The 138,985-nt window shown below is 53.1% G+C and overlaps 5 protein-coding genes and 1 pseudogene across 12 annotated transcripts in view; 4 read left to right on the forward strand and 2 right to left on the reverse strand.

The window, feature by feature from the left end:
• Positions 1–10,441: 10,441 nt before the first annotated feature.
• Positions 10,442–40,839, forward strand: Foxk2 (forkhead box K2). Of its 3 annotated transcripts, none has more exons than XM_090351430.1 (9): positions 10,442–10,833; positions 21,326–21,520; positions 26,767–26,914; positions 28,333–28,479; positions 32,307–32,500; positions 32,947–33,122; positions 35,251–35,547; positions 36,044–36,253; positions 38,427–40,839. In XM_090351430.1, the coding sequence occupies exons 1-9, from the start codon at positions 10,442–10,444 to the stop codon at positions 38,621–38,623; spliced, it is 1,956 nt and encodes a 651-aa protein (XP_090207556.1). In that variant the 3' UTR covers positions 38,624–40,839. The 3 variants fall into 3 exon arrangements, with proteins under 3 accessions (XP_090207556.1, XP_090207557.1, XP_090207559.1); XM_090351431.1 differs by having other exon boundaries at positions 38,430–40,839; XM_090351433.1 differs by lacking the exon at positions 38,427–40,839 and adding an exon at positions 37,481–37,582.
• A 12,440-nt stretch (positions 40,840–53,279) lies between these two features.
• Positions 53,280–69,900, reverse strand: Wdr45b (WD repeat domain 45B). Of its 3 annotated transcripts, none has more exons than XM_090351434.1 (10): positions 69,694–69,900; positions 62,537–62,611; positions 60,203–60,304; positions 59,611–59,698; positions 59,061–59,155; positions 57,577–57,767; positions 56,078–56,163; positions 55,363–55,464; positions 54,574–54,695; positions 53,280–54,365 (listed from the first exon to the last, which is right to left on the reverse strand). In XM_090351434.1, the coding sequence occupies exons 1-10, from the start codon at positions 69,758–69,760 to the stop codon at positions 54,259–54,261; spliced, it is 1,035 nt and encodes a 344-aa protein (XP_090207560.1). In that variant the 5' UTR covers positions 69,761–69,900; the 3' UTR covers positions 53,280–54,258. The 3 variants fall into 3 exon arrangements, with proteins under 3 accessions (XP_090207560.1, XP_090207561.1, XP_090207562.1); XM_090351435.1 differs by lacking the exon at positions 69,694–69,900 and adding an exon at positions 68,607–69,106; XM_090351436.1 differs by lacking the exon at positions 69,694–69,900 and adding an exon at positions 64,278–64,626.
• Positions 69,901–85,763: 15,863 nt separating this feature from the next.
• On the reverse strand, positions 85,764–103,201 carry Rab40b (RAB40B, member RAS oncogene family). Of its 2 annotated transcripts, XM_090351437.1 has the most exons (6): positions 102,971–103,201; positions 92,735–92,795; positions 89,256–89,316; positions 88,667–88,744; positions 87,745–87,967; positions 85,764–86,821 (listed from the first exon to the last, which is right to left on the reverse strand). In XM_090351437.1, exons 1-6 carry the CDS (start codon positions 103,110–103,112, stop codon positions 86,550–86,552), a joined length of 837 nt encoding a protein of 278 aa, XP_090207563.1. In that variant the 5' UTR covers positions 103,113–103,201; the 3' UTR covers positions 85,764–86,549. The 2 variants fall into 2 exon arrangements, with proteins under 2 accessions (XP_090207563.1, XP_090207564.1); XM_090351438.1 differs by lacking the exon at positions 88,667–88,744.
• A 418-nt stretch (positions 103,202–103,619) lies between these two features.
• LOC150052150 (ketosamine-3-kinase) lies at positions 103,620–116,458 on the forward strand. Of its 3 annotated transcripts, none has more exons than XM_090351441.1 (6): positions 103,620–103,828; positions 110,316–110,467; positions 111,282–111,373; positions 112,676–112,758; positions 114,747–114,869; positions 115,093–116,458. In XM_090351441.1, exons 2-6 carry the CDS (start codon positions 110,325–110,327, stop codon positions 115,429–115,431), a joined length of 780 nt encoding a protein of 259 aa, XP_090207567.1. In that variant the 5' UTR covers positions 103,620–103,828; positions 110,316–110,324; the 3' UTR covers positions 115,432–116,458. The 3 variants fall into 3 exon arrangements, with proteins under 3 accessions (XP_090207567.1, XP_090207565.1, XP_090207566.1); XM_090351439.1 differs by lacking the exon at positions 103,620–103,828 and adding an exon at positions 107,765–107,937; XM_090351440.1 differs by lacking the exon at positions 103,620–103,828 and adding an exon at positions 108,808–108,912.
• Positions 116,459–122,379: 5,921 nt separating this feature from the next.
• LOC150052151 (fructosamine-3-kinase-like) lies at positions 122,380–131,112 on the forward strand (annotated as a pseudogene).
• Positions 131,113–132,081: 969 nt separating this feature from the next.
• The window catches only part of Tbcd (tubulin folding cofactor D), a 148,688-nt gene continuing 141,784 nt past the window's right edge, over positions 132,082–138,985 (forward strand). Inside the window, exon 1 of the mRNA XM_090351442.1 lies at positions 132,082–132,389. Coding sequence (XP_090207568.1) covers positions 132,122–132,389 — 268 coding nt within the window. The 5' untranslated portion in view covers positions 132,082–132,121. The remainder of the gene's footprint in view (positions 132,390–138,985) is intronic.

Consider the following 138,985-nt stretch of genomic DNA (forward strand, 5'->3'; position numbering starts at 1 on the left):
CAGACAGGGTTATTTCTCCTAAGTGGGCCTGGTTCTGCCCCTTGGTTCCACAAAGCCCTCTGTGTGCTTTGTGAGCCTGCTCATCTAGCCTGCCTGCAGTGCTGGTGTCAGCTTGCCTTAGGAAGCAGCAGTCACACACCACAGCAAGTGCCCAGCCACACAGTCCCCAGAACTCAGGGGTCACACAGGGCTCAGCTCTGAGGGCCTGCAGGCCCAGGGTAGTTTCATAAAGCACTTGAATTTTGACCATATGCACTATGACCCCCTACTCCCTAGTATTGTGAGCTTCGCAATGTGTTGACCTTTCTCTTCCTCTGTTGTGTTGAACCTGTGAACCTGTCTAGGTACACAACTGCTTGTGTGATGTTAAACTATATATGTGTCATTTTTATTTTCTCTCAGTACTGAAGGAGGGAGGATCTGGGCCCCATCCTTCAGCATGCTGGGGTCTGGGGACCAGGCCTGCACCCCTCCTGGGGAGGGGTAGGGTGGTTCTGTCTTCCTCAGGCCTAGCACACTGGAAGCCAAGGTGGAGAGAGGCTGTCATCTGGTAACCCTTGGGCTTGGGGGCCAGGGGCCAGGATAAGAGATGGAGGTCTCTGCAGCTGGCCTTGGGTTCTGGCCCTGTGCACACCTGCGGGAGTGTGAACAGGGCTTGGCCTTTCCTCTTCTAAACAATACTAGCACTGACGAGAAAAGTAACCAGCAATCACCGTCAGCCTTATGTGGACCCTGCTGGAGGACGTGGCTTATCCCAGTGTGAACATGGCCAAGAATGAACACCCCATGTCTCAAGAAAACTGCTTTTTGGTGTTGGTCGTCAGTTTCTCAGTTCAGTTCTCACCCTGTCAGGGAGCAGTGACTGGTTTATGCCACTGTAGACAGCTATCTGCGCTACACCTTCCTTGAAATTGCCAGGCTTGGGGGGAGCTTACCCACCGTTACCCCCTCCCTCAGTGCTGCCACCACCACGACTGGGTCTGGGGCGAGCCCTTGGCTGGTGGATGAGTGAACGTGGCTCCACAAGCCTTCCATTCATGGTCAGCCTGAGGGAGGAGTGGATGGAGGAGGCCCCACCTTTAGGGTTCCTTGTTCCAGCTTCCTGGAAGATGGGGCAGTCCAGTATCAGGGCAAGGCCTCGGGAGGAAGACCCAAAACGGAGACATGGAGCCCAGTAACACATAAGTGGGTGAGGACAGTTGAACCCCCGAGGGGAACTAAAGGATTGTGAAGACTCAGACTGCTGGGTTCAGACTCCAGTGTGCTGGCTGACCATGAGCTACTGGCACTGTTTCCTGAGCAGAAGCCATCTATGTCACAGAAGAGGGTCCTGGCTGTACTCTGTGTGTAACACGTCCTCTGTGGTGGGCTGCTGCCTGCAACCCTCTTGCTCAACCAGTCTTCCTGGCTAGCCCGTGAGAAAAACCCAGTACTGGGGGGGGGCTGCTTGTTCTCCCTCACTTTTGGGGGGACATACACATACTGTAGCTTGAACTCAGGGTCTTGTGCTCACTAGAGAAGTCTAGTGCCACATTCCCAGCCCCAGTCCCTCAACTTCTGGAGAGAACCTTTAGTTGAGCCGGAGGGTACACACCTATAACCCCGTGACTGGGAGGCCAAGTGAAAAAGGCACCCGAAGTCTATCCCGCTGAAAACAGGCACAGAGATGAGGCGCTGGTGGCTCATGCCTGCAATCCTGGCTGCTGAGGAGACCTGCGCGTTTCGGGTCAAAGCCAACGCTGGCAGGAAACAAGCTGCTGTTAGCCATGGGACTGAGCCACAGGGTCACTTCTGGTGGACTTTCCTGCCCGGGCTGGCACCGGACTATGATCCTCAGATGGCAGCCTCCTGAGTGGCTAGATTACAGTGTGCGCCACCAGCGCCTGGCTCCATGAAACTCACTTCTAAGTAGTCACAGGAAAAGACAGAGGTAGCCGGGGCCAGTGGCTTGTGCCTGTGACCCTAGCTGCTCGGGGTCTGTGTGTGCCTCTGGGTCTTCAAAGACCCAGACTGAGAAGTGTGCTGGGCGTGCTGAGGCCGGGGGTCCCCTGAATGCCACCAAAGGTCAGAGGTCCCTGGAGTAGTAAAGTCTCCCTTGGGCAGGCCAGGTTGCTGAGAGATGCACACCAGCCACGGAGTAATGTCAAGGGCTGTGGGACAGGAAAGGACCTGAGCCCCTGACACCTGTCCCACGTTCCTCACCAGATCCACCCTGAGGGGGCCACACTTGCTGACAGGGCCAGGCTACCCCAGGCAGATCGCCTTGCCTTGGCCCCAGTGTCACCTACTGGGTACCAGGCTGTCCCATGGTGGCTGTGCAGAGTTGTGCCCTCAGCCCTCGCTGGGCTCTCCTCTCACTTGGCTTGCTGCAGATACTGGGGTCTGCATCCCACCACTGCCCAGAAGAATGCAGAAGCGTTTATGAAGGTCTGGCAGAGTCGAAGTCGAGCCATCCACTAACTTCAGGGAAGGCCTCTCATTTTCCCCAAATTGACTGCACCTTGGAACGCCTCGAGGTGTGACTCCCCGTCACAGGGCTGGAGGCGGGTGGACCCATGGTGCATCCTGTGGCTAGTTGAGCACCTAAGCAGTAGATGACAGCAGGAGACCCCACGTGCCTTCCATGTGTCCCCAGCACCATTCTAGCACTGTCCTGGAAGCGGGGGGGGGGGGGGGGCAGTCCTGTCTGGGAATCTGTAGCCAGGCCTCGGACCTATCCAGCAATCTGCCTAGGCCAGGCACCCTGCCCGTCTGGTCAGGGGAGAGGTGACTGCACGGTGAAAGGATGGCCTCACGAGCTGCTGGGGCAGGGGAGGGGCTGAGCAGCCAGTTGTGGACTGGCCTTGCGATCCCCACCAGGCGTGGAGGCAGGGCCCTGCCCCGTAGCTGCTTGCATCCTCTCCATTTGACTCTGAAAACACTGATGACAGGAATCCTTTGCTTTGGTTGCGGCTATTGAAAAGAACGTCCAGTATCGCTGACTGTTAGGAAGACATGGGATGCCAGCCCCCCCATCACAGTGGCTGTGGCAGAGGCCAGCCCTGGCATGATTCTTCTTCCTTCATGGAAACGTGGATCCGGAGGCCCCTCTGGAATCCTCAGCAGGTTCTGTTTGGTCTCCGTAGCAGAGGACGGCTCTACACACTCAGTTCTGGGTGCGGCGTGTGCTCAGTTACTAGGCTGCCGTTGTTTCTCGGTCCTTTCCAGGGAGACAAGACCAGGAAATGCCTGCTGCTGGCTGTGTACGTCAGCCGTCTAGGCCTCAACATTCCCGTGCTCCCCATCTGTCGAGGAGGCACAGTCCAAACAGACCCTCCGCTCTTGCCCAACTGCCGTTTCCAGGGGCTGCTTTCCTTGCATGTCTGTAGCTTATTCTCTCTGCCACTATTTAGAAATGTGGCATCTGTCTTTTTACTCATTCGTTAGAAGCAAAACCTGTTTTCTCACCTTCCTATTTCCTGCACTTATCAGTGCCTTCTGTAAATTTATGTCTCTTTACATGCTGAACTGAAATGGACTTGAATGGAAATTTGCTCTTTCACTTGTCTTAATGGTACTAGTAATAGACCCATGGTTTCTTCTAGACTAGCAACATTCTCTACCGCTGAGCTATAGTCTGTGCACTTCTGGGGACCAACCAGGTCCTTGTTCACGTTAGACCTGAGCTGCACAGGGTCTGGCCTTGTCCATGCTCTGTGTATTGATAAGAGCATCGAGATTAAGATCACAATCTCACAGCTCAAGGTGGTAGAATGCTAGACGTGAGCACGAGCTCAGGGCGCTGACCCCCAATGCTCACAACTGTAGTCCCAGCTACTCAGGAGGCTGAGATCTGAGGATCAGGGTTCAAAGCCAGCCCAAGCAGAAAAGTCCTTGGGAGACTCCAAGTAATCACTCAAAAACCAGAAGTACAGCTGTGGCTCAGGTGGTAGAGTGCTAGCCTTGTGCACAAAGAGGCTCATAGACAGCAGCCAGGCCCTGAGCTCATCCCCCACGACTGACCAAAAACAAAACAAATATCCTCATTCTCTTCAGATGTGCAGGACTGACTTTCTTACACATGATGGTCACTCGATTTTGATGACAGCATATGAGAAATAAGTAGTCACCTTCTGTACGTCTGTTAACAGCATACACTCCAAATCCAAATACCAATCAAGACACTTCTCACAGTAAAACTTCTGAAGCCCAAGTCAATGGAATAGATGTCCTGGACCGCACACTGAGCCAGGGGAATAGATGTCCTGAACCGCACACTGAGCCAGTGGAATAGATGTCCTGGGGTGCACACTGAGCCAGGGGAATGGATGTCCTGTACCGCACACTGAGCCAGTGGAGTAGATGTCCTGGAGTGCACACTGAGCCAGGGGAATAGATGTCCGGGACTGCACACAGAGCCAGTGGAATGAATGTCCTGGACCGCACACTGAGCCAGGGGAATAGATGTCCTGGACCGCACACTGAGCCAGTGGAATAGAGGTCCTGGGGTGCACACTGAGCTAGAGGAATAGATGTCCTGAGGTGCACACTGAGCCAGGGGAATAATGTCCTGGACTGCACACTGAGCCAGGGGAATAGATGTCCTGGACCGCACACTGAGCCAGGGGAATAGATGTCCTGGACCGCACACTGAGCCAGGGGAATAGATGTCCTGGACTGCACTGAGCCAGGGGAATAGATGTCCTGGACCGCACACTGAGCCAGGGGAATAGATGTCCTGGACCCCACACTGACCAGGGGAACAGATGTCCTGGACTGCACACTAACCAGTGGAATAGATGTCCTGGGGTGCACACTGAGCCAGGGGAATAGATGACCTGGACCGCACACTGACCAGGGGAATAGATGTCCTGGACCACACACTGAGCCAGGGGAATAGATGACCTGGACCGCACACTGACCAGGGGAATAGATGTCCTGGACCGCACACTGAGCCAGGGGAATAGATGTCCTGGACTGCACTGAGCCAGGGGAACAGATGTCCTGGACCGCACACTGAGCCAGGGGAATAGATGTCCTGGACCCCACACTGACCAGGGGAACAGATGTCCTGGACTGCACACTAACCAGTGGAATAGATGTCCTGGGGTGCACACTGAGCCAGGGGAATAGATGACCTGGACCGCACACTGACCAGGGGAATAGATGTCCTGGACCACACACTGAGCCAGGGGAATAGATGACCTGGACCGCACACTGACCAGGGGAATAGATGTCCTGGACCACACACTGACCAGGGGAATAGATGTCCTGGACTACACACTGAGCCAGGGGAATAGATGACCTGGACCGCACACTGACCAGGGGAATAGATGTCCTGAACTGCACACTGACCAGGGGAATAGATGTCCTGGGGTGCACACTGAGCCAGGGGAATAGATGACCTGGACCGCACACTGACCAGGGGAATAGATGTCCTGGACCGCACACTGAGCCAGGGGAATAGAAGTCCTAGGGTACACACTGAGCCAGTGGAATAGATGTCCTGGACCGCACACTGAGCCAGGGGAATAGATGTCCTGGACTGCACTGAGCCAGGGGAATAGATGTCCTGGATCGCACACTGACCAGGGGAATAGATGTCCTGGACCGCACACTGACCAGGGGAATAGATGTCCTGGACTGCACAATGACCAGTGGAATAGATGTCCTGGGGTGCACACTGAGCCAAGGGAATAGATGACCTGGACCGCACACTGACCAGGGGAATAGATGTCCTGGACCGCACACTGAACCAGGGGAATAGATGTCCTAGGGTACACACTGAGCCAGTGGAATAGATGTCCTGGACCGCACACTGAGCCAGGGGAATAGATGTCCTGGACCGCACACTGAGCCAGGGGAATAGATGACCTGGACCGCACACTGAGCCAGGGGAATAGATGACCTGGACCGCACACTGACCAGGGGAATAGATGTCCTGGACCGCACACTGAGCCAGGGGAATAGATGTCCTAGGGTACACACTGAGCCAGTGGAATAGATGTCCTGGACCGCACACTGAGCCAGGGGAATAGATGTCCTGGACTGCACTGAGCCAGGGGAATAGATGTCCTGGATCGCACACTGACCAGGGGAATAGATGTCCTGGACCGCACACTGACCAGGGGAATAGATGTCTTGGACCGCACAATGACCAGGGGAATAGATGTCCTGGACTGCACACTGACCAGTGGAATAGATGTCCTGGGGTGCACACTGAGCCAAGGGAATAGATGACCTGGACCGCACACTGACCAAGGGAATAGATGTCCTAGGGTACACACTGAGCCAGTGGAATAGATGTCCTGGACCGCACACTGAGCCAGGGGAATAGATGTCCTGGACCGCACACTGACCAGGGGAATAGATGTCCTGGACTGCACACTGACCAGGGGAATAGATGTCCTGGGGTGCACACTGAGCCAGGGGAATAGATGTCCTGGACCGCACACTGACCAGGGGAATAGATGTCCTGGACCACACACTGAGCCAAGGGAATAGATGACCTGGACCGCACACTGACCAGGGGAATAGATGTCCTGGGGTGCACACTGAGCCAGGGGAATAGATGTCCTGGACTGCACACTGACCAGGGGAATGGATGTCCTGGACTGCACACTGACCAGGGGAATGGATGTCCTGGCCTGCACACTGACCAGGGGAATAGATGTCCTGGGGTGCACACTGAGCCAGGGGAATAGATGTCCTGGACCGCACACTGAGCCAGGGGAATAGATGTCCAGGGGTGCACACTGACCAGGGGAATAGATGTCCTGGGGTGCACACTGACCAGGGGAATAGATGTCCTGGGGTGCACACTGACCAGGGGAATAGATGTCCTGGACCGCACACTGACCAGGGGAATAGATGTCCTGGACCGCACACTGACCAGGGGAATACATGTCCTGGACCGCACACTGAGCCAGGGGAATAGATGTCCTGGACCGCACACTGAGCCAGGGGAATAGAGGTCCTGGGGTACACACTGAGCCAGGGAAATAGATGTCCTGGACTGCACACTGAATGTCCTGGACTGCACACTGAGCCAGGGGAATAGATGTCCTGGGGTGCACACTGAGCCAGGGGAATAGATGTCCTGGGGTGCACACTGAGCCAGGGGAATAGATGTCCTGGACTGCACACTGAGCCAGGGGAATAGATGTCCTGGGGTGCACACTGAGCCAGGGGAATAGATATCCTGGGGTGCACACTGAGCCAGCGGAATAGATGTTCTGGACTGCACATTGAGCCAGGGGAATAGATGTCCTGGGGTGCACACTGAGCCAGGGGAATAGATGTTCTGGGGTGCACCCTGAGCCAGGGGAATAGATGTCCTGGACTGCACCCTGAGCCAGGGGAATAGATGTGCTGGGGTGCACCCTGAGCCAGGGGAATAGATGTCCTGGACTGCACACTGACCCACGGGAATAGATGTCCTGTGGTGCACACTGAGCCAGGGGAATAGATGTCCTGGACTGCACACTGAATGTCCTGGACTGCACACTGAGCCAGTGGAATAGATGTCCTGGACTGCACACTGAGCCAGTGGAATAGATGTCCTGGACTGCACACTGAGCCAGGGGAATAGATGTCCTGGACTGCACACTGAGCCAGTGGAATAGATGTCCTGGACTGCACACTGAGCCAGGGGAATAGATGTCCTGGGGTGCACACTGAGCCAGGGGAATAGATGTCCTAGGGTACACACTGAGCCAGTGGAATAGATGTCCTAGACCGCACACTGAGCCAGGGGAATAGATGACCTGGACCGCACACTGAGCCAGTGGAATAGATGTCCTGGACTGCACACTGAGCCAGGGGAATAGATGTCCTGGGGTGCACACTGACCAGGGGAATAGATGTCCTGGACTGCACACTGAGCCAGGGGAATAGATGTCCTGGACTGCACACTGACCAGGGGAATAGATGTCCTGGACTGCACACTGAGCCAGGGGAATAGATGTCCTGGACTGCACACTGACCAGGGGAATAGATGTCCTGGACTGCACACTGAGCCAGGGGAATAGATGTCCTGGGGTACACACTGAGCCAGGGGAATAGATGTCCTGGTGTGCACACTGAGCCAGCGGAATAGATGTCCTGGACTGCACACTGACCAGGGGAATAGATGTCCTGGACTGCACACTGAGCCAGCGGAATAGATGTCCTGGGGCGCACACTGAGCCAGCGGAATAGATGTCCTGGACTGCACACTGACCAGGGGAATAGATGTCCTGGGGTGCACACTGAGCCAGGGGAATAGATGTCCTGGACTGCACACTGACCAGGGGAATGGATGTCCTGGACTGCACACTGACCAGGGGAATGGATGTCCTGGCCTGCACACTGACCAGGGGAATAGATGTCCTGGGGTGCACACTGACCAGGGGAATAGATGTCCTGTGGTGCACACTGACCAGGGGAATAGATGTCCTGGACCGCACACTGACCAGGGGAATAGATGTCCTGGACTGCACACTGAGCCAGGGGAATAGATGTCCTGGGGTGCACACTGAGCCAGGGGAATAGATGACCTGGACTGCACACTGAGCCAGGGGAATAGATGTCCTGGGGTGCACACTGAGCCAGTGGAACAGATGTCCTGGACCGCACACTGAGCCAGGGGAATAGATGTCCTGGACCGCACACTGAGCCAGGGGAATAGATGTCCTGGGGTGCACACTGACCAGGGGAATAGATGTCCTGGACCGCACACTGACCAGGGGAATAGATGTCCTGGACCGCACACTGAGCCAGTGGAATAGAGGTCCTGGACTGCACACTGAGCCAGTGGAATAGATGACCTGGACTGCACACTGACCAGGGGAATAGATGTCCTGGCCTGCACACTGACCAGGGGAATAGATGTCCTGGGGTGCACACTGACCAGGGGAATAGATGTCCTGTGGTGCACACTGACCAGGGGAATAGATGTCCTGGACCGCACACTGAGCCAGGGGAATAGATGTCCTGGACCGCACACTGACCAGGGGAATAGGTGTCCTGGACCGCACACTGACCAGGGAAATGGATGTCCTGGACTGCACACTGACCAGGGGAATAGATGTCCTGGACCGCACACTGAGCCAGGGGAATAGATGACCTGGACTGCACACTGACCAGGGGAATAGATGTCCTGGACCGTACACTGAGCCAGCGGAATAGATGTCCTGGACCGCACACTGACCAGGGGAATGGATGTCCTGGACCGCACACTGACCAGGGGAATGGATGTCCTGGACCGCACACTGACCAGGGGAATGGATGTCCTGGATCGCACACTGACCAGGGGAATGGATGTCCTGGCCTGCACATCAAGCGGAGGGCGCTCCCTTCCTCAAGCACACAGCACCAGAAAGCCTGCGCCCAGGAAAACACACCCCACGGTCTCGGCAGCAGTTGAGATCCATTTGTTATTGAGTGTCCGCGCCCGTAGCCGACTGCGGAGGGGACGTTTGTGTGACGGTTGGCATGTGCCGAGCGGGAGCCGGACTCGGGCCGGACCCCGTCCCGCACTCTTCACTGCCGCAGCCTCACCTCCACGTCCCTGGTCGCTGGCGGGGCGGGGAGCGGCCGGGCGTCCCGTCCTCCTCTCCGGTGTCCTCGGCAGTGAATGGCACACTCCGTGTTCTGAGCACACCAGCTAGGTGTTTTCTCGGTCTGGGGCTCTGTGCTCGCTCAGCTGCCCGGCCTGGCAGCGCCGCCCGCGCCAGGCCCCGCGCCCCGCAGCTCGGACGGCCGAGCCCAGAGCCCGGCCCGCCGGCCTCGTAGTACCTGGGCGCCGCTCCTTCGCAGCGGGGTGTCCGCCAGCTCCCGCGGGTCCGCCCGGGGCGGCCCGGCCCTCCCCGAGGCCGAGCAGCTGCGCGGCGGACGCCCCGCGGGCCCTGCGCGCCCGGGGCTTCTCCCGCGGCGGAGCCCGGCGGGCGCGGCCCTCGGCGGCCGGCGGACACCCGCGTCCCCGGGCGCCAAGCCCTCGGCCGGCTTCCGGGCTCGCTCGGGCCAGGCGGCCGCTGCCCGGCGGGCCCCGCCATGGGAGCCGCGGCGGGCTGGGAGGCCGGCGCCGGGGAAGCCGCCCGCGCCCGCGCCCGCGCCCGCGGTGACCTTGGCTCCGCCGCCCGCGCCTCGTGCGCCCCGGCCCGGCGAGGGAGCCGCGCTCCGCCGCGGGTTTTCCGCGCCGCCGGGCCCGGCCTGCGTCGCGCGACGCCGCCCGACGTGCCGGCGCTCGGCAGCGCGGCTCGCCATTGGCCGGCCGCGGTAGCTCCACTGCGTGCCGCGCGCCCATTGGCCGCCGCGCCCGTCCGTCAGGCGGCCCGGCGCGCGGCCGCGGCAGCGCCCGCCCTCGCCGCTCTCCTCGCCGGCCGGCGGCCTCGGCGCCCGTGCTCGCCTAGCGCGGCCCACGACCGCGCCCGGGCCTCGGCCCGCCTGGGCGCCCGCGCGGATCGGCCGGGCCTCGCCGGCGATGGCGGCCGCGGCGGCGCTCTCGGGCGCGGGCGCCCCGCCCGCGGGCGGCGGGGCCGGGGGCGGCGGCAGCCCGCCGGGCGGCTGGGCCGTGGCGCGGCTCGAGGGCCGCGAGTTCGAGTACCTCATGAAGAAGCGCTCGGTGACCATCGGGCGCAACTCGTCGCAGGGCTCGGTGGACGTGAGCATGGGGCACTCGAGCTTCATCTCGCGGCGCCACCTGGAGATCTTCACGCCCCCGGGCGGCGGCCCCGGCGCGGCGGCCCCGGAGCCCGCGCAGCCCCGGCCCGACGCGGGCGGCGACTTCTACCTGCGCTGCCTCGGCAAGAACGGCGTGTTCGTGGACGGCGTCTTCCAGCGGCGCGGGGCGCCGCCGCTGCAGCTGCCGCGCGTGTGAGTGCGGGCGGCGGGGCGGGCGGGACCCGGGGCCCCGCGGGGCGCGCCGGGCTCGGCGAGCGAGGTCTGCGCCCGGGCCCAGGCCCGGCGCCCGCCCGCCCCGCCGGACCCCGCCCGGGCCTGCGCCGGTGCCCACGCCGGGGACTCGCCGCGCCGCCCGCCCCGCGCTCCAGGCTTGCGGGAGCCCTTCCGGGAGGGCGCTCGGCGTGGAGGAGGCGTCGCGGGCCTCCGCGGCCGCCCCCGTTGGCGGTCGGAGTCTCAAGCGCGCCGGTGCCCCGTGCGCTCCCCCTGAGCTCGTTTCTGGATCCTTCCAGCGCAGCCTTTGTCCGCGGGCGGGACGCGGGTCCGCGGGTGCCCGGCAGCCCTGCGGAGTGTGCTCGCGCCCTCCTGGGGTGAGGCGTCGCAGGGCAGGGCGCAGCAGAGGACGGGGTTCCCTCCCCTGCGCTCATGTGCATCTGTACTGGAGAAGGAAGAAAATCACGCCAGGAGCCTGCTTGCGTGTTTTCTAGGGGATAGAGGGCGGCGGGGAGTGCCAGGCGCGGAGTGGAAACTGCGAACTGCCCGCTAGGCGAGTCAGAGGCGTTCACAGAAATGTGGATGTGCGCGGGTGGCTCAGCCTGGCCCCAGCCACCAAAACGGGTAGTTTACAACTCTTCGGCCAGGATCGCTGGTGTTGCTAAGGCACGGGAGGCAGGAGGATCTGGAATCCCAGGCCAGACGCTGGCTCAAAACAAAACCAATCCGTGTTGCCTTCTGCATGGGCCTACATGCTGAATATGGAAATAAATGGACCTTTCAGGGAGGGAGCAGAAGGTAAAAAGCGCAGGTGGAGTGAGCCTTGCCGTGCAGGTGAGTAGGAAGGCTGGTGAGATGGACTCAGAGGTCCAGGCTTTACCTTTACACAAGGGAGATGGGGGGCGAGGGCTGTGACTGTTAACAGGATGAAAGTTTACCTTCTGTACCCTGTGAGATAAAAAAAGGATGTGGCAGCACCATTTTTTTCTCCCTTGATTTATAGACTTTTATTTTAGCGTGGTAGATGGCTGGTACCATACAGGGTAGAAATGGTTTTGAAAGCCTTTGTGGAAGAAGATAACTTTAATGTTTTAAGTTAGAGAAGTCAAATTAAGAAATGTAAAAGCCTGTGTAACAAAGTAATTCTGAAGCAGCTGAAGTGTTCTCTTTCTGTCTGTCTTGTCTGTGTCTGTGTTGAGGTAGATCTCACTTTGTAGCTCAGATTGGTCTCAAACTCAGGATTCTTCTGCTTCACTCCCTCTCTGAGGGCTAGGATTACAGGTGTGCACATGAATTTATTTATCTGCTGGGATTTGAATTCAGGGTCTTAACGCTTTATCAGCAGGTGCTCCACCTCTCAAGCCATGCCCCTAGCCATTTTTCCCCCCTCAGCCCCCTTTGTTGTTGGTGTTGGTGTTGGTGTTGGTCATAGGACTTGGAACTCTGGGCCTGGACGTTGTCCCTGAGCTCTTCAGCTCAAGGCTACTGCTCTACCCCTTAAGCTACAGCGCCACTTCTATTTTCTGGTGCTTAATTGGAGATAAGAGTCTCCAATTAAGTGGACTTTTTATTGCCTGGGCTCACTTTGAACTGCGATCCTTAGATCTCAGCCTAATTAGCTAATATTACAGGCATGAGCTACCAGCTCAGCCCCCCCTTTTTTTTGTCATAAAGCTGAAACTATGTCCTTCCATATAGTTGGCACTAAAGGTGTGTCCCACCATGCCCAGCTTGTTTGGGTCTGGCTAACTTTTTTGCGTTGGGTTGTACTTGAACCATGATCTTCCTGATCTCTGCTTCCTTAGTAGCTAGGATTTATAGGAAAGGAACTGCTGTGCCTGTCTGGAATATTCTCAATGCTTGTTTCAGGTTGTGTGTGTTGAGTTGAGGTCTCTGCAGTTAAGACAGTCCATGAGTGAGCTCTTCTTTGAACCTCTGAATATAGTCCAGTAACAACTTTAAGTTTATACTTTGTTTCTTGTGTTAAAAACTGAAAGAGAATTTAGAAACATAGGAAGAACAATAATTTAGGTGGTTTGGGATGTTTGTTTGAGACGGGGGTCTTACTGAATAGCTTAGGCTGTCCTTGAACTCATGATCCTCGTGCTTTAGTCCCCTGAATGCTAGGACTTTTTATGATATTGCATCCTGTAACCACAGCTCCTTAGACTTGGAGGCAGAAGGATTGAACACTAAAGGCCAGCCAGGTGAAGTTAGCAAGACCCTGTCTCCGAAGGCCAGCCTGGGTGTCAGTGGCTCACGCCTCTAATCCTAGCTGCTCAGGAGGCTGAGATCAGAGGATGACGGTTCAAAGCCCGCCAGGCAGTCTGTGACTTGTCTCCAATGAACTTTGAGCTGTAGTTCAAATTGGTAGAGCGCTAGCCTTGGGCAAAAAAGCTCAGGGACCCTGAGATCAAGCCATGACCTACCAAAAAAAACCCCAAACCCACAATAGGCCCTGCTGGCTTGTGCTGGGAGGTGGGTAGGAGGTGCTCCTTTCATTGAAAACTGTATGAGGGGGAGAAACTGTCCTGACCTTGCCTGTGGTGATCGACTCCAGTGACTGATCAGAGAGAGTACAGGTGAGCCCCAGGCCCTCTGTGGGGCATTTGTGGGGCTGGTGTGCATGAGAGCATGGGGTTTTCCATTTTAGCCAGATTTGTAGGGCCCTGTGGAAGGATTCCCATCCGTGCCTCTGACTCACTGGAAGTGCAGGTGTTGTTGGGATTGGGGAGTGAAGAGGGGTGCGCCACTGGGACCTAGCTGGAGGAGGGCAGTGGATGTGGCCTCTCAGATGTGACTTGGCCAGCAGTGTGGCACATGGGAAAGTAGAATTCAGACTAGAACAGGGGTGGGGCAGGATGAGGTGGCCTGGTAGAGCCATACTTTTCACTGATTGTTGAAAAGACGAGGACACATCCTTAGAGGGCCGGATCCCTGCTTGTCCAAAGTGAAAGGTTTGGGAGGGTCATTGGATGTGAGTGTTTATTTTTCCCATTTGTTGTGTTAGAAAACCCAGTGTATAATCCGTGAGTAAGAATACTCAATTCTGTAGCAGTTACTTGTACTCTGACAATGCCAAGTGAATTTGTCAGTTTTAATTAGTAAGATCCTAGAAACAAGTAGAAGTTGAGTTTACTGTCACCAAATTTGTCTTGATGCAGCCCTTGCAGGATTGACCTGTGACTCGTATCCTTTAGTTTCCCGAGTGCTGGCTTTCCCAGTGTGTGCTCCTGATATTTAGACAGACAGTCCAGAACTGGGGCTTGAACTCTGCCTTGTGTTCTTGAGGGCTGACACTTGGCTTTGTGTTTTTCCCCTCCATTCTTGCTTATAGTTATACTCTACTACTTGAGCCATACCTCCAGCCTAGCTGTTTTGCTGGTTAATAAGAGTCTCACAGAAACTTCTCTGGCCAGGCTGCTTCAAACCTTAATCCTGTTTTAGCTTCCAGAGTGATAAGATGATAGGCACATACTGCTGTGTAAGAGTGGTTGCCAGCACTAGTGTACAAAACTGAAATGTTTATTTAGAAACATGGCTGTCTGCCTTCCTATCCTGTCTCATAACGGAAAACACTTCCTTTGGGGGGGGGGGCAGCTCTAGGGCTTGAACTCTGGGTCTGGGCCTTGAGCTTTTTCAAGGCTTGCACTCTTACCATTTGAGCCACATCTCCACTTCTGGCCTTTTCTCTGTATGTGGTACCAAGAAATTGAACCCAGGGTTTCTTGCATTCTAGGCAAGCACTCTACTACCAAGCCACACTCCTGGCCCCTGGAAAGCATTTCCTTTGCATGTGTGAAATTGTTATTTGCTGGTATCGCATTAGATTTGCTCAATGTGTTAGAGTACTTGTAAGATGAAGACTGGAGAAGACTGCAGATAACCAGGCTGTAGATTCTGGAGCTTACTTTCTCTGTCTCTGTCCCTCCCCCTTCCCTTTCCTCCCTCCTCCCTCCCTCCCTTCCTTCCTTCCTTCTTTCCTCTTTTAGCTAGTCCTGGGGCTTGAACTCAGGGCCTAGGCTCTGTCTCTGGCTTCTCTTTGCTCAAGGCTAGCACTCTTCCACTTGGGCCACAGCCCTACTTCTGGCTTTTTCTGTTGTGGGGTACCAAGGAATTGAACACAGGGCTTCATGCATGCTGGGCAAGCATTCGGTCACTAAGCCACATTCCCAGCCCTTCTGGAGTTTTCTAGATCTTAACTCTGGAAGGGTTGGTGAGAAGTCCAGCTCCCAGAGAATACCAGTACAGAGAGTGGGAAGGAAGGGCTTTGAAAAGGACCACAGCTTTGTGGGGAGGCTTTGACTGTCTCCAGGGTGAGGAAGGGGAGGGGGCTAGAGGGTGGAAGAGAGAGAGAAGTAGAGGCTTGAGTTCCAAGTAGGAGGAGAGGATGTTAGAGTGGGCAGGCAGGGAAAGCCTTTTAGTCAGCAGGCTTAGGTGGATGAAGGAACCACCAGTGACACAGCTGAGGCCCTCGCAGCCTGAAGGGTGAAGGCGAACAGAGTTGTGTTGGAAGGCAATGAGATAGTCTCAACAGAAGGTGTGAGCAGAGCGAGTCAGAGCTGAGCCTTTGATGAGGCCTGGCTTGTTTACCGAGAACAGCCCAGTAGAGCTGAGAGCCAGGAACCGGTTATGTCGATGTACTTTTGTACACATTAATTGGCTTTAATGACTGCCATGTAGGGGTGGGTGTGTGTGTGTGTATGTACTGGTCCTAGGGTTTGAACTTGGGGCCTGGGACAGTTCCCTGAGCTTTTACACTCAAATGCTCTGCCATTTGAGTCACAGTTCCACTTGCGGCTTTGTGGGGGTTCGTTGGAGGTAAAGAGTTTCAAGGACTGTCCTGTCTGGCAGTTCCTCCTGCGTCCTACATTGTGTCCTTACTTCTTTTGAGGAACACGTGCAGACCCAGGCCCCTGTCCTCAAGTTCTAGGCCAGCCCCTGCTGTTCACATTCATGCGTCTGGGAAAGCTGCTGCGATGGCGGGCGTGGTTTGAGTCCCTCCTCCCTCCTATCCATGCTACAGCGTCTGGTGCTGGCCCTACTCCAATGGGACCATTTGATTCCAGTGTTCACGTCCCCTTCCTCTCTCTTCTTATGGTGTCCTCCACTAGTTGAAAGTGGCTCCCAGCTAGAGATGTGGCTCAAGTGGTAGAGCACCTACCTAGCAAGCCCAGGTCTCTTGAGTTCAAACCAAATTTACTGCCAAAAATTAAGTAAATGGTCGTTCCCTTCAAATAAAACTGTGTTTTTTTTCTTTTTTTTTGGTGGGTCATGGGGCTTGAACTCGGCCTGGGCACTGTCCCCGAGCTCTTCAGCTCAAGGCTACCCCCCACCCTTGAGCCAAGCCCCACTTCCCGTTTTCTAGAGGTTCATTGGAAATAAGAGTCTCGGGTCGGGGGCCAGGAGTTTGTCCTAGTGGTAGAGTGCTTGCCTAGCATGCACAAAGACCCGGGTTCCATTCCTCGGTACCACATACATAGAAAAAAGCCAGAAGTGGTGTTGAGGCTCAAGTGGTAGAGCTCTAGCCTTGAGAAAACCCAAGGACAGTGCTCAGGCCCTGAGCTCAAGCCCAGGACTGCCCGGGCTAGCGGACTTTGAATCTTGATCCTCATATCTCAGCCTCCTGAGTAGCTAGGATTGCAGGTGTGAGCCACAGTGCCTGGCTTAAATACACTTTTCCTCATTTATTTTCGGTTCTGGAGATGGAGCGTGGAGCCTTGTACAGGGTTAGCATGTACTCTACCACTAAGCTCTACAGCAGTCTAAATGATTTTTAAAAAATCAGTTTACTAAAACTGATTTTGGGAACGGTAGCTAATTGATGTCCTTTATTTGCTGATTGAATGGTTTCTCTCCTTATGCCCTGCACTGGATGTGGTCCCTGGTGTGAGGGGCATCCTGGGCCTTCTATGCCCTGCTTGACGGCTGACAAAACCTTTCTGTGGCCAGTACATTGTGCTTTGTGGTGGAGAGCACCTGAGGGGCCTGGTCCCCAGTCTTGGTGTTGAGCCTACGTCCTCCCCAGTTCTGTTTGTGCTCCTCCCAGACCTCTGCCTGTGGGCCTGCCTGAAGATGGGCTTCCTTAGCCAGTGGCAGCAACTGGATTTGTAATGGTGGTGCTTGGGGTGGAGGTGGGCTTTGCAAGGTCTGCTTAATTCTCTACCATGGGGTCCTCTTCTGTGCACACCACCACTGGTGAGGCTTTGGCCTGCCAGGGGAGAGTTGATTCACAAATACTGACTTGTAAGTTCCTTTTGCCTTTTTTGAGACTGAAACTCCCGGTGTAGCCCAAGCCTCAGATTCCCAAGGGCCTGAGCACTTTTACTCAAGGCTGGCGCTCTACCACTGGAGCCACAGCACCACTTCTGGCTTTTTCTGTGTGTGTGGTACCGAGGAATCCAACCCAAGGCTCCGTGCATGCTAGGAAGGCACTCTACCACTAGACCAAACTCCCCAGCCTTGCAATCTCCTTTTTTATGCCTCCTGTTCGCTAGAATGACAGGCTTGCATCCCCATACACCTCTTTTTATTGTTTGAGATAGGGGTCTTGTGAACCCTTCCCCAATCTCAGTTCTCCCCATCTCTGCTTTTTTGTTGTTGTCATAAAAACTGGGTATTTGACTTAGGTAGGTGTCATAGCTCTGGATGTCAGATTCTCTTTTCCTAATGTTTGCTGGGTTTGGTTTGGTTTTGTTAAATGGTACAAAGACTTTAAATTCCACCTGTCAGTTTGGTCAGTGTCGTCCTGTCAGTTTGCTGTTTCTGTTTGAGTAAGGCTGTAGAAATCCTTTGGATCATGGCTCTTAGCTGTGTGGTCACTCAAGTCCTTGTTCCTTTCCTTGTGCCTTATTTTGGCAGATTTCCTTGAAAGCCAAGGGTTCCCTTAGTCTTGCTAATTGGCTTTGTGCCTGATTGCATTTGCACTTAGTCAAGGATCAACCTAAGGTGAAATCTCTGAGCCTTCCCTGGTCTCCTGAGAACTAGTTTTGATTAGCATTTTAAATGCTCCTGGGTAAGTTGTTATTTTAAAGTACCTTCATTTCCATGAGGCCTTTCCAGTTATTACCTGAGGCAGTGGGGTATAGTCTTCTGTCTTAAGTATCTGAACGCAATTATTGTTTTATTATTATTATTATCAGTTGTGGGGTTTGAACTCAGTGCTTAAGCACTATCCCTGAGCTTCTTTTGCCCAAGGCCGGCAAGCTACCTCTTTGAGCCACAGCCCTACTTGTGGTTTTCTAGTGGTTAATTGGAGTCTCACAGCCTTTCCTGCCCAGGTTGGCTTTGAACTGCAATCCTTAGATTTCAGCCTCCTGAGTAGCTAGACTTACAGGCATGAGCCACCAGTGCCTGGAAAATTATGATTTTTTTTTTTTTTGTCTGTCGTGGGACTTGAATTCTGGGCTTGAGTACTGTCTCTGAACTCTTCAGCTCAAGGCTACCTCCCTGCCCCTTGAGCCACAGTCCCGCTTCAGGTTTTCTGGTGGTTAATGGGAGATAAGAGTCTAATGTGCTGGGGCCGGGAGTTTGGCCTAGTGGTTAAAGTGCTTGCCTAGCATGCATGAAGACCCGGGTTCGATTCCTCGGTACCACATACATAGAAAAAAGCCGGAAGTGGTGCTGAGGCTCAAGTGGTAGAGCTCTAGCCTTGAGAAAGTCCAAGGACAGTGCTCAGGCCATGAGCCGAAGCCCAGGACTGGCAAAAAAAAAAAAAAAAAGAAAGAAAAGAGTCTAATGTGCTTTAGTGCTTGAGTGCCTGGGCTATCTTTGAGCCTTGATCCTCAGCTCTCAGCCTCTCGAGTAGCTAGGATTACAGGCGTGAGCCACTGCGCCTGGCCCAAATTATGATTTTTATAGGGTTTTTGTTTGCTTGTTTGTTTTTTTATTGGTCATGGGTCTTGAACTCCAGACCTGGGCACCAGCTGTCCCTGAGCTCTTCAGCTCAAGGCCGCTGGCTGCTGCCCTGCCCCGTGAGACACAGCCCCACTTCCTAATTTCTTTTTTCTCTTTTTTTTCTTTTCTTTTTAAGTGCTGGGCCCTGAACCTGAACCTTGACCATACATGCCAGGCTCTTCCAGTGGCTCACACCCCACCCTGGGCCTTTGCTGACAATCTTCTAAATGGTTAAACTCTGTTTTAGAATGTTAAAACTTTGAAACTGTTATAAAGTAATGTGTGACAAAGAATTTGGGTTTTGGTTGATCCTCATGCCTCAACCTTCCAAGGATGGGATTACATGTGTGTCAAATTGGGCATCTCCCCTTCTTTGTAGAAGAACTCATTAGTAGACACACAACACTTAACACAGGTAGTAAGTTTATGTTGGGAAAGGAAAAATCACTCTGAACTTACTGTCCCAGCCGTTGTCTTTGTTCTTACTGGGTCCTGTGTGTTTTGCATGCAGACCCGGCACACGTGACATGGGAGTGTACTGGCTGTGTGGAAATGTTTTTGTAGAAAAGAAAGAGCAGGAGTGGGTTCATGGTTCACCTTGTGCCTACCTTGCCAGGGATAAGACCTTACTTTAAAAAAAAACCAAGATATAGGGATTGGAGGTGTGGCTCAGTTGGTAGATCGCTAGCTGACAAATGAAACTGACTGTAGGTACCAAGTTCAGGTCCAGGTCTTGGATCTGGGGGTGGGGACAGAAAAGGAAAAAGAAACAAAATGTAGCTGTGTGCCAGTGGCTCGTACCTGTAATCGAGATCTGAAGTTTGTGGTTTGATGCCAGCCTGGGAGAGGATATCTGTGAGGCTTTAATCTCCAGAGTGGAGCTGTGTGGGTCAAGTGGTAGAGCACCAACCTTACACAACAAGAAGCTCAGGGACAGTGCCCAGGCTCTGAGTTCAAGTGCCAAGATGGGTGGGGAGGGTGGGGGGAGAGGGAGAAAGAGATTGACAGCAGAAGTCACGCAGGAAGCATCATTCACATATATCTGGGCTTATTAAGCAGAGAAAAGCTTTCTGTTAGTGTGCATTGTGCATTGGGCCTGAGGTGCAGTGACGGCCTGCAAAGGGCCGACAGTGGCCCGTCTTTGATGTGGCCTTTCCACATGCCTGGTAGGCTGTCTTGGGTATTTGGAAGGTATGTTATGTGGCTGCTTGATTGTCTTTGGTCAGACTCTTCTTGGGGGTGTTGCATCTGTATTTTTCTTCGCAGCTCCGTAGTATCTGCTTTGTTTTCAGGGAGAGGGGTTCATCTTCCCGCGTGGGGTGTAACGTGGGAAGGACAGGGATAAGGAGAAAGGTGTGTGGAGGAGATGTACATTTGTGAAGTCCTAAAGAGGGATCTGCAGCATTAGAGTTCTGAGACAGGCTGCTTGTGGAATTAGTGTTCTGACTGAGTAATGATTTAAATGTCTACGTTTGATCATCTGCATTATAAATTAAGAGTTGTATGAAAGATATGACACTCGGAGAAAACATTTAAGTGGTTTTATTGTGCTTAACCTGTAGTCTAGTTGCACTGTTCCCTCTCGTCCCTCCCTGGAGGTGAGATGAAGGCTCTTGGAACTGATGTGCTGACAAAGAAGGAGGCTGGGAATAGGGAAGAAGAGGGCCCTGCTGCCCGGGCGGCCAGCCAGTGCGCGGGTTGGTTGGTTGGTTGGTTGGTTGGTTGTGTTCAGGTTTACTTTTTAAAAATGTATTAGCTCTGTAAATGCACCCCAAGCAGTGTTCGAGTCACTTAATATTTAGTAAACACAGACACCTCCCCAGACACGCGTATGCACAGAGACACATACATATCCACACATTATTTCTTTTGAGGGGAGGGGAGTGGTGCTGTTGATGGGATTCAGGGCCACTGAGATGTATCCCTGCTCCCACATTCCTGTCAGCCTGTCCGGTGGCCTGACACACACACACTTGTGCATTTACTTCAAACAGCGTAATAAAATAAAGATCGAGTGGCAGTTGAGTTGCTGAGGCCTGTACTTATCTTTCTACTTGGCTGGTCTGACTAGTGGTTTTGTATAGGTATGGGCGTATTGTTTATTTCTTTTTATGGTGGTACTAAAGTGGTAGAGTTTTAACTCTGCCTTGTACTTGCCAAACAGATGCTCCACCACTTTAGCCACTTTCTAGTCCTTTCTGACATGGGTTGTCTTCAGTATAGGGTCCACTTTGTGCTGGCCAGCTTGGGCTTCCATCTTTCTATGTGTGCTCTCCTTTGTCAGGGTGGTAGGCTGTGTCCCAGTGCAGTTACTGTGTGTTCTCCATAGCTTAGGATGATCTACCACTTGCAGCCATTGAGTGAAATGGAGTCTGGCAGACTTCTAGGTGGAGGCGGTTCTCACACAACCATTTCCACCTTGAGAATATTACAGACTTGTCCTGACTAGTGTCTTATAGTCATGAAATGACTGCAGGCATGGTGGGTGAGTTTTGAGTGGGGTTGTGTGTGTCCTTGCCTGTGTGCTGGGGCCATGGTGGCAGCAGACAGGTACTGACCTTCAGCGTTGCTTTTTCAGATGCACATTCAGGTTTCCGAGCACAAACATCAAGATCACGTTCACAGCCCTATCCAGTGAGAAGAGGGAGAAGCAAGAGGCACCCGTGTCTCCAGGGAAGCCCGTGCAGCCGCACATCTCACCCCTGACCATCAACATTCCAGACACCATGGCCCACCTCATCAGCCCCCTCCCCTCCCCAACGGGGACCATCAGGTACAGCGGGCGAGGGCACCATGCCTGGAGAGGGAGATGCTGCAGCATGTAGAGTACCCAGGGATTGCTGAAGACTGCCCTTGGCATCTGTAGTGTTACATGAGATGCTCATGTGTGTCTGGTGGATGTCTGTTTGTCCTGTGTTATGTCACCTAAGCTGTCCTTGAATTTTCCAGCCCTAGCCTTCTGAGCACTGAGATTACAAGCATTTGCCACTCTGTCTGGCTGTGCTAGATATCAGTTTTGTAATACCAGTGAGAAGTCTGAGATTTAAATTTGCTTTTTTTTTGGGGGGGTGAGGGTGGGTTATGGGGTTTGAACTCGGCCTGGGCATTGTCCCTGAGATCTTCAGCTCAAGGCTACCACCCTACCCTTGAGCCCACGGTGCCAGTTGTGGTTTTCTGGTGGTGAATTGGAGATAAGTCTCTGGTCCTTTTGTGCCTGGGCTGGCTTTGAACCTTGAACCTTGATCTCAGCTCTGAGCTGCCTGAGTAGCTAGGATGACAGGCGTGCGCCGTGGTGCCCGGCTGAATTTGCAGTTTCTGAAAACTAGTACTTAAATTTGGCTACATTGATGGTCAACCATTGTGCTCATGGAAGAGCCTTAGATTTGTAAGAGATTCCTAGTGTCTCACAGAGCAGGGGACAGAAGCCCCAAGCACAGTTTTTTGCCTCTGAACAGGGCTCTCAAGAGAACAGTGGGGTGAGGAGAAGCCACAGATGGTGGCTGAGCCACTGAGGAGTGGGGCCTGTGTGCTGACCAGCTGGCTCTTGAGGGGTGCGGCCATGGGAGCAGCTTGGGGGTGGTCTTTGGGTCAGCATGCTGGGCGTGGAGGAGGATCCGTGTGTTCCTTCTTCCAGCCCCTGAGCCAGCCCAGAGTCACACTGTGTGCACACACATGCAAGTGCGTGCGTGCATTCTCAAGGCCTGTGCTCGCTCTTCACTTTTTTGGCAAAGCTTGGTATTGGTGGCTTACACCTGTAGTCTCAGATGCTCAGGAGGTTAGGGTCTGAATACATCATGGTTTGAAGCCAGCCTGGGGCAGAAAAGCCCATGGAACTATTTTTTGGTTGGTCATCGGGCGTGAATTCAGGGCCTGGGCACTCGCTGAGCCCATCAGCTCAAGGCTAATGCTCTACCACTTCAGATTTTCTGATAGTTAACTGGAGATAAGAATCTTATGGACTCTTGTGCCTGGGCTGGCTTTGAAACATGAGCTACCAACACCATTGGTCCCATGGAACTATTATCTCCACTTAACTAGCAAAAAGCTAGAAATGGAGGTGTGGCTGAGGTCATAGAGTTCCAGGCTCTGAATTCAAACTAGTTCCAGCACCAGAAAAGGTGTGTGTGTGTGTGGTCTGTGTGATCTGTGTGATATGTGTGTGTGATATGTGAGTGGTATGTGTGTGTGGTGTGTGTGTGTGATATGTGAGTGGTGTGTGTGTGTGGTGCGTGTGTGTGTGTGATATCTGTGTGATGTGTGTGTGATATGTGAGTGGTATGTGTGTGTGGTGTGTGTATGTGTGTGTGTGTGATATGTAAGTGGTGTGTGTGTGTGTGGTGTGTGTGTGTGTGTGTGATATCTGTGTGATATGTGTGTGTGATATGTGAGTGGTATGTGTGTGTGGTTTTGAAGCTGGGAACAACAGCAGCTCCTGTCCCCTCTACTTGGAAAGATCAGCATTTAAGGCCAGTTCAAGCACTAGTCAAGTCAGTTATATGGGAAATGTAAATAGGAAAATCACGTCCAAGGTCGTCTAGGGAAAATGTGAGAGCCAACGCACCAGAAATATGACTGAATTCAAACCCCAAGGCTGTCTCTCCTCCACACCACCAGAAAAATAAAGAGGAATAGCCCTTCTAAAGTGTGATGGCTTAAAATTCCATCTCTCAAGGAAGCAGAATAAAGAGGACAGGGAGGTTGAGGCCAGCCTTGGCTATGTAGCACAGCCCAGAGCTCATGCATAGAGTGCTTCCTTAGTACAAACAAGGCCCTTTGTCCTGTGATCCCCATCACAGGACAAAAAAGAAGAAAGAGCAAAAAAATTGGGGGGGGGTAGAGGGGGAGGAAACGAGAAAGGTCTTTTGGACATTAAAAAGTCATGAGCATGCCATACGTGCTGTAATCCTAGCTCCTGAGATCTGAGGACCATGGTTCAAAGACAGCCTAGACACAAAAGCCCATAAGACTTATCTCCAGTTAACCATCAGAAAACCTCAACTGGCACCATGGCTCAAAGTGGTAGAGTGCTAACATTGAGCTGAAGAGCCCCCAGGGACAGCACCAGGCCCATAGTTCAAGCTCAAGGACTGAAGTAAATTAATTAAATTAATTAAAAAAAAAAAAAAAAGACCAACAAGCTGGGTGCGGTGCCTCATGTCTGTCATCCTGGCTACCCAGGAGGCTGAGATCTGAGGATCATGGTTCAAAGCCAGCCCAGGCACTAAAGTCCATGAAACTCTAATCTCCACTTAACCACCAGAAAAAATGGAAGTGGCGCTGTGGTTCATGGGAAGGGCAGTAGCCTTGAGCTGAAGAGTTTAGGGACAGCGCCCAGGCCCAGAGTTTAAGTCCTACAACTGACCCAAAAAAAACCAAAACAAAAAATAGCAAACACTCTTCTACCTTTTCCTGTCTTGGGATAGAAGACTTAATCTACCCAGAGCAGTCTGTAGACTTATGTCACCCCCATCAAAATTCCAGTGTATTTTGCAGAAATATCATGAGATTATTATTTGGAATCTCATGGACTCACAGTAGTCAAAACAAAGCTAAGCAGTTGCATTCCTGTAATCCCAGCACTTAGGAGGTAGTCAGGATTGTATGTTCAAGCCCTACCTGGGCTGTGCCGTGAGATTCTGTCTCCAAAAAGGCCACCAACAAAGTTTGAGAAGCAGGGGAAGGAAGCAGATTAAAAATGTATGCCCTCCTTACTCCATAGTTGAGAAGAGAAGGTTGTAGCAACAGCACAGGAAGGATTAGATTCTGTAGAGAGAAAGAGGAAGACAGCTTCAACCACAGGAAAGGAGGAGAGAGGCCGAACACCATAAAGGAACCAACCAACCAAAAGCAGCAAGTGAGTGTGGTAGAGCTGTACCGTGATTCCACCTCTCCCAGGACAGTGGTCCACCAGCAAAGCTGGCAAGCATGCGAAGCAAAAGGAAACTCCTTTCACTTGTGGATCTGAGTCTAAACTGGTATAGCACTGGAAGGTGGTGTGGAGGTTCCTCAATGAGACAGAACAGACTTGTCACCAATTATTATTCCACCATTGATCATAAATTAGGAATCTAGATCAGCATCCAAGAAAGATTCCTGAAAAACAGTGCTCACTGTAGCTTTGTTTGTCGCTTGGCAATAGCCAAGCAGTGGAGTCAGCTGAGGTGCTCAACGTCAGATGAGTAGATAAGGAAAATAGGGCATATGTATGACATAAAATATTATTTAGCCATGAAGAAGAATGAAATCATGTCACTTTCAGGAGAGTGGATAGAACTGTGACATAAGCCAAGCCCACAGTGCCACATACCGCCCATTTTTGGTTTCACTCATTTGTAGAACCTAGCTTTTATAAAGACTACTGTGCGTGTGTGTGCGTGTGTGTATGCGAGTGCATGCATGCACGCATGCGCACGCGCCACATTCCAAGCCCCGTTAGCAGTTTTCTTGGAGGAAACTTCCTTAGTTAATGTTCATGTTGTGTGGTGTTTTTGTTCTGTTTTGTTTGTCAGTCCTGGAGCTTGCACGCAGGCCTAGGCACTCCTTCAGCCTCTTTGTGCCATATAGTACTAGCCACAGCTACACTCCAGCTTTTTCTAAGTAATTTATTGGAGATAAAGAGTCATGGAGGGGTCTGGGAGTTTGGCCTAGTGGTAGAGCACTTGCCTAGCATGCACATAGACCCGGGTTCCATTCCTCAGTACCACATACATAGAAAAGCTGGAAGTGGTGCTGTGGCTCAAGTGGTAGAGCACTCAAGGAAATCCTAAGGACAATGCTCAAGCCATACGTTCAGTCCCCAGGACCAGAAAAAAGAAAAAAAAAAAAGATACATGGAGGGATTGGGAATGTGGCTTACTGATGGAATGCTTGCCTATCATGTACATAGCCCTGGGTTAGATTCCTCAGTACCACATACATAGAAAAAGTTGGAAGTGGTGCTATGGCTCAAGTTGTACAGCACTAGCCTTGAGCAAAAGAAGCTCAGGGACAGTGCCCAGGCCCTAAGTTCAAGCTCCAGGATTGGCAAAAAAAAAAGGGGGGGGAAGTCATGGTGGGACCAGGAGTTTGGCCTGGTGGTAGAGTGCTTACCTAGCATGCACAGAGACCGGGGTCCGATTCCTTGACACCATCTACATGGAAGAAAGCCAGAAGTGGTGCTGAGGTTCAGTGGTAGAGCTCTAGCCTTGAGGAAGTTCAAGGGCAGTGCTCAGGCCCTGAGCTCAAGCCCGGGACTGGCAAAAAAAAAGACAAAATCAAGGACTCTTCTACCTAGGCTGGCTTTGAATCCTAATCTCATCTTCATCCTCTTGAGTTGCTAGGATTATGGCGTGGGCCACCAGGGCCTTTTTATAATCGCATTTCAGCAGCTCTTCCTCTTTCTCAGTGCATATGGATGCTCTGTGGAATGGAGCTGAGTGTCCCAGGGACAGACAGCCTGGAGTCAAGGGGAGGCCTAGAACAAGGCTCCACCTGGCCCATCTTGTGTGGGTTGTTGCCTGGCTCATTTCTGGGTGTGGGCTAGAGGACCTAGCTTGTGTCCTGGACACCCAGGCCCCCACCTGATCGTCAAGGTGGGTCTGGTCCCCACTCAGCCCTGGGAGGAGCTGAGCACACTACATGCCATACCCTGTCTCTTCTACCTTACTTCACAGGAATGGCAGGTGCTTCTGACTCTCCTCCTCTCCCCACCTCAGAGCAAATTAAAGAAGCCCAGGATAGCCAGGTACCAGGGGCCCACGCCTGTAATCCTAGCTACGCCGGAAGCTATACACAGTATCTTGGTTGGAAGCCAGCCTGGGTGGGAAAGTCCATGAGAATATGTATGTCCAGTTAACCACCAAAAAGCTGTAAGTGGAGCTGTGGCTTAAGTGGTAAAGCACCAGACTTGAGCAACAAAGCTTAGTGATAGTGCCTAGGCCCCGAGTTCAAGCCCCAGGACTGGTACTCACACATAAAATCACAATGCAATATATGTTTCATAGTAGACTAAAGCAGTGACCTTTTCTTCCTCCTCCCCAGCGCTGCGAACTCCTGCCCATCCAGTCCCCGGGGAGCAGGGTCTTCAGGGTACAAAATGGGCCGTGTGATACCATCCGACCTCAATTTAATAGCTGACAGCTCACAGCCAGAAAACGAAAAGGAAGCTTCCGGTGGAGACAGTCCAAAGGTAACTGTTTTGCAGTCTTCACTGGCCTTGTTCCGTCTGTCTGTCTGTCTGTCTGTCTATCTCTGCACACCAGAGCCGTGGAGAGTGGTGCATCCTCCTGTGTCAGTGATGTGGCCTCTCCATGGGTCTGCTGGGGAATTTGTCTCTCGTTGGGATTTTTTTTTTGTTAATTCTAACTTTTAGTGGTATTAGGGTTTCACTTAATGTGCTTGCTGCTCAGAGACTCTCTGCTTGAGCCGTCTTCGTAGTCCCTTTTGCACTGGTTTTAATCATGAAGGTGAAGTACAGCGGGACTGCAGTTGTGTGAGTCAGGTAACGAGTGCAGTTCTCTGTGGACGGTGTCGTGTTGTCCTCCCGTCCCTGCCCTTCCATTGTTTTCACTGGACTGAGATCCTCCTATTTGCTTTCCTCGTGGCTGAGATGACAGGCGTGAACTACACACTCAACTTTTCCCCCCTGGTTTTTGCTTGAACTCAGGGACTTGGTGCTGTCCTGAGCCTCTTCTGCTCAAGGCGAGCACTTGTGGCACTTGCACTACCACAGTACCACTTATGGCCTTGTCTGAGTGCCAAATGGCAGTCCTTAGATCTAGCTAGGATTACAGGTGTGAGCCCCTGGGCACCCTCACTGTATTGAATCTTTAAGGAATATATAGGGAAATCTGGGCGCAGTCCTAGCCACTCAGAAGGCTGAGATCTGAGGATCGCGGTTCAGAGCCAGACTGGGCACTAAAATCTGTGAGACTCTTATCTCCAATTGACCACTAGTAATGGGGAAATGGGGCAGTGGCCTTGAGCTGAAGAGCTCAGGGACAGCGCCCAGGCCCAGACCCACCAAAAAAAAAAGAAAGAAAAGAAATGTATAAAGAAAGAAGGCAGCACTTCAGCGCCGAGCGCTGTCACGTGGTGTCCTATCCCGTGCCCAGCCCTCCCTGCTGCCACCGGAACAGTTGGTGTGCTGTAGCTAACCACTCAGCTAGTTTAACTTGATGTTTGTTTGTTTGTTTGTTTTTGCCAGTCCTGGGCTTGAACTCAGGGCCTGAGCACTGTCCTTGAGCTTTCTCAAGGCTAGCACTCTACCACTTGAGGCCCAGCACTACATCCAGCTTTTTTTTCTGTATGGTACAAGAAATCAAACCGGGTCTTTGTGCATGCTAGGCAAGCACTCTACCACTAGGCCAAATTCCTGGCCTTAACTAAAAAAATTTTAAACTTTAAAATTGCACTGTATTTTGAAATTATTCACTCTTCATCCCTCCATCTTTCTATCTTTTTAAATTTTTTCTCTACACTTTTCCTTTGTTTCTTCCAGGTTTCTAAAATTATTTTATAATAAAGTACTTTTAGAGAATCATAAAGCAGTAATCCTGAATTTTTAGTGTTAAGATTATGCTAACTTTAATATTTTTTAAAATGCAGGATGATTCAAAACCTCCTTACTCCTATGCACAGTTGATAGTACAAGCAATTACAATGGCTCCTGATAAACAACTCACCCTAAATGGAATCTATACACACATCACAAAAAACTACCCCTACTACAGGACAGCAGACAAGGGCTGGCAGGTGAGTCCACTCAGTGTTTCTTTGTTTCTTTTCTTTTTTTTGCCAGTTTGGTAGACTGAACTCAGGGTTTGGGCACTGTCCTTGGGCTTTCTTTCCTCAAGGCTAGAGCTCTACCATTTGAGCTAAAGCACCACTTTGGCTTTTTCTATGTATGTGGTACCAAGGAATCGAACCCAGGGCTTCATGCATGTTAGGTAAGCACTCTACCACTAGGCCACACTCCTCACGCCCCCTCCCCCCCTGCTTTTTTTTTTTTTCTTTTTAGCCAGTCATGGGACTTGAACTCTGGGCCTGGGCACTGTCCCTGAGCTCTTCAGCCCAAGGCTACTGCCCTACCCCTTGAGCCACAGCACCACTTCCTTCTCAGTGTTTCCTTGTCTGGCAGATGCTCCTCAATGCCTGTGGCGTTTGGGATGTTGGTTTTGCTAAATCATATGTACGTTTGGAAAACAGAGTGAGAGGAGAAAGGTGCTGAGACAGGCCAGTCGCCCAGGGTGGCCTGCCTTGTGCCTCTTCCCTGTGGTCCTCTGTGATATCCACTGGGCACACAGTACACCTTACTAAGTAAAGGGTACGTTTGGAATATAGAACATTGAAAACATATTAAAAGAGAGCCCACTACATAGTCGGGAATGGCTGTAGAATTCCTTTGAGGCTGACGAATGAACAGTTATTTTAAAACCTGTTGTTGAAGCCAGGCACTAATGGTTCATGCATATAATCTTTTGTACTCAGGAGGCTAAGATCTGGGTATCGCAGTTCAAAGCCAGCCTTGGCACAAAAGACCATGGGACGCATCTCCAACTAACGGTCAAAAAGCTGGAAGTAGCCAGGCACAGTGGCTTACACCTGTAATCCTAGCTGCTCTGGGGGCTGAGATCTGAGGATCGAAGTTCAAAACCAGCCTGTGCACAAAAGAACCTGAGGCTCTTATCTCTGGTTAACCTCTAGGAAATGAAAGAGAAGTAGGGCTTGGCTCAAGGTGTAGGGTGGTAGCCTTGAGCTGAAGAGCTCAGGGACAACGCCCAGGCCCAGAGTTCAAGCCCCACGACCTGCAAATAAAAAAGCTGGAGTGGCTCAAGTGGTAGCCTTGAGCCGCAAAGCTCAGAGACAATGACCAGTCCTGAGTTTAAGCTTCAGGATGTGAGAGGAGATAGTGAACATGCTACTGAAGCCAGGCACTAGTGGCTCTTTCCTGTGACCCTAGGGACTCAAGAGACCGAAAACCAGAGGCTCCTTTCCTGTAAGTGCAGCTTTTCTATGCAAAGTTCTGATGATGTGAAATACCAGCCGCCTGGGACTTTGAGTAGCGTGTCTGTGTCTGCCTGCCTGCCTGCCTGATGATATTCAGGGCTTCATGCTTATTCTGCCGTCGCTTGAAACACAGCCCCACTTTTGACTTTTTGCTAGTTAATCGGTGATAAGACCCCTTAGATTTGTCTGTCCAATCAGGCTTAGAACCAGAATCCTCAGATCTCAACCTCCTGAATAGCTAGTATTACAAGTGTAAACCACCAGTGCCCAACTGAAGGGTTTCATTCCAAATGGAAACCCATTTGGCAGTATGAATGCATGCGCTCACACTTCTCTGTGTGTGTGTGTGTGTGTGTGTGTGTGTGTGTGTGTGTGTGTGTGTGTGTGTGAGAGAGAGAGAGAGAGACAGACAGACAGACAGACAGACAGGATCTTACTGTGCAGGACCAGACTTATCTCCCAACTCTTGGTCCTTATTCTGGGATTATTTGTTTTTTTCCAGTCATAGGGCTTGAACTCTGGGCCTGGGCATTGTCCCTGAGTTCTTCAGTTCAAGGCTACTACCCTACCCCTTGAGCCACAGTGCCACTTCAGATTTTCTGGGGGTTAATTGGAAATAAGAGTCTAAAGAATTTTAGTGCCCTGGCTGGCTTTGAACTGTGATCCTGAGATCTCCGCCTCCTGAGTAACTAGGCGTTAGCCACTGTGCCTGGCTGAATTTCTGTCTTTAGAATTAAAAAAGATAGAAAATGAGTAAACCATACATTCTAAAAAATAGAATAAATGTAATTTCTAATGCTAACAGAGACAAGACAATTGTCTTTTTATTTTGATCATAAAAGCTAAACTTTTAGTACGAAGTCATGATGGGAAGATTTGGTAACTGTGGAGTCACTGGCATTGATCCAGTTATTCTGATTGAAGACATTTCTTGATGTTTCTCGTGTACATAGCTGAATACTGCACGTGTGTGTGCGCTAAACCTGCCACCGGGTTGCCATCCTGAGCTCCTTTGCTTAAGACTAGGCTCAACCACTTGAGCCACTGCTCTGTTTCTGCCTTTTTGCTGATTAATTAGAGATAAGAGTCTTAATGACCTGGGGCCAGGACTGTGACCTAGTGGTAGAGTGCTTGCCTAGCATACATGAAGCCCTGGATTCAATTCCTTGGTACCACATACACAGAAAAATCTAGAAATGGTGCAATGGCTCAGGCGGTAGAGTGCTAGTCCTGAGAAAGCCCAAGGCCCTGAGTTCAAGTCCCAGGACTGACCAAAAAAATACATAAAAATAGAGTCTTAAGGACCTTGATGCCTGGCCTGGCTCTGATCCTAGCCCAGCAGCGGTGCAGAGTGGCTGTGACCACAGCCAAACTTTTGTGGGCACATGTGTCATGTGGGGCATCCAGTTTGAGGAGCTTTCCATCTCCATCTCCCTCTACACCTGCGAAGTGTGTGTGGCCAGGGTGCACTCACCTGTGTGTGGCTGGTTACTGGAACTGCGCAAGTCTCAATGAACACTCTTGTTGATCAGCAGTTCCCCAAGTCAGCAGCAGCCGGGCCAGGCCCTTCCTGCTCCCCACACTGTAACTCAGGTCCACTGGCAGCAGAGGCCTGGCCCAGCCCCAATGGTGTCAGGTGGTCTGGCTCTGCATTTAGTTTCATTGTTGCCTTTGACAGTTGAGAAGTTCAAGCCATGGTGGCCACTCTGTTTGAAGGCTAATTGGGGCCAGCCATCCATGGCTTATAGCCTACAATCCCACCACTCAGGAGCTGATCAGCAAGCCCCCTGTTTGAGGCCAGTCCAGGCAGAATGTCTTTAAGATGTCATGCCGCCACCCCCAGGGCGTGGCGGCATATGTGCACATAGGAGATGGAGGTTTGGGCTGTCCTGGCCAGAGACCAAAATAAGTAAGTGCGAGTGTGACTTGTCCTGCTAAGTGTATGGCTCAGACTGTGGAAGACCCGGAGGTGGACTTTTCACACAGAATATTGGAGTAGGAGTTGAAATTTATTCCCTACGCTTTGGAGCTGTGAGACTCAACTAAGAAACCAAATGGATACACTTTGCAAACAGAGCCAAGTATCTATTACTGGTACCCGTCACAATTTTTAGCCTCTGTTGTATACTTTATACTTGATTCTCTCTTTCCTCCCTCCCTTCCTCCCTTTCTCCCCTCTCCTTCCCTTCCCACCTCCCTCCCCCCCCCCCAGGCTGGTACTTGGTCCTGCCATGTAGCCAGTCTGGCTGTGCCTCCTGCCTCAGCTACCTTCATGCTATGGTTATAGGTTGCAGTTAAGTCTTGGTCTCCCCCTGGAAAGGCTGCTGAGGGCAGTGAATGTGTACTCGGCTTCCTGTTGTGGAAGGAGGTACATTTTCCATGTTGTGCGGGTTTATTGCTTCCTCTCTCTCACACACAGCAGAAGGGTCCAAGCCCACTACGAATTGTTCATTAAGGGGCACAGGGCTGTCAGCCTGCAGACGTTGCAGTTCTGCTCTTTGGGGTACTAGCATGGCACGTTTTGACTTGAGAGCAAAGCCTTATGTGAGTTCTGTGTGTCTTATGTCCCATAGAATTCAATTCGCCACAATCTCTCTCTGAATCGCTACTTCATCAAAGTGCCGCGATCCCAAGAAGAGCCGGGCAAGGGCTCCTTCTGGAGGATAGACCCCGCCTCCGAGAGCAAGCTGGTGGAGCAGGCCTTCCGGAAGCGGCGGCCCCGGGGGGTGCCCTGCTTCAGAACTCCTCTGGGGCCGCTCTCCTCCAGGTAAGGGGCGAGCCCTCAGTGCCCCGGGCCTGTCAGTATCTTTGGTGCTCACTGTTTCCTCCCAGAAACTCGGGCCCTGGCAGTGCCTCTTGGTGAGTGTCTGTTGTTTGGAAGAGGGTGTTCAGAGCACCTAGACACACCCTTGGACGGCCTCAGCTGCCAAGGCGGTGCCACAGAGTTCCTCCCTGCTTAAACCTCAGATCAATATTGGTGTGCCTGGTTTTTAAAAACTATAGCTCCAGTACTCTCCTCTTCCCAAAAGAGGAAGTAGGCGTGGCATTAGCCTCAGGAACCTGCCGACGTACCCAGCCTACAGATCCACTCAGGTCACATCCATGGCATTGCATGTGTGGGTCTAGGACAAGGGACACTGAAAAGTGAGCCTTTTAAGTCACGAGCGGCCTTTCTGAATGCTGTAAAACCCACTGTCTTCTTTGGTGACGCAGGAGTGCACCAGCTTCTCCCAACCATGCGGGGGTGCTATCTGCTCATTCCAGTGGTGCCCAGACCCCCGAGAGCCTGTCCAGGGAAGGCTCACCAGCCCCCGTGGAGCCGGAGCCGAGTGGCGCACAGCCCAAGCTCGCAGTCATCCAGGAGGCACGATTTGCTCAGAGTGCACCAGGTACGGTGGAGCAGAGGGTTTCTGCCCGCACCCATCCTCGGGGCACAGCGCTGGGGGCTCTGTTGGAGGCAGTGGAAAACCAGAAGCATTGTGAACGTTTAAAAACAGGAACGTGCTGGGCACAGCTTATGCCTATTGTAGAAAAAAATATAGCAGGACACGCTGATCAGAAGCCAAACAAGTATCTGCTTAATGAATAGACTGTTGCAGCTTCTTTACAAAGCCCTAATATACAGTAAACATCTAGGATCACTGTTTGGAAGTAGCCCGGGCAGGAAAGTCCATGAGGCCCCTTCTCCAGTTAACCACCAGAGGCCATAGCGGGACTCTCTCTCGCTCACGTGGTAGAGTGCTGACTTAAGCAAAGCGGCTCAGGGGAATGCCCCGACCCTGATTTTGAGCTGAGCTGCAGGACTGTCACTAAAAAATAAATAGATCTTTGCCTTGAACTTTTTATTATTGTTATAAAGACGATATTCAGAGGAGCTACTTTTGTTTTTTTTTTAGACAGAGTTACCCTTCCCTCTTCCAGTTCTTTCCTCCCATCTGCACCCACAAGTTGTAGAGTTCATTTTTCGGCAGTCTCTGTTGAGGACCACTGCTGCATTTGTTCACCTTTGTTCTTCCATTTTTGTGCCCCATCACCCTCCCAAAGACGTAAATGAACATATGAACATGCAAGCCAAAAGGAAAAACGGGCCAGGAGTTTGGCCTAGTGGTAGAGTGCTTGCCTAGCATGCACGAATACCTGAGTTCGATTCGGAAAAACAAAACAGCAGAAAACACTTGTCTTCATTTCCTGGCGTTAATTTTGATAAGTACTACTTTGCATCATCAGGGGCATGTTGGCAGGTACCTTGTGTTCCTCTCCTGACAGCGTCCTCCTTTGGTCTCTGTGTGAACGCAGAGAGACCGGTATAATTGACCATGTCCCCTGTGGAATTCACATCTAGTTTCCACATAGAAGACTCTGAGCTTGGCTTATCTCACCTGACACTTCTTCCAGGTCTCATTCTTTCCCAGAGAATGTTTAAATACAGTTTTATTGAGGAGTTGTTCACCCAGCTGCCAGTGGCTCGTGTCTATAATCCTCACTAGACCGAAATCTGAGGATCACAGTTCCAAGCCAGTCTGGGTGGAAAAGTCCCCAAGAGACAGTTATCTCCCATTAATCACTCAAAAACTGGTAGTGGAGGGCTAGGAGCCTGGCCTAGTGGTAGAGGGCTTGCCTAGCATGCATGAAGACCTGAGTTCGATTCCTAGGTACCATATAGATAGAAAAAGCCGGAAGTGATGCTGAGGCTCAAGGGGTAGAGCTCTAGCCTTGAGAAAGTCCAAGGACAGTGCTCAGGCCCTGAGTTCTAGCCCAGGACTGGCAAAAACAACAACAACAACAACAACAACAACTGGTAGTGGAGTGGAGCTGTGGGTCAAAGTTATAGAGCCCTAGCCTTGAGCAGAAGATTCAGGGACCCTTGAGCACCCAGGCCCAGGGTTGAACTGGGTCCAAGCCCCCGCTCTCACACGAAAACAAAAGGAAGTGTATGGATTCTGTGTTATGTAGGACTGGCCAGTCCATACAGTCCGAGGTGGCTCTGCTGGTGAGTAGTTGGAGCTACGGCGCCCTTCCCCCTGCCCCACAGGCCCTACGTTATCGTTACTGTCCTCATCACCTTTATTTATTTTCCCAGTCCTGGTGCTTGGACTCAGGGCCTGAGCTCTGTTCTTGGCTTTCTCAAGGCTGGCGCTCTACCACTTGAGCCACAGCACTACTTCTGGCTTTTTCTGTGTGTGTGGTACCGAGGAATCCAACCCAGGGCTCCGTGCATGCTAGGAAGGCACTCTACCACTAGGTCACACTCCCAGCCCTGTCTATCTTTCTTTAGTCCAAGCCCTCGAGCCACAAGGGACAGAGGCATAGGGCAGTCCCGTCTGCGTTTGAGTGTGGTGGACCCTGGTGAGAATGGACGCCCCCCCGCTGTGTGAATGAGGGCTAGGAATTCAAATGCCCATCAAGATAATAACCTCTCTCCATACTGGTGATGTCCACTAAAACACTGATGCCCTCAGTGTTCAGGTGGGGGAATGGGGTGTGCACCTCAGCCCTGCTCTTGTCCTCCTTCGCCAGGCTCGCCTCTTTCTGGCCAGCCCGTCTTAATCACTGTCCAGCGGCAGCTGCCCCCCGCCATTAAGCCGGTCACCTACGCGGTTGCCACCCCAGTGACCACCTCCACCTCGCAGCCACCCGTCGTGCAGACTGTTCACGTTGTCCACCAGATACCAGCCGTGTCAGTCGCCAGCGTGGCTACACTGGCCCCAGCCAATACGTACACGGTTGCTGGACAGGCTGTGGTCACTCAGGCAGCAGTGCTGGCCGCTCCTAAGGCAGAGCCACAAGAGAATGGAGACCACAGAGAGGTCAAAGGTGAGCAGGGCGGGAGGGGCACCTGTCCACCTGGTCCTGTCCTGTGGGTGGGGTGGGGTGGGTGCTGTTTTCTTGCCTACAGTGCTGGGGCCAGGATCCTGAAGCCTTGCGCAGTCCAGGACACTGGCCTATCTCTCCAGACTTCCTTGTTGACTGGTTTTAGACCTGCTGCACCTGCTCTTAAAACCAGGCAGTCATTTTTTGGTGGGGAGGGGAGCTGGAACTCAGGGACTAGGTGCTGTCCCTGAGCTTTTCATTTAGTTCAAGACTAGATGCTCTGCCACTTGAGCCCAGCCCCACTCCCAGTTTTCTGGCGGTTGATTAGAGGTAAGAGTCTCACGGACTTCCTTGCCCAGGGCGACTCAGAAACTCTATCCTCGGCTCTTAGCCTCCCGAGTAGCTGGGATGACAGGCGTGAGCCACCGCGCCTGGTGAGACGGTGAGATGCGTGTCGGCGTTCCTCTGACACTCGTGTGTGCTGCCTGTCTGGTTTCAGTGAAAGTAGAGCCTGTTCCTGCAGTTAGCCATGCCACGCTGGGCGCGGCTGGCCGGATTCTCCAAGCCTCCCCCGGCACCCCTGTGCAGACCGTCACCATCGTGCAACAGGCGCCTCTAGGCCAGCACCAGCTCCCCATAAAGACTGTCACTCAGAACGGGACCCACGTGGTGCCCCTCCCCACCGCGGTGCACGGCCAGGTGAACAGTGGTAAGAACGCCCACCCTCGCCGAGCGGCCGGGAGGTGGGGGGCTCATGGGGAGTGGGCGCCGCTCCCATTCTGTTTCTGTCCCACTTTGTGCGTGGAGGATGCAGTGTGTGGATCCTGGGAGCTGGCCTGAGCTTTTTCGTTCAGTGCTGGTGCTCTACCACTTGAGTCAGAGCTCCACTTTGGGCTTTGGGGGATACTTAGAGATAAGATTCTCACAGATTTTCCTTCCCAGGCTGACTGCAAATTGCAGTCCTCAGACCTCAGTCTACATTGTAGGAAGCACAGACGCAGCAGGTCTGGGGATTGGAAGAGAGTTGGTGGCTGGGGCTTCTGTTAGACTAGGGCTGTCTGGAAGGTGAGAGGACACACCCACCGTCTGGAGGAGGACCGAGGAGCAGGAGCACGGGCTGGCTGCAGTGAATGCAGCTTTGAATGCGGCTGTGCCGTGTGGCGTTCCATCTGCCAGGTGGCCTTGCTCTTCACATGGGGTAGCTGGTTTATGTTTGCAGGTTTTTGACACCTCTGAGGAATGGACAGTGGAAACAGGGAATGATGCCCTTCTGTGTCCAGCGTGGACACTGGACACAGTGGATTACACCTGTAATCCCAGCTACTCGGCAGGAAAATCAGATGCTGGCCTCTAATAAACTACTTAGAAGACGTCAGAAGTGGCACTGTGGCTCAAGGGGTAAAGCGCTAGCCTTAAGCATAGAGAGGCTGGGGACAGAGCCTAGGCCCTGAGTTCAGGCCCCAGGTCCAGCAAAAAAAAAAAAAAAAAAAAAAAGGAGAAGAAGAAATCCTGGCTAGCTGTGGATTGCCCACTTGGGACTGTTTCCCGTGCCTTGTGAATGTGGGTGGGTTGGGGCAGCTGGGTGGCACAGTGCCGGCCTGGCATGCACAGAGGCCTTGTTGGAGCCTCCAGACCTCAGGCAGCTGGGGTTTAGGTCTGTGTCACTGTCTGACTAGGCCATCTCCTTCCTCACCCTGCTTATGTGCTTGCTCGTCCAGCGAGGAGCAGGGGAGTGCTTCGGGAGGCCTGCCCGCACTCCCCTCTGGTGGGTTGACTGATGGCCATTCCGTTTCCTCTGTCATGAGCAGGGTTCTGTCAGCTAAGATGACCCTGGGTTTAGTTCCCCTTGCACGTCAGTGTGTCATGCCCTTCGCTGTGGCCGTGTGTGGAGGTGTGCATTCTCAGGCAGCTCCCACTGGTCTCCCACGGGTCACAGGTACATTCTGCTTAATGTGCCATGAACTTGACGCTGGTCTGTAGCTGATTGGCCTGTCGTTTTCTCTTGGTGTCTGCTGGCCTTGGCACTGCGTGACCGCGGCCTCTTAGGGTGAGTCAGGAACTGTTTCTTCTTTTTCGCTCTGTTTTGTTTTGGCTTTGAAGGCTTTGAGGGTTGGTGGTAACTCTTTGACTGTTGGGTGAACGTTGGAATGGAGCCCTGCTCTCCAGTACTGCACATACACCGCAACGGCACGTGAGCGCTTGGTGGAGTCGCCAGGCTGCCAGCTGGCGGCTAGTCCTGGCCTTCTTTCTCGAGGGGATTTCTGGCTAGGTACCCCATCTCTTGTTTGCACCAGTCTGATTTGAGATACGGTCCTATACTCTGTATACCCCACATCACCCGGAGGCAGGCCACGGCCACCTGTCTCTACTGCTGCCTCTGTGGTCCACCACACATGGCCTTGAGTCACTGGTGTTCAGCTTGCCGGCGCCCACCCCGTCCACCGCGGCAGGACTGGAGGCTGTGCAGGAGGGTCTGCTTCTGTCCTTCCATGATTCCCAAGCAGAAATCTAGGGGTTTTACCTGCCCACGTGAAGTGTAGGCACTGGCTTCCAGTGAGGTTCTGCACCTGTGCCCTCCGTGGTGCCCGCCGCCGTGGCGCCGTGTACTGGGCCACAGGGCCCTTGCCGACAGGCTGCGGCACACCGCGGCTCGGGCTGGACCGGCCTCTTTCTTAGCAGTGCGTGTGTGTGCGCGAGTGAAGCTGGCCCCCAGCCTGCAGCGCTGTGCTCGGGTCCTGGTCGTGCTGACCAGGGCCCTGGGTGGGTTCCTTGCTCTGTCCAGGTAACAGGGCGGGGAGCTCAGCAGCAGTGTGTCCCGGGCGTGGTTGGCATTGCGGTGTCTCCCCCCCCAGTGCAGGTTCTGACTTGCCGTCTCTCCGCAGCAGCCGCGAGCCCTCTGCACATGCTGGCGACCCACGCCTCGGCGTCGGCATCCTTGCCCACCAAGCGCCAAAACGGCGACGATGCAGAGCAGCCGGAGCTAAAGCGGATCAAGGCGGACGACGGGGAGCGCTTCGTCATCGCCCTGAGCGTGGACGCCCCGCCAGTATCCGTGCGGGAGAAGGGGGCCCAGAACTAACGCTGAGAGCAGTGTTCACACGGACAGCCACTGTGGTGCCAAAAGGAGACGTCGCTCTCGTCCACGCTCAGAGGCGCCGCCCGCGCAAGGGCCCTGTGGTTAGACTTCACTACTCAGCACTGAAATCACAAACCCAGGTGGCCTTAAAACCCCTTCCGTGGACGAAGTCATGCGTGAGCAAGTGCACCGCGGCTCGCCTGGTTCCGAACTGGTATCCTGCCGAGCACGCGCTCGACAGCTCCACAAGGAGGACCAGACCGGCCTTTGGGCCCACGCCTCCCACGAGGGCCCGGCCAGCGCCCGAGCAAGCGGATCTTGGACTGGGCTTTCGGAAGGGCCCGGCCGGAGCCTCCACCACCCTCCCGGAGACAAGACAGTGTTTTGTTGTTCATGTGGAATTAGAATATTTTGGGGTGTACTTTCTTTACGTAGTCATGGGGGTCTTTGACATTTCACATCACTCCATTTCTACTCCGGGGATTTTGGAATTGCAGACCTTTCACGTGGATTGATGTGGGGAAAGAAGCAAAGTCCTTCTGTTGGTTTCTGTGATCTGTTCTCACCCCGGAGGACGCTCCGCTCCGCTCCTGTCCGTCCCATGGCGCCGGTGGCGCTCCTCGGGGGGCCTGATGCGTCCCTTCCCTTGCCGCGGCTGTGCGCCTATGCGGCCAGGGTGCTGCAAGAGCAGGGCAACCAGGACGCATCCCGGCGGCACGCACCTGCTCGCCTCCCTGCCCTCCCCTGTCTGTTCCTTTATGTTGACTTTGTCCCTGGAATAATCTCCCCTCTTAAGTAAAGCCGTCTCCTAAGTGTTGTGTATGCCCCAAACAACAGAACCCTTCCTTCCTTCTTTGGGAAACGGATCGACTGGGCCCTTTCAAGCCAAGATCACAGATCCTCACCGCCTGCCAGAGCCCTCAGGCTGTGCTCCAGGTCAGAGGAGGCGCCCTGCTGAGGACCAGCCTTCCTCGGCTACAACGCGAGACCCAGAGGGAAGGAGGCAGGCCGAGGCGGTCCAAGTGGGCAGAGGGCTTCAGCCTCGTCTTTTAATGTCATCATCATAACATTATTTATTTAAATGTAGTTATTTTGGTATTTAATTTTTTTTTTAAAGAGAGGGGAAAAAAACCCTGTATTTTCCTGGTGGAATGAAATGGCTCAGAATGGTATATTTAGGCAATTTTAAAACATTATTTACATAAAGACCAAATACAAGTCTGTTCTAGTATTGCGTGTCACGTCACGGTATGGAGCTGTCATGTTACTGCAGATGATGCGTATTAAAATTATGAATTACTGCACACTAGATGGATTTTATAACTCAATCACTTGAAAAATAAAAGTGAGAAATCGTGAGTGAGACCGTGTGTGAGCAGTGACATCTGCCCTCAGACCAGGGCGCAGGGCTGCAGCTGCGCTCTCCGCCCAGCTCCACACCGTGGGGTTGGAGTCCCTGCAGGTCTGCTGGTCTCCGCCGATGCATGCCCTGACCGCGACCACTCAGGCAAGGAGTGCGTGGCTGCCGGGTGGCGCTTCCCGCAGTCACTGCCGACTGGATGGTCTGCAGGCTTTCTTCTGGCATTGTAGGTTAGAGAGATGTCCGGTTTTAAAGACAGGAGGAGGAGTTTTCTCTCGGGTGGCCTTCTCAATCTGGAGCCCAGGCTGAGGCCCCACCCACCTTCCTCCTCACTGCTGCGGTGGTTGTGATGAGCTGGAATTTACGGGGGTGCCAGAAAGGACAGAGAGCGTATCGTGGGTCAGCAAGCTGTACCCAGGTTTTGTCTCCTGGCTGAGGCCCTGCATTTTGGATTTAGGGTTCAGCCACACTTGTTCCTGCCACAGATGTACCCTGCCAGTGGGGCAGGCCCCGCTTCCCTGCGTCTCCTCAGCGTGCCACTCCAGAACCTTAATTCAGCAGCTCACACACACCCCCAGCACAAGGGGTCATGCACCCACGTCTCAAGTACAGTGTGAGGCCTGGCCAGGGCTGCAGAGCCCTGTGGTGGTTTGCCCACTTCCTCCTGTGCTGAGGTCACCACGTGCAGGACCTGGCTGCCAGCAGAAGACATCAGGACTCGGGTTTTCCTGTGGGAGGTGACAAGCTTCAAGTCCAAGCATCTGCTGCTCTAGGTAGAGTGGTGGTCTGTGTGCAAAGACTGGAGATTTTTAAAATACCAAGTTCCTGAGATTTAATAAAGTATTTTTATTGACTTTAATGGAACGGTATCGTCATTTTGGTACACTTCCGTTTTTCTTCTCAGCCCATGCTCTTGTCTGAGCAGTCGTTGCCAAGAGTGGATAGGTCCGTGGACTGCAGTGCAGGCCGTGCCTCTAGCTGACCTAGTGGACCCAAAATTTTAACAGGTCTTCTGACCTTCTGTTTACTTGCCTTCCAAGTCTTCCACTACAGAAGACTTGAGCTGAAGCGCTCAGGGACAGCACCCAGTCCCCCCTCCCCCCAAACACACACGCACATACTTCTGAAGGGTCCTGGGGTACTGAGCTCAAGTAGGCACACTTGTGGCCTCTGGCATGCTGGTCGCCTGCTGTGCACAAAGCCCAGCCAGCACTGGCCAGCACAGCTGTTGGAGGGAGGCCCTGAGGTCCCTCTGAGAGGTAGCTGTTAGTGTGTGGAGCTCCCGGCCACCGCCTCCCAGTGTGGGGACAGTGCTGTTCACCAGTGCCATCGGTTTGCATCCTCATTTCCCTCTTGGAGTCACTAGGCAGGAGGACGAGGCAGGAGGGCCGTCCTCAACAGGAGTCTGAAGCCATCAACTTCAAGGGCAGTGGGAAGGGTCTGTGCACACGGCACTGCTGGCCAGGGTAGGGAAAACCCTCAGTCCACTGCCTCCACCCACATCCTTCAGAGCACAAACCCACATGTGGGCATGGGGGGGGGGGCAGAGATGAGCTTTGGGAGATAAACCCTGGCACACGATGGGTGGAATGTCACGTGGTTTCTGTGGGCACTGGAAGGGTAACGGGGATCTTGCTGCATTCTGGTCATGTCCTCAGAACACAGCTAAGGTTTAAGGTCTGTATGTGTGCACCTGCGGCCATGGAACTACAGAAGCTCTGGGGCCACTCATCTGGGTGTGGGAGGGGAAGCACTCCTTGCATTGGGTGGCAGCCTGGAAAGGCCCAACCTAAGGTCATGGAGCACAGGAGAGGGCCAGTCCATCTGGCTCCCCAGTAACACAGGGAGGCAAAAACCTGCGCCTTTGTTAGCCAACAGCAGAGTGCCTGCGGGACAAAGGCCAGATACTCAAAGCTGAAACACAACGCTTCCCAAGCTGCCATGACACGCCGAGCTGAGTGCTCCCTGCACATGCACAGGGCTGAGCTGGACAGCTCTGGAATGGGCTAGGAATACACAGCACCTGCACAGCTGGACTGCTGGCCTCCTAAGATGCCGACTTCTGGAGTGGACAGTCACCAGTGGTCACCAGTATGCAACACAAAAGTATTCCAGATAGGAGCAGGCAGAATGCATGTCCTACAAAGGGAGGAGTCTACACTGCCTGTGTGTGTGTGTGTGTGTGTGTGTGTGTGTATGTGTGTGTGTGTGTGTGTGTGTGTGAGCGTGTGTGTTCCTGCCAGTCCTGGGGCTTAAACTCAGGGTCTGGGCACTACTTTTCCCAAGGCTAGAGCTCTACCACTTGAACCACACTTCCACTTTTTCTGTGTATGTGGTACCACAGAATCAAACCCGGATCTTTGTGCATGCTAGGCAAGCACTCTACCACTAGGCCACGCTCCTGGCCCCTCAAGTGTTTTTGATACCAGGGAAACATTCATTTATAGTCATGCTCTGTGAAGCAAGGCAAATGGTCTTAAAATGACCCACAAGTTACAGCACTTATAGAAAGGCATTGGAAGCAATCTTAAAGTGTCAAATATGTGTGCCACTGGCTTCCAGCAAAGGAACTTGGTATAAAAACTACTGCTGGGGGCGGGGTGGAGGGGTGGAAGGAGAGCAGGAGTTTGGCCTAGTGGTGGAGTGCTGGCCTAGCGTCCACAAAGACCTGGGTTCGATTCCTCACTACCACATACATAGAAAAAAGCCGGAAGCGGTGCTGAGGCTCAAGTGGTAGAGCTCTAGCCTTGAGAAAGCTCAAGGACAGTGCTCAGGCCCTGAGCTCAAGCCCAGGACTGGCAAAAACAAAAACAAAACCCTACTGTAGGGGCCAGACGTGGTGGTGGCAGACACAGTGGCACATGTGTACCCATGTGAAATAACACATGCCAGGCGGACTGTAAGTCCAAGGCCAGCTCCAAAAACAGAAAAACGTTTCTCAATGCTACTGTACCTGCTTATTATATTTTCAATTTTTTACATAGCTGTACAAAGGAGTTGCTAAACAGACCAGGTTTATGAATACAGTGCCTAAATATTGCAGCTGGGTGCCAGGGGTTCACCCCTGTAATCCTAGCTGCTCAGGGCTAAGATTTGGGGATCACAGTTCAAAGCCAGCCTGCGCAGGAAAACTGTGAGACTTATCTCCAATTATCCAGCAGAAAACCAGAAATAAAGCTGTAGCTCAAAGTGGTAGAGCACTAGCCTAGCCTTCAGCAAAAGTACTCAGGGACAGTGCCCAGGTCCTGAGTTCAAGCCCCAGGACTGGCAAAAAAAGAAAAAGAAACACATCAGGCACAACGGGACATGTCACCCTGGCCACACTGGAAATGGAGTCAGGGTTGTAATTCAGGCCAGCTGTGGCACACAATGACGGATAAATAATGAAGACAAAAAGGGCTGAAGGCATGGCCCAGGAGGGAGAGAACCTGCCTATCACATGCCAGGGCCCTTGGGAAGGGGAAAAGGGTTATTGGGCAATGCCCGCGGGCCGGACAACCCTAAGTCACTTAGGGTCTCACTCTCTAAAGCCCTTGTAAGGTCCAACTCCCCACAACAAAACCAAACACACACAAAGGGTAGGAACAAGAGGCGTCATGGGGAAGAGGAGAGGATGAGCAGAAACAGCCTTTGAGTGAGGCCAGACAGTTATTAGAAAAGGATTTAGCCTTCCAAGTCCCCAGGTCAGCCCAGCACGAAGACAGAGGAGGAATTTGCAGCAGTGAATACAGCTAGGTCACGGCCATCCCACCCCTGCCAGGCAGCGGGGGGGGGTCTCCTCCCAGGCTTCCAGGGGCTGCGAGTCACCTGCACCGGAAAGTCAGGGACACACTGGAGGCCGTGCAGAGCAGGCCAGGATGGACATGAGAGGAGGCCAACCACCCACCCACAGGACGGGCCCACCCTGCCGCAGAGGGCAGGGCTGAAACACTAGGCCATGTGCTAGACCACGTCCAGGAACACGGCAAACCAGACACTGGAACAACGTCCACAGAGGTGAGTGAGGGGCCTAGCCACGGGCTGCCACAAACAGGGAAGTTCCGAAGCACCAAAAAAGTGAAGTCGGCCAAGGCAGACAGCCATTGGAGATCACGCGTGAAGTCAATCAAGGTACAAAACACTGGAGATCACACGTGAAGTCTATCAAGGTAGACAGGCACTGGAGATCACACGTGAAGTCTATCAAGATAGACGGGGACTGGAGATCACACGTGAAGTCTATCAAGGTAGACGGGGACTGGAGATCACACGTGAAGTCTATCAAGGTAGACGGGGACTGGAGATCACACGTGAAGTCTATCAAGGTAGACGGGCACTGGAGATCACACGTGAAGTCTATCAAGATAGACGGGGACTGGAGATCACACGTGAAGTCTATCAAGGTAGACGGGGACTGGAGATCACACGTGAAGTCTATCAAGATAGACAACACTGGAGATCAAACGTGAAGTCTATCAAGGTAGACGGGCACTGGTGATAACACGTGAAGTCTATCAAGGTGGAGGGGCACTGGTGATCACACATGAAGTCTATCAAGATAGATGGGCACTGGAGATCACACGTGAAGTCTATCAAGATAGACGGGCACTGGAGATCACACGTGAAGTCTATCAAGATAGACAACACTGGAGACCACACGTGAAGTCTATCAAGATTGACGGGCACTGGAGATCACACGTGAAGTCTATCAGGTAGACAGACACTGGAAATCACACGTGAAGTCTATCAAGGTAGAGGGGCACTGGTGATCACACGTGAAGTTTGTCAAGATAGACGGGCACTGGTGATAACACGTGAAGTCTATCAAGGTAGAGGGGCACTGGTGATCACACATGAAGTCTATCAAGATAGATGGGCACTGGAGATCACACGTGAAGTCTATCAAGATAGACAGAAACTGGAGATCACACGTGAAGTCTATCAAGATAGACAGGCACTGGAGTTCACATGTAAAGTCTATCAAGATAGACGAGCACTGGTGATTACACATGAAGTCTATCAAGGTAGACAACACTGGTGATCACACGTGAAGTCTATCAAGATAGACGGGCACTGGTGATTACACATGAAGTCTATCAAGGTAGACAACAGTGGTGATCACACGTGAAGTCTATCAAGGTAGACGGGCACTAGAGATCACACGTGAAGTCTATGAAGGTAGACGGGCACTGGTGATCACCCATGAATTCTATCAAGATAGACGAGCACTGGTGATCACACGTGAAGTCTATCAAGATAGACAGACACTGGAGATCACACGTCAACTCTATCAAGATAGAGGGGCACAGGAGATCACACATGAAGTCTATCAAGGTAGACAACCCTGGAGATCACACGTGAAGTCTATCAAGATAGAGGGCACTGGGGATCACAGGTGAAGTCTATCAAGATAGACAACACAGGAGATCACATGTGAAGTCTATCAAGGTAGACGGGCACTGGAGATCACACGTGAAGTCTATCAAGATAGACGGGGACTGGAGATCACACGTGAAGTCTATCAAGGTAGACTGGCACTGGAGATCACACGTGAAGTCTATTAAGATAGACAACACTGGAGATCACACGTGAAGTCTATCAAGATAGACGGGCACTGGAGATCACACGTAAAGTCTATCAAGATAGACAACACTGGAGATCACACGTGAAGTCTATCAAGACAGACAACACTGGAGATCACACTTGAAGTCTATCAAGGTAGACGGGCACTGGAGATCACACGTGAAGTCTATCAATGCAGACGGGCACTGGAGATCACACATGAAGTCTATCAAGATAGACAGACACTGGAGATCACACGTGAAGTCTATTAAGATACACGGGCACTGTAGAACCCACGTGAAGTCTATCAAGGTAGACGGGCACTGGAGATCACATGTGAAGTCTATCAAGGTAGACGGGAACGGGAGATCACACGTGAAGTCTATCAATATAGACAACACTGGAGATCACACGTGAAGTCTATCAAGATACAAAACACTGGAGATCACACGAGAAGTCTATCAAGGTAGAAGGGGCACTGGAGATCACACGTGAAGTCTATCAAGATAGACAACACTGGAGATTTCACGTGAAGTCTATCAAGAGAAAGGGGCACAGGTGATCAGACGTGAAGTCTATCAAGGTAGATGGGCACGGGAGATCACATTTGAAATCTATCAAGACAGACGGGCACTGGTGATCACACGTGAATTCTATCAAGATAGTCAACACTGGAGATCACACATGAAGTCTACCAAGGTAGACGGGCACTGGAGATCACACCTGAAGTCTATCAAGGTAGACGAGCAGTGGAGATCACACGTGAAGTCTACCAAGATAGACAGGCACTGGAGATCACACGTGAAGTCTATCAAGATAGACGGGCACTGGAGATCAAACGTGAAGTCTATGAAGATAGACGGGCACTGGAGATCACACGTGAAGTCTATCAAGGTAGACGGGCACTGGAGATCACACGTGAAGTCTATCAAGATAGACGGGGACTGGAGATCACACGTGAAGTCTATCAAGGTAGACGGGCATTGGAGATCACACGTGAAGTCTATCAAGACACACAACACTGGAGATCACACGTGAACTCTATCAAGATAGACGGGCACTGGTGATCACACGTGAAGTCTATCAAGATAGATGGGCACTGGTGATCACACGTGAAGTCTATCAAGGTAGACGGGCACTGGTGATCACACGTGAAGTCTATCAAGTTAGACAGACACTGGAGATCACACGTGAACTCTATCAAGAGAGAGGGGCACAGGTGATCAGACGTGAACTCTATCAAGGTAGAAGGGGCACTGGAGATCACACGTGAAGTCTATCAAGATAGACAACACTGGAGATTTCACGTGAAGTCTATCAAGAGAGAGGGGCACAGGTGATCAGACGTGAAGTCTATCAAGGTAGACGGGCACGGGAGATCACATATAAAATCTATCAAGATAGACGGGCACTGGTGATCACACGTGAATTCTATCAAGATAGTCAACACTGGAGATCACACGAGAAGTCTGTCAAGGGAGACGGGCACTGCAGATCACACGTGAAGTCTATGAAGGTAGACACTGGAGATCACATGTGAAGTCTATCAAGATAGTCAACACTGGAGATCACACGAGAAGTCTGTCAAGGGAGACGGGCACTGCAGATCACACGTGAAGTCTATCAAGATAGACAACACTGGAGATCACACGTGAAGTCTATCAAGAGAGAGGGGCACAGGTGATCAGACGTGAAGTCTATCAAGGTAGACGGGCACGGGAGATCACATATAAAATCTATCAAGATAGACGGGCACTGGTGATCACACGTGAAGTCCATCAAGATAGACAACACTGGAGATCACACGTGAAGTCTATCAAGGTGGACACTGGAGATCACATGTGAAGTCTATCAAGATAGTCAACACTGGAGATCACACAAGAAGTCTGTCAAGGGAGATGGGCACTGCAGATCACACGTGAAGTCTATCAAGATAGACAACACTGGAGATTTCACGTGAAGTCTATCAAGAGAGAGGGGCACAGGTGATCAGACGTGAAGTCTATCAAGGTAGACGGGCACGGGAGATCACATATAAAATCTATCAAGATAGACGGGCACTGGTGATCACACGTGAAGTCCATCAAGATAGACAACACTGGAGATCACACGTGAAGTCTATCAAGGTGGACACTGGAGATCACATGTGAAGTCTATCAAGATAGTCAACACTGGAGATCACACAAGAAGTCTGTCAAGGGAGATGGGCACTGCAGATCACACATGAAGTCCATCAAGATAGACGGGCACTGGTGATCACACGTGAAGTCCATCAAGATAGACAACACTGGAGATCACATGTGAAGTCTATCAAGATAGTCAACACTGGAGATCACACGAGAAGTCTGTCAAGGGAGACGGGCACTGGTGATCACACGTGAAGTCCATCAAGATAGACAACACTGCAGATCACACGTGAAGTCTATCAAGGCAGACCGGCACTGGATATCACACATGAAGTCTATCAAGATAGACAACAGTGGTGATCAAACGTGAGCTCTATCAAGATAGACGGGCAGTGGAGATCACCCGTGAAGTCTATCAAGATAGACGGGCACTGGAGATCACACGTGAAGTCTATCAAGATAGACGGGCACTGGAGATCACACATGAAGTCTATCAAGATAGACAACACTGGAAATCACACATGAAATCTATCAAGATAGACGGGCACTGGAGATCACACGTGTAGTCTATCAAGATAGACAGACACTGGAGATCACACGTGAAGTCTATCAAGGTAGAGGGGCACTGGTGATCCCACGTGAAGTCTATCAAGATAGACGGGCACTGGTGATAACACGTCAAGTCTATCAAGGTAGACGGGCACTGGAGATCACACGTGAAGTCTATCAAGATAGACGGGCACTGGAGATCACACGTGAAGTCTATCAAGATAGACGGGCACTGGAGTTCACACGTGAAGTCTATCAAGGTAGACTGGCACTGGAGATCACACGTGAAGTCTATCAAGATAGACGGGCACTGGTGATCACACATGAAGTCTATCAAGATAGACGGGCACTGGTGATCACACGTGAAGTCTATCAAGGTAGACGGGCACTGGTGATCACACGTGAAGTCTATCAAGTTAGACAGACACTGGAGATCACACATGTACTCTATCAAGATAGAGGAGCACTGGAGATCACACGTGAAGTCTATCAAATTAGACAGGCACTAGAGATCACACGTGAAGTCTATCAATATAGACGGGCACTGGAGATCATATGTGAAGTCTATCAACATACACGGGCACTGGGGATCACACGTGAGGTCTATCAAGATAGATGGGAACTGAAGATCACACGTGAAGTCTACGAGATAGACACTGGAGATCACACGTGAAATCTATCAAGATAGACACTGGAGATCACACGTGAGGTCTATCAAGATAGACGGGCACTGGTGATCACACGTGAAGTCTATCAAGATAGACGGGCACTGGAGATCACACGTGAAGTCTATCCAGGTAGAGAACACTGGAGATCACACGTGAAGTCTTTCAAGCTAGACAACCTGGAGATCACACGTGAAGTCTATCAAGGTAGACAACACTGGAGATCACACGTGAAGTCTATCAAGATAGACTGGCACTGGAGATCACACCTGAAGTCTATCAAGATAGACGGGCACTGGAGATCACACGTGAAGTCTATCAAGATAGACGGGCACTGGAGATCACACGTGAAGTCTATCAATGCAGACGGGCACTGGAGATCACACGTGAAGTCTATCAATGCAGACGGGCACTGGAGATCAAACGTGAAGTCTATCAAGATAGACGGGCACTGGAGATCACACGTGAAGTCTATCAAGACAGACGGGCACTGGAGATCACACGTGAAGTCTATCAAGGAAGACGGGCACTAGATATCACACGTGAAGTCTATCAAGATAGACGGGGACTGGAGATCACACGTGAAGTCTATCAAGGTAGACGGGCATTGGAGATCACACGTGAAGTCTATCAAGACACACAACACTGGAGATCACACGTGAACTCTATCAAGATAGACGGGCACTGGTGATCACACGTGAAGTCTATCAAGATAGATGGGCACTGGTGATCACACGTGAAGTCTATCAAGGTAGACGGGCACTGGTGATCACACGTGAAGTCTATCAAGTTAGACAGACACTGGAGATCACACGTGAACTCTATCAAGATAGAGGGGCACTGGAGATCACACGTGAAGTCTATCAATATAGACGGGCACTGGAGATCATACGTGAAGTCTATCAACATACACGGGCACTGGGGATCACACGTGAAGTCTATCAAGATAGACGGGAACGGAAGATCACACGTGAAGTCTACGAGATAGACACTGGAGATCACATGTGAAATCTATCAAGATAGACACTGGAGATCACACGTGAAGTCTATCAAGATAGACAGGCACTGGTGATCACACGTGAAGTCTATCAAGATAGACGGGCACTGGAGATCACACGTGAAGTCTATCAAGGTAGAGAACACTGGAGATCACACGTGAAGTCTTTCAAGGTAGACGGACGCTGGAGATCACACGTGAACTCTATCAAGATAGAGGGGCACTGGAGATCACACATGAAGTCTGTCAAGCTAGACAACCTGGAGATCACACGTGAAGTCTATCAAGGTAGACAACACTGGAGATCACACGTGAAGTCTATCAAGATAGACTGGCACTGGAGATCACACCTGAAGTCTATCAAGATAGACGGGCACTGGAGATCACACGTGAAGTCTATTAATATAGACGGGCACTGGAGATCACACGTGCAGTCTCTCAAGATATACGGGTACTGGTGATCGTACATGAAGTCTATCAAGATAGACGGGCACTGGAGGTCACACGTGAAGTCTATCAAGATAGACGGGCACTGGTGATTACCCATGAAGTCTATCAAGGTAGACAACACTGGTGATCACCCGTGAAGTCTATCAAGGTAGACGGGCACTAGAGATCACACGTGAAGTCTATGAAGGTAGACGGGCACTGGTGATCACCCGTGAATTCTATCAAGATAGACGAGCACTGGTGATCACACGTGAAGTCTATCAAGATAGACACTGGAGATCACACGTGAACTCTATCAAGATAGAGGGGCACAGGAGATCACACATGAAGTCTATCAAGATAGACAACACTGGAGATCACATGTGAACTCTATCAAGATAGATGGGCACTGGAGATCACACGTGAAGTCTATCAAGATAGACAACCCTGGAGATCACATGAGAACTCTATCAAGATAGAGGGGCACAGGAGATCACACGTGAAGTCTATCAAGATAGACAATCCTGGAGATCACACGTGAAGTCTATCAAGATAGACGGGCACTGGAGATCACACGTGAAGTCTATCAAGATAGACAACACTGGAGATCACATGTGAACTCTATCAAGATAGATGGGCACTGGAGATCACACGTGAAGTCTATCAATGCAGACGGGCACTGGAGATCACACATGAAGTCTATCAAGATAGACAGACACTGGAGATCACACGTGAAGTCTATTATGATACACGGGCACTGTAGAACCCACGTGAAGTCTATCAAGGTAGACGGGCACTGGAGATCACATGTGAAGTCTATCAAGGTAGACGGGAACCGGAGATCACACGTGAAGTCTATCAATATAGACAACACTGGAGATCACACGTGAAGTCTATCAAGATACAAAACACTGGAGATCACACGAGAAGTCTATCAAGGTAGAAGGGGCACTGGAGGTCACACGTGAAGTCTATCAAGATAGACAACACTGGAGATTTCACGTGAAGTCTATCAAGAGAAAGGGGCACAGGTGATCAGACGTGAAGTCTATCAAGGTAGACGGGCACGGGAGATCACATATGAAATCTATCAAGATAGACGGGCACTGGTGATCACACGTGAATTCTATCAAGATAGACAACACTGGAGATCACACGTGAAGTCTATCAAGATAGTCAACACTGGAGATCACACGTGAAGTCTATCAAGGTAGACGGGCCCTGGAGATCACACGTGAAGTCTATCAAGGTAGACGAGCAGTGGAGATCACAAGTAAAGTCTACCAAGATAGACAGGCACTGGAGATCACACGTGAAGTCTATCAAGATAGACGGGCACTGGTGATCACACGTGAAGTCTATCAAGGTAGACGGGCACTGGAGATCACACGTGAAGTCTATCAAGATAGACAACACTGGAGATCACACGTGAAGTCTATCAAGGTAGACGGGCCCTTGAGATCACACGTGAAGTCTATCAAGATAGACGGGCACTGGAGATCACACGTGAAGTCTATCAAGATAGACGGGCACTGGAGATCACACGTGAAGTCTATCAAGGTAGACGGGCACTGGAGATCACACGTGAAGTCTATCAAGATAGATGGGCACTGGAGATCACACGTGAAGTCTATCAAGGAAGACGGGCACTAGATATCACAAGTGAAGTCTATCAAGATAGACGGGGACTGGAGATCACACGTGAAGTCTATCAAGGTAGACGGGCACTGGAGATCACACGTGAAGTCTATCAAGACAGACAACACTGGAGATCACACGTGAAGTCTATCAAGATAGACGGGGACTGGAGATCACACGTGAAGTCTATCAAGGTAGACGGGCACTGGAGATCACACGTGAAGTCTATCAAGATAGACAACACTGGAGATCACATGTGAACTCTATCAAGATAGATGGGCACTGGAGATCACACGTGAAGTCTATCAAGACAGACGGGCACTGGAGATCACACGTGAAGTCTATCAAGATAGACAGACACTGGAGATCACACGTGAAGTCTATTAAGATACACGGGCACTGTAGAACCCACGTGAAGTCTATCAAGGTAGACGGGCACTGGAGATCACATGTGAAGTCTATCAAGATAGACAGAACCTGGAGATCACACGTGAACTCTTATTAGATAGACAGGCACTGGAGATCACACATGAAGTCTTTCAAGATAGAGGGGCACTGGAGATCACACGTGAAGTCTATCAAGATAGACAACACTGGAGATCACATGTGAACTCTATCAAGATAGACGGGCACTGGAGATCACACGTGAAGTCTATCAAGATAGACGGGCACTGGAGATCACACGTGAATTCTATCAAGATAGACAACCCCGGAGATCACACATGAAGTCTATCAAGATAGACGGGCACTGGAGATCACACATGAAGTCTATCAAGATAGACAACCCTGGAGATCACACATGAAGTCTATCAAGATAGACGTGCACTGGAGATCACACATGAAGTCTATCAAGATAGACGGGCACTGGAGATCACACGTGAAGTCTATCAAGATAGACGGGCACTGGAGATCACACGTGAAGTCTATCAAGACAGACAACACTGGAGATCACACGTGAAGTCTATCAAGATAGACAACACAGGAGATCACACGTGAAGTCTATCAAGGTAGAGGGGCACTGGTGTTCATACATGAAGTCTTCCAGGGCAGACAGGCACTCACTCATGGACACACCAGCAGCAGCTCCCAACGGCAGCACACAACATGGCTCCTTCTGAAGCTAGGAAGGCCAGAAGTGGTGACCCACAGCAGCTCGAAACATGAAGTCAGCGCTGCTGTCTGCACCCTGGCTCCCGTCACAAACCCCGTGCCTCCTACAGCCTTTCCCCCTTCCAGTGAGGGCACACAAGGCAGGCAGGGCACAGGCCAGGTCCAGGACCCACACTGCAGCCCCTCGGCGGGGGAAGGGGCACCTCGCTCCTCAGGCCCAGCTCTGCTCACCACAGGTACTGAGTACAACAAAATTAGTCACTTTTATTGAAAAGAACAGTACAAATAAGTGTGCAAAATTAAGTTTCATGATTAAATACACATAAAGGGAACATGCATACTTGACATGAAAACCACAAAGTCAGCTGATTCCACGAGAGTGAAGAAACTGGCAGGACAGGGGACTCAATGCTGGGTGGAATTTAAATGTTTGCAACATGAACTTAAACTGTGAAACCAGGCCTCCTGGAAAGGACTCAAGAAACCTGAATGCACGCCTCAGTGGTAGTGCCACGCAGGTCCTGTGGCCTGCACCTGTGCCAAGTGTGTGTCATCCCAGGTTAGTGTACAGCACGCCTCCAAACGCCAGGAGAAGGTGGTAAGGGAGTAGACACAACAGGCAGCCCGGGCGCTGGCTGCAGAGCAGGTCCCCCAGTCCACTACCATTTTCTCCTGTCACTAGTCTTTAAAGCCTGTTCCCTCGTGCACTCGGAAGGAAACTCCACGTTAACCCAGATCTGACCGGGCCCCGGTGGAGGCCAGGGCTCTGGAGACGGGAAGGTGCTCCCTCACGGCCGGGAGACCCATGTGGTGGAGACCACGCTGGGGCTGGGGTGCCACCGTGCTGTGAGCTCTTAACAGAGCCAGCTGCATCTCTGCATCTGCAGCAGGCAGAGGCTGGTGGCTGGCGGTCTTGCCTGGCAGCCATCAGCCTAGGAGCCTGGTACACCCTCTCTGCGGGCTAGGGACAATGATGCCACCAGCTGCAAAGACAAGCTTCCAGGGCCGCTGCTGCTTCTGGCTTGTGCCCAGGTCAGCAGGAGGCCCGCAGGCCTGAGAGAGCAGCGGGACCACAAATGTGAAGGTCAGAGCTGAATGAAAGGGCGGCGTTCACAGGCGGAGCCTGGACCAGGGTCCTCTTTAATGCGGGAGCCGTCAGCCTGGCTCCGGAGGGCAGTCCCTCACCTCAGGAGCCCACGGGGCGCTGGGCAGCAGTCACGGAGTCACAGCTTGTCGTCGGTCATCTCCAGGAACTGTGCGCACACATCCCGGGCACACTCGCCCTTGGGACTGAAGAGGAACTTGTAGTAGCTGCCGTCGGCACAGATCGCTGGGACAGAAGGGGACCGTCCATCACCATACACCTCTTCCCCATCTCCCCACGCAGCCAGCAGTGCCCTGGGCACCCTGGCCACATCCCGTCCTGTAAGCGCTGGGTGAAGACGACCACCCTGGGATCGCCTGTGCTACGCCCCAACTCCCTTCCTGGGAATGTGGCTGAGGAGGGGGTGCGCGGGCCGGCCCCAGGGACCACTCACCAATGACGGCGCTGGGCTCCGTTCCAAAGGCACAGATGCAGGGCGAGCCCGAGGGCACCTGGAACTTGGAGAAGCTCCACTTGGAGCTGAAGTACTTGGGAAGGAAGCTGGCTGACGCCAAGCTGCAAAGAGGAGGAGAAAGTGGTGGGTTCACAACGTTACAAAGACCAATGCCTGACACTCAAGAAAACGGCTGAAAACACCAACACTTCGCACTGGATGCTTTTAGTTCTGTTTTTAAAATCTTTTATTTCTTGTTGTAAAACCCTGCAGTCCTTACAGGTGTTTCTAAATGAAACAGCGGTCAGTGCACCGTGTCTACAGATGTCTCTCCATCAACCCCCCAGACGAGCGCTGGCGCGGAGGACGGCGTCAGCACAGGGGACGGCGTCAGCACGGGGGGACCGACCGGGGTCCATCAGTTTGTGCTGGGGCCAATGGTTTTTTTATTCTCTACAGTGTCAAGTCATGCTTGCTCCCAAACCCAAACAAAGGACAGGTGGACATGTCTGTGCACACCGAAGCTGCAGCAATCCTTTCTTGTTGTTGTTGTTGGGGGTCAGGGGCTTGAACTCAGCCTAGACTCTGTCCCTGAGCTCCTCAGCTCAAGGCTACAGCCCTACCCCTGAGCCAAGCCCCACTTCCCATTTTCTAGAGGTTCCTTTTGTGCCCGGGCTGGCTTTGAACCTGGATCCTCAGATCTCAGCCTCCTGAGGAGCCAGGATGACAGGCATGAGCCATCGCGCCCGTCCGGCCAGACCCTACCCCAGCAGCTTTCCTAACGCTTACCTCGACTGCTTATTTCTTTTTGGGTCTTCAGCTGCAAAAATGTGGACAGTGCCATGGTCACTGGACACACAGATGAGAGAAGCATCCTGATTGAAGTTGATGCTGCAGAGAAAGCAGAGGAGCTCAGGTCTGTGCAGAGATGCCAGAGACCCCACCCTACAGCTACTGGATGCCCAAAGACCTCAGCACTCCCACCAGGTTTAAGAAGCTGCTCATTCCCCTGGTACAAAGAAAATAAAAAGTCTTAGAGGCAGAGCACAGTGACAGCTGTCCCCAGACACCACAGGGTGCCACTTGGTGTGTGTGTGTGTGAGGTGGGAGCGGGGACTCCCGGGAGGCTCAGACAGATAGCAGGTGGGCTGAGGCAGGCACTGGCCTCATGTCGTCTTTGGACCTCAGTGGCTCCGCACCTGCGGACTGGAGGCCCCAGGGGAATGCCTGCCCTGGACTTCAGCACTACAGACCCCTGGGGACGTGTTAAGAGCTTCGGAACAATCAATAAGGGGTCTAGCATTTTCTTTAAAACACAGGGAAGATGATACAATGGAGGTGAGGAGACAGAGACTAACCAGCAAACAAGAGTGCCATGTAAGGAGCTACAATGCTCTGTATCTGAATATACCCTCCAGAATGAAAGGTTAAGTCAGTAATAAAAGAACTGCCCGCCACACAAGCCCCTCACAGGCTCCTCTCCAGAGCATCACAGCTTCCTTACCAATAGATATTAGCTGCTTGAGATCCTCTTCGTAGCTCCTGGATCAAATGCCCTGATGAAGTATCAAATATTCTTATAAGGGTCCCCTTTGAAAAACAGCGAAGTGTTTTATTATCAACAACTGACACGTCTTTGTTAGTCTCTAAAATGATTCATACATTCACAATTCCACTCATCCAAGTTCCCCAAACCCCCCACAGGACCTGAAATTCAGCATGTCCCTTGTCTGCTGACTCACAGCCCCACTGCCGTGTGCTCACAGCCTAGGGCAGGGGCTCAGGAAGGCACTCAGTGGCCTCTATGCCTGGTACCCTGGCCAATGCCTGGGCAAGGCTCAGGTCCGGGCTGGCTTCAGGCCCTCCTGGTCTAGACAACCTCATCTGAGTTACACTGGGGTGGGGAGAAAGGGGGAAGGAGAGAAGGGGGGAAGCAAAGCGTGGCATGGGCATGTAATCCTGCTCTTGAGATGGAAAGACACAAGCAGCATCCACTGGGGAAGCGGAACCACTGCTTGGGTCTGGTGCGTGAGGGAGGCAGGGCTGCCTGGGCACCCTCGGGGCACAGCTCCAGCTCGGACCACCTTCACCCCACCAAGGTCACTCACAGATACACTCGCTTGGGCTCTCACCCCACTTACAACGACCTTCTACTGATACGAGGCGTCCCGTCTTAAAGTTTAAACTTTGGAAGTGGTGCTGTGGCTCAAGTGGTAGTGCGATAGCCTTGATCTGAAGAGCTCAGGGACAAGACCCAGGGGTCCAGAGCTCAAACCCCCATGACTGACCAAAAGAAAAGTATAAATTTTCTTTGTAAATATATAAAAATAGGCTAATAGAAGTAAAAATAGTTATATGTAAAGATTTTAGAAATCAACCTTTCACCTCAGGCAAACGGAAGGATCATACAGTGTGCCGAATGTTAGGTGTGAGACAGTGGAAATTCAGGTAGGAGCACTGCCAGGCAGCGAGATGCCTGTGTGGAGATGTGTGAACTGGCAGCTCTGAGGGGCTTTATGCCGGTAAGTGTTTGTCTGTGTTTTATTTGAGGCAGTCTCACCAAGCGGCCTGGCAGGCACCCAGGCGGTCATGAGTCACAGGGGTCACACTACAGGGGCCTAACGTTTTGTCATATTCTCAGCTGACAACACACTGATTTGTAAAGAGCAGGAAGTGAGGGGCCGGGAGTGTGGCCTAGTGGTTGAGCACTTGCCTAGCATGCACGAAGACCCAGGTTCAATTCCTGGGTACCACATACATAGGAAAAAAAAAAGCCAGAATTGGTGCTGAAGCTCAAGTGGTAGAGCTCTAACCTTGAGAAAGTCCAAGGACAGTGCTCAGGCCCTGAGCTCAAGGCCACAACTGGCAAAGAAAATAAAAAAAGAGCAGGAAGTAAGAGAATGTGGGCAAGCCTGGTCTGCACTCCCACATGTGACGTGACGGGCCGGCTGGGCACACTCGCCAGCGGCAGGTTTCCTGGGCTGTGGCAGGGCACACACTCACTTTTTCAGATGCAGTTGCAATTCTGGTTCCCTGCAGATTGAGAGCAATGCAGCTGAGGACGCCTTCATGTGCAGGAATGTCCACTGGTGGCTTCTCAGTACTGGCCAGGTCCACGAGTTGCACGTGGCCTGTGTGGGTGCCAGGGAAGGCCAGGAGGGAGTTATTACTGTTGGGACACAGGACACAGAGGCCTGGGAGAGACAGAAATCCATCCAGAGCTGACAAAAGCCAAAGTTTCCAAACAAACTCTCTATCCTGAGTCTACAAGCAGAACAACCGTAATGACACTCTCAGAATCACAAAGTCAAAGACATCCTGATTGTAAATGGTATCAGAGACAAAAAAAAAAAGCACCTCCCATGAAACGTGACACCTCCCTTCTAACTGGAAGTACTTGCTGGACAATTTACTACCAATAAACTACGTTTGTCAGGTGTCCTCTTCTGTGGTGCCTACTACTGAGACTGTAATGCAAAATTACAAAATTAAAACTGCTCCACAGGCAATAATAATAATAATAATAAAAACCTCCTATACTAAGCAGAAACTAAGACTCCCCTGGCTGCGGTTTGGAGACCAGTACCTGCTTATCTGCATCAGTGAAGTTACAGCTGATGCAGAGACGATTCTGAGCTATGAACCTGCCTATTCAGATGGGGTCTTAAGGATTGTCCCCACGGCAGCCAGGGGCCAAAACCCATCTGTGGAGCTGTGATCTACCATACTGTTCTGTTGTTGAGCCTCCTTCACAGTCAGCACACTCTGGGATGGGGCTGGGAGCACAGGAGTGAGCCCATACATTCAGCCACAATGAACTGCAACACTTGTAAAATCAAGGTAGGGGGCCGGGGGTGTGGCCTAGTGGTAGAGGGCTTGTCTAGCATGCATGAGGCCCTGGGTCCAATTCCTCCATACCACATACACAGAAAAAGATGGAAGTGGCGCTGTGGCTCAAGTGGTAGAGTGCTAGCCTTGAGCAGAAAACGTTCAGGAGCAGAGACCAGGCCCTGAATTCAAGGCCCAGGACTGATAAAAAAGGAAAATCAAGGCAGAATGATCTTGGCACAGGACAGAAACACTGACTGCCACAACAAAGTGACCAGAAAATACTCGACAATTCAAAGAGACATCCCGGGAGAGTGTGGCAGTGCACGACCCCAGTGGGTCCCCCAGCACAGCAGGCGGATCGCTGGAGCCCTGCAAGAGAGCATTCAAAACCAGCAAAAGAAATGGAAGCTGGAGGAAGTTTTAACCCTCCTGTAGCCCTGGGGGAAGACCTATGACAATGATGAGCAAGCTGGTTAGAAAAGAGAAGAGAGGGTGGAGCCCCAGTGGAGTGGGGCTGGGGCTGTGGGGGAGGGGGAGTGCTCACATAGGTGGGGACAGAGCAGCTCACACAAGGAGTCTTGTCCTGTAGAAAGGACTCTCAGGACAGGACAGCCTGTGTGTGCCACACCCCCCAGAGCTCCTTTCCCAGCTCTCACCTTTAGGGTTATAGCAGGTTTCAAAGACGTGCAGCTGGTGGGGATTGTGTGTGAATGTGAACACCTTAATCATGGAGTCCAAAACCACCACGATTCTGGAAAGGAAAATGCAGTTAAGTTTTCTCCCTTTGAAACTCAAAAGTAACATTCTGTGGCTTCTCGTCTTGCTTTGAAACTTGGAAATACCACCAATGAAAACTCACTTTTCTTCTTCTCCCTCTTCATTACTGCTGCAGGGCTACAAGCAGCTTGCTGGGCAGGTGCTCTATCACTGGAGACCCACTTGCAGCCCTGTCCACTGGTCCTTTCCCAGGTAGGGCCTCAGGCCATGTGCCTGCTACCTATGCCTCCATGGGTATCATTGAAAAGGCAGGCACTCTCCCTCCCGTCAAACGCCCTGCCATCCTGCCAATGCGGGCAGAACCCCGCTGGCCCTGGGTCAAAATCTGCAGCCCCTCCTACGTCCATACGTCTTTCCTCTCTCTAACAGAGCAGCACCCAGGTGTTCCCGGAGCCCATGGAAGCCTCTGGGAAGTAACATTGGGCCCACCTGTCTCTCCGCAGTTTGACTGCCTTGACCTCAGTGGAAAACTCTATCTCAATGACCGTCTTCTTCTTCAAGTCATCCCAGATCATCACTGAAACAGAGGAGCAGGCTGATGGGACGGCAGCCCCCAGGCTGGGCCAGGAGCCACTGCTACACAGGCCGCTTACCCCAAGGGTGTGGCCAGGGCAGGGGGACTGAGCCAGATCACCCCAGAAACACCAGAGGAGCAGGCACCCTCACCCCGCACAGTTCACAGTGCTCACACCAGAGCAGCTGCAGTCCTCATGCACACGCCCCCTCCCCCAACCACACTGCCTGGGTCTCTCAACAGAGAAGAGCTCCGTCTCCCTTACTTCTCCTTTAGTTGGTGAAACACATATACACATACGCGCGCGCACGCACACACACACAAGGCCAAAGGACAGTTTGGCAAGCCCTCATTTAGCAGCAACACCCCAGATCCATTTAGTCAGAAGGCTGTCCCCCCGAGCCAGCCCCCACAATGACAAGGCCTCTTGCCACAGCACAGGCTGTGAGGGCAAGCTCAGAACTAAGCTACGCATGGGACAAGGCCTCCAGCACAGCACTACTTTACCTTTGTTGGGGGGATATTTTGGCTTTTTCCCACCACCAACTAAAGCCAAATAGTTACAACGAAATAACATTTCCACATGGCCAACTCCTCCTTCCAAAAATTCTGAAATGAGAATTTAAAAAAAAATGTATTAGTATATGTATTAGTGTATGAATACATGTAACATTCAACACCATATTTTTAACTTTTTGAGGGTACTTTTAAAATTTTTAATTTCTGGCCAGCTCTGAGGCTTGAACTCAGGGCATGGGCACTGTCCTTCAGTTTCTTTTTTTCAAGGCTCGCACTCTACCACATGAAACACAGCACCACTTCCTGTTCTGTGTATGTGGTGCTGAGGAAATCAAATCCAGGACTTTATGCATACTAGGCAAGCACTCTGCCACTAAACCACATTCCTAGACCCAAATTACTATCTTCAAATAGTTTTACAATGGTATTTTGATTTTTCTTTTTTGACAGTCCCAGGGCTTGAACTCAGGGCCTGAGCATTGTCCTTGGGCTTTCTCAAGGCTAGAACTCCACCACTTGAATCAGAGTACCATCTCCAGCTTTTCCTGTGTAGTGGTACCAAGGAATCCAACTCAGGTCTTCCTGCAGGCTAGACAAGCACTATCCCATCAGACCATGCTCCCGGCTGGTGTTCTGATTTTACGTGTTCATTCATATGTGCAATGCATCTTGATCCTTACGTCCTAGCTCTTCACTTTTGTTGTTGTTGGCACTCATGGGGCTTGAATTCAGGGCCTGGGCTCTGTCTCTAAGCCTCATTGTGCTCAAAGCTAGTGCTCTGCCACTTGAGCCACAGCACCACTTCCAGTATTCTGGTGATTAACTAGGAATGAGAGTCTCACAGAATTTCCTGCCCAAGCTAGCTGTGAACCATAATCCTCAGATCTCACCCTCCTGAGCCACCAGTACCCAGCTGTGCCTACTCAAGGCAAATTTTATCACAGGTCTGTAAGAATAAGATAAAACAGTCTAACAAACCTACAGTACTCTACAGTTTTCAGGTATGTATTGGACTACATGTTGCAGGCCTGTGAATAGGGAACGTGTAATGTAAGACTGTGACCCACGCTGGTAGGCACTGAGGAACAGCTAGAATGGTGACACTGTGATCTGTGCTGTGATAAAGATGGTGCACACTTACTTAAGCCTCTGTGCAAGTGACAAGCACTAATTATATATTTTACACCTTTTTGGTCTGTTGTGGGGCTTGGACTCAGCACGTGGGTGCTGTCCCCCAGCTCTTTCACTCAAAGTCAATGCTCTACCACTTTGAGCTGCAGCACTGCATCCAGTTTTCTAGTGGTTAACTGGAGATGAGAGTCTCAGAAGTTTCTGCTCAAGCTGGGTCTGAAGTGTGATCCTCAGATCTCAACCTCCTAAGGTGCGACCCACCGGTGCCTGGCCAAACTACTCTTGTGCTTAAACTCAGGGACCTGGGCACCGTCCCGGGGCTTTCTTAAGGCCTGGTGCTCTACCCCTTGAGCCACAGCACCACATTCTGCTTTTCTATGTATGTGATTCCAAGGAATCCAGCCCAGGGCTTCATGCATGTAGGCAAGCGCTCTCCCACTAGGCCACACTCTTGGTCCCTTATGCTAGTTTTCCTATCATGAAGTGCTAGATGGGGGTTCAGAAGTGTTTCTCAGAGTCCCTGGGGTAGGGACTGCTGAGCAGTGTACTAGAAACTCCCCAGTGACTTCCTCTCACAGAGAAACAGCTCTGGAACCAGAAACTAAAAACCTGAACCACAGAGACAAGAGGATGTTGCTCATTCTTCTGAGGAAACGAAGATAAACCAAAGCAAGAAGATCCTGCATTCTAGAATTCTAGCGTTTTTATGCTAATCTATTCCCTGATAGAACAGGAAAAGAATCAGAATTATTTTACTTACCAGTGTAATTACTAATTCCAGCTTTGAATATTTATTTCATGAAAATAAAGATTAAGACACTAAAATAAGCAAACAAAAGCAATGCAATCTGTTACCGCCAGGGATATTTTTTTTTTTTTGTTTGAGTCAGAGACTTGCTAGCCTAGGTTGGCCTTGAACTCCTGCCCCACACCTCAGTCTCCTGAGTGCACGAGACTGTGTGTGTGTCCCCAGGCACCACACTGGCCATCAAAACCCAACACCTGAGTTCTCTGCAGTTTCCAGCCCCACAGGAAAGAATGAAAGTGCCCTCCATCCACACACCTGGCTCTTCACACAGAACTGGCAAGGCCCAGAACGTCATACCACACCGTGCCTCAGCACAAAACCACCCCTGCGTGTAGCCACCTGTAGCCACACCTGAGATGCAGAAAATGACAGTTGCTGCTTACCCTGTTTCTCTTTCTCCTTGAGCGGGTCGGTGTTATAGACTCGGAATCCATTCTCCATCCCACATGCGAAGCACCCTAATTCACAGAGTATGAAAAAAGAGGTTACTCCGTAGGCACATACAAGCAAAAGCAGGGTCAAAGAAGCCCACACGGACGCCAGCCCTTTGCAGGCAGGACACACACTGAACCCCAGCTACTTTCCTTCAGAAAGGTCACCTGGCATCTGTGAATTGTTTGGGCTCCTTCAACACAGCCTGCAGTCACCCCGTGAGTAAGACCGAGGACACCCACCAATCACCACCTCCAGGTCATACTCAGGCTATGAAGGGCCCAGTAAGGTAATGCCAGAGCTGAGGAAACACCCAAGTTCGTGCTGGTCTCTGGATCTTGCTGACAAGACTACATTAGACTTTTTATTTGTATTTCCTATTTTATGTATGTTTTTTTTTTCTTTTACAGCAGTACTGGGGTTTGAACTCAGGGCTTCAAGTTGGATAAATAGGAACTCTACTAGTTGAGTCATTTCCCGCCCCGCCTACTTTAACTCTAGGAATCTTAACTGAGTCATAGTTTCAGCCTTCATTAAGCTTTTTTTTTTTTTTTTTTTTTTGCCAGTCCTGGGGCTTGGACACTCTCCCTGAGCCTCTTTGTGCTCAAGGATAGCACTCTACCACTTGAGCCACAGCATCACTTCTGGCCTTTTCTGAGTAGTTTTTTGGAGATGAGAGTCTTAGAGACTTTTCTGCCCAGGCTGAGATCCTCAGATCTCAGCTTCCTGAGTAGCTAGGATTATGGGCATGAGCTGCAGGCACCCAGCTCATTAAGCCCCTTTAAATACCATGTCCAATTACTGTTCACATGAAATAATCAAATATTCAGCTGGCTACTGGTAGCTAACACCTGTAATCCTAGTTACTTAGGAGACTGAGATATAAAGATCACAGTTCAAAGCCAGCCCAGACAAGGAAGTTTGTGAAACTCTTTACCTCCAATTAACTGCCTAAAAGCTAGCAGCAGCTCTGTAGTTCATGTAGCAGAGCGCTAGCTCTGAGGAAGAAAGCTCAAGGACAGGGCTCAGCCCCTAAATTCAAGCCCCAAGACCACACACACACTATCAAATCTTCAATCTCCCAACCCTTTCTTCCCCTCCCTCCACCCTTCCTTCCTTTCTGCCAGTACCAGGGTTTGAACGCTTACTCAGTTTTTGCCTGTTCATGGCCGGTGCTCTACCACTTGAGCCTTTCAGCCAATCTGACAATTTCTTTTTGCCAGTCCTGGGCTTGAGCTCAGGGCCTGAGCACTGTCCTTGGGCTTTCTCAAGTCTAGAGCTCTACCACTTGAGCCACAGCACCATTTCTGGCTTTTTCTATGTATGTGGTACCGAGAAATCACACCCAGGTCTTCATGCATGCCCTAGGCCAAACAACTGGACCCCAATCTGGCATTTTTGAGATGGAATGTCAGTATTTTTTTTCCGAGGCTGGATGTAAACCATCATCTTCTAGGCTTCAGTCCCCTGAGCCTCCCCATGGTGCAAACCTGCTTCCTCTCAATGATTGTGAAGCGAACGGTAGCGGGATGGAAACTCCCTGTTAATCTCATGCTGCTGGTTTTGCTCCACAGCTCCAGATTTGGAGGGTGGTTGTTCTGTATCACCCACCCTTCCAGACTGGAAAAGCACATGCATGCTTTTTGTCCAAATCACATGACACAGACAGCAAAAGACCCAAGGAGCACTGACCGTTCTCTTCATGAATTGGAGACTATTCTTATGCTGTAAGGCCTGAATCTGAAGTTCACTTGCAAGTTCTTGATATAGTTTTTGTTATTGTTGTTGTGTTTTGTTTTGGCCAGTCTTGGGGTTTGAACTCAGGGCCTGAGCACTGTCCTTGGACGTTCTCAAGGCTAGAGCTCTACCACTTGAGCCACAGCACCACTTCTGGCTTTTTCTGTGTAGTATGTGGTACTGAGGAATGGAACTTGGGTCATCATGCATGCTAGGCAAGCACTCTACCACTAGGCCACACTCCCGGCTCCATTTGCAAGTTCTGTTACTATCTCTTAAATTGTTCCAGTGTGCAACACTTTTTATGTTATCAGAATTTTATATTATTGGAATGTTCCACATAGAGGAATCAAGCTTTCCTGAAAAACACAGAAACAGTACTGTTAAATTTCCATCCCCCGCCCCCTCCCTTTGGTCAAGCCTAGGACTTTATCAATTGAGCCACAACTCCAATCCCAGCTTCCTACCCGCCGCCCTCCCCTCTGCCCCGCCAGTGGTTTGTTGGAGATTTAATCGTCTCACAGACTTTCCAGCGTGGGCTGGCTTCCCACGGCAATCTTCACATCCCAGCCTCCCGAGTCACGAGGATTACAGGCATCAGCCACCAGCACCTGGCCCTGGCTCTCTTAGTTATTACACATATACTTATTACTATATGTCTAGCCAAAGATTTAAAGTATAACACCCCTATAAACCTGCAAAAAGAAACAAACAGCTCAACAATGAGCAAAAAAAATAAAGAGGCCATACAGATAAGAGTAGCACAGGATGGTGAAAAATCCAACATGCAACAGCACAACGAAACCTAGCACACATGAGCCAGAGGATGAAGAAGCCAGTGCACATGGCGGTGAGCGTGGGAACGGAGCTCTACTGGTGGGGCACACTGATGGAGCTGCACTGCTACCTCAGCTGTCCTGCAGAAATGCGAACTCATGCTCACCAAGAGCCTGCTCTAGAAGGATCAAATCAGTACTTCACACCCAGCAAAGACAAATACCTACACAGTGCCATCAATGGATGAATGAGAAACGTTATATACATATGAGAAACATAACCATATTCAATAATATAGGGAAAAAATCTCACAGAAATTTAAGCCAAAACAAGAGCAGGGAATACATAACAGTAGTAGAGTGCCTGCCTGGCAAGCCCTTTGCCCTTAAGTAACAGTCCAAACCAGAAATAAGCACAAAAATACAAAGCAGGAGAGCCTGGCCTACGGGAGAGAGCGGATCAGGCTGCTGCTGCAGGGAGCACAAGGGTGGCCAGGCACCTGGTACCTGGTTCCTGGCAAGAAGCATGTTCAGTCTGGAAAACGCTGCAAGCCGTATACTTCAATAGGAAGTTAAAACAGAAACAAAAGGCGGACAGGAAAAAAAAATGCACTCTCAGAGAGAATGAACTTTTACCCTTGCCATCCTAACAAAACACTGGGCCCAAAGGTTGTGAGGATTGCGTCCACCGCAACCCACCCCGACCCCAGTGAGCCTGTCAAGGGCATGGGGATCCCAAGAGGGCCTCTTCCTACACATAACATTCTCAGACACCCCACCTGACCCTGACAACTACAGCAATGGCAATGGCACAGGAGCCATCACAGAGCTTGCTCCTGGCAGCTCAAGCTCGTGAACTAGGAGACAAGACATGTCCAAAACACTCCAGCATCCCATCTGAATGGAAAGAAAACAGGAGGACATTGCATGGAAATGCATTTATCATTGAACCAAGGCTATTGTAGTGCAAATTGTATTTGGGAAAAGGCATGCCAAAAATCTGAACAATTTAAAATTATGGGCAAAAGTGATTTTAAAAGTCAGGTCTGGGGGCTGGGAGTTCGGTCTAGTGGTAGAGTACTTGTCTAGCATGCACAAAGAAAGACCCAGGTTTGTTTCCTTGGTACCACATACATAGGAAAAAGCCAGAAGTGGTGCTGAGGCTCAAGTAGTAGAGTTCTAGACTTGAGAAACTCCAAGGACAGTGGTCAGGCCCTGAGCTTAAGCCCAGGACTGGCAAAAAAAAAAAAAAAAAAAAGTCAGGTCTGAGGAGGCAGGAGTTTGGCCTAATTGTAGAGTGCTTGCCTAGCATGCCTGAAGACCCGGATTCAATTCTCAGTATTACACACACAGAAAAAGCCAGAAGTAATGCTGTGGCTCAAGTGGTAGAGCTCCAGCCTTGAGAAAGCTCATCGACAGTGCTCAGGCCCTGAGTAAGTCTGAAATTGGGACATAAATTATACAGGACTATAGGCATTCACAGTTCACAGAGCGCCGAAGGAGACTCTTAGCAGAGGAGCACAAAGGCACAGTGCCTGTGGGCATCTGACCATGTGAAGTAACAGTCATCAAGATAAACTCCAGGAAATGCAAACAGGGTTTCTGTTTTGTTGCCATTTCCTCTTTTTTTTTTTTTTTGCATTTTTTCTTCATTTATGTATCTTTGGGAGGGTAAGGGAAGGCCAAGAAATGGAGGGATAGGGATAAACAAATGTAGCAGCGGTACTCAGTAGACATAAGTTGAAAACAAACTTTACAACTTGTGAGTGGCAGAGGTGACACTGTCCAGACCAAAAAAAAATGTATTCTTTACCTGACTTATGTAACTATAACTTCCCTGTACATCACCTTTGTAAAAACAATTATGGTCGACTGCTTTGCCTAGTATGCATGAAGACCTGGGGTGGCTCAAGCGGTAGAGCTCTAGCCTTGAGAAAGCCCAAGGATAGTTCTCAGGCCCCAAGTTCAAGCCCCAGGATTGGCAAAACATAAATAATTAAAAATTAAAAATAAGAGGCCGGGAGTGTGGCCTAGTGGTAGAATGCTTGCCTAGCATGCAGGAAGACCTGGGTTTGATTCCTCAGTACCACATACATAGATTAAAGCTGGAAGTGGTGCTGAGGCTCAAGTGGTAGAGCTCTAGATTTGAGAAAATCCAAGGACAGTGCTCAGGCCCTAAGCTCAAGCCCAGGTCTGGCAATAAATAAATAAATAAAATAAATAAAAAAAAATAAAATGTCAGGTCTTCTGGGTGGTGGTGGTGCACACTTGTAATCCTAGCTTCTTTGCTACTCAGGATTGTGCCGAAACCTGTATGAAAGTCGGCTGGCCGAGGTAGCTCACACCTGTAACCCTAGCTACTCAGGAGGCTGAGATCTGAGGATCAAGGTTCAAAGCCAGCCAGGGCACTAAAGAACCCAAGACTCTTATGTTCACTTAACCTCTTGAAAATGGGAAAAGTGAGGCTTGACTCAAGGGTAGGGCGGTAGCCTTGCGCTGAAGCGCTCAGAGACAGTGTCCAGGTCCATTTCAGGCCCCATAACCCCCCCCCACACACACACACAGAAAGAAAAACTGTCCAAGAGATTCTTATCTCCAACTAACCACAGAAGAGCCAGAAGTGAAACTGTGGTTCAAATGGCAGAGTTAGCCTTAAGCAAAAAAGCTTAAGAAATGGGGCTTGGGAGTATGGTCCAGTGGTAGAGTTCTTGCCTAGCATGCACAAAGCCCTGGGTTCCATTTGTCTGTACCACATACACAGAAAAAGCCTGAAGGTGCCAGGCACAGTGTCCAGAAGTGATGCTATAGCTCAAGTGGCAGAGCCCTAGCCTTGAGAAAGCTCAGGAATAAGACTGGGAATGTGGCTTAGTGGTAGAGTACTTGCCTAGCATACATGAAGCCCTGGGATCAATTCCTTACTACTACATAAACAGAAAAAGGTGGAGTTCCAGCCATAGGACTGGCAGAGAAAGAGAGAGGAGAAGGGAGGGAGAGGGAGAGGCCCTGAGTTCAGTCCCCAGGGCTGCCACACACAGAAAAATAATAAAAGTAATTTTTAAGCCTGACTTTACGGGACGTGTTCAAGCAAAGTACCAGGAGCAACATTTAAGTTGGTATAAGCAAAAACAAGATATGATATTCAATCACTTAACTGTAACCAGATTTGGTATGAAAAGTTTTGTTTTGTTTGCCTGGGCACTGTCCTTGGGCTTCTGTCACTTGAACCATAGCACCACTTCTGGCTTTTGTTGTTCTTTCCTTGAACTCAGGGTCTGGGTGCTGTCCCTGAGCCTCTCTGTGCTCAAGACTAATGCTCTACTACTTGAAGAAAAAAAAAAAAAAGAAGTCTTAATTCTGACCTATTGTTTTTATTTTGCTAGGCATCCTGAGGCATGCCTGTAATCTTAGCACTAGGGAAGGTGAGGCCAGGAGATCATAAGGTCATAGCTAACCTGGACTGCATACAGAGATCTTGGCTCAATTATGAGTGATGCATTTTATATTTTACCTTTCCTGAGCATTCCAACACGCTCCCTACAACCATGCTCTTTTGCAGTCCCTGCAGTGGGACCAGGCCAGACACCACACTGGAAGTTAACTGCCCCACCTCCGGGAACTCCTTAGACCTCTCCAGTCCATTCAGGTGGTGTGGGAGGCACACTGTCTTTTACTTCATTTGGGTTTCGATCAGGGTATTCTCAGCCCTATCAAAGTGTGTAGCCCAAACAAACGTTTGCCAGATGAGAGGCAACCGTTACAGCATTATGTAATTCAGCCTGGAGAGCGCTGTCTCAGAACCCACAGGAGGCTGGGCTGCGCGGCTCCCAGCCCCACCCCGGCCCCTGGGTTTCAGGCAGCGTGGGCAGGGCCTCATCTCAACCCACACGCCGGGAGGCCAGGCAAAACGTGGACACCCTACTCGACACTAAGGCAAAACAGGGCTACGGTGAGGCTAAGCCCGGAGCGCGCGCCTAGTGTCGGCTCTGAGTTCGAATCCCACGGTCGCTCCTCAAAAAAGACACACAACCAAAGCCAACTGCGGGCGGGCGGCGCGCCCTGCACTCGTCCTTGCACAATCGCCATTATTTCGTGTCCGCCGTGATGACATTCCTCGGCGCGCACTTCCACGCGGGGCGGCCGGCTCTCCGGGAGGGCGGCGGCGGCGGGGGGCCGGGCCGCGGGGAGGCGGCGCTGTGGTGACCCGAGGGCCGCACGGGGGGCGGGGAGCGGGGAGCGGGCCGGGCCGGGGGCCGGGGCGGGGCGCGGAGGGGCCGAGGACTGGCGGGGAGCCGGGTGGCGGGCCGAGGCCGGCGCTGTGGTAACCCGAGGGCCCGGGCCGCACGGGGGGCGGGCGGGGAGCGGGGAGCGGGCCGGGCAGGGCCGGGGCGGGGCGCGGAGGGGCCGAGGACTGGCGGGGAGCCGGGGTGGCTGACCGGGCAGGGCCGGGGCAGGGCCGGGGCGGGGGCCGGGGCGGGGCGCGGAGGGGCCGAGGACTGGCGGGGAGCCGGGTGGCGGGCCGGGGTCGCGGACTCGGCGGGGCGGGGCGGGGGCCGGGGCCGAGGCGGAGGCCGGGGCGGGTCAGGGCCGGGCCTCACCGTGGTCCTGGTTGAAGCCGGCGTACAGCAGCCCGTTGCCGTGCGGGTTACAGGGCAGGAGGTTCATGGCGCCGCGCGGGGGCCGCTGCGCGGGGGCCACCGCTCCTCAGCGCCGCATGCCGCCCGGGCCGGGGCTTCGAGCTGTCCGCGGGGCGGGCGCGGACGCGGAGGCCGCCGCGGCCGGAAGCGAGGGGCGAGGGGCGGGGCGTGAGGGCCTGTGGACGTGCGTGCGTGCGTGCGTGCGTGCGCGCGCGCGCTGGGACGGCCGGCGAGACGTCCAGCGCGTCCGCCTGGGGCGAGCGCGTACGGAGCGCCGAGCTCATCCGACTGAGGCAGAGCAGAAGGGAGCGCCGAGCTCATCCGACTGAGGCAGAGCAGAAGGGAGCGCCGAGCTCATCCGACTGAGGCAGAGCAGAAGGGAGCGCCGAGCTCATCCGACTGAGGCAGAGCAGAAGGGAGCGCCGAGCTCATCCAACTGAGGGAGAGCAGAAGGGAGCGCCGAGCTCATCCGACTGAGGCAGAGAAGGCAGGGAGCGCAGAGCTCATCCAACTGAAGCAGAGCAGAAGGGGAGCGCAGAGCTCATCCAACTGAGGCAGAGCAGAGGCCGAGCAGAAGGGGAGCGGCGAGCTCATCCAACTGAGGCAGAGCAGAGGCCGAGCAGAAGGGGAGCGGCGAGCTCATCCAACTGAGGCAGAGCAGAGGCAGAGAAGAAGGGGAGCACAGAGCTCATCCAACTGAGGCAGAGCAGAAGGGGAGCACCGAGCTCATCCAACTGAGGCAGAGCAGATGTGGAGCGCCGAGCACATCCAACTGAGGCAGAGCAGAGGCAGAGCAGAAGGGGAGCACCAAGCTCATCCAACTGAGGCAGAGCAGAAGTGGAGTGCCGAGCTCATCCAACTGAGGCAGAGCAGAAGGGAGCGCCGAGCTCATCCGACTGAGGCAGAGAAGGCAGGGAGCGCAGAGCTCATCCAACTGAAGCAGAGCAGAAGGGGAGCGCAGAGCTCATCCAACTGAGGCAGAGCAGAGGCCGAGCAGAAGGGGAGCGGCGAGCTCATCCAACTGAGGCAGAGCAGAGGCAGAGAAGAAGAGGAGCGCAGAGCTCATCCAACTGAGGCAGAGCAGAAGGGGAGCACCGAGCTTATCCAACTGAGGCAGAGCAGATGTGGAGCACCGAGCACATCCAACTGAGGCAGAGCAGAGGCAGAGCAGAAGGGGAGCACCAAGCTCATCCAACTGAGGCAGAGCAGAAGTGGAGCGCCGAGCTCATCCAACTGAGGCAGAGCAGAGGCAAAGCAGAAGGGGAGCACCGAGCTCATCGAACTGAGGCAGGGCAGAATGGAGCGCCGAGCTCATCCAACTGAGGCAGAGCAGGAGAGTGCAGAGCTCATCCAACTGAGGCAGAGCAGAAGGGGAACGCAGAGCTCATCCAACTGAGGCAGAGCAGAAGAACGCAGAGCTCATCCAACTGAGGCAGAGCAGAAGGGGAGCGCAGAGCTCATCCAACTGAGGCAGAGCAGAAGGGGAACGCAGAGCTCATCCAACTGAGGCAGAGCAGAAGGGGAACGCAGAGCTCATCCAACTGAGGCAGAGCAGAAGGGGAACGCAGAGCTCATCCAACTGAGGCAGAGAAGAAGAGGAGCGCAGAGCTCATCCGACTGAGGCAGAGAAGAAGGGGAGCGCAGAGCTCATCCAACTGAGGCAGAGAAGGCAGGGAGCGCAGAGCTCATCCGACTGAGGCAGAGCAGAAGGGGAGCGTAGAGCTAATCTGACTGAGGCAGAGAAGAAGGGGAGCGCAGAGCTCATCCAACTGAGGCAGAGCAGAAGGGGAGCGCAGAGCTCATCCAACTGAGGCAGAGAAGAAAGGAGCGCAGAGCTAATCTGACTGAGGCAGAGCAGAAGAACGCAGAGCTCATCCAACTGAGGCAAAGAAGAAGGGGAGCGCAGAGCTCATCCAACTGAGGCAGAGCAGAAAGGGGGCGCAGAGCTAATCCGACTGAGGCAGAGCAGAAGAACGCAGAGCTCATCCAACTGAGGCAGAGCAGAAGGGGAGCGCCGAACTCATCCAACTGAGGCAGAGCAGAAGGGGAGCGCAGAGCTCATCCAACTGAGGCAGGGCAGAAGGGGAGCGCCGAGCTCATCCAACTGAGGCAGAGCAGAAGGGGAACGCCGAGCTCATCCAACTGAGGCAGGGCAGAAGGGGAGCGCAGAGCTCATCCAACTGAGGCAGAGCAGAAGGGGAGCGCAGAGCTCATCCAACTGAGGCAGGGCAGAAGGGGAACGCAGAGCTCATCCAACTGAGGCAGAGCAGAAGGGGAGCGCAGAGCTCATCCAACTGAGGCAGAGCAGAAGGGGGCGCAGAGCTCATCCAACTGAGGCAGAGCAGAAGAACGCAGAGCTCATCCAACTGAGGCAAAGAAGAAGGGGAGCGCAGAGCTCATCCAACTGAGGCAGAGCAGAAGGGGGGCGCAGAGCTCATCCAACTGAGGCAGGGCAGAAGGGGAACGCAGAGCTCATCCAACTGAGGCAGAGCAGAAGGGGAACGCAGAGCTCATCCAACTGAGGCAAAGAAGAAGGGGAACGCAGAGCTCATCCAACTAAGGCAGAGCAGAAGGGGAGTGCAGAGCTCATCCAACTGAGGCAGAGCAGAAGGGGAGCGCAGAGCTCATCCAACTGAGGCAGGGCAGAAGGGGAGCGCAGAGCTCATCCAACTGAGGCAGAGCAGGCAGTGAGCACAGAGCTCATCCAACTGAGGCAGAGCAGAAGGGGAACGCAGAGCTCATCCAACTGAGGCAGAGCAGAAGGGGAGCGCAGAGCTCATCCAACTGAGGCAGAGCAGAAGGGGAGCGCAGAGCTCATCCAACTGAGGCAGAGCAGAAGGGGAGCGCAGAGCTCATCCAACTGAGGCAGAGCAGAAGGGGAGCGCAGAGCTCATCCAACTGAGGCAGAGCAGAAGGGGAACGCAGAGCTCATCCAACTGAGGCAAAGAAGAAGGGGAGCGCAGAGCTCATCCAACTGAGGCAGAGCAGAAGGGGGGCGCAGAGCTCATCCAACTGAGGCAGGGCAGAAGGGGAACGCAGAGCTCATCCAACTGAGGCAGAGCAGAAGGGGAACGCAGAGCTCATCCAACTGAGGCAAAGAAGAAGGGGAACGCAGAGCTCATCCAACTAAGGCAGAGCAGAAGGGGAGTGCAGAGCTCATCCAACTGAGGCAGAGCAGAAGGGGAGCGCAGAGCTCATCCAACTGAGGCAGGGCAGAAGGGGAGCGCAGAGCTCATCCAACTGAGGCAGAGCAGGCAGTGAGCACAGAGCTCATCCAACTGAGGCAGAGCAGAAGGGGAACGCAGAGCTCATCCAACTGAGGCAGAGCAGAAGGGGAGCGCAGAGCTCATCCAACTGAGGCAGAGCAGAAGGGGAGCGCAGAGCTCATCCAACTGAGGCAGAGCAGAAGGGGAGCGCAGAGCTCATCCAACTGAGGCAGAGCCCACTGGGAGCGCCGAGGGTGTCCACGTGAGGCCAAGCCAAGCACACCACCAGCCCCCTTCTCCCGCCCGTCTCCATACCACACATCCTTACAAGCCCCCGTCCTATCACAGGAGGAAAATAATGAGGAGGAGGAGGAGGAGGAGGAGGATGGGGAGGGAAGGGAGGAGAAGAAACAGAAGGAACAGAGGGAGGGTAGTACCTCCATTTAAACACTGAGCCACGCTTCCCAGAGCCCCTCCACTTGGTGCACAGACAGCCATCTTTTAAGGAGGCGGGGGGGGGGGGGGAGCGGATTTCCTGGAGGAGGTATTCCTGGAGAATGTCTTCCTGGAAGACATCTTCCTGGAGGTCATCTTCCTGGAGGACGTCTTCCTGAAGATTGTCTTCCTGGAAGACGTCTAGCTGGAGTTGTCATCCTGGAGGTCGTCTACCTGGAGGTTTTACTGGAGGACGTCTTCCTGGAGGTCATCTTCTTAGAGGTCTTTTTCTTGCAAGTCATCTTCCTGGAGTCGTCTTCCTCAAGGACATCTTCCTGGAGGTGGTCTTCCTGGAGGAGGTCATCCTGGAGGTCGTCTTCCTGGAGGTCCTCTTCCTGGAGGTCGTCTTCCTGGAGGTCCTCTTCCTGGAGGTCGTCTTCCTGGAGTTTGTCTTCCTGGAGGTCCTCTTCCTGGAGTTCGTCTTCCTGGATGTCATCTTCCTGGAGGACGTCTTCCTGAAGGTTGTCTTTCTGGAGGTCATATTCCTTGAGCTCGGCCTCCTGGAGATCGGCTTCCTGGAAGTCGTCTTCTTAGAGGTCGTCTTCCTGGAGGTCATCTTCCTGGACGTCTTCCTGGAGGTCTTCTTGAAGGTCTTCTTCCTGGAGGTAGTCTTCCTGGAGGACGTCTTCCTGGGGTCGTCTTCCTGGAGCTGGACTTCCTGGAGGACGACTTCCTGGAGGACATCTTTGAGGAGGTGGTCTTCCTGGAGGTCATCTTTCTGGACATCTTCCTGGAGGTTTTCCTGGAGATCGAATTCCTGGAGGTGGTCTTCCTGGAGGTCGTCTTCCTGGAATTCGTCTTGTTGGAGGTCACCCTCCTGTAGGTCGTATTTCTGGTTTTCATCTTCCTGGAGCTGTCTTCCTGGAGGTTGTCCTCCTGGAGGTTGTCTTCCTGGAAGTCTTCCTGGAGGTCATTTTCCTGGAAGTTTCCTGGAGGTCATCTTCTTGGTGGACGTCTTCCTGAACATTTTCGTGGAGGTCTTCCTGGTGGTCATCTTCCTGGAGTTCTTCTTCCTGGAGGACATATTCCTGGAGGTCATCGTCCTGAAGGACGTCTACCTGGATGTCATCTTCCTAGAGGTCGTCTTCCTGGAGGAGGTCTTCCTTTGGGGTCGTCTTCCTGGAGGTCTTCCTGGAGACATCTTCCTGGGGGTTGTCTTTCTGGAGGTTGTCTTCCTGGAGGTCGTCTTCATGGGGGTTGACTTCCTGGATGTCTTCCTGGTGGTCTTCTACCTGGAGGCTGTCTTCCTGGAGGTCGTCTTCCTGGAGGTCTTGCTGGAGGTATTCTTCCTGGAGGTTGTCTTCCTGGATGTCGTCTTCCTGGAGTTCGTCTTCCTGGAGGATGTCTTCCTGAAGGTTGTCATCCTGAAGGTCTTCCTGGAGGTCATCTTCCTGGAAGTTGTCTTCCTGGAGGTCATCTTCCTGGAGGTCGTCGTCTTGGAGGACTTCTTTCTGGAGGTCTTCCTGAATGTCGACTTCTTATGGGAGGTCTTCCTGGAGGTCATCTTCCTGGAGGCCGTCTTCCTGTAGGAGGTATTTCTGGAGGTCTTCCTGGAGGAGGTCTTCCTGGAGGACATCTTCCTGCAGGTCGTCCTCCTGGAGGTCGTCTTCCTGGAAGTCTTCCTGGAGGTCGTCTTCCTGGAGAATGTCTTCCTGGAGGTATTCTTCCTGGAGGTTGTCTTCCTGGACGTCGTCTTCCTGGAGGTCGTCTTCCTGGAGGTCTTCCTGGAGGTCGTCTTCCTGGAGAATGTCTTCCTGGAGGTATTCTTCCTGGAGGTCGTCTTCCTGGAAGTCTTCCTGGAGGTCGTCTTCCTGGAGGTCTTCTTCTTGGAGGTCGTCTTCCTGGAGGTCGTCTTCCTGGTGGTTGTCTTCCTGCAAGTCGTCTTCCTGGAGGTCTTCTTCTTGGAGGTCGTCTTCCTGGAGGTCGTCTACCTGGAGGTCATCTTCCTGGTGGTCATCTTCCTGGAGGTTGTCTTCCTGGAGGTCATCTTCCTGGAGGTCGTCTTCTTGGAGGTCATCTTCCTGGAGGTCGTCTTCCTGGAGGACATCTTCCTGCAGGTCATCCTCCTGGAGGTCGTCTTCCTGGAAGTCTTCCTGGAGGTTGTCTTCCTGGAGGTCGTCTTCCTGGTGGTCATCTTCCTGGAGGTCGTCTTCCTGGAGGTCGTCTTCCTGCAAGTCTTCCTGGAGGTCGTCTTCCTGGAGGTCTTCTTCTTGGAGGTCGTCTTCCTGGAGGTCATCTTCCTGGTGGTCATCTTCCTGGAGGTCGTCTTCCTGGAGGTCGTCTTCCTGGAAGTCTTCCTGGAGGTCGTCTTCCTGGAGGTCTTCTTCTTGGAGGTCCTCTTCCTGGAGGTCGTCTTCCTGGTGGTCATCTTCCTGGTGGTCGTCTTCCTGGAGGTCATCTTCCTGGAGGTCGTCTTCCTGGTGGTCGTCTTCCTGGAGGTCGTCTTCCTGGTGGTCATCTTCCTGGAGGTCGTCTTCCTGGAGGTCGTCTTCCTGCAAGTCTTCCTGGAGGTCGTCTTCCTGGAGGTCTTCTTCTTGGAGGTCGTCTTCCTGGAGGTCATCTTCCTGGTGGTCATCTTCCTGGAGGTCGTCTTCCTGGAGGTCGTCTTCCTGGAAGTCTTCCTGGAGGTCGTCTTTCTGGAGGTCTTCTTCTTGGAGGTCGTCTTCCTGGAGGTCGTCTTCCTGGTGGTCATCTTCCTGGTGGTCGTCTTCCTGGAGGTCATCTTCCTGGAGGTCGTCTTCCTGGTGGTCGTCTTCCTGGAGGTCGTCTTCCTGGAGGTCGTCTTCCTGGAAGTCTTCCTGGAGGTCGTCTTCCTGGAGGTCTTCTTCTTGAGGTCGTCTTCCTGGAGGAGGTCTTCCTTTGGGGTCGTCTTCCTGGAGGTCTTTCTGGACGTCATCTTCCTGGAGGTCGTCTTCCTGGAGGTTGTCTTCCTGGACGTCGTCTTCCTGGAGGTCTTTCTGGACGTCATCTTCCTGGAGGTCATCGTCTTGGAGGACTTCTTCCTGAAGGTCTTCCGGAAGGTCGTCTTCCTATAGGAGGTCTTCCTGGAGGTCATATTCCTGGAGGTCATATTCCTTGAGCTTGTCCTCCTGGAGGTCGTCTTCCTGGAGGTCATCTTCCTGGAGGTGGTCTTCCTGGAGGTCGTCTTCCTGGTGGTCATCTTCCTGGAAGTCTTCCTGGAGGTCGTCTTCCTGGAGGTCTTCTTCTTGGAGGTCGTCTTCCTGGAGGTCGTCTTCCTGGAGGTCATCTTCCTGGTGGTCATCTTCCTGGAGGTCGTCTTCCTGGAGGTCATCTTCCTGGAGGTCATCTTCCTGGAGGTCATCTTCCTGGAGGTCGTCTTCTTGGAGGTCGTCTTCCTGGAGGTCGTCTTCCTGGAGGACATCTTCCTGCAGGTCATCCTCCTGGAGGTCGTCTTCCTGGAAGTCTTCCTGGAGGTTGTCTTCCTGGAGGTCGTCTTCCTGGAGGTCGTCTTCCTGGAGGAGGTCTTCCTTTGGGGTCGTCTTCCTGGAGGTCTTTCTGGACGTCATCTTCCTTTGGGGTCGTCTTCCTGGAGGTCTTTCTGGACGTCATCTTCCTGGAGGTCGTCTTCCTGGAGGTTGTCTTCCTGGAGGTCGTCTTCCTGGAGGTCTTTCTGGACGTCATCTTCCTGGAGGTCATCGTCTTGGAGGACTTCTTCCTGAAGGTCTTCCGGAAGGTCATCTTCCTATAGGAGGTCTTCCTGGAGGTCATATTCCTTGAGCTTGTCCTCCTGGAGGTCATCTTCCTGGAGGTCGTCTTCCTGGAGGTCGTCTTCCTGGAGGTCATCTTCCTGGAGGTCATCTTCTTGGAGGTCGTCTTCCTGGAGGTGGTCTTCCTGGAGGTCGTCTTCCTGGAGGTCATCGTCTTGGAGGTCGTCTTCTTGGAGGTCGTCTTCCTGTAGGAGGTATTTCTGGAGGTCTTCCTGGATGAGGTCTTCCTGGAGGTCGTCTTCCTGGAGGTCATCTTCCTGGAGGTCGTCTTCCTGGAGTTCGACTTCCTGGGTGTCATCTTCCTGGAGGACGTCTTCCTGAAGGTTGTCTTTCTGGAGGTCATATTCCTTGAGCTCGTCCTCCTGGAAATCGTCTTCTGGGAGGTCTTCCTGGAGGTTTTATTCCTGGAGGATGTCTTCTTGGGGTCATCTTCCTGGAGGTCGTCATCCCAGAGTTCGTCTTCCTGGAGGACGTCTTCTAGGAGGTCGTCTTTCAGAAGGTCATCTTCCTGAAGGTCTTCCTGGACGTCATCTTCCTGGAGGTCGTTGTCTTGGAGGACTTCTTCCTGGAGGTCTTCCTGGAGGTCGTCTTCGTGGAGGTCGTCTTCCTGTAGGAGGTATTTCAGGAGGTCTTCCTGGAGCACATCTTCCTGCAGGTCGTCTACCTGGAGGTCTTCCTGGAGGTCGTCTTCCTAGACGACGTCTTCCTGGAGGTCTTCCTGGAGATCATCTTGGAGGTCGTCTTCCTGTAGGAGGTATTTCAGGAGGTCTTCCTGGAGGACATCTTCCTGCAGGTCGTCTCCCTGGACGTCTTCCTGGAGGATGTCTTCCTGGAAGTCTTCCTGGAGGTCGTTTTCCTGGAGGCCGTCTTCCTGGGGGATGTCTTCCTGGAGCACATCTTCCTGCAGGTCGTCTACCTGGAGGTCTTCCTGGAGGTCGTCTTCCTAGGCGACGTCTTCCTGGAGGTCTTCCTGGAGATCATTTTCTTGGAGGTCGTCTTCCTGTAGGAGGTATTGCTGGAGGTCTTCCTGGGGGAGGTCTTCCTGGAGGACATCTTCCTGCAGGTCGTCTCCCTGGACGTCTTCCTGGAGGACGTCTTCCTGGAAGTCTTCCTGGAGGTCGTCTTCCTGGAGGCCGTCTTCCTGGGGGATGTCTTCCTGAATGTCGTCTTCCTGTAGGTCATGTTCCTTGAGATCGCCTTTCTGGAGGAGTTCTTCCTCCAACAGGTCTTTCTGGACGTCTTCCTGGAGGTTGTCCTCCTTTAGGTCGTCTACCTGGAGGTCATCCTCCTGAAGGTCTTCCTGGAGGTGGTCTTCCTGGAGGTCGTCTTCCTAGAGGTCATCTTCCTGGAGGTCGTCTTCTTGTACGTTTTTCTGGAGGTCTTCCTGGAGGTCATCTTCCTGGTGGTCTTCTTCCTGCAGGATATCTTCCTGGAGGTCTTTGTAGAGGTCGTCTTCCTGCAGGTCGTCTTCCTGGGGGTCGTCCTCCTGCAGGTTGTCGTCCTGGGGGTCGTCTTCCTGGAGGTCGTCTTCCTGGGGGTCGTCTTCCTGGAGGTCGTCTTCCTGGGGGTCGTCTTCCTGGAGGTCGTCTTCCTGCGGGTCGTCTTCCTGGAGGTCGTCTTCCTGCAGGTCGTCTTCCTGGACGTCTTCCTGGAGGTCGTCGTCCTGGAGGTCATCTTCCTGGAGGTCTTCCTGGAGGTCGTCTTCCTGGTGGTTGTCTTCCTGCAGGTCGTCTTCCTGGAGGTCGTCTTCCTGGTGGTTGTCTTCCTGCAGGTCGTCTTCCTGGAGGTCGTCGTCCTGGAGGTCATCTTCCTGGAGGTCTTCCTGGAGGTCGTCTTCCTGGAGGTCGTCTTCCTGGTGGTCGTCTTCCTGGGGGTCATCTTCCTGGAGGTCGTCTTCCTGGGGGTCGTCTTCCTGGAGGTCGTCTTCCTGGAGGTCGTCTTCCTGCAGGTCATCTTCCTGGAGGTCGTCTTCCTGCAGGTCGTCTTCCTGGACGTCTTCCTGGAGGTCGTCGTCCTGGAGGTCATCTTCCTGGAGGTCTTCCTGGAGGTCGTCTTCCTGGAGGTCGTCTTCCTGGTGGTTGTCTTCCTGCAGGTCGTCTTCCTGGAGGTCGTCTTCCTGGAGGTCATCTTCCTGGACGTCTTCCTGGAGGTCGTCGTCCTGGAGGTCATCTTCCTGGAGGTCTTCCTGGAGGTCGTCTTCCTGGAGGTCGTCTTCCTGGTGGTTGTCTTCCTGGAGGTCGTCTTCCTGGAGGTCGTCTTCCTGGAGGTCGTCGTCCTGGAGGTCATCTTCCTGGAGGTCTTCCTGCGGGTCGTCTTCCTGGAGGTCGTCTTCCTGCAGGTCGTCTTCCTGGTGGTTGTCTTCCAGGTCGTCTTCCTGGGGGTCGTCTTCCTGGAGGTCGTCTTCCTGCAGGTCGTCTTCCTGGAGGTCATCTTCCTGGAGGTCTTCCTGGAGGTCGTCTTCCTGGGGGTCGTCTTCCTGGGGGTCGTCTTCCCGCCCTCCCCGTCTGTGCTTCTGCAGGCCCTCACCCGGTTTGGGCGCCAGCAGTAACTCCTGCGTCCTCTCTACAACGTGGTCCTGGTCGCAGGACAGCCCTGCTATGCACCTGCGTTGTAGCTTCACTTGAGAAGGAGTGTGGCAGGGAGGAAGGGAGCTTGTTTGCCCTCCGTTTCCTTCCTGGTTTTAACTTTTTAGACTGGCCCTTGTTGCGTGTGTATACCCGTCCTGGGGCTTGAACTCCCGGCCTGGGCACTGTCCCTGAGCTTCCTTGCTCAAGACTAGTGCTCCATCACGAATGGCACATTCATTCACAGTTCTGGTTGTTTTGGTTCTTAAATGGAGCTGTCTTACAGACTTCTTTGCCCATGCTGACTTTGAACTTCCACCCTCAGCCTCCTGAGTAGCTAGGAATACAGGTGCGAGCCCCCAGTGCCCTCTCACACCCGTCTGCTTTTGTTTCTTAGCTGGGAAGCTCAAAGCTGTGTTGTCCAGCTGTGTGTAGTGGTTTGAAAGGCGGGCCCCAAAGATATGTTCACCTAGTATGAAAGGTCTCTACATATACAAAAATATCATCGTAGCTCAGTGGCAGGCTAGCTCTTTGGAGGCTCTGACTTCAGTTACCAGCATGGTGGTAGAGGGAAAAATGGAAAACTCCACAAGATGAAATCATCTGATTTGGATTACACATCCTTCGGTAGAGCAAAGGACACACTGCAGGTGGAGACTGGGGTGCTGGTGCCACAAGTCAGGGATGGCCGAGTCGCTGGCCCCTGTCAGGAGCCGGAAGGGGCAGGGGTCCTCGGGGACTGCAAGGAGTATATGTCGCCTGTGGTCCAGGGTGAGTGTGTCTTTCCCAAAATGCATCTTGGGCACGGGACCAAAACGTAAATGCAGAATTCACTTATGTTGCACACAGAGCCTGGGGTGATTTCATGAACTGTTTTTGGTGTGTGTGTGCTTCCACTGTGACCTGTCACATGAGGTCAGTGAGGATCTCTCCACTGTGGAGTCATGGTAATGCTTAGAAAGTTTCAGATGTTGGGCCTTTGGAGTTCAGATGATCAGATTACAGATACCAAACGCATACGTTGTCACCACAGCAGTAGAGGCTAGCACCCCTGGTCACAGCCCTGAAGTCTTCAGGTGGAAGACAGGATAGGAGCAGAAACATGTCTCAACTGCCCATTTCTGAGGAGGGAGAGAGCATATTCTTAGCTCCAGAGCCCAGACCTTGTTTTAGTTATGAATGGGGGAGGTGGGATATATATTTCATGTGAAAGCATGTTTCTGCTTTTAACATATAAACGATACAAAGAAATGTTCTCCTGAACCTTTTCCAAATATTCTGAGTTTCTCTGAGCTCAGAGACTATTAAAGGACCCTTAAAAACAATGAAAAAGCTGGGTGAGCCAGTGGCTCACACTCGTAATCCTAACTGCTCAGGAGGCTGAGATCGGACCATCATGGCTCAAAGCCAGCCCACGCATGAAAGTCCATGAGACTCATCTCCAGTTAACCACCAGAAAAAGGGAAGTGGCGCTGTAGCTGGGTAGAGAGGGAGCCTTGAGATGAAGAGCTCAGGTCCAGCGCCCAGGCCCTAAGTTCAAGTCCCAAGACTGAAAAAATAAAATGAATGAAAAACAAACCATGAGATAAGGAGACTTGAGCCACCTGTGTGAGCAGAGGTAGAGGCCGCCCGGTGCCTCTCCATGCAGGGGTGGCCCCCGCCATGCCAGCACTGTCCCTGGGGTGATGGGATCACGTGGCACACCCTGGAGCACCACAGAGGAGTCAGAATGAACAAATGAGGGCCCTTTGTGCACATGGGGGTGAATCTCAAAAGAAGATTGAGTAAATAAGCATGATGTGATTCACATAAAGCCCGGAGCAGGTAAAACCCAACAATGTACTTTTAGAGATGCTTTCGGGTATAGTTTCACTGGGGAACTCGGGGCCCAGCTGTACAGAGTACAGCACAGGGGCTGCTTCCGAGCCCAGGAAAGTTATTTGCCCCGGAGGAAGGCCTGTGCGGCAGCGCTCACCAGAGTCCCATCCACACTGGACCTGTGTGTTGATGGATGTGTAGATGGGACTGTGTAGGTGTGGCTAAGGGTTTGGAAGCAGAATATCATCCATGCCAAGGGTCCTCCGTGCAATTACGAGGGTTTTATTGGAGGGAAGAAACAGAGAAAGCAACAGTGTGGTGGTAAGGCAGAGGGGAGGGTGGCAGCCTTGAGCTGAAGAGCTCAGGGTCATCACCCAGGCCCAGAGTACAAGCCCATCACACACACACACACACACACACACACACACACACACACACACACACACACACGAGTATAAATCTAACTGGTCAGCTTTCATTGCTGAAGAACGGTCCTCAAAGCTTACAGGCCAGTGAGGTTCTGTGGCTTACACCTCGCTACCCAAGAGGCTGAGGATCCTGGTTCAAAGCCAGCCTGGGCAAGAAAGTTCATGGGACTCTTATCGCCAACTAACCACCCAAAGGCCAGAAGTGGAAACTGTGCCTCAAGTAGTAGAGCACCATTATTGAGTGGAAAAAGCTAAAGGAGAGCACAAGGCCCTGCGTTAAGGCTGGTATTGGTAAATAAATGAACGAATAAAATGACAGGTTATGATTCCTGGGACCTGTAAACATCGTACTTTGGAACAAGCATCTCTGCAGATCCAAAGACATGAGGGACGGTAAATAGGGGAGATCCTGGATCACCGCAGACACTACTAAATCCCCCAGGAGAGGAAGCACGTGAAGACCAGCAGAGAGGACGACGGAGCCACCAAACCTGGAAGAGGCCAGAAGGCCCATCCCCTAGAGCCTCAAAGAGGCTTCAGCTCTGCTTACACCATGCTTTGGACCCAGCCATACTCATTTTGAATTTGTGGCTACCAGAATAACTATCTTTTCTTTTCTGTTCTTTTATTTTATTTATTGCCAGTCCTGGGGCTTGAACTCGTGGTCTGGGCACTGTCCCTGAGCTTCTTTTGCTCAAGGCACCACTCTTACACTTGAGCTACAGCGCCACTTTGGCTTTCTCTGTGTACGTGGTACTGAGGAATTGAACCCAGGGCTGCATGCATGCTAGGTACCCACTCTACCACGGGGCCACATTCCCAGCCCCAGCATAAATTTCTGTTGTTGCCCAGTGCTAGTGGCTCACACCTGTAATCACACCTATTACAGCAACCAGGGGACAGATGCACAACAATATGTAAAGTACAAGTATTTATATCAACAACAGTATTGTCACTAGTAACTCAGTTATGAGAGCTCTGCTCCTCTATGACACATTTCATAAAAGTCTGGCCTTGTGGGGCGCTGGTGGCTCACGCCTGTCATCCTATCTACTCAGGAGGCTGAGATCTGGTGATCGTGGTTCAAAGCCAGCTGGGGCACAAAAGTCTGTGAGACTCTTCTCTCCAATTAACCACTAGGAGGGTGGAAATGCGGTAAGGTGGTAGCCTTGAGCTGAGGAGCTCAGGGACAACGCCCAGGCCCAGAGTCCAAGCTCCACGACAAACACACACACACACACACACACACACACACACACACACACACACACACACACACACACACCCCACCATGGGATACTAGGACGGGCTCTATCACTGAGCTACATTCTCAGCCTGACAAATTGAGACAAATAACCCATCTATCTCCAAGGGTATTTGGCCTGGGGTAGAGTACTCTTAAATGCTGTTAAAGCATTCTTAATGTCAATGATAGGCCTTTTTTTATGAGCACTCTAATTCTGGAGGTACATGCTCTCCCCCTACCTCTGTCTTTCCTCTGATTCTGGAGCCTGAACTCAAGGCCTGAGTTGTCCCTAAACCTTTTTAAGCAAGGATAACACACAGTTCCACTTATGGGTTTTGGGGGTGCATTAGTTCATTGGAGATGAGAGTCTCATGGACTTTTCTTCCCCCGGGATGCTTCAAACCATGATCCTAAGATCCCAGCCTCCTAAGTAGCTGGTATTACAGCATGAGCTGCCGGTGTCCAGCTCTGAGATCACTTTTTCTATGAAATTCAGACTGCCATCAGATCCATGGACCTCCTTGCTCCAGCCTCCCAAATGCTGAGACTGTGAGTGTATGCTGTCACACCTGGCTTATTTTTCTCTTCGCCAAGCTAAGATGCTGGGAATCAACGTGACCTCCAACCCCTGATACCCAGCTGCCTGGACTGGAATATCAGCCAAGCAACGCCTTTTTCTGCTCTAAATGCTTCACGATGCCTTGGAGAAGCTGGGTGCCACGAGAGCTCAGCTCTGACTCCAGAGGCCCTGCCGCAGCCTCGACGACCGCAGTGTGCTCTAGACTTCTACGCCTCAGTGGACTCCCTCAGCCATTGTTACCAAGGCCCTGGAGGAGCCCGCGTCTGAGGGCCCTAGCAGTCTTTGGTTGGCTCACAGGATTGTGTGTGATGGGAGGGGCACCTTTCCACCTCCCCGCTTGAGACACAGCTGGGCTGAGGCTCACTAGCCACGCTGAACGCGTCTGTCTCCTGAGTGGTCTTCCTTGCCTCCTTTATCACCAGCACGGTGAGTGACAGGAAGATGAAGGAATCAGCAACTGCAGATCTAGCCAGCATGGCGGCTGTCTGCTAGCCGTGAGAGGGTGGCTGAGAGTTCCAAGGAATGACACTAGGAATGGAGGTGGTAAAGAGGGTGAAGGTGATGGAGAGAGAGCTGGAGATGAAAACCAAGAAAGCCCTTGGAAGTGGGCGCTGTGGCTCAAGATGCAGTAGTGCCCAGTCCCTGAGTTCAAGCCCCACAACCGTCCCCCCAAAAAAGAATACAAGAAAGAGGAACGCTCACTTGCTACTGGAATAGTTTGAGGAACTGTCAAGCCTCAAAGACCAAGGGGTCCAATAACCCACCGCCCGAGGGCTGAGAGGCCCACACCAGAGGCCCAGCAGGTAGAGCTTTAGACTCTCTGGGGGCCCCTGTGCCCTGCGCCGTCGTGAAGTATTCACAGAAAAGACAGGAATTGTGAGTTGGGGATATCCTGGGCTATATAACAAGTCTGAACAGTTATATACCAAGACCCTGTTTATAGAAAATTGGAAAAGAACCCGTCTGGACTGCCAAGGTGGGCCCTGTATAGCACACACCCCTTGGCAGAAGGAAAGGCCACTGTAAGGACTTCCTCAGCTCAGCCCTGGAAACAGCCGCAGCAGACAGGCTGCATCGTGGTTGGCAGAGTAGCCGTGGCCAGCCCTGTCTCTCCATTGGTGCTGCTACGGTGAGGACCCAGGCAGTGTCCCCACAGGCTGGCCGCCCTTCAGGAGGCGGTGTCTCTCAGGGTCCAGTGGGCCCATGGTAGCTCGTCCACCTCCTTGTGATGTCTGAATCCCTCACCACACACACTAGGTGGCTTTCTGGCCCCCAGCTCTGGGTCTTTGGTGTCTATGGCACTGTGTTCCTCTGTCTCTGGGAACAGCATTACCACACAGCCTGGTGCCCCATGTTGCTAATAGTCTGTAAGTCCCTAGCAGGAACAGGGATCTGAGACGTTTCTCAGTTCACTTTGTGAGTGTGTGTGTGTGTACGCGTGTATAGGTGCTGATCTTGGGCTTGAACTCAGGGGGCCTGGGTCACTGAGCCTTTTCACACAAGGCTAAAGCTCTACCACTTGAGCCATAGCCCCACTTTTGGCTTTTTGGTGGCTGATGGGAGGTAAGAGGCTCAGATTTTTCTGCCTGGGTTGGCTTTGAGTCTTAACCCTGATATCTCAGCCTTCTCGTAGCTAGGAGGGTGACAAGCCATTGGCATCAGATTCATTATCCCTTTGTGTAGTTTAATCCCTCATTGACTTTCAGATGTCACCGAGAGGCAGTGGACAGTCGGACCAGGACAGGGGCCTGAACCTGAGCCTTGCACAGCAGAGCAGTCTCCAGCACAAACTGGGGCCAGGGTTTCCTCTCTGAGGAAATGCACGGCCACAGCTCTGCACTCACAGGGGAGGAACAGCAGAGCTCTGACGTTGTATTGACAGACACATGTAAGTGCTACTTTTTTTTCAGTACTTTTCAGGAAAAGGAATCTATTCCAAACATAACAGAAGCATTAATTCCAGTGTTCTTAATGTTATGGTGAGCAAGCGCTAACCTCTGGCGCCTACCAGAGTCAGGGGACCCAGTACTGGAAAGAACCGGATAGCCCCAGCTATCAAGAAAGGAAGAAGTATCTGCTTTATTGTAGAGAAACGTTGTCGTAAGCGACAGTGTTTTTTGTCAGTCCTTCCTGCTGATACGCTCCGGAGCGTCCTGGGACTGCGCTGGCGGACTAGAGCCAGAGGTGTCTTTGGCATGTTCTTCCCATAGCTTCATAACTTATACCTCATAGAAAAAAAATGTAGATTTACAGAAAATGTGCATATAAATTACTTATTAACCCCAAAATGTAGTAAACAGCATAGCAAAAACGTTATCAAATGCATTCATACCCAAAGTGGACAGATTTGTATGTACTCTATGTACAACTGCAGCATTTTATAAATTGGTGCTTTGCTGTTAAAAAGGTTTACAAAAAGGCCCTCTTGAACTGTGGATTTTGCTAGGCTACCTCACCACCCTGCTCTGCAAACTGCCACGACTCCCGGCACACTTCACCAGTCTTCTAAAAGCCGTTGAGGAAAAGTCACACTGAAGTCACGATAAAAGTAACATTCAAAGCCTCAGGTTGACAGGAGTCGCGCAGAGGCCTAGAATGAGGACAGTGCTGCCTGGGGGCAGCCCTGGCATTCGGACGCAGAGTCATGGAGAGGAGGACAGACCCGAGTCTGGACCCTCTCTGTCTCGCAGGAGGACTCAGTGCACTTTCTGGAGATGGCCTGGGCTCAGGTCTCGCTCTTGCATCTTGCTCCCTATGAGATTTTGCAGCTGTTCCTGGTGCAGGCCCCCTGTGGACCCTGGGGAGGGTGGGAGGCCCTGGCTTTACAGAAACTGCTCCTCTTGTGGCTGGAGCTGGTGGTGAGCGAGTAGGACCGGCCATGCATCATCCTGGTGTTCAGGCCGTTGGCCATGGAGAACGACTTGAGGTGGCTCCTCAGGGCAGCCGGGAGCGGGAGCTTGTCCACCAGGTGCACTGGTGTGCAGGACACCACAGCTCGGCAGCAGAGCTCTTGCAGGCTCAGGACTTGGGAAGAAAAGAAAAATCTGCTTAGCTTATACGGCTGCTGACCGGGGCTGGCCGCGGGGGCCACCTGCACCCAACCCCCCGCTGACCGGGGCTGGCCACCTGCACCCAACCCCCCGCTGACAAGGGCTGACCACCTGCACCCAACCCCCCCGCTGACAAGGGCTGACCACCTGCACCCAACCCCCCGCTGACCGGGGCTGGCCACCTGCACCCAACCCCCCGCTGACAAGGGCTGACCACCTGCACCCAACCCCCCCGCTGACAAGGGCTGACCACCTGCACCCAACCCCCCGCTGACCGGGGCTGACCACCTGCACCCAACCCCCCCGCTGACAAGGGCTGACCACCTGCACCCAACCCCCGCTGACCGGGGCTGGCCACCTGCACCCAACCTCCCCGCTGACCGGGGCTGACCACCTGCACCCAACCCCCCCGCTGACAAGGGCTGACCACCTGCACCCAACCCCCCCGCTGACAAGGGCTGACCACCTGCACCCAACCCCCCCGCTGACAAGGGCTGACCACCTGCACCCAACCCCCCGCTGACCGGGGCTGACCACCTGCACCCAACCCCCCGCTGACCGGGGCTGACCACCTGCACCCAACCCCCCGCTGACCGGGGCTGGCCACCTGCACCCAACCCCCCGCTGACCGGGGCTGGCCACCTGCACCCAACCCCCCCGCTGACCGGGGCTGGCCACAGGGGCCACCTGCACCCCCTCCCCCGCCATGTGCCTCTGCTCAAGTATTGATGGCAGGTGTTTCCCTCGTGAGTTTTCTTCCAAGGCTAAGATCATTGTTTCTCTCAAATGAAACACGCTTTGTCTTTAAGCACGGACACCGCGGCCCGCATGGGGGACTAGAAAGGCCGGGTCTGGCAGGAGGCTGACTGGGCATAGGACCTGGCTCCTCCAGCCTACCTTTGCTAGGCCTCCAGAGCCGGTCCATCCCATGCCGCAGCAGCACAGTCCTGGCCAGCTCTGTGAAGGACTCCGTGATGTTGAAGTCGCACAGAGGGCTGACCTCAAAGAAGGTCACGCCGAGGCGCGCTGCGCAGGCCTGGGCCTGCTCTGTGGGCACCTGCCGCTTGAAGGCCAGGTGCAGCCGGTTCCCCACCAGGATCTTAGGGACGCCAGGGGCGTGCTGGAGGTGAGAAAGGCAAGGAGAATGGACACTCGAGTTTCATCGTCACTGGTACCCTGGCACCGAATGGTGGATTCTCACAAATCCACATCAAATTGGGAACTTAGTCGGAAATAAGACCTTTGTAGATGGAATTGCTTAAGATAAGGCTGTCCTGAGGTAGGGAAGACCTCACTCAAAGCCTGGCATCCTCATAAGAAGAGGCACAAGGAGACGTGTGACAAGAAAGAGGCAGGGTTGGAGTCCCGGACAGACCCTGGGAGGGGAAGGCCCTCGCCCAGGGACAGCGGTGCCCAGCAGCATGTTGGCTTTGGGTTTCTGTTCTCCCACGCCGTGAGGAAGCACCAGAGGCTTATGGCCTATAGTTCTCCACTGTGGCTGTCACAGTGTGCTGGCCCTCTCTAGTTCACATGTGTTGGGCTGGTCAGGGCACCTGCAAGCAGCAGGCCCATGCCTGCGCCTCCTCATCAGGCTCGGCTGGGCCACGTCATCCCCACTGAGCCCCAGGGTTCCCGGAAGTGGATCCCCCCCACCTCCCTCTCCGGGTCCCAGCTCTGGACCGGGGCACCGTCCCCTCTGCTGACGTGCCAGTCCTTGGCCTGGACCCCCGGCGCCCACAGCCCTGGGGCCTCGCCCTGGTCCTGGCCCCGCGTCTCCCAGAGACCACAGGCACATAGAAAGCCGCACACTGTATCATACTTCTTCAATCTCTTTAATCCACCGGTTGATGCCCTGGAAGGACCAGCGGTTGGCGATGTCGTAGACCAGGATCACACCCTGAGGGAGAGGGGTAGGGACAGGACTCAGCACCCAGCACCCACCAGGGAGACGATGGAGATGGGATAGCTCAGGGCATGCGACCCACCTCATCCAAGGCACTGGGCTAGCCAACCGTTTTCCTTAACAGAACATGTGGACTTGAGTTCTCTACCACATGCAGCCGTTGTGGTACCACTTCCAACGGTGTTTTGTGTTTAACTCACTGGTGAACTCAAAACTATCTGAACGAGTTGGTGGATGCATCGCACAGCCGTGAGCTACTCCAAAGACCTGGGGTACGGGGACACTGCAGGGGAGCACAGCAGGAGCCCTGAGCTCCACAGCAGGGCACCCCATGTGCCCACACACACACAGCTCACATGCCGACACCACACAGCGTCAGCCAGCACACACTCATATACAGGCTTCATTGCCTCATCCTCCAGTTGTCTACTAAAGACCATGGTGAGGTAAGCGTGATGTAACCATTCACACTAGTTTGATCTGGGCTCCGGGAATGCTGTAGTACCTGTGCGCCCCTCGAGTAGGAGCGGAATATAGTACAAAATCGTCCCTGCCCCGATGTATCCCTGGAAGAAAAAAAAAAAAAAAACAGTGGAAATCGTTAAGAGGAAATTGGTGTTTCCCAAACATCACATTCTTTAAGACACATTTTTAAGCCACGTTTGGTGGCCATCAAGAAGCCGGTCCAAGGCCCCAGGGAAACCTGGAGCTATTGACTTCGGGGCGTCCTGAGCTAATAAAAACTACCAAAAAACCAGATGTGGAACTGTGGATGAAATAGTAGAGCTCTTGACCTGAGTGTGAAAAAGCTCGAGGAACAGTGTCCAAGTCCTGAATTTGAGCCCAGGACTAGCACACACACAAAAAGTCAAACGGCTGAGAGTGTGGCCTAGTGGTAAAATGCTCACCTGGCATGCACGACACCTTGGGTTCCATTCCTCAGTACCACATACACACTAGAAGCCAGAAGTGGTGCTGTGGCTCAACTGGTAGAGTTCCAACCTTGAGAAAGCCCAAGGACAGTGCCCAGGCCCTGAGTTCAAGCCCTGAGGACCCAAAAGTCTGTGAGAAGGTACGGTGGCTCACGCCTGTCACCCTAGCTACTCAGGAAGCTGAGATCTGAAGATTGCAATTCAAATCCAGCCCAGGCACTAAAGACCATGAGGTTCTTATCTCCAGTGAATCACTAGAAAACCGGAAGTGGTTCTGAGGCTCCAGGGGTAGGGTGGTGGCCTTGAGCTGAAGAGCTCGGGGACAGCGCCCAGGCCCAGAGTTTAAGTCCCACGGCTGACCAATCATGGGTTTTAACACAAGCCTCAGATATTGAAGGAAATCTATGTAGTTTTTTTTTTTTTGCCAGTTCTGGGGCACTGTCCTCAGACACTTTTTGGTCAAGGCTAGTGCCCTGCCATTCAGCCACAGCACCCACTTCCAGCTTTTTCGAGCATGTGGTTCCAGGGAATCAAACCCAGGGCTTTGTACATGCTAGAAGAGCACGCTACCACTAGGCCATACTCCCATCCCTGGTCCTTTTTCACTCAATGCTAGTGCTCCACCACTTGAGCCACAAACAGCCTCATGTCTGGCTTTTTGGTGGTTAAGTGGAGATGATAGTCTCATGGGCTTTCCCGCTCAGGCTGGCTTTGAACTGTGATCCTTGGAGAGCAGACCTCGCCTGGTGCTCCCTGTGGGTCCCTGGCCAGACACTGCTTCCCAGGATCTTGTTTCCTCCTAAAGGTTTTGTTGTATTGGGGTTTTGCTTGCTTTTTATTTGCTATGCGGTGGCTCTGTACTCGGAATCATGTCCCAGCCCTTTCTTTCTGAGTCATTTTTCACCTAGGACCTCTCACCTTTCCTAGGCCATCTTCTTCCTACCTTTCCCTCGTGTGTAGGTAGCATGGTAAGCATTTTCCACTCTCCCTGGCCTTCCCTGAATCGACAGCTGCATGTGCAGTTAACACATGCAGGCCAGTTGGAGCTCTTGGGGAAGAGAATCCCCACGCCGGCCTCAAGGAGTGGCTCAGCTGACTTTGCTATGTCACCAGTAGCTAGCGATCACCGTAACGTCTCAGAGGAGGGCCGGGGACTCAAGTGAGGTGAGCAGAACTGGCCACTGACACAGGCAAGTCAGTCTTCCATGTCCAATGAGAAGCCAATCACGGATGCCGCCCTCAGAGTCTTCCCCTCACAGAAGGTGGCACTGAGTCTGGGGTGAGGAGATGTCAGGACAAACACCACAGATGTGCGTTCCACGGAGGACCCAGCAGGCCCCGTCAAACATGGAGGCCCCACAGTGACTGGCAGATGGGGAGAATCCACCCAGCCTCCTGTGTCACCTGCAGTGGGCACAGCCCTGTGAGACCCAGGTATGGAGGAATGAAGCTGGGTGAGAGGATGAGGCAGGCAGGGAGCCCAGGCCTGGGCTTCAGAGGCCATGTCTAGAGCTCTCAAGGAGGAGCGTGGCTGAGCAGAGGGCTCAGGAGCTGTCACCACACAGGAGGTCATGCAGGAACTTGAGGTGATGGTCACTGGGGGACACGCTGGATGGGCATATGGGTACTGGAAACAGCAGGGATCTAAGATAGCAGGAGGCGTGTGTGCGTGTGTGCGCGTGTGCGTGTGTGCATGTGTGTGCACGTGTGCGTGTGTGCGCGTGTGCATGTGTGTGCGTGCGTGTGTATGTATGTGCATGTGTGTGTGCATGTGCGTGTGTGCATGTGTGAGTGTGTGCGTGTGTGTGTGCGTGTGTGCATGTGTGTGCGTGTGTGCATGTGTGTGCGTGCGTGTGTATGTATGTGCATGTGTGTGTGCGTGTGTGCATGTGTGAGTGTGTGTGTGCATGTGTGTGCGTATGTGCATGTGCGTGTATGCGTGTGCATGTGTGAGTGTGCGTGTGTGCGTGTGCGTATGTGCATGTGCGTGTATGCGTGTGCATGTGTGAGTGTGTGTGCGTGTGCGCGTGTGCATGTGTGAGTGTGTGCGTGTGTGTGTGTGCGTGCGTGCCTGTGCGCATGTGCGCGTGCACATGTAAGTGTGTGCTCACTGACAAGTCAGGCAGAGGTCCAGACAGGTGGACAACCAAACAAGTGTGGATCCAGGAGACTAGCTCACTGACAAGTCAGGCAGAGGTCCAGAGAGGTGGCAGTGGAGACACAATCTCTGAGGGACCCAGACATGTCCACCCCACATGGCAGAGGGGACTGGGGCAGGAGAGTGAGCTCAGTCCTCAGGCTCACACTCTAGAGGAGGCCAGGGATAAGAGTGTCCTCGGTGGTTTAGCTGTACCACGATGCTGGGCTCGCAGTGGGAACTGGTCCTCAGAGTGGGGGGGCAGGGGCAGGCTGGTCCTCAGAGTGGGGGGGGGCAGGGGCAGGGGCAGGCTGGTCCTCAGAGTGGGGGGGGGCAGGGGCAGGGGCAGGCTGGTCCTCAGAGTGGAGGAGTTGCAGGCCTGGGCAGGTCCCCAGTCCTCATCTAGTACCAGGTACCCTAGCACCAGCCTTGTACTCAGAACTTGGTGTGGGTATCTGGATCCTGGGCTACCTCATTCATGCCACTTTGGTCTCGTCTAGTAGCACCGGAGCAGGCACAGATGACATGTCTTCTAACTGTAAGATGCCTTCCCTGGACAGGCCTTGGCCCTGGGGTCCCCTCTCACTGCATGATCGAGTAACGGACCTCCATGGCCTAGACAATGAAGTCAGCACCCTCCTTCAGGAATTCAGAACCACAGCTGAGAGGAAGGGACACAGCCGGGGACAGCACCTCCTACTGAGAGTGAGGGACACGGCCCGGGGACAGCACCTCCTACTGAGAGTGAGGGACACGGCCCGGGGACAGCACCTCCTACTGAGAGTGAGGGACACGGCCCGGGGACAGCACCTCCTACTGAGAGTGAGGGACACGGCCCGGGGACAGCACCTCCTACTGAGAGTGAGGGACACGGCCCGGGGACAGCACCTCCTAACTGAGGTTAACTCAACTCACCAGAGTTGTAGCTTCACCCGCCGGCCATCCAGTAGGATAGTGGTTGTCTTGTGGTCAATCCCTGTGAAAGGTTGGGGTAACTTAGGAGTGGGCTGGGTGCCACAGCTCTCCCCAGAGTTGTCATCTAGAGAAGAGCTGCACTAGAGCTCAGATTTCACCGTCTTCCTCTGGAGAAGAGCAGCAGAGCAGGAAGCGCAGCCTGGGAGAACAGGCTCCTCAATCCCCAGGTTTTTAAGGCAGAGAGTTGGGACCCCGGTCAGTCCCCTCCCATGCCCAGTGTCAGCCGTAGCCCACACCCAGGACTCAGACTTCCCTGCCGTTACCCCAATGGTGAGCACAGCCAGGACCCTGTGCTTGCCCTGTGGAGTGGACCAGGCCCCCCCACTCCCGTTATTAGCTGTAAGTCCTTCAAGAGCCCACGAGGCTGGCAAGAGAGCTCAGGCCGGCCAGGCCTCCCTCCCTCCCCCTCTGAACTGCCTGAGCCGCCCACTGCATGGGGAGCTTGCTCAGTCCTGTTTCCCAGGAAATGGGAGTGGTGGTGAAGCAGCCTGGCAGCAAGAGGCATCCCCCAAGTGTCATGCTGAGAAACGGAAGCAGAAATGAACAGAAAGGAGGATCATACCCAAGGCACGACAGTGGCTCTTCCAGTGTGTGTGTGTGTGTGTGTGTGTGATGCTGAGAATAGACCCCAGGACCTCACACACACTGGACAAGTGTCCTATGCCAAGTGGCCCTCCAGGTCCCCACCGATACTTTGTAGGAGAAAACTCTCCTCACGACCCCACCACCAGACACTGCTGTTTCCTGCTTCTCTGTGAGACCCTGGGCCCAGGGTGAAGAAGAGGCCTTCAAAGGAGGCCCCTGAGAACACCAGAAAGGTGCACTCCTCCCACAGACCCTACAACCAGTGTCCAAACGGCTGAGCCGCTGGGTCACAGGCTTTGCTCGCAGAGCTCAGTTGGGAATGCCCACTGAGCAGCTGAATACAGATGCCATAGCTTTTTTTTTTCTTTTTTTTTTTTTGGTCAGCCCTGGGCCTTGAACTCAGGGCCTGAGCACTGTCCTTGGCTTTCTCAAGGCTAGAGCTCTACCACTTGAGCCACAGCACCAGTTCCGGCTTTTTCGGTGTATGTGGTACCGAGGAATCGAACCCGGGTTTTTGTGCATGCCAGGCAAGCAATCTACCACTAGGCAATGTTCCTGGCCCAGAGGCCATAGCTTTTCTAATATCCCAGAATGTGGCTGAGTCAAGTTTAGTTAATCAGCAGTCATAATTGCAGCAGAGCTTGGCAGTCCATACCCATAAGCCAGCTATGCGGAGGTAGAGATTGGAATAATGATGGTGAGAGGCCAGCCAGGCCAAAAGTAACTGAGAAACTGGGCACTGTGGCTCACACCTGTAACCCTGGCTACTCAAGAGGCTGAGATCTCAGGATCTCAGTTCAGAGCCAGCCTGGGCAGAAAGGTCCGTGAGACTCTCATCTCCAATGAACTACTCAGAAAAAGCTGAAGTGGTGCTGTGGCTCAGTGGCAGAGTGCTAGCCTTGAGCAAAGAAGCTCAGGGATAAAGCCAGGCCCTGAGTTCAAGCCCAGGACTGTCACACACCCTAGCACACCAGCACGTGTGTGCGCACACACACAAACACACACAAAAGATTAAAGACCTCATCTCAACCAGTAGCTGGCTGTGGTAGTCCATGCCTGTTATTCCAGCCACACAGGAAGCATAAGCAGGAGGGCTGTGGTTCAGAGCAACCCAGGCATAAGTGGGAGACGCTGTTAAAATAACAAAGGCCACATTTGTAACCCTCGCTACTCTGGAGTCTGAGATCTGAGGAGTGCTGCTCAAGGCAGCTCAGGCAGGAAAGTCTATGAGATTCTTATCTATAATTTAAAAAGCCAGAAGTGGAGCTGTGGTTCAAGGAGTAGAACTCCTACCTTGCATGCACAAGACCATGGATTCAAACCTAGTGCTAGCAAAACAATAACAATAACAGAAGAAAAGGAAGAAAATCCCAAGGGAAAAGTGCTCACCAAGAGGCAGGAGGGAAGAGAAGAGGTCTCATCAAAGAGCCTCACCAGGAGAGGGTCATGAGATGGTTCAAACCTGGCAGTTCCTCCAGGGGAAAGGACTGCAGCCCCGATGCTCAGAACAAGATGGCAGGCCTGCAGCATGGGAAGACGTGCTTCCTGGGAGCCAGGCAGACCCTGGAGGGCTCTGGAGGGCTCTGGATGCACTTACGTAGTCCATCAAAACACGATAAAAATACCAAGCAGTGTCTAGAAGAAAGCCTGACTCGTGAGTCAGAATAGCAAGGATCTATTAAAAAAGTGAGAGAGATCATTCTATTCTTCCAAACACACATCCACACAAAGAAAATCCAAATGCCAAGCCGCCTTTAGCTTCACAAGATGAATACATAATTTGGTAATCTGTTTTGTCTCCTCTACCAGCTGCTTAATTCCAGTTCCATGCTCAAGATGACAGGAATGTCCCCCCCTGCTTTCCGGTACAAATACTGATTAAGCTTAAACAGAGCACCGGTCTCCCAGTACCTGAGTTTAGAGAAAGGCATCACACAGGTGGAGTGAAAACACCAGAGGACGACTGGAAGTTGAGGGGAGTGGGTATGAAATATAGAGGACTTCCTTTTGGGGTTAGAATGTTCTGTAAGTAGATGGTGATAATGATTGAACACTGAAAGTATAGGCACGTTAAACCAATCAGTTTAAAATGTTTCCCTCTAAAACCTACTTGTCTTACATTTTAAAGTGTGTTTTTAGCTGGGTGCCAGTGGATGGCCTAGACAAAAAGCATGAGACTTTCCCTGAAAAACAAAAACAAAAAACAAAAAGGGCTACAGGCATATCTCAAGTGGTAAACTACTGCTTAGTTAGCAAGCGAGAGGCCCCAAGTTCAAACTTTGGAACTCAAAAAAAAGTAAGTAAACTATTCTAGTAAAATGTTATAAGTAGCCAGGCACTGGTGACTCACACCTGTAATCCTAGCGACTCAGGAGGCTGAGATGTAAGGATCACAATTCGAAGCCAGCCTTGGCAGGAAAGTCCATGAAACTCTTATCTCCAATAAACTGCTCAGAAAAAGTCAGAAGTAGAGCTGTGGCTCAAGTGGTGGAGTGTTAGCCTTGAGTACAGAGAGGCTCTGGGAAAGTGTCCAGGCCCTGAGTTCATCAAGCCTCACGACTGGCAAAAATGGAGAAGGAGGAGGAGGAGGAGGAGGAGGAGGAAGAAGAAGAGGAAGAGGAGGAGGAAGAGGAGGAGGAGAAGGAGGAGGAGGAGGAGAAAGAGGAGGAGGAAGAGGAGGAGGAGGAGGAGGAGGAGGAGGAGGAGGAGGAGGAGGAGGAGGAGGAAAGAAGGAAGTGAAATCTGATGGGGAGGGAGGATGTGACTTGCAGGGGCTTGGCCCACAAGGACCAACTTGGGCAAGGGGCCACAGTGCTGGAGCTGAGAAGAGGAGGAGGCCCTGGGGTCCCACTTCCTCCTCTCAGAGATGTCACCATTTACACCAGCCTGGATGGAGCCCCTCCCCATGGCCACCGGAGCCACGCAGCTGATCTCATGTAGAAATGGACCTTATTTTTCACATCACCAAGTTAAGATGAATTATGATGGATCCAAATGCAGGGAGACTTGGAAATGCAAACACACCGGAAGGAAGGCCGCGTGGCAGCGGAGGAGGGCGGGCATGCAGCCCTGAGCCTAAGACAAAGGGTGGGAGACACCACCCACGGGCGGTGAGGAGGGCTCTCCTCCAGATCCGTGCCTCCAGCCCTGGGAGAGAACCATGGCGGCTGTCCTAAGCCCTGGTCTGCATCACTTGTCATAGCAGCTTGGGAAGTGACTGGGCCCCAAGCAGCCACCTTTCTGAAAGCTCTTGAATCACGCTCCTCCCACGCCCATCCTCTTTCTCCTCTCTTTTGCCTCACTTCCTGTCTCCCAGTCTCCCCACTTTCTCAGGCTTCCAGAGGAGACTGTTGCCAGAGAAATTGGAAATCTTCCTTTGTAGTTCTGTCCACAGCGTAACAGACCTCCACGTGCGCCAGTGCTGGCTTCATGCTGTCCCTGACGCTACTCAAATGTCCTGGGCTGCCCTGATCTCCTCATATGGCATCCTAACACCCTGGCCTGGAAGAGCGGATCTGGTCTCAGCCTCAAAGAGCGTTGTGCGTTCCTCATGTCAACCGATGTGTATGTGTCGGGGAATGTGTATGTACATGTGCACATGCCTGGGTACCGGGGCTTGGACACCAGGCCTGATGTTCTCATGTCTTTTTTCTGGTTAAATTAGAAAAAGTCTTTCAGATTTGCCTGGGCTGACTTCAAATTGTAATTCTTAGATTCTAGCCTTCAGAATAGTTAGAATTACAGTCAGAAGCCACCAGTGCCTGGATTTTGCTTTTATTTTTAATCAGACAAAATGTCAAGTCTGTCACGAGTCACAATATAAATAACACATGAGTTAATTCAAATGTCATAATTATTAGCCGAAAGAGCTTGGAATTCACAAACCACACACATTAGTAACAGCTTGAGGCTCATGTTCACTGAGAAAAACCTCAGGGTCATGGGTAGTGGCCTATATCATCCTCCACCAAAGGCCACTTGGGACTTTCTCTCCAAGACACAACCACTGTCAGCTGGACCCCACCAGTTAGCTAGACCTACATACTTCAGGCTCTCAGCTTTTTTGTTGTTGTTGTTGGCTGTGGGGCTTGAACTCAGGGCCTGGGTGCTGTCCCTGAGCTTGTTTTGTTCAAGGCTAGTGCTCTACCCTTTGAGCCACAGCTCTACTTCCAGGTTTCTGGTGGTTAACTGGAGATGAGAGTCTTACAGGGCTAGCTGGTGTGGTGGCTCACGCCTGTCATCCTAGCTACTCAAGTGGCTGAGATCTGTGGATCTCTGTTCAAGGCCAGCCCGGGCACTAAAGTCTGTGGGACTCTTATCTCCAATTAACCACCAGAAAACCACAAGTGGCACTGTGGCTCAACGGGTAGGGAAGTAGTCTTGAGCTGAAGAGCTCAGGGACAGCACCCAGGCCCAGAGATCAAGCCCCATGACCAACCAAAAAAATTTAATGAAAGAGTCTCACAGGGAGGTTGGGAGTTTGGCCTAGTGGTAAAGTGCTTGTCTAACATGCATGAAGCCCTGGGTTCGATTCCTCAATACTATATACACAGAAAAAGCCAGAAGTGGCGCTGTGACTAAAGTGGTAAAGCTCTAGCCTTGAGCAAAACAAGCTGGGGAAAGTGCCTAGGCCCTGAGTTCAAGCCCCAGGACAGCATTAAAAAAAAGTCTCATGGACTTTGAACTCTGAGTCTCTGATTCTCAGGTCTCAGCCTCCTGAGTAGTTAGGATTAAGGAGTGAACCATCAGTACCCCAGATTCTCCCTCCTGGTGGTTTTCATTACACCCTGCTAACAGCTCATCACTAAGGCCAGAACACAATCTCAGGAAAGGTTATCTGTTAACCAGGATTCAGATCTGACTGCTGGGTCCTCACTAGTATCACAGTAAGTTTTGAGGGCTTTGCACCACCTCTGTGCTGATGGCTCATGTGTGAAACCCTAGCTGCCCAAAGGCTGAGAATGGAAAGGTCAAGGCCCAAGACCAGCCCAGGCAGAAGAGTTCGTGAGGCCCTTTCTCCATTCACAGAGAGTTACAGTGACAACACCTGTCACCCTAGGTGACATGGGATGCTCAGAGCAGGGGAATCACAGTTCCAATCCACACAGGGCAGAAAAGTCCTGGAGACTTCATCTCAATGGACAGAAGCTGGCCGTGGTGCTGTGTGCCCCAGACGCACGCCTGAACCAGCGCCCAGTACAGCCCATCACAACAAACCCTCCAGCTACAACTGCTGCAGAACAAGCAATGGAGCTCCTGTAGCCGTGCCCCAGCTCACATCAGTGACACAGGCCTCCCCACGCAGGCCGAGGTGAGGCAGAGCTGCTGCCAAGGCCTGGTGGCTCACACCTGTAATCCCAGCTGCTGGGGAGCTGAGATCTGAGGACCACGGCTCAAAGCCAGTTTGCGCAGGAAATGTCTGAGAAAAAAAATTTTTTTTTTTTTGCTAGTCCTAGGGACTGAACTCAGTCAGGGCCTGAGCACTGTCCTTGGGCTTCCCTCAAGGCTAGAGCTCTACCACTTGAGCCACAGCACCACTTCTGGCTTTTTCTATGTATGTGGTACCAAGGAATCAAATCCAAGCACTCCACCACTAGGCCACACTCCGAGCCCCGTCAATTAACCACAAAGTGCAGCTGTGGCTCAAGTGGTAGGCTGCTAGCCTTGAGTAAAAGAGCTCAGAGACCGTGCCCAGGCCGTGAGCTCAGGCGCCAGGACTGGCACCACCACCACCACAACAAAAAACCCCAAACAAACATGGACTGGCCTCTCAGCCTGAAGAGAAGGAGACCAAGTGCTAGTTCTAGAGACTTCTAAGAGGCCTCTGGAATGAGGCTGTCACCTTCTGAAGAAGAGAAAACCCAAAGAAACTTACTCTGTCTCATGACCCTTTCCTTCTTTCTCCCCCCTCCTTCCCTTCCTCCCTCTTCTCTTTCCTCTACCTCCATCCCCCTCTACTCCCCCTCCTTCTCCTCCTCATAGAACAGCTCCTAATTCTTTCTTCCTCCATCCCTCTTTCTCCTCTGCTCCTCCTCCTCCTCCTCCTCATTAGAAAGCTCCTAATCAGTTCCCCACTACCATCCACTGTGCAGGGTTGTCTTCCTGTGTTTGGGGATGCCACATCCAGGAACACATGGGTGAGCCTCCTCCTCCCCCTGGAAAACCACTTTGGGGTCCTGGTCCCCATGCACCTGGCCAGGTTAAGCCTCATGACCACTTCCACAAACCTCCCTCTGGGGAGAGAAAAACTGAGAGGGAGAGGGAGAAGGAAGGGGTGACAGTGTCCAAAAATAAATGAACTCATCGCCTGACTTGGGAAACTGTACCCCACTGTGTATCACCGTTATAATAAAAGATAAAACACAACTCTTAGCTATATTTATGTCTTATAGGATCTAGGTCTCCCATTTTTTTCTGAGGCGGGATCTGGTTATGTATCCCAGGCCAGCTTCAACTCCTCATCCTCCTGCTTCAGCTGCCTCGGTGCTGTTTCCAAAGATTGCCTCTATCTCCAGTATTTTCCATCCAAGCCCCTAGAATGGCATTTCTCCCAGGGCTTTGCTGATATACCACATGTTCTTTGCATCTAACTATGCTGAAGACACCAAGGGATTTCAAAACACATTTATTACAGCATTTAAAACAAACCTTAGCCAGGCGTGGGGGCAGAAGCCTATCTTCCTGGAGACTGGGAATCATGGTCTGAGACTCAATCAGTGGCTGGGCACTGTGGTGTGCACCTACTGTCCCCAGAGACACAGGAAGCACAAGTAGGAAGACAGCAGGCCAGGCTGGCCCGGACACATAGTGAGACCCTACCTCAAAAATAATCCAGGCGAGCAATACAGCGGCTCACGCCTGTCATCCTAGCTTCTCAGGAGGCTGAGATCTGAAGATCAAGGTTCAAAGCCAGCCACGGCACAAAAGACCTCAAGACTCACGCCAACTAACCTCTGGAAAACAAGGGAAGTGGGGCTGTGACTCAAGGGTAAGTGGTAGCCTTGAGCTGAAGAGCTCAGGGACAGCGCCTAGGCCCAGAATTCAAGCCCCACGACCAGCAAAATAAACAAATAATCCAGGCAAAAGGAAGCAGGATGTGCAGCCCATGTGACAGTACGCCTTCCTTCCTAGCAGGTGCAAACTCCTCTAGTAACACACACATGCATGCATGCATGCACGCATGCACGCATGCACACACACACACACACACACACACACACACACACACACGGCCCACAGCCTGCAAACAGCAGTTGATACAGCCATGTTCTGACTCCTGGAGCTGCTCTCCTGATGCCAGGTTTTGCCACCTACACTTCTTACACCATTCCATGTCTTACCAAGTAGGTGGGAGCTAATGTCGCCTGAACAGCATGGCTGTGCTGAGTGCCAGACTGGTGGGCAGACCGGTGACAGGGTACAGAAGAGCAATGGGTAGAGAAATCTGCGTGGCTCCTGTGGAGCCTTCCATTTCACCTTTGGGATGGGGTTAAAGGTCAGCACAGCAGGGAAAGTACCCCACACAAAACAGGAGGTGGATCTGAATTAGGAGTTTTGTTTTGTTTTGTTTTCTTACAAAGAAAATTAGATACAAATGCAGCCTTATTTTCAGATATAGGGAACATTTATGACCTATTGTTTAAACCCAGCACACTGAGGACATGTTCTGTGTAGTCACATTGGTACACGGCAATACAGGTAGGAAGCCAGCCCTTTCCTGAGGAGCTATGCTGTAAGGAAATGGATTGGAACAATGCCACTCCAAGGTCATGCTGCAAAGGGATGGCTTTATAAATCATGCTTTAAATCTGAAAGTGTTACCCCAGGAAACTAGCAGAGGGGAAGTGTAAATCAGCGAATGCAGCGCCTGAAGAATAGAGGGGGGAGGAAATGTGAGCACACATCTCCCACTGGAACAGTCAGAGGCAGAGAAGGGACAGACGCTGACAGCTGGGTCAGTCTGAGTAGAGGGCTCCCATGGCAGGGCCTCTTCTGCACTTTGTGCCTAAGAGACCAGAAGGGCTACAGAAGACAGAGGTCAAGCTGGCCCCAGCCAGCCTCCCAACTCCCTTCCTAGCCCTTCCATGCAACACTGTGATTTTTTTTTTTTTTTGTCCATGGTGGGGCTTGAATTCTGGGCACTGTTCCTGAGCTCTCAGTTCAAGACTAGCACTCTACCATTTGAGCCACAGCACCCCTTCCACTTCCAGTTTTCTGGTGGTTAATTGGAAATAAGAGTCTCACAGCCCAGGAGTTTGGCCTAGTGGTAGAATGCTTGTCTAGCATGCATGAAGACCCGGGTTGGATTCCTCAGTACCATATACATAGAAAAAAAAAAAAAAGCTGGAAGTGGTGCTGAGCTCTAGCCTTGAGAAAGTCCAAGGACAGAACTCAGGACCTGAGCTCAAGCCCAGGACCGGCAAAAAAAAAAAAATTCTCACAGACTTTCATGCCCAGGCTGGCTTTGAGCCTTGATCCTTAGATCTCAGCCTCATGAGTAGCTAGGATGACAAGCTTGAGCCACTGGTGCCGGGCACACGGATTTGAAGGGAAATGCCCTCTTAGGGCTTGACAATATAACCTGTCTCATGAAATGATCCTGTACAGTCAATAAGTAGAAATTATTGATATCAGCTCATTGCAAAAGTAAGCAGAGGAAAAGAAATGTGGGCTGTTCCTGCTGAAATAGAAGCTGGAGGCACAGACGCAAAAGAAATAGCCAGAGGAAAGGCACCTCTCAACTCTCAATCAGAAACAGATGTTGCATTGGCTGGCGGTTTCATCTCTCTCTCTCCCTCTCTCCCTCTCTCTGTCTCTTCCATTAAAGAAATGCACAAAATGCAGAAAACTCAACCCGATGAAGAGAGGTCACTAGCTCGTGTGGGAAGCTCAGGAAATCCCTTGCAGATGCAGGTGATCAGAAGGTGGGTACCTGCCTGGGGAGGAGCAGAACACTCCAGAAGGATTGACCAGGGGACCTGCGCACAAAGGTGTCACCGTGGGAAAGAAGGACCCCTCCTCTGGGCAGCGGGCCCCCGGTGCGCATGCCCACGGCCAGTCTGTGAGCCCTGCCCTCCAACTGCCAAGGCCAAGGGAAAAGAAGTGCCAAAGACCACGTGCGGGTGGAGCTTCGGTGTGCAAGCTGGAGCAGGGCGAGACCCAGGACACCCCAGCAAGAGAGGGGCCGCCTGCCCGCACGTGCTCAGGAGAGACTAACTCAGCAGGTCTCTCCAGAGGCCCGCGTGAGGCGTGGTCCCGGCCTGGGCACTGTGGGGGCCTGGCTTTGAACCCCGATCCTCGGGTCCCGGCCTGGCTTTGAACCCCCGAGCCTCGGGTCCGGCCTGGCTTTGAACCCCGATCCTCGGGTCCCGGCCTGGCTTTGAACCCCGATCCTCGGGCCCGGCCTCCTGAGCAGCCTGAGGGCGGGCGTGGGCCCACGCGCGCACGCCATTCCCTCGCACCCGCGCGCATCCCGCGGGGCTGGGGATGGGAGGCAGCGGGAGGCCTCGGCCTCCGCCGCCCGAGCCCCCACCCCGCCCCCGCCGGGTCTCCCGCCGCACCGCCCGCGGCGCCCCCCCCGCCCGCGCTCACCCGCCGGGTGGCCGTACGGGGACTCGGCCGCGCCGTCCTGCAGGCTCGCCAGGATCTCGCCCTTGCCCACGTCGCTGTCGCCCACCAGCAGGAACTTGAGCAGGAAGTCGTAGGCCCGCACAGGGCTGCCCAGACCGCTCATGGTGCCGGCCCGGCGCCGCCGCCCATGCCGGGCTCGCGGGCTGCGCGCTCGGGCGGCCGCGAGGCCCAGAGCGCCGCGTGTCCACGCGTCCACCAACGCCGGCGCCGGCGCCTGACAGCCTCGCCCAGCGCCCCCGGTCCGCCCCGCCCTCGCCGGCCTTTCTACGCCCCTCTGCGCCCTCCGGAGCCACTATTGGTGAGCCGTAGTTGCTGGGGGTGAATACGAGCGCTCACTGGCCCAGAGGCGTGCCCATCTAACTCTCGCTACCGCCTTCGTGCCCTCCCCTCAGCCAATGGAGGCCCGGAGACGGTAAGGGGCGTGGTCTGGACGAGCTGGGGGCGGAGCTCTTCTCATTCAGCCTATGGGGAGGAGAGGCGGGAGCTGGGGGGGCGGTGCCGGGTGTTTACACTCCAGCGTGCCGCGCGGCGGTGCCGTGGTGGACGTGGAGGGAGGGGGTGGCGGGCGGCGCTCCGGGCCGGGCGCTCCGGGCCGGGTGGGCGCGGCGACGGCTGGCCCAGCCGCGAGGTGCGCAGGACCCAGCCGGCCGGCAGCCCTCGGAGGACTCCGGGAGCGTGACGCGAGAGCCCCGTGGGCGAGGGCACGTGCCGTGTGCCTGCTCTGCGCGAGGTCTGCGGGCGTGTGCGGCGGTTTACCTGTGCCCGTGCAAAGGCTCAGTCTGCGTGGGCACATGCTGACCTGGGACTGGTTATCGATCGGTACGTGTGCACAGCCTGACCTGGACTGGCTATGGACCGTGCGCGCGTGGACCTGGGACTGGCTATGGACCATGCGCGCGTGGACCTGGGACTGGCTATGGATTGTGTACGTGTGGACCTGGGACTGCTATGGACCGTGTGCCTGTGGACCTGGGACTGGCTATGGATTGTGTACGTGTGGACCTGGGACTGCTATGGACCGTGTGCCTGTGGACCTGGGACTGCTATGGATTGTGTGCACGTGGACCTGGGACTGCTATGGATTGTGTGCGCCTGTGAACCTGGCACTGGCTATGAACTGCGTGTATGTGAACCTGGGACTGGCTATGGACTGTGCACATGTGGACCTGGGACTGGTTATGGATTGGTTCTTGCTTACATGTTTACCTGGGTTTGGTTATTGATCAGTTACTTAATGGCCAGTGAAGCAGCTCTAGGAAAGATCTGGCAGGCCAAGTGGTACATACTTGGTCTCAGAGCAGCTCACCGATGCTCAGGTGATATGGGAAACTCTGCCATTAGCAAAGATTTGGAAGAGGGAAGGGTGAACCATGGGGAGGGGTGGAATTTTGTTCCCACCTCCACACCCCCAAATCTGGAAACACTGGGATTATTTCTCTTCCTGTCTTACTCTTTCTTGGTCTCAGCATGCTATCCCATGCTGAATTACTTGACACTAATGAGTTAAAGTAGAACATTTCCTTCTACTTGCCTCATGTTCTGTGTCACCAGAACACAGGGAGGGTGGGAATCAGAAAGTCCTCAGCAAACCCAGGGAATTATGACCAACAACCTGGAGGTCAGCTTGCTTAGCCGTTCCCTGTATGGGCTGTAGAACAATGCCAGACTACTTCCTAGAAAGGGAATGGGGGAACATCAGGCTACTTTCTCCCTTCCCCACAGTCATCATCATCTAGTGGAAGTTACCTCCAAGTTAGAGGATGGCAACTACCACCTGAAAAGCAAGATAAAAGTAGGATCATTTGGGCCGGGCATCAGTAACTCACACCTGTAATCCTAGCTACTCAGAAGGCTGAGATCTGAGGGTCGATCATAATCAGAATGAAATCTAAAGCATTTGCTTTTAATCCCGACTGTTTGAGAACAAGATTTTACCAGGTGGTATACGGTTCTGGGCGTCAGGGTTAGTGGTTATGACCAGAGTGCTCACTTCTGGTGGAACGTCTTCCCAGGTGCTTTCCCATTTATCCTGCTCAGGATTCTCTTGCATGTTACAGGGCACTACTCTGCTACAGAGCAGTTACTGGAGGCTCCAGAAGGAGCAGACTCAGGGAAGGTGATCAGGCTGCCCTTAAAGATGGCCCAAATCCCTTTGTGCCTACCTTCCCCTGAATGCAGACAGGGGTGCTGGCCTATCGCAGCTCCTTGGGGAATAGGAGACCCCATTGCTGAGCACCAGCTACTGGGATAATAAACACCAGGAAGCAGGAATGTGTGTGTGTGTGTGTGTGTGTGCAAGCACGTAATCCTCTCAATGATAAAGATCATTGAAAGACAGTATTTTTACCTTATACAAGATCTATTACTTCTTTCCTAAGTTAGAGAAAATGATGCTTATCGGCCCCAATCAGAAAAAATGTTTCTGGGCCAGGAGTTTGGCCTAGTGGTAGAGTGCTCACCTGGCATGGTTCAATTCCTCAGTACCACATACATAGCTGGAAGTGATGCTGTGGCTCAAGCGGTAGAGCACTAGCCTTGGGACAGTGCCCTGAGTTCCAGCCCCAGGATTGGCAAAAAAAAGAAAAAGAAAGCTGGGTGCAGTGGCTCACACCTGTAATCCTAACTACTCAGGAGTCTGAGATTTGATGATTGCGGTTCAAAGCCAGCCTGGGCACTCAAGAATGAGAGACTCCTATCTCCAGTTAATCACTAGAAAAGGGGAAGTAGCGCTGTGGCTCCAGGGGTAGGGGCGGTAGCCTTGAGCGGAAGAACTCAGAGACATGCCCAGACCCCAGAGTTCAAGTCCCATGACCGTCCTCTGCACCACCACCCTGCAAAAGAAAAAAGAAAAATAAAACAGTTTCTTCTCAGCACATATCAGTTTGATCTAGAACAGTGATCTAGAACAGCTCTTGTATGAACTTCTCCAACACTGGGTTTCAATAAGGCAACACCAGCTTTTGTATTAAATCTCTGCTTGACACAATGTGCATGTGCATGTGGACTCTGTTCTTGAGCTGTTTTACTCAGGGCTAGTGCTCTTCCACTTGAGCCACAGCTCCATTTTGGGCGGTTAATTGGAGATAATCTTATTAACTTTCCTATCTGGGCTGGCTTTGAATTGTTATCCTCAGATCTCAGCCTCCTGAGTAACTAGGATTACAGGCATGAAACCAACTCCTGGCTTCCAGCTTGGTTTTTACATATTTTTTGTTTTTAATTTTCAGTTGTAGCATAATATATGCCTCCTGAATGTTACTTTAGCCATTCTAAGTGCAGTGGTAATAAGTCAGTCACGTTAATGGGCAGCCATTGCCACCACCTGGAACCTTCCCGCCTTCCCAGACCGAACTGTCCATTGAACACAAGCTCCACATGCTCACTTCCTTAGCTTTTGGCAGCACCCATTCTGCTTTCCTCTTCATGGAAATGCTTGTTCTAGGAAGCTGCTACAAAGCAGAGCCATACAATATTTTTCCTGTTGTATCTGGCAGATCTTATTTAGAATAATGTTCTCATGGGTTATCCTATCTTTATAAAACTTCTGTGTATGTAAGTACCACATTGTTTATCCACTCATCATCAGTGCTGTTGTATGTAAGATACTAGGAATTATGTGCATTTTTGTCTTATGTATGTACACAGGAGTGGAGTTCTGCATCTTACAGTAACCATGTGTTTAGCTGAGCCTGAGCATCTTGGAGACGCGGGCGGCGCCTTGTTTGTAAAGGCAGTGGTTTGGTGGCGCACTCCCAGGCCTAGGGTTTGAGCACAGTGTCAGTGCGGGGGAGAAGATTCCCGTGCCAAGGGATCGCTCCAGGTGATGACACTGTCATCCCAGCCCGTGGCCGGCACTGTGCTCCTGTACCGGGTGAGAACGAGCACCTGGGCTCCCCTGCGCCCTCTCGACACCAGGCACCCGCACCACGCTCTGCTGTCCAGCGGGCCACGGGCGCAGCGGCGCATGCGGGGCGCAGCAGCTAGTGATCACCCGGCTCACAGCCTCGCTCCAGGCGCCCTTCTGCTGCAGAAGGAAATCCTAGACACCTGTGGACGCCCCAGAAGTGCGGCAGCCAGGAGCGCGGGGAGGAACCTTCCCACCTGCGGTGGGGCTTCCTCGACCCCGCCCACCTCTGGCCCCGCCCTCGCTGGTCCCGCCCCGCCCCCGCTGGCCCCGCCCTGGCTGCCCCGCCACGCCCACCGGCGCCACGCCCCACCACGCCCGCCCTCGCTGGCCCGCCCTCGCTGCCCCGCCCCCTCGCTGCCGGGCCCCGCCCCTCGCCGCCACGCCACGCCCACCCATGCCCCGAGCATCTTTCCGTAGCTACTAGGAGGTAAGAGTCTGACAGACTTTCCTGTCCTTCTGGCTTCCAAATGTGATCTCCAGACCGCAGCCTCGATGAACGGAATGAGCCACCGCCTCCCGCAGTCACTTTTGCTTATTCTTTTAGGCAGGACCGTCCATCCAGTCTACTTAGTGTGGGGTACGCACGTCTGCGCTCCCGGGGTCACCTCACGCGTCTCAGGGCGTTGCCCCGCACCCTCGCCCCGCCCCATCGCCGACTGCCCAATCCGGGATCCCGTTCCTCTGGGGCCCCGCCCCACGCGTCTCACGATTCCCCAGCGGGCCCGCCGCTGACTGGCAGATCCTCGCCCAATCCCTGCGTGGATCTCCGCGTCAGGGTCCCGCCCCCTCCGGCCATCACCCAATCTCCGTCTGCGCTGGCGTCGGCCCCGCCCAGCCGGCGCCGCCGAGTGCCGGGCGCTCGGAAGGCCCCGGCGGGAACATGGAGGAGCTGCTGCGGCGGGAGTTGGGCTGCGGCTCGGTCAAGGCCACGGGTCACTCGGGAGGCGGGTGCATTAACCAGGGCCAGAGTTACGACACGGACCGAGGACGCGTGTTTGTGAAGATGAACTCCAAGGCGGAGGTAGGGGCGGGCCCAGGCCCCGGGCCGGGCCGGACGCGGGCCTCCGCGGGGAGCGCCCAGGCTCGGCCTTCCCGGCGGGCCGCCGCAGCGCCGGGGCTCCGCGCCTCTCCGGAGGACAGGACGGGAGGCGCCTAGACGGAGCTCTTCGGAAGTTGGACGGTTGAGTCGCCCTCGCACCCGTTTTGCGCTCTGAACGTTTCCACACGGCCCCGAGGAAGGCAGGCGGGCGCCCAGCCTCGAGCCCGGCCGCGCGGCGCCGCCGCCCCGCAGGTCGCAGGTCGCAGGTCGGGCGGGCTCGGGTGCCGGGCCTTCCCCGCGGAGACTCCGCCTCCAGCCCTCCGAGCTTTCATCGTCAGCATTCGTGTGTGTGTTTGCTCTGCCAGTCCTGGGCTCGGCCCCGGAGCCTGGGCTCTGTCCTCGGACACTTCTTGCTCAAGGCGAGTGCTCTACCACTTGAGCCACAGCGCCACTTCCAGCTTTTTCCGTGTCTGTCTGAGGAATTGAACCCAGAGCTTTGTGCATACGAGGGGAGTACAATACCACTAGGCCACACGCCTAGCCTGCTTTTATTTATTCATTTATTTGGTGGGTCATGGGGCTTGAACTTGGCCTGGGTGCTGTCCCTGAGCCAGAGCTGAAGACAGCTCAAGGCTATCACCCTACCCTGGAGCCAAGACCCACTCCCCGTTTTTTTTCTAGACGTTAATTTGAGATAAGAGTCTCAGGTCCTTTTGTGCTCAGACTGGCTTTGAACCTTGATGCTCAGATCTCAGCCTCCTGAGTGGCTAGGATGACAAGCCCATAGCACCGCTTGGCTTATTTTATGTAGCCCAGGCAAGCCTTGAACTCTCCATCCTTCTGCCTCAGCTTCACAGGTGCTGGGATTACAGGCTTGAACACCATCTCTTGGTTCAGAAGAACAGACTATCATCAAGATAGAAATGGTGGTGTTGGTGAGATGGTTTCCACTACTAGGTAGGAAATGCCATAGAACCTGGTTTTCCATTTAGGTGCAAGTGACTCCAGCCAGGTTCCTTACATCTGAGGCTAAGTCATCTGTCTGTGGAATGGCATTGTAGTTGAAGTATTATCTGAAGATGGTAAGAGAGAGATAACTCATATGGACAGTCTCAGTGCGCAAAGCACTAAGAAGAATATTAGTAGCCTTCTGCTTTCTTCTCACTGCAGGGTCTGGATTCAACTACAGCCTAGAAGTATGGTCCAAGCTGAGTGCCAGTAGCTCTTGCCCTGTAATTCCAGCTACTCAAGAGGCTGAGATCGGGGCCAGGAGTTTGGTCTAGTGGTAGCGTGCTTGCCTAGCATGCACGAAGACCCGGGTTCGATTCCTCGGTACCACATACATAGAAAAAAGCCAGAAATGGTGCTGAGGCTCAAGTGGTAGAGCTCTAAGTCCACAGACAATGCTCAGGCCCTGACCTCCAGCCCACGACTGGCAAAAAAAAGAGGCTGAGATCTGAGAATCACAGTTCAAAGGCAGCCGAGGCAGGAAAGCCCATGAGACACACACCCCCCTTTTTTTTTCCACTTCTGGGGCTTGAACTTAGGGCCTGGGCACTATCATTGGGGTTTCTCAAGGCTAGCACTCTACCACTTGAGCCACAGCACCACTTCCAGCTTTTTCTGGAATGTGGGTATGTGGTGCTGAGAAACTGAACCCAGGGCTTTGTACAAAGATAGGTGAGTGTAGTCGTCCTTCTTGACATCCACGTGGTGGGTAAGATGGCGACGGAGCCCACGAGTAACACAGACCCCGGAGACCAGATCTACTTTATTCCACAAAACGTGCTCGCTAAATACAGATTGAGCGGGCGCTGCCACGTCATCAAATAGGGACAACCGTCAGCCAATGGTGTCCTGAGACATGCCCCACTTGCTCCAGGTGGGTGGGGCCCGGCACCCTCTGGCTCCTACTCCATGCTTTCCTGCCAAGGGGCAAATAGTAAGCAGCAGGGTTCCCCCACAGGCAAGCATTCTACCACTAGGCCACCTTCCCAGTGCAAGTCCATGAGACTCTTATCTCCAATAAACTACTCAGAAAAAGCTGGAAGTGGTTCTGTGGCTCAAGTGGTAGAGTACACAAAGAAGCTCAGAGACAGCACCTGGGCTCTGAGTTCAAGTCCCAGGACTGGCAAAAATATATAAATAAAATTTAAAATATATATGATTCAGTTCTAGGAGATGCAAGCCTGCTTCTTCCTGTGTAACCTCCAGCACTTAACAGCCCATTCTACTGAAAAGTAGCTTCGCAAACATTCTTTGAATCCTCAGTTTACCTCAGCCGTGGTTGGACATTTGAGTGCCAGAGATAACTCCCCCCCTTCCCTCTTCTTCCTTCTCTTCTGTTACTTCTCTTACAGGCCAGAAGAATGTTTGAAGGTGAGATGGCAAGTTTGACTGCCATTCTGAAAACAGACACAGTCAAAGTACCCAAACCCATCCAGGTCCTCGACGCCCCGGGAGGCGGGAGTATGCTAGTGATGGAGCATTTGGACATGCGGTCTCTCAGCAGGTTTGTTTTGACAGAGTCCCCTTTGGTTAAGTGCAAAGACTTCCTTTTTCTTCTGTGTGGTCCTTTTATTCCTGAAGCTTGTACCTGGGGGCACGTTTTGTTGTTGTTCTGGTCCTGAGGCTTGAACCCAGGGCTTGGACACTGTCCATGAACTTTCTTTTGCTCCAGGCTAGTTCTCTATTACTTGATCCGCAGCTCTACTCTACGTCTTTTGGTGGCTAATTAGAGATAAGCATGTCGTAGACTTTCCTGCCCAGGTTGGGTTTGAACCATGATCCTCCACTGTCAGTATCCTGAGTGGCGAGGGTGGGCTTTTAAAGAGTGTAGTTTAGGGGCCTGGAGCATGGCCTAGGGGAGAGTGCCTGTCTAGCATGCACGAAGCCCTGGGTTCAATTCCTCACTACCACCTACTTAGAAAAAAGGCTGGAAGTGGTGCTGTGGCTCAAGTGGTAGAGCTCTAGCTTTGAGAAAGCCCAAGGACTTTGAGCTCAGGCCCTGAGTTCAAGCCCAGGACTGGCAAAAAAAAGAGAGTGTAGTTTGGAGAGCCTGTGACTCCATATGTCTTGGGCTCTGAAGAATGAGTGGCATGTACTCGCTGCTAGCCAGAGGCGGAGGAGAGGGATCTCTAAAGAACACTAACAGAAGACGAGGGGCTGGAGAAAATGTCAAGTAACCAGAGTCCTTATTCTCTCTCTTGGTGAAGAATGGACTGTCCTGAAAATGTTTCACAAACTTTATGTTCCCTGAGACTTTTCATGCAGACTTCTGTGTGTGTGTGTGTGTGTGTGTCATCTGTTGTCTTTTGGTTTTATAGTCATGCTGCTAAACTTGGAGGCCAACTTGCAGATCTACACCTGGAGAACAAGAAGCTTGGGGAGAGACTCCTGAAGGAGGCTGGCACTGTGGGTAAGGCCGGACGGACCCTGGGAGGCCCTCCCTGGAGGAGGACACACGGCTGTGTGTGTTTGGTGATGTGATGGTCAGAGCTGTTTTGATGCCAGGATGTCCTAAAGCAGTTCAGTGAACACCATGGATCTGATTCATGTGTTGTAAAAGTACTTGGAAGACAGGAAATGATCACTGGACTTGAAACTTCATAACATTCTAGAGACTGGGCACTTTTGCTCACAGCTAGGGTGCTGTCACTTGAACCATACCTTCTGGTTCCATTCCTGTGACTTGGAAAGTCAGCCCTCATGTCTGACCTATCTAGAGCTTACTGTGTTGTTAGCTCTGTGGGAATTTTCCAGTGTTTTCAATTCTCACCATTGATAATCCTCATGTAGCCTCTGTGCTGACTCTGCTGGACTGACTAGCTGACAGAAAGCGGGCAACCCAGAATCCACTGAATGAAAATGTACTGGCCAATCCCGTCAGCTCGTGGTCCCGAGCCAAGCTTCTGTTCCTTTAAGGGTTCACTTAAAGTCCTCATCAGACTTCCAAACCACAGAGAGTTTGCTGTTGGGACTTTCTTTGAGTTTGAACAACTATACAAGATTGAAACCATTTCAAAGTATGTCAAAATGACTCTGTGTAGGTCATGTCAGTCACGTCTGTGGGGCTTGAACACTGGGTCCGGGTGCTGTCCCTGAGCTCAAGGCTAGCGCTCTACCACTTGAGCCACAGCACCTTTTCTGGTTTTGAGTGGCTAATTGGAGATAAGAGTCTCGTGGTCTTTCCTGCCTGGGCTGGCTTCGATCAAACCACGATCCTCAGATCTCAGCCTCCTGAGCAGCTAGGATTACAGGCGTGAGCCACGGTGCCCAGGAGAATTGTTCTTTCTTTATGGATTAAGGGGTTGTCTTTTTTTTCCCCTCTGTTAGCTCTCCCCTCCCTGCCCCACCCAATGGAAGCTCCAGTATTACTTTGGGGAGAGCTGCATCCTTAGTCCTTAAGTCTGTTGGAGGAGCCTCTGTTCTGAGTAACCTCAGGGTTAGTGGTTTTTTCTGTGGTTGTTTTGTTCTTGTTGGATTGTGGGGCTTGAACGCTGGGCCTGGGCGCTGTCCCTGAGCTCTTCAGTTCAAGGCTGCCCCTGCCCTTGGAGTCCCAGCGCCCTTCCCTAGGGCTTGTTTCTGTCGCTGGGTGTCCCCACCACAGCCCGGCTGAGGCCAGGCTTCAGTGCCTCTGAGCTCCAGGAATGGGAACACCGGGGTCTCCTGGTGAAAGAAAACCAATTAATGATTTTTTCTTTTCCTTTTGGTGTGCTAGGGAAAGGAGGAGGGCAGGCGGAACGGCTCTTTGTGGACCAGTTTGGATTTGATGTGGTGACCTGTTGTGGCTATCTTCCCCAGGTGAGTGACAGCCATTGATTCCATGTCACAGTCACATCTGTTGTTCAGACAGAGCAAAAGAAAGGCCAGACCCTGGTGGCTCGCTCCTCTCAGGTGAGAAAATGTACCATGAGGGGTTGGAGATTTAGCTCAGTGGAAGAGGGCTTGCCTGGCAAGTGCAAGGCCCTGAGTTGAGTCCTCAGGTCCTTTTGTGTCGAGGCTGAATTTGAACTTTGATCCTCAGATCTCAGCCTCCTGAGTAGTTAGGATAACAGGTGTGAGCCACCGCGCCCAGCTGTTCCGGAGCTTTTTTGCTGAAGGGTAGAGCTCTCCACTTGAGCTACAACTCCATTTCCAGCTTTTTGGTGGTTTATTGGAGACAAGAGTCCCATGGAAGACTGTGAGTGTGGCCTAGTGGTAGAGTGCTTACTTAGCATGCACAAAGACCTGGGTTCAATTCTTTGATACCACATACGTAGAAAAAAAAAAGCCAGAAGTGGTGCTGTGGCTCAAGTGGTAGAGCTCTAGCCTTGAGAAAGCCCAAGGTTCAAGCTCAGTACTGGCCAAAAAAGAAAGAAAGAAAAGAAAAAGCTGGAAGTGATGCTGTGGTAGAGTGCTGGGCTTGAGAGAGCCCAGGGATAGTAGTGCCCGGGCCCTGAGTTCAAGACCCGGGACTGGCCCAAAAAAAAAAAAAAAAGTGTCTCATGGACTTGAGCTTTGAACCGTGCTCGTCACATCTCAACCTCCTGGGTAGGGTGTCAAGGTCACATCTCAACTTCCTGGGTAGGGTGTCAGGTGTGGGCCACTGACACAAAGCAGATTTATGCCTTTGGTGTGTTTTTTATTCTATTACTTTTATTTTTTTGCCGGTGCTGGGGCTTGAACACAGGGCTTGGGCACTGTCCTTTAGCTTCTTTTGCCCATGTCTAGAGCTCTACCATTTGAGCCATAGCACTACTTCTGGCCTTTTCTGTGCATGTGGTACTGAGGAATGGAACCTCGGGCTTTATGCATGCCAGGCAAGCACTCTACACTAGGCCACACTCCCAGCCCAGGTTTATGGGTTTTTTTTTTGTTTGTTTGGGTTTTTTTGTTGTTGTTGTTTTTGCTTGGTGGGTTTAGGGCTTGAACTCGGCCTGGACCCTGCCCCTGAGCTCTTCAGCTCAAGGCCAGCCCCCACCCCTGGGCCTGGGCATTGTCCACTTCCCGTTTTCTAGAGGTTAACTGGAGATAAGCGTCTCAGGTCCTTTTGTGCTTGGACTGGCTTTGAACCTTGAGTAGCTGGGATGACAGGTGTGAGCCTCCCCCGCCTGGGGGAGGGGGATTTCTGCTTACTGTGGGGTGAATGGGACGACTGCTTCCAGAGGATGGCAGGTGGCTGCTCGGGAGCCTTGGTAGGGAGTTAAGAGAGTTCCAGAGGGTCCCCAGCGGGCACAGGGGCACAGTGTCTGACATGTCCTAGGAGCTTGTCTGGAAGCCTGTCTTGGGGTCCTAAGCTGTGCTTTCTGGTCCTGCTGCCCCAGGTGTGGCAGCAGCACTGCCCTTTCTTTGTGCCTATGTGTGTGCACGTACATGTGGGCACTCCGCCTTCTGGGGTCATGTCCTGTTGTACTTGTGCCTTCCCTCACGAATGGTATGCACACAGGGTCTAGTCAACCTGTCCTGGGGATCTTCATACACACAGTTGTACGCGACGTTTCTCATCCCCTCTCTAGACAGGGGTCCTCACTTGCTGTGGGAAGGTCAGCAGAAATGAGCCATGGGGCTGGGGAGAGTCATTTAGCTCTGTTTCTGACTTCCAGAGGGAGTATTGTTCTCAGACTTGCATGGCTCCCGGGTGGATCTGCGTGGTTCTGCTTCCACTGTCCCTGGGAGGGGCCTGGTCACCTAACCCCCTCTCAGCTCCCTTTGTCCACTTCCCACTTTGGGATACTTGACTGAGTACTTGTAGGAGTTCTTCAGTTCTGGCATTTCCTGATAAACTGTGTCCTTTGTTGTTATGTGCCCAGGTGAATGACTGGCAGAAGGATTGGGTTGTGTTCTATGCTCAGCAGCGCATTCAGCCCCAGCTGGACATGGTGGAGAAGGACTCTGGGGACCGGGAAGCCCTGGAGCTCTGGTCTGTTCTACAGGTGAGTAGGGCCCCTGCTGCAGCCCAGTGCCAGCATATTTCCCACGTGGCCCAGTGTGAGGCCACGGCAAGGATGGTGCCTCTGAGTCTGGCTCTGGACTGAGCACCGTGCTGTCAGCGTCCAGTCCCTTTTCCTGAGCCAAGCATGCTGGCAGCGCTTAGGAGACATACTCATCTCTGCATGCATCCATCACTCTGATGAGTCTCTGTTCTTCTCCCTGCAGCTGAAGATCCCCGATATGTTCCGTGACCTGGAGATTGTGCCTGCCTTACTCCATGGCGATCTCTGGGGAGGGAACGTGGCAGAAGATTCTTCTGGGCCCGTCATTTTCGATCCAGCTTCTTTCTATGGGCACTCAGAATATGAGCTGGCAATAGCTGGCATGTTTGGTGGCTTTGGTAGCTCCTTTTATTCTGCCTATCATAGCAAAATCCCCAAGGCCCCTGGATTTGAGAAACGCCTCAAGTTGTATCAGCTCTTCCACTACCTGAATCACTGGAACCATTTTGGGTCAGGCTATCGAGGCTCCTCCCTAAACATCATGAGGAATCTCACCAAATGAGTGGCTGTTCCTCTGGAGGGAAGTGTCTTGAGGAGTGTGCCAAGGCCTCAAAGTCAGGGGCACTGGAAACAGACTGTCAGGACCTCTTGTTTCTACAGAATCCCTTTCCCGTTTTCCATGTAGCTGGGTTTGTGGAAGATCAAGCAGTGGCTTTGCTTGGAGCCCTGTGAAGTGTGGGAATCTCTGGAAAGGCCCCGAGGCCCTGAGGTTCACCTTGTTAGGGTCTTGGCTGTCCATGTAAATAGAAGACTGTGAAGCCATGCTCTACCTCAAAGGTAGAGGACTGAGTGACAGGGTGGGCACTGTAGAGGGGGGCCAGTGTGCAGTCCATCGCCTTCTTCCTGCCCCTATGTCCAGCATTGTCTCTGAGATGATGCCACCATGCTTTGTGATGGGTTAGACTTGAGTGTATGGACCTTCTTATTAAACATTTAAAAGAATGGTCAGTTCCAGAATCAAGCACAGTCCTTTTTTTTGATCAGTCCTTGGGCTTGAACTCAGGGCCTGAGCACTGTCCTTGAGCATTTCCAAGGCTAGAGCTCTACCACTTGAGCCACAGCCCCACTCTGGCTTTTTCTGTGTATGTGGTACCAAGGAATTAAGTGCAGGGCTTTGTGCATGCTAGCAAGCACTTTACCACTAGGCCATGCTCCTGACCTAAGCACATTCCTTTTTGTGTCTCACTCCCCGATGCTTCTGCAGGCTGAGCAAGCTGAGTGGATCTGGCGGCTGCATTGAGGCTGACCACGCTGCCAGGCGCTGGGTAAATGGGATTCACTGAGGAGCCCCAACTTGAGTGCTCGCTAATGCTAATGAGTTGTCATTCCTTTAACACATACAAAATGAGCACTGAAATAATTTTGTTTTCTAGCCTTTAAGTATTGTAAGAATAAGAACTTTTATGAATGACATGGATGCTACTAAATCACTTTATCCGAACATTGTACTAAGTTCTCTGATTTCACTGATGCGTATTCCTGTATGTTTCCATTGACCGTATTAAACATTTTAGCTGTTTACTCAGAAATTTTGTAATTGCTGTGACAGTATACAGATGCAGCCTGTTTGCTTGTTTCTTGGTGCTGATACCAGAACTTGAGCTCAGGGTCAATGCTCAGTTTTCTTGCTCATGGCTGGTTCTCCACCACTTGAGCCACATGACCAGCCTGTTTTGTTTTGTTTTTTTCTTCTACTCCTATGGCCCTGCCCACTAGGTTGGCATTCTGTTTTGGTTAATTGGAGATTAAGTCCCATGGACTTTCTTTTTTTTTTTTTTTTTTTGTGAGTCCTGGGCCTTGAACTCATGGCCTGAGCACTGTCCTTGGACTTTCTCAAGGCTAGACCTCTACCACTTGAGTCTCAGCACCACTTCCGGCTTTTTCTATGTATGTGGTAATGAGGAATCGAACCCGGGTCTTCGTGCATGCTAGGCAAACACTCTACCACTAGGCCAAACTCCCAGCCCGAGTCCCATGGACTTTCTGCCAGGCTTAACTTTGAAATGAAATCCCCTAGGTCTCAGCCTCCTGAGTAGCTAGGAATACTGGTATGAGCCACTGGTGCCTGCCTGTTTGTGTATTTTGTTTTGTTTTTGTGTTTTGAGCAGTACTGGAGTTTGAACTCAGAGTCTTGTACTTGCTAGGCAGGTGCTCTACTATTTGAGCCATGCTCCCAAGCCTACACTTTTTTTTGGCCAGTTCTGGGGCTTGGGCTCAGGGCCTGAGCACTGTCCTTGGGTTTTCTCAAGGCTAGAGCTCTACCCTTTGAGCCACAGCACCACTTCTGGCTTTTTTAATGTATGTGGTACTGAGGAATTGAACCCGGATCTTTGTGCATGCTAGGCAAGCATTCTACCACTCTACCTAAATTTTTTCTTTTTAAGAACAAAATGCATCCGATTAAGAAGAGGAACTCTAGGCCGGGAATTTGGCCTAGTGGTAAAGTGCTTGCCTAGCATGCACGAAGACCCGGGTTCATTCCTCGGTACCACATACATAGAAAAAAGCCAGAAATGGTGCTGAGGCTCAAGTGGTAGAGCTCTAGCCTTGAGAAAGTCCAAGGACAGTGCTCAGGCCATGAGTTCAAGCCCCATGACTGGCAAAAAAAACAAAACAAACTCCTTGAAGACTTGATGATATTTGATTAAGGGTGCTATTTAGCCAGTATTCTTGTTCACTCTGTGCAATTTAGAACACAAAACAGGCTCATACCTGGAGGCTGAGATCTGGGTGTGATTGGAAAGTCGGTGTGACTGTTGTCTCCAGTGAAGTGCCAAAGAGCCAGAATGGAGTTGTGGCTCCAAGTGATAAGGTACTAGTGCTGGAGGAGACAGGACGTGTCAGAGCCAAGTGGATGCAGCTTTTCTTTTTTCTTGTTTGTGTATTACAGATCACATCAGAATAGGACTGAGGCCTACAGAGTAGTGTAGTCAGAGGGAGAGAAGACTGGCTCTGAGGAACTTACTGTGATCAGAGCTTTAGACCTGGTAATTTCTGGACCATTGTACCAAGGTTTTCGCTTACTTGCTCTGACTCTGGGGAAACAGATAATCATGTCCTAGGAATAGGGGACTATGGCACAACTCTGTGCTGTTCACTGCCCATTTGTTTTAACAAGTTGTGTTTCCAAGATGGCTTTGGTTTGGGCTGAGCTAGACTCGGAGTCTTCTGCAGACATTATTCTGCTTCTACAAGTGTCTGGGAATTGTGACTCAAGACTCCACATCAAATTCATATTTTACATGAACTGGCAGTGCTTAGAGCCGCGTAGTCAAGTGAGTGAATACCTGGGCTGGGCTGGGGAATCATAGGTCAGACTTACAATAAGTATGGCATTTTGGCTCTGCTGGGTTTGGAGAAGACCAGGATCCTGCGTGGGTGCTTGCAGGATGGCTGCCTGAGGACAGTGCCAGACGCCCTTGTAAGCATCCGCCTAGGGTGCGCCAGGCACAGAGACTGTCAACGTGCCTCTCAAGTCTGCAGGCTGGGGGCCTGCACGTCGTCCTTCATCAGCACAGCGGCACTTTGATCGGAGTGGAGGCCAACGCGGTTCTCACTGGTACAGGAGGCAGATCTATCCTCAACAGAGGAGCCGTGTCCTGGCTCAGGAGACGCCATCTGTGAATGGAGGGAGGGCATTGTCACACCGATGGCAGGCCTTCCTTATCTTCAAATCTTTTTAAATTCTGTTTGCTTTTGCACTCCTGGTGGTTAAATCCAGGGTATTGTACCTGCTAACACAGCACTAGCATTTGAACCATTCTTCTAGGGGAGGGGTATGTATTTGTGTCATCACTGCGGCTTGAACTCAAGTCTTGATGCTCTCTCAACTTTTTTTTTCATCAGTCCTGGGACTTGAACTCAGGGCTTGAGCACTGTCCTTGGGCTTTCTCTACCATTTGAGCCACAGCACCACTTCCGGCTTTTTCTATGTATGTGGTCCCAAGGAATCAAACCAGGTCTTTGTGCATGCTAGGCACGCACTCTACCCCTAGGCCACACTCCCACTCCCTCTCTCCACTTCTGTTCATGGCTAGCACTCTACCACTTGATCCATGTTTTCATTTACGGCTTTTTTCTGGTGACTTGGAATTAAGAGTCTTAAATTTGTTTCTTTTACTGGGCGCAGTGGCTCATGCCTGTAATCCTAGCCACCCTGGAGGCTGAGCTCTCTGTTCAGCCTGGGCCCTAAAGACCATCAGACTCTTATCTCCGTTAACCACCAGAGAACCTGAAGGGATGCTGTGGCTCCAAGGGCAGGGCAGAGGCCTTGAGCTGAAGAGCTCGGGGACAGCACCTAGGCCCTGAGTTTAAGCCCCGTGACCGACACTCACATACATACACACAAATTGTTTCTTCTTTTTTCCTTTTTATTTTTTTCTTTGTCAGTCCTGGGTCTTGAACTCAAGGCCTGGGCACTATCCTTGGGTTCTCTCAAAACTAGAGCTCTACCACTTGAACCACAGTACCATTTCTGGCTTTTTCTATGTATGTGGCACTGAGAAATCAAATCTGGGTCTTCATGTATGCTAGGCAAGCACCCTACCGGTAGGCCAGATTCCAGGGCACTGTCCTTGGGCTTTCTCAAGGCTATCACTCTATCCCTTGAGCCACAGAACCACTTCTGGCCTTTTCTATGATATGTGGTACCTGAGGAATCAAACCTGGGTCTTTGCACATGCTAGGCAAGCATTCTACCACTAGGCTAAACTCCCAGCCTGAAGGAAGGTTTTATTTGGAGGCATATATATCTATCTCTATTTTTTTTTCTTTCCCCTGTACTGGGGTTTAGCCTAGGTCCTCACCTATGCTAGCCATTTTTACATCCCTAACCCCCTTTTCTTGTGCCTGTCCTGGGGCATAGTCACTGGGCACCAGTGGCTCATGCCTATAATCCTAGCTACTCAGAAGGCTGAGATAGTAGGATCATGCTTTGAAGCCAGCCTGAGCTGATACTTTTTTTTTTTTTTTAACCAGTCCTGAGGCTTAAACTTAAGGCCTGGGCACTGTCCCTGAGCTTCCTTTGCTTATGGTAAGCACTCTACCACTTGAGCCATGGCACCACTTCTGGCCTTTTCTGTGTAGTACTGAGGAATCGAACCCAGGGCTTTATGCATGCTAGACAAGCACTCTACCACTAAGCCACATTCCCAGCACTGAGCTGAGACTCTCATGTCTAATTAACCACCAAAAAAGAAACAAAAAAGAAAAGCTGGAAGTAAAGTTGTGACTCTAGTGGTAGAGTGCAAAAGCTCAGGGAAAAGAGGGGAAAACAAGATGAGGGTGGGGGTGGGGGGGAAATGGGGACCAAGACATGAGAAAGGGAATCAATATATGTGAAGTAATGCACCTTCCATCTGGCGAATGTAATGTAACCCTTCTATTTTTTTTTTTTTTTTTTTTTTTTTTGCCAGTCCTGGGCTTGAGCTCAGGGCCTGAGCACTGTCCTTGGGTTTTTTCTCAAGGCTAGAGCTCTACCACTTGAGCCTCAGCACCATTTCCGGCTTTTTTCTATGTATGTGGTACCGAGGAGTCGAACCTGGGTCTTCATGCATGCTAGGCAAGCACTTTAACCACTAGGCCAAACTCCCGGCCTGTAACCCTTCTATTAATTATAATAAAAATTATATGAAAAAGCTCAGGGAAAACGTTCAGGCCAAGTTCAACCTCAGATAGGCACACATTGTATACAAATAGCATTGTCGTGGATATATATAAAATTCACCCTCCTGCTATTTTAAGAGCTCATCATGTAACTGCCCTGACGCTGAGCCGTACAAAGCTCGTTAGCTCTGAAATCAAGGCCTTCCTATTCTTCAATTCTTTTTTTTTTTTTTTTTTGCCAGTCCTGGGCTTGAGCTCAGGGCCTGAGCACTGTCCTTGGACTTTCTCAAGGCTAGAGCTCTACCACTTGAGCCTCAGCACCACTTCCGGCTTTTTTCTATGTATGTGGTACCGAGGAATTGAACCCGGGTCTTCATGCATGCTAGGCAAGCACTTTAACCACTAGGCCAAACTCCCGGCCCCCTATTCTTCAATTCTTGACCTCTTATTGAAACCCAAAGGCCCATATGGCTCTGCATGCCCCTCACATGTAATCATGGACTATCACCAACTGAGTGACGAAAACTTCAAGGGCGCTGTGGGATCGGGTTTTGACACTAAAATAACTCCCACCTGCGGGCGCATGTCACCAGCTAGAGGCCTCCGGAAAAGAGAGAGACTCAAAATCCTTGAACTGTGTCAGCAGCAAAAGAGCTGGTGAGCAAACGAGCCCCCTGACTGGTGCAGAATCCCCCAGTCAAGCACAAAGAAGCTTTTCTCTGTATAAAGACTCAGATTTTCCTGTTGTGAGCACGTTATCACCAGGTGAAATAGAGCAGGCCTCAAATGGAGACAGGCACAGGAGAGTGGCAGGTGGCAGCTGGCCTCATAGATGACCATCCTATCTTCTTCTGCACTGGCCCTACCCCCTCTCTCAACACGTCCCCTTCCTTGGCGAGGCTTTAGAGAATCATTCAGTTGGAAGAGGTGAAAGTGGCAGTGCCTGGCTTTAAGCCAGGTCAGAAGAGGTCTTTTGCATCTGTTGGTTCCCCTGAACCCCAGCTCTTCAGGTGCTTGCTTTGGAAGCCTCCATCCTCGGGGTGCAGGCGCCAAAGGGTGTCTCCTACTTGCCAGGGACTGCTGAGCCCCCTTCCATTCACCCTGTCACGGGCCACAAGTGAAAGTTAAAATGTGTCCAGGGGACTCAGCGCCTGAGTGGGTCCCGTTGGCAGGACCCCAGGGACGACCAGTGCCCACAGCCCACACCTCCCACGGGCCAGACGCTGTCCCTGTGAACGCCAGACTTCTTGAGTGAGACCTCACGGAAATGTTGAGCCCTAGACTTTATCCAGAGGGGCAGAGCTGAGGACTGCTGACTGGAAGGCAGAGTGTGGACCTGTGGGCCGGCTTTCCTCCCACTGCAGACCTGAGACCTTGGTTCTAGGAATTGAGCTTGGGGCCTCTTGCGAGGCAAATATTCTACCACTTAAGCCAGGCTTCCAGTCTTTTTTTTTTTTTCAGTTGTTTTTCAGATAGGGTCTACCACTTTTGCCTTGTGTTACTTGTGGGACTCGATTTTCCGCCTTCTGAGTAACTGAGCATGTGTTACCATGCCTGCCATCTTCCACTGCTTGTCGGGAAGGTGGGAGCACGGCTGGGGCTTCACCAACATTCATGCCAGCCCAGAAAGATACCATTGCGGACCCCCCTTCCCTTTCTTTTAGAGGACGCTCTAGCCAGGCTGGATAAGCAGCTGTCACAGAGTCGGGTGTGGTAAGGCGGCCCTCCCGACCTCTGCTGAAATCCACTTTGGATCACTTTGTTAGGCTGCGCCCACGTGTACATGTGTGCACGGTGTGTCTGTGAGCCCTGGGTGTGGAGGGGCTGTCTGGGTGGTGGGCGTGCCATGTGCTATCACAGCCCCCAGAAGGCCCTGGGGCCTGGCCAGGACCCCACCTTGTCTGGACAGTGATAGCCTGGTGAGCACCCACCTCCTGGCAGGGGTATCTGGGGCCTCCAGTGCCTCTGGGTGGCTGGGAGAGGGGGGAGGGGGGTCCTGGGGGGTGGGGGGCCCTGGGGGATGGGGGATGGGGATCTGGGGGGTCTGGAGGATGGGGGCCCTGGGGGTGGGGTTCCTGAGGGGATGGGGGCCTTGGGGGATGGGGGGTCTGGGGAATGGGGGCCCTGGGGAGATGGGGGTTCTGGGGGATGGGGGCCCTGCGGGGATGGGGGGCCTGGGGGATGGGGGCCCTGGAGAGATGGGGGTCTGGGGGATGGGGGCCCTGGGGGATGGGGGTCTGGGAGGCCTGGGGGGATGGGGGCCCTGGGGGATGGGGGTCTGGGAGGCCTGGGGGGATGGGGGGTCTGGAGGATGGGAGTCTGGGGCCCTGGGGGGATGGGGTTCTGGGGGATGGGGGTCTGGGGCCCTGGGGGATGGGGGTCTGGGAGGCCTGGGGGGGCCCTGGCTGTAGAGATGAAAAATAACTACCCCCAGACCCAAAATTATTCCCCTTCAGTCAGCAGAATAAAAGAATAAAAAAACCCTCCAGTTCGAAAAATCTCCAAGGACCCAAAGGCTGAATAACCAGGAACTTGTCCACACAGGTGTCCACACAGGTGTCCACAAGCTCCAGGAACTGAGCTATTCTGTGTCAAAATTAGACTGCACGGATAGCATTGTATAGCATTCGTTTCCCAAACCATGAAACTACTCTGACAGTTGAGTGAGGACTTCCACCAGCCTGGGGGGCTCCTAATCCCACCTTCCCTCACTCGACCACCTGATGGGTGTAAGCCTGTGATTTTTGCCTTTAGGAAGACTGTAAACCCTGACCGAGGACTCGGCCCCACCTCCCCGCCTCACTGCATTTCGGGCGTCTCTACCCCGGTGGTTTCCTTTGGGGGCCCGGTCTCAGGGCACCACGCTGCCACCCGAATCCCCATCTGCGCACGCAGCCCCACCCCCACGGGCACCGGCGGGAGGTGGGAGCGGAGACGGAGATGGCACCACCGCCACCACCCGCGCCCCCGCCCGTCCCTCCCGCCCCGTGGAGCAGCTGCTGCGCTCGGAGCTGCCCACCATGCGCTGCGGGCTTTCGGGAGCCCCGGCCCGGGGACGTCGGCGAGGGCCAGGCCCCGAGTTCGTCAAGGTCAACTGCAGGCTGCAGGTGGGGAGAGGGGTGCCCGGGGGAGGGGTGGGGAGGGGGAGGAGGGTGGGAGAGAGAGTGGAAGGGGAGGAGGCGGAGGGAGGAGGAAGGGGAAGAGGGACATGGGGAGGGGGAGGCAGAGGAGGGGAGGGAGGGGGGAGAGGGGAGGGGGAGGGGGGAGGGGGAGGGGGAGGAGGGGAGGGAGGGGGCAGCAGTGCTGGGAGCCCCTGGTCCCAGCTGCTCACGGGAGACCCCCCTAGAGACCAGTGCACAGCTGGGCCCAGCAGGGCTCAGGGCGACATCCATGCCCCCAGCTCAAGTCCCACCACGACGTGTGTGTGTGTGTGTGTGTGTGTGTGTGTGTGTAGAGCATGGAAAATGGTAGCAGAACCGGAACGCCAGGTTGGGAGTGTGGCTTAGAGGGAGAGGAAGCCCTGGGTTCAACTCCTCAGCGCCAGCCTTGAGAAAAGGAAGCCCAGGACAGAGCCCAGGACTGGCAAAAAAAACAAACAACAACAACAAAAAAAAAAAAAAAAAAAAAGAGAAAAGAAGCCCAGGACAGAGCCCAGGACTGGCAAAAAAAACAAAGAACAACAACAAAAAAAAAAAAAAAAAAAAAGAGAAAAGAAAAGAAAAGGCTGGGAGTTTGGCCTAGTGGTCCTGTGCTTGCCTAGCATGCATGACGACTCAGGTTCCATTCCTCGGTACCACATACATAGAAAAAAGCTGGAAGTGGTGCTGAGGCTCAAGTGGTAGAGCTCTAGCCTTGAGAAAATCCAAGGACAGTGCTCAGGCCCTGAGCTCAAGCCCAGGACTGGCAAAAAAAAAAGAAAAAAATGAGAAAAGAAGCCCAGGGACAGAGCCCAGGCCCTAAGCCAAGCCCAGGACTGGCAAAAAAACAACACAAAAAAAAAAAAAAAGAAAAAAAGAAGGAAAAGAAAAAATGAGAAAAGAAGCCCAGGGACAGAGCCCAGGCCCTGAGCCAAGCCCAGGACCGGCAAAAAAACAAACAAACAAAAAAAAAAGAAAAGAAAAGAAAGAAAGGAGAAAGAAAAGTGAGAAAAGAAGCCCAGCACCATGGCTCATGGCTCACCCCTGTTATCCCAGCTACTCAGGAGGCTGAGATCTGTGGATCAAGGTTCAAAGCCAGCCTGGACACAAAAGGACTGAGACTCTAATCTCCAAAGAACCTCTAGAAAACGGGGAGTAGGGCTTGGCTCAAGGGTAGGGTGGTATAGCCTGGACTGAAGAGCTCAGGGATAGAGCCCAGGCTGAGTTCAAGCCCCACAACCAGCCATAGGACCTCAGAACTGGCAGGCTGCTGGTGAAGCCTGGACATGTCCTGGCCTGGATGGACACTCAGAGCCGCAGAGGCCCTGTGGGTCACCAGACTTGGCTGATGACACCCAGATCCCCAGCTCACCACTCTGGGCGCCCGCTGGCTATTCAAGGAGGCCTGCTTGTTTTGAATTAAAAGCTAGAGTAGAGTTCTCTTTCTGTGCAACAGATAGGTTCTCTGATTTCGCTCAGAAGCTTGATTTTTCCAGTCCTGGGGCTCGAGCTCAGGGCCTGAGCACTGTTCTTGGGCTTTCTCAAGACAAGAGCTCTACTACTTGAGCCACAGCACCACTTCCAGCTTTTTCTATGTATGTGGTACCGAGGAATTGTGCATGCTAGGTGAGCACTCTACCACTAGACCACACTCATGGCCCCAAGGAGCTTGATTTTCTTAAACTTGCCTTTTTTTATTTTTTTGTGGGTCATGGGGTTGAACTCTGGGCTTGGGCGTTGTCCCTGAGCTCTTCAGCTTAAGGCCACCATCCTATCCCTTGAGCCAGAGCCCAGTGATTAGTTGGAGGTAAGAGTCTCATGGTCTTTAGTGCCTGAGCTGGCTTTGAACCTTGATCCTCAGATCTCAGTCTCCTGAGTAGCTAGGGTTACAGGTGTGAGCCACCGTGCCCAGCAAACCTGCCTTTTGATAGAAGTATTTACAAACTTTACTAATAAATAGCTTGGTATGGGGGTGGAGCTCAGAGGTAGAGTGCTTGCCTAGCTCACACAGGCCTGGGTTCAGTGCCCTGTGTGTATGTGGGGGTAGGGGAGTGCAAAGATCATGTTGCATCTCTAGTACCATTAAAAGAAGGGTGTGGCAAATAGCAAGGAAGAATTCATCTAAGGTTACAGTGGGATGTTATGGTGATATTCTAGAAATAAGAGGGCCCTGAATAAGCTGGATGTGAGTTTCTTTGGTGCCCCAGGCTCTGCTGGACTTGAACCATGCCTGACACCTCCCAGGCCTGCTTTCCCTGACCTAGTTACTTCTACCCCCACCCAGGCTACTTTGCTGTGGTGCCCGTGGCTGCCTTGCTCAGAGGCAGGAAGGTTCCTGGAGGACCCAAGCCCAGCCCCAGAGCTCACCCAGCTCTCTCTCAACTCCCCTACATGGCATCCCTCCCAGAAGCCCACCGCACCGCCTCACCTCTGCAGCTAGCTCCCCGCAAGCCTCAGACCCCTCGGACTTCAGACTTAGCCTCATTCTCTGGCCCTGGCCTCTCTAGAAGGGCCCTCTTTCTTTGTACCACCTGAGTGTTCGTTCCTTTTGGGTTTTCAGTAACTGAAGAGCTCTGGGATTGTGATTTTTGTAGCTGCCTTCTGTCAGCTCAGCCTGGCTGGCAGAGGCTCTTGCTGGAGCTGGAGCCTGCAGAGCCCACAAGGCTCACGGCATTGTTTGGACAGGCCCGGAAGATGTGTGCAGGGGAGATGGCCTGGTGCGGGTTCCTCAGCCCATGAAGGTGATCGAGGTGCCAGGAGGTGGGGCAGCCTTTGTAATGGAGTATCTGAAGATAAAGAGCTTGAGCAGGTGAGTGTGGGAGAGAGAGAGAGAGAGAGAGAGAGAGAGAGAGAGAGAGAGAGAGGGATCCACACCACACACACACACACACACACACACACACACACACGACTACAGAGACATGACTACAGAGACACGAGTACAGAGAGAGACTGAAGGGAACGCAGAGAAAGAGACAGATAGGGAGCAGCTTCTGCTGAGCTGGCTGCATAACCCAGCACAGTTACCAGAGTTCCTGTGTGCCTAGGTGAGTGTGCCTGTGTTTATGCCAGTCCTCCGGCCTAGACACTGACCCTGAGCCTCAGCTCTACTTCTGTTTTCGTTTTGTTGTGGGTTACGTGGAGATAGAGCCCCACAGGCTTTCCTTCCCAAGTGAGCTTTCAACGGATCCTCAGATCTCAGCCTCCCTGCGATGGTGTGGGCCACCCCGCCAGCTTTCTTGAGTTTTTTTGCTCAGGGCTGGTGCTCTTACTCCAGCCAAGCCTTCCTTCCTTTGTATTTAAATTCTTTTGTTGTTGTTCTTTCTTTTTTTAAACGATGTTTTTGTCTTTTCTTTTTTGGTACTGGAGGTCATACCCAGGACACTGCACTTGCTAGGCAAGCGCTTTGCCACTGAGCTACATCCCAGCCCTCACTTTGTACTTTACAGCTACATTTGGGTTGAATAAGGCTGGCTTATCAGCAACAGTCATAATTTTCTTTTCAAAGTATATGTAGACTCCTACATATCCATGTGTAAAATATGGGAAATGCAAACTCAAGAGAAGGCGTCCAGTCCCTCATAATTCTATGAGCAAGGAAGGATGACTACTTGAGCCTCAGCACGCAGTTGTCATTGCAGTATTTCTCCTTTCTTGCTTTTGTATTTGTTCCTGAAGAAGCAGGAGCTAAGGTTTCACTTCATTCACTCTTTGATGCTTTGTGCCCAGTGTTCCATGTCTGCTGCATGGCTGAGTGGTTCTCATGCCTGGCCCCTTTTCCTGATTTCATGCTACATTTTGTGGGGAAGGGAGGGTCATACCTAGCACTCATTTATGACTTTTTAGTGGAGAATACCTTGTTTTAAACCAGTCCTGTGGCTTGAACTCAGGGCCTGAGCACTGTTCTTAGGCTTTCTCAAGGTCAGAGTTCCACCACTTGAGCCAGAGCAACACTTTGGGCTTTTTCTGTGTATGTGGTGCCAAGGAATGGAACCTGGGTCTTCTCGCAGGTTAGGCAAGCACTCTGCCATTAGGCCAAATTCTCAGGCCAACACCAGAGTGGAACACACTGGGTGGGATTATCACTTGCCATTTCAACTGTCCTATGATTGCTATTTCAATTGGCTGTATTTCTTCTTACCTCAGCCAGGCATCAAAACTTGGGGATCAGATGGCAGATTTGCACCTTTTCAACCAGAAGCTCAGGGAGACTTTGAAGGAGAGGGAGAGCACAGTGGGTGCGTGCAGTCTCTCCTTGTCACTCTTACCATCCACACCATACTCTGGCTACCCTAGAACACAGTGCCCATTGTGCCTTTTATTATTTTTTTTCCTTTGTGCTAGTCCTGGGGACTTGAACTCAGGGTTGGAGCACTGTTCATGGGCTTTTTGAGTCAAGACTAGTGTTCTTCCGTTTGAGCCACAGCTCCACTTCTCGCTTTGGTTGTTAATTGGGGCTAAGAGTCAAGAGGCTAGGGGCATGGTCTAGTGGTAGAGTGCTTGTTTAGCATGCATGAAGCCCTGGATTCGATTCCTAAGTACCACATGTACCAAAAGCTAAAAGTGGTGCTGTGGCTCAAGTGGTAGAGCTCTAGCCTTGAGAAAGTCCAAGGACAGGGCCTAGGCCCTGAGATAAAGCCCCAGGTTCAGGGAAAAAAAAAAGAGTCTCACAACTTCTTGCCCAGGCTGGCTTGAAAAGTGATGCTTAAATCACAGCCTCTTGAGCAGCTGGGATTTCAAGTGTAAGCCTCCAGCACTTGGCTCCATTTTTTGTGTATGTTGGTTATGGGGCTTGAACTTCAGTCCTGGATGCTGTCCCTGACTTCTTCAGCTCACTTCTGGTTTTCTGGTGGTTAACTAGAGATAAGAGTCTCATGGACTTTCCTGCCAGGCTGGCTTTGAACCTTGATCCTCAGATCTCAGCCTCCTGAATAGCTAGGATTACAGGCGTGAGCCACCACACCTGATGAAGCCAGTAAGCTAGTAGAATTTGTTAGAGACCCTTCCATGCCCAGCCCTGTGGCCTGTTCAGTGGACTGTCCAGAGCCCAAGTGAGTTTGTATGTTGGCTATTGGGTGGCATGTGTAATGTGCTCCCAGACCACCCGTGTTCTAGCACGTGCAGCAAGACCTACAGGAAGTGCTCTGTATAAAACGGGGAAAGAAAGTGCAAACTGTCTTAAAGCAGATTCCAGAAAAGATGATCAGCTCCCTGAAGCTAGGAGCTCTGTTTACAGGCCACAGGGCTGAGAGTGCTGAGCCCCAGTGTGTGAGCAAGTTCGGCTTCCACACTGTCACCTTCTGCGGCTTCATCCCTCAGGTGAGTGCCCAGGTGAGGATGTCCCTGTGTAGCTGATGGCATTTCCTGGTGTCCAGTGCTGACCCCACACCCTTGTGTGTGACCCAGTGAAGGTAGAGGGTAGGCTGTGACATCTGTGAACGGGACTGCCTGTGTGGAGAGGCTCTCTGGGCAGGGCTGCAGGGAGAGGGGAATGGTGCCATCAGGGGAGCAGTATTCCAGTATTTCAGGCAGAGAGAACAGTGGTGCAAATGTCATGTGCCGTGTGCACGGGAGAGAACGGAGAAGGCTAGGACAGCTCCTCTTCCAGGGCCCTTAAAATATTATTCGGTTAAGGAGCCTGAACTTAGGACCTGGGCGCTGTCCCCGAGCTCTTCAAGCTCAAGGCTACTGTCCTACCCTTGAGCCATAGCCCCACTTTCCGTTTTCTAGTGGTTAATTGGAGATAAGAATCTGCTGATCTTTAGTGCCCAGGTCGGCTTTGAACTGCTATCCTCAGATCTCAGCCTCCTGATTAGTTAGGATCATAGGTGTGAGCTACCAGCAACTGGCTTCTTTTGTTCTTAGCATTGGTAATCTGTTTTTTCCATTTTTGATCTGATCATTCTGGCTAGAAGTTTATCAGTTTTACTGATCTCATAAAACCAGCTCTTAGCATATTGATTTTTCTTTTTTTTTTTTTTTGGCACCAGTCCTGGGGTTTGAACTCAGGGCCTGTGCACTGTCCTTGAGCTTTCTCAAGGCTAGAGCTCTACCACTTGAGCCACAGCACCACTTCTGGTTTTTTCTATGTATGTGGTACTGAGGAATCAAACCTGGTCTTCATGCACACTAGGTAAGCACTCCACCAGTAGGCCACGCTCCTGGCCCCTTTGCTTTTTTGCTCACAGTTGCTACTCTACTACTTGAGCCATGCCTCTAGTCTGGTATTTTTGTTGGGTAATTTGAGGTTGAATTCTTTTGGATTTTTCTGCCCAGAATGGCTTTAAATTGTCATGTTCAGATCTCAGCCTCCTGATCACTAGAATTATGAGCATGGGCCACCATACCAGGGCTTGGGTACACTCATGTATGACTCTAATGACCTCTTCATTTGCCTGATTATCTGTGGAACTTGCTCTTTAGCGATGGCTCTAGGATTGGCCAGGTTCTATTTGTAACCTCTCTGTGGCTGGCCTCTTCTATTGTTCAGGTGAATGAATGGCAGGATGACTGGCCAACCTTTTTCACTCAGCACGGGCTGCAAGCACCACTGGATCTCATTGAGAAGGACTATGGTGCCAGAGAGGCCCTAGAACTCTGGTCTAGGCTACAGGTGAGATAGCAGGGCGTTCTCTCCGGAACAGCCCTCTGAGAGTAGCCAGAGTGGTGAACACTGGTACTGAAGTAGATGTGATCAAGTTGTGTGCACGTTGATGCTCTTTTCCCATTCTAGGTCTCCAGATATTCTTCAACCTGAGACTTACTTTCCTCATGTGGAAAAGGTCTCTGGCTCCTGGGTGGTGGTCTTCATGATCACTTGCCTCATTCCTTGTCATGCTTTCCCACTTTTACCCTAGTTCCTCCTTCCCTGCCAAAGCCCAAACCTCACCGAGGACTGGCGGGCGCGAACTTACGTCTCATTCTGGGTTTCAATCCAGGATGAGCATGCATCGAACGCACGTCGTGTAAGTGGCACGGTCCGAAGGCGGTGGCGAGCCACGCGAGTTTGCCAAGTTAGGTGCAAAACCATGAAAAGCAACTTGACGTTCGTTACTAGAATACCGCTGCTTTTGCAGACGCCCGACTGCGTTGGAAGGAAGCGGCCGGCCAGCCAGGTGACCCTGCCCGGGTCGGGCTGGGCGCTTGGCCTGGAGGTGGAGCGCTCCCCGGGCCTGCACGCACCGGGTGCACCGGGTCATTCCCGGAAACCGCCCGGAGCGAGGCCCCAGCCCGGCACCCCACCTCGGGGTGAGCCGGCCCTGCGCTCGGGGCCCTTCCCCGGCCACGCGGGCCTCCCGGGCCCTTCTTCACGGCCTACCGCCGGGAGATCCCGCGGGCGCCGGGCTTCGAGACGCGGCTCCGGCTCCACCACCGGAGCCACTTCGGCCGGGCCTCCCGGAGCGAGCGCGGCCCTGGGCGCCAAGCGGGAGCTGCTCCGGTAGCCGGCGCCGCTGGGCGGCAGCGCCTCGGCCCGGCCGAGCAAAGCCTGTGCCGGCCTCGCCGTGTCCGCCTGCGGCCCCGGGGGGGGGGCGCCGGGCAGCGCCGGGCTTCACCGGGCTCCTCCGGAATTCCCAGCCCCGGGCAGGTGGGGGCGCCGGGGGAGGGCGGCGGCTGCGTCTGCCCAAGCTGGGGGCCTCCAGCCGGCTCCGGGGCCGCAGGCAGCCTCGCTCCTCGACGGCTCCACCGCTGGCCACCCGTCACCGCGCCGCCAAGGTGGAGAGGCCTGGCGGTCGGCGCCGGTCCCGCCGGACTCTCTGGCTCAGCCCTAGATGTCAGACCGACCCCGCCCCGCCCCTCAGCGCCACGCCCCCTCCGCTCCGCGCCACGCCACGCCCACCTCAATCTACGCTCCGCCACTCCTCCGCGCCCCGCCCACTCCCCCGCAATCTACGCCCCGCCCCCTCCGCTCCGCGCCCCGCCCACCTCAATCTGCGCCCCGCCCCGCCACCTCAGCGCCCCTCCCATCCTATCTGCGCCCCGCAAACCTCAATCTACGCCCCCCCCCTCCCCGCCGCGCCCCTCCCACCTCAATCCACGCCTCGCCCCTACCCTCCCCTCTGCGCCCCGCCCACCTCAATGTACGCCCCGCCCCGCCCCACCCACCTCATCTACGTCCCGCCCTCTTCGCGCCCCTCCCCTCCCCTCTGCCCCGCCCCCACACCGCCCAACTCCCCTCGCCCCGCCCACCCTCCGCTGCTCGGGTTCCGGGGTGGGCGCCTTCCGGGAGGAGGCTGGGCTTTCCGCCACGGCCGCCGCCGCCGCCGCCCCCACGCCTGCGCACGCGCTCTGAGCGCCGCGTCGCCCGGCGCGCCTTTGGTGCCTGGCGCGCCCCGTAGCGGGGTTAGAGGTCGCGGGGCGGGGCCGGCGGCGGGCGGGGCCGGCGGCGGGCGGGCGCTCCTTCCTGCGCGGCGGGCACCCGGAGCCGGCGTCCCGAGCGGCTCGCCTCCCGGCATGGCGCTGGGCGCGGCGCCTTCCCTGGGCGCCGCCAGGGCAGCGGCGGCGGCGGAGCAGGAGCAGGAGCAGGGGCAGGAGCAGGAGCAGGGGCAGGAGCAGGGGCAGGAGCAGCCGCAGGAGCAGGACGAGGAGGAGGAGGCGCCCGCGCGCGGCGCCGCCCTGGAAGCCTTCGGCGACAGCGCTGAGGCCCGCGCGCTGCTGGGCCGCCTGCGGGAGCTGCCCGGCGAGCTCGCGGCGCGGGAGGTGGCGGAGCAGCAGTTCCGCGGTGCGCGGCGGGGCTGCGGGGTGGGGGGCGCGGGGCGGGGAACGGCGGGGGAGGGCGAGGTGACGGTGGGGGGCGGCGGGGTGACGGCGCGGGGTCCCCTCCCGGACCCCCGTCCTGGGACAGAGCCCTGCTCGCTGGGGAGCGCCGCGAGGGTGCGTGTGTGTGTGTGTGGACGGCTGTGCTCGTGTAAGGACCTCCCTGTGTGTGTGTGGACGGCTGTGCTCGTGTAAGGACCTCCCTCTGTGTGTGGACGGCTGTGCTCGTGTAAGGACCTCCCTGTGTGTGTGTGGACGGCTGTGCTCGTGTAAGGACCTCCCTGTGTGTGTGTGGACGGCTGTGCTCGTGTGAGGACCTCCCTGTGTGTGTGTGGACGGCTGTGCTCGTGTAAGGACCTCCCTGTGTGTGTGTGGACGGCTGTGCTCGTGTGAGGACCTCCCTGTGTGTGTGTGGACGGCTGTGCTCGTGTAAGGACCTCCCTGTGTGTGTGGACGGCTGTGCTCGTGTAAGGACCTCCCTGTGTGTGTGTGGACGGCTGTGCTCGTGTAAGGACCTCCCTGTGTGTGTGTGGACGGCTGTGCTCGTGTGAGGACCTCCCTGTGTGTGTGTGGACGGCTGTGCTCGTGTAAGGACCTCCCTGTGTGTGTGTGGACGGCTGTGCTCGTGTAAGGACCTCCCTGTGTGTGTGTGGACGGCTGTGCTCGTGTAAGGACCTCCCTGTGTGTGTGTGGACGGCTGTGCTCGTGTAAGGACCTCCCTGTGTGTGTGTGGACGGCTGTGCTCGTGTAAGGACCTCCCTGTGTGTGTGTGGACGGCTGTGCTCGTGTAAGGACCTCCCTGTGTGTGGACGGCTGTGCTCGTGTAAGGACCTCCCTGTGTGTGTGTGGACGGCTGTGCTCGTGTAAGGACCTCCCTGTGTGTGTGGACGGCTGTGCTCGTGTAAGGACCTCCCTGTGTGTGTGTGGACGGCTGTGCTCGTGTAAGGACCTCCCTGTGTGTGTGGACGGCTGTGCTCGTGTAAGGACCTCCCTGTGTGTTGTGGACGGCTGTGCTCGTGTAAGGACCTCCCTGTGTGTTGTGGACGGCTGTGCTCGTGTAAGGACCTCCCTGTGTGTGTGTGGACGGCTGTGCTCGTGTAAGGACCTCCCTGTGTGTGTGTGTGGACGGCTGTGCTCGTGTAAGGACCTCCCTGTGTGTGTGTGGACGGCTGTGCTCATGTAAGGACCTCCCTGTGTGTGTGTGGACGGCTGTGCACGTGTAAGGACCTCCCTGTGTGTGTGTGGACGGCTGTGCTCGTGTAAGGACCTCCCTGTGTGTGTGTGTGGACGGCTGTGCTCGTGTAAGGACCTCCCTGTGTGTGTGTGGACGGCTGTGCTCGTGTAAGGACCTCCCTGTGTGTGTGTGGACGGCTGTGCACGTGTAAGGACCTCCCTGTGTGTGTGTGGACGGCTGTGCTTGTGTAAGGACCTCCCTGTGTGTGTGGACGGCTGTGCTCGTGTAAGGACCTCCCTGTGTGTGTGTGGACGGCTGTGCTCGTGTAAGGACCTCCCTGTGTGTGTGTGGATGGCTGTGCACGTGTAAGGACCTCCCTGTGTGTGTGGACGGCTGTGCTCGTGTAAGGACCTCCCTGTGTGTGTGTGGACGGCTGTGCTCGTGTAAGGACCTCCCTGTGTGTGTGTGTGGACGGCTATGCTCGTGTAAGGACCTCCCTGTGTGTTGTGGACGGCTGTGCTCGTGTAAGGACCTCCCTGTGTGTGTGTGGACGGCTGTGCACGTGTAAGGACCTCCCTGTGTGTGTGTGGACGGCTGTGCTCGTGTAAGGACCTCCCTGTGTGTGTGTGGACGGCTGTGCACGTGTAAGGACCTCCCTGTGTGTGTGTGGACGGCTGTGCTCGTGTAAGGACCTCCTTGTGTGTGTGTGGACGGCTGTGCTCGTGTAAGGACCTCCCTGTGTGTGTGTGGACGGCTGTGCTCGTGTAAGGACCTCCCTGTGTGTGTGTGGACGGCTGTGCTCGTGTAAGGACCTCCCTGTGTGTGTGTGGACGGCTGTGCTCGTGTAAGGACCTCCCTGTGTGTGTGTGGACGGCTGTGCTCGTGTAAGGACCTCCCTGTGTGTGTGTGGACGGCTGTGCTCGTGTAAGGACCTCCCTGTGTGTGTGTGGTCGGCTGTGCTCGTGTAAGGACCTCCCTGTGTGTGTGTGGACGGCTGTGCTCGTGTAAGGACCTCCCTGTGTGTGTGGACGGCTGTGCTCGTGTGAGGACCTCCTTGTGTGTGTGGACGGCTGTGCTCGTGTGAGGACCTCCCTGTGTGTTGTGGACGGCTGTGCTCGTGTAAGGACCTCCCTGTGTGTGTGTGGACGGCTGTGCTCGTGTAAGGACCTCCTTGTGTGTGTGTGGACGGCTGTGCTCGTGTAAGGACCTCCCTGTGTGTGTGTGGACGGCTGTGCTCGTGTAAGGACCTCCCTGTGTGTGTGTGGACGGCTGTGCTCGTGTAAGGACCTCCCTGTGTGTGTGTGGACGGCTGTGCTCGTGTAAGGACCTCCCTGTGTGTGTGTGGACGGCTGTGCTCGTGTGAGGACCTCCCTGTGTGTGGACGGCTGTGCTCGTGTGAGGACCTCCCTGTGTGTGTGTGGACGGCTGTGCTCGTGTAAGGACCTCCCTGTGTGTGTGTGTGGACGGCTGGGCTCGTGTAAGGACCTCCCTGTGTGTGTGGACGGCTGTGCTCGTGTAAGGACCTCCCTGTGTGTGTGTGTGGACGGCTATGCTCGTGTAAGGACCTCCCTGTGTGTTGTGGACGGCTGTGCTCATGTAAGGACCTCCCTGTGTGTATGTGGACGGCTGTGCTCGTGTAAGGACCTCCCTGTGTGTGTGTGGACGGCTGTGCTCGTGTAAGGACCTCCCTGTGTGTGTGTGGACGGCTGTGCTCGTGTAAGGACCTCCCTGTGTGTGTGTGTGGACGGCTATGCTCGTGTAAGGACCTCCCTGTGTGTTGTGGACGGCTGTGCTCATGTAAGGACCTCCCTGTGTGTGTGTGGACGGCTGTGCTCGTGTAAGGACCTCCCTGTGTGTGTGTGGACGGCTGTGCTCGTGTAAGGACCTCCCTGTGTGTGTGTGGACGGCTGTGCTCGTCTGAGGACCTCCCTGTGTGTTGTGGACGGCTGTGCTCGTGTAAGGACCTCCCTGTGTGTGTGTGGTCGGCTGTGCTCGTGTAAGGACCTCCCTGTGTGTGTGGTCGGCTGTGCTCGTGTAAGGACCTCCCTGTGTGTGTGTGGATGGCTGTGCACGTGTAAGGACCTCCCTGTGTGTGTGTGGACGGCTGTGCTCGTGTAAGGACCTCCCTGTGTGTGTGTGGACGGCTGTGCTCGTGTAAGGACCTCCCTGTGTGTGTGTGGACGGCTGTGCTCGTGTAAGGACCTCCCTGTGTGTGTGTGGACGGCTGTGCTCGTGTAAGGACCTCCCTGTGTGTGTGTATGGACGGCTATGCTCGTGTAAGGACCTCCCTGTGTGTTGTGGACGGCTGTGCTCATGTAAGGACCTCCCTGTGTGTGTGTGGACGGCTGTGCTCGTGTAAGGACCTCCCTGTGTGTGTGTGGACGGCTGTGCTCGTGTAAGGACCTCCTTGTGTGTGTGTGGACGGCTGTGCTCGTGTAAGGACCTCCCTGTGTGTGTGTGGACGGCTGTGCTCGTGTAAGGACCTCCCTGTGTGTGTGTGGACGGCTGTGCTCGTGTAAGGACCTCCCTGTGTGTGTGTGGACGGCTGTGCTCGTGTAAGGACCTCCCTGTGTGTGTGGACGGCTGTGCTCGTGTAAGGACCTCCCTGTGTGTGTGTGGACGGCTGTGCTCGTGTAAGGACCTCCCTGTGTGTGTGTGTGTGGACGGCTATGCTCGTGTAAGGACCTCCCTGTGTGTTGTGGACGGCTGTGCTCATGTAAGGACCTCCCTGTGTGTGTGTGGACGGCTGTGCTCGTGTAAGGACCTCCCTGTGTGTGTGTGGACGGCTGTGCTCGTGTAAGGACCTCCCTGTGTGTGTGTGGACAGCTGTGCTCGTGTAAGGACCTCCCTGTGTGTGTGTGGACGGCTGTGCTCGTCTGAGGACCTCCCTGTGTGTTGTGGACGGCTGTGCTCGTGTAAGGACCTCCCTGTGTGTGTGTGGACGGCTGTGCTCGTGTAAGGACCTCCCTGTGTGTGTGTGGACGGCTGTGCTCGTGTAAGGACCTCCCTGTGTGTGTGTGGACGGCTGTGCTCGTGTAAGGACCTCCCTGTGTGTGGACGGCTGTGCTCGTGTAAGGACCTCCCTGTGTGTTTGTGGACGGCTGTGCTCGTGTGAGGACCTCCCCGTGTGTGGACGGCTGTGCTCGTGTGAGGACCTCCCTGTGTGTGTGTGGACGGCTGTGCTCGTGTAAAGGACCTCCCTGTGTGTGTGTGGATGGCTGTGCACGTGTAAGGACCTCCCTGTGTGTGTGTGTACGGCTGTGCTCGTGTAAGGACCTCCCTGTGTGTGTGTGGACAGCTGTGCTCGTGTAAGGACCTCCCTGTGTGTGGACGGCTGTGCTCGTGTAAGAACCTCCCTGTGTGGGTGTGGACGGCTGTGCTCGTGTAAGGACCTCCCTGTGTGTGTGTGGATGGCTGTGCACGTGTAAGGACCTCCCTGTGTGTGTGTGTACGGCTGTGCTCGTGTAAGGACCTCCCTGTGTGTGTGTGGACGGCTGTGCTCGTGTGAGGACCTCCCTGTGTGTGGACGGCTGTGCTCGTGTGAGGACCTCCCTGTGTGTGTGTGGACGGCTGTGCTCGTGTAAGGACCTCCCTGTGTGTGTGTGTGGACGGCTGTGCTCGTGTAAGGACCTCCCTGTGTGTGGACGGCTGTGCTCGTGTGAGGACCTCCCTGTGTGTGTGTGGACGGCTGTGCTCGTGTAAGGACCTCCCTGTGTGTGTGTGTACGGCTGTGCTCGTGTAAGGACCTCCCTGTGTGTGTGTGTACGGCTGTGCTCGTGTAAGGACCTCCCTGTGTGTGTGTGGACGGCTGTGCTCGTGTAAGGACCTCCCTGTGGGTGGACGGCTGTGCTCGTCTGAGGACTTCCCTGTGTGTGTGTGGACGGCTGTGCTCGTGTAAGGACCTCCCTGTGTGTGTGTGGACGGCTGTGCTCGTGTAAGGACCTCCCTGTGTGTGTGTGGACGGCTGTGCTCGTGTAAGGACCTCTCTGTGTGTGTGTGGACGGCTGTGCCCGTGTGAGGACCTCCCTGTGTGTGTGTGGACGGCTGTGCTCGTGTGAGGACCTCCCTGTGTGTGTGTGGACGGCTGTGCTCGTGTAAGGACCTCCCTGTGTGTGTGTGGACGGCTGTGCTCGTGTAAGGACCTCCCTGTGTGTGGACGGCTGTGCTCGTGTAAGAACCTCCCTGTGTGTGTGTGGACGGCTGTGCTCGTGTAAGGACCTCCCTGTGTGTGGACGGCTGTGCTCGTGTAAGGACCTCCCTGTGTGTGTGTGGACGGCTGTGCTCGTGTAAGGACCTCCCTGTGTGTGGACGGCTGTGCTCGTGTGAGGACCTCCCTGTGTGTGTGTGGACGGCTGTGCTCGTGTAAGCACCTCCCTGTGTGTGTGTGGACGGCTGTGCTCGTGTGAGGACCTCCCTGTGTGTTTGTGGACGGCTGTGCTCGTGTGAGGACCTCCCTGTGTGTGGACGGCCGTGCTCGTGTGAGGACCTCCCTGTGTGTGTGTGGACGGCTGTGCTCGTGGAAGGACCTCCCTGTGTGTGGACGGCTGTGCTCGTCTGAGGACTTCCCTGTGTGTGTGTGGACGGCTGTGCTCGTGTAAGGACCTCCCTGTGTGTGTGTGGACGGCTGTGCTCGTGTAAGGACCTCCCTGTGTGTGGACGGCTGTGCTCGTGTAAGAACCTCCCTGTGTGTGTGTGGACGGCTGTGCTCGTGTAAGGACCTCCCTGTGTGTGTGTGGACGGCTGTGCTCGTGGAAGGACCTCCCTGTGTGTGTGTGGACGGCTGTGCTCGTGTAAGGACCTCCCTGTGTGTGTGTGGACGGCTGTGCTCGTGTAAGGACCTCCCTGTGTGTGTGTGGACGGCTGTGCTCGTGTAAGCACCTCCCTGTGTGTGTGTGGACGGCTGTGCTCGTGTAAGGACCTCCCTGTGTGTGTGTGGACGGCTGTGCTCGTGTAAGGACCTCCCTGTGTGTGTGTGTGGACGGCTGTGCTCGTGTAAGGACCTCCGTGTGTGTGTGTGGACGGCTGTGCTCGTGTAAGGACCTCCCTGTGTGTGGACGGCTGTGCTCGTGTAAGGACCTCCCTGTGTGTGGACGGCTGTGCTCGTGTAAGGACCTCCCTGTGTGTGTGGATGGCTGTGCTCGGGTAAGGACCTTCCTGTGTGTCTGGACGGCTGCCTGTCTGGACTCCTGCATGCGTGGGGATCTCCCCTGGTGTGTGTTTTCTGCTGTGTGTGAGGACCGTCTTGTGTGTGTGTGTGTGTGAGCCCCGCTGTGTGTGTGGACGGCCGTGCTCGTGTAAGGACCTCATTGTTTGTGTGGACCGCTGCCTGTGTGGACTCCTGCATGTGTGAGGGCCTCCCCGTGCTGTGTTTTTTCTGCTGTGTGTGT

The sequence above is a fragment of the Megascapheus bottae genome, chromosome 17 (assembly GCF_031878675.1).
Source record: "Megascapheus bottae isolate mThoBot1 chromosome 17, mThoBot2.hap1, whole genome shotgun sequence".
NCBI classification, from domain to species: Eukaryota; Metazoa; Chordata; class Mammalia; order Rodentia; family Geomyidae; genus Megascapheus; species Megascapheus bottae.

Bases quoted from the DNA above. Each gene is read 5' to 3' on its own strand.
- Wdr45b (XM_090351434.1), bottom strand. From the start codon at position 69,760: ATGAACCTCCTGCCCTGTAACCCGCACGGCAACGGGCTGCTGTACGCC. The intron at 60,305-62,536 runs GTAAGCAGCAAC...TTCTCATTTCAG, and splicing joins CAAGGAGAAAGAGAAACAGG to AATTTTTGGAAGGAGGAGTT. The intron at 55,465-56,077 runs GTAAGGAAGCTG...CTTTCTCTGCAG, and splicing joins CAAGCAGCTAATATCTATTG to CATCAACTTCAATCAGGATG.
- LOC150052150 (XM_090351439.1), top strand. From the start codon at position 107,797: ATGGAGGAGCTGCTGCGGCGGGAGTTGGGCTGCGGCTCGGTCAAGGCC. The intron at 112,759-114,746 runs GTGAGTGACAGC...TTATGTGCCCAG, and splicing joins GTTGTGGCTATCTTCCCCAG to GTGAATGACTGGCAGAAGGA. The intron at 114,870-115,092 runs GTGAGTAGGGCC...TTCTCCCTGCAG, and splicing joins AGCTCTGGTCTGTTCTACAG to CTGAAGATCCCCGATATGTT.
- Rab40b (XM_090351437.1), bottom strand. From the start codon at position 103,112: ATGAGCGGTCTGGGCAGCCCTGTGCGGGCCTACGACTTCCTGCTCAAG. The intron at 88,745-89,255 runs GTACTACAGCAT...CCTCTCCCTCAG, and splicing joins CCTACTCGAGGGGCGCACAG to GGTGTGATCCTGGTCTACGA. The intron at 87,968-88,666 runs GTATGATACAGT...TCTCACCTCCAG, and splicing joins GGATTAAAGAGATTGAAGAA to CACGCCCCTGGCGTCCCTAA.
- Foxk2 (XM_090351430.1), top strand. From the start codon at position 10,442: ATGGCGGCCGCGGCGGCGCTCTCGGGCGCGGGCGCCCCGCCCGCGGGC. The intron at 28,480-32,306 runs GTGAGTCCACTC...TATGTCCCATAG, and splicing joins CAGCAGACAAGGGCTGGCAG to AATTCAATTCGCCACAATCT. The intron at 33,123-35,250 runs GTACGGTGGAGC...CTCCTTCGCCAG, and splicing joins ATTTGCTCAGAGTGCACCAG to GCTCGCCTCTTTCTGGCCAG.